This window comes from Muntiacus reevesi, chromosome 2 (genome assembly GCF_963930625.1).
Source record: "Muntiacus reevesi chromosome 2, mMunRee1.1, whole genome shotgun sequence".
NCBI lineage: Eukaryota > Metazoa > Chordata > Mammalia > Artiodactyla > Cervidae > Muntiacus > Muntiacus reevesi.
The window spans coordinates 263,425,753-263,529,494 of NC_089250.1; the positions used below are offsets into that span (position 1 = coordinate 263,425,753).

The 103,742-nt window shown below is 50.3% G+C and overlaps 4 protein-coding genes across 6 annotated transcripts; all 4 read right to left on the minus strand.

The window, feature by feature from the left end:
• Positions 1-13,734: 13,734 nt before the first annotated feature.
• Positions 13,735-20,897, minus strand: LOC136161391 (carcinoembryonic antigen-related cell adhesion molecule 7-like). Of its 3 annotated transcripts, none has more exons than XM_065926220.1 (8): positions 20,729-20,897; positions 19,131-19,490; positions 17,555-17,833; positions 15,668-15,788; positions 15,071-15,123; positions 14,746-14,774; positions 14,300-14,341; positions 13,735-14,042 (listed from the first exon to the last, which is right to left on the minus strand). In XM_065926220.1, exons 1-8 carry the CDS (start codon positions 20,790-20,792, stop codon positions 14,013-14,015), a joined length of 978 nt encoding a protein of 325 aa, XP_065782292.1. In that variant the 5' UTR covers positions 20,793-20,897; the 3' UTR covers positions 13,735-14,012. The 3 variants fall into 3 exon arrangements, with proteins under 3 accessions (XP_065782292.1, XP_065782291.1, XP_065782293.1); XM_065926219.1 differs by having other exon boundaries at positions 13,735-14,064; XM_065926221.1 differs by lacking the exon at positions 14,300-14,341 and having other exon boundaries at positions 13,735-14,064.
• Positions 20,898-30,271: 9,374 nt separating this feature from the next.
• On the minus strand, positions 30,272-41,514 carry LOC136161394 (carcinoembryonic antigen-related cell adhesion molecule 7-like). Its single transcript, XM_065926224.1, has 8 exons — positions 41,388-41,514; positions 39,985-40,344; positions 38,515-38,793; positions 32,939-33,049; positions 31,722-31,769; positions 31,369-31,400; positions 30,726-30,767; positions 30,272-30,466 (listed from the first exon to the last, which is right to left on the minus strand). The coding sequence occupies exons 1-8, from the start codon at positions 41,449-41,451 to the stop codon at positions 30,401-30,403; spliced, it is 1,002 nt and encodes a 333-aa protein (XP_065782296.1). The 5' UTR covers positions 41,452-41,514; the 3' UTR covers positions 30,272-30,400.
• Positions 41,515-50,938: 9,424 nt separating this feature from the next.
• Positions 50,939-62,394, minus strand: LOC136161385 (carcinoembryonic antigen-related cell adhesion molecule 7-like). The gene is given in 10 exon segments (XM_065926212.1): positions 50,939-51,306; positions 51,568-51,609; positions 52,211-52,242; positions 52,566-52,594; positions 53,782-53,893; positions 58,230-58,508; positions 59,372-59,650; positions 60,844-61,185; positions 61,188-61,202; positions 62,265-62,394. Coding segments are annotated over 10 exon segments (1,260 nt in total). The 5' UTR covers positions 62,329-62,394; the 3' UTR covers positions 50,939-51,240.
• A 10,903-nt stretch (positions 62,395-73,297) lies between these two features.
• On the minus strand, positions 73,298-84,630 carry LOC136161386 (carcinoembryonic antigen-related cell adhesion molecule 7-like). Its single transcript, XM_065926214.1, has 9 exons — positions 84,479-84,630; positions 83,155-83,518; positions 81,690-81,964; positions 80,556-80,834; positions 76,136-76,247; positions 74,921-74,949; positions 74,569-74,600; positions 73,926-73,967; positions 73,298-73,663 (listed from the first exon to the last, which is right to left on the minus strand). The coding sequence occupies exons 1-9, from the start codon at positions 84,540-84,542 to the stop codon at positions 73,598-73,600; spliced, it is 1,263 nt and encodes a 420-aa protein (XP_065782286.1). The 5' UTR covers positions 84,543-84,630; the 3' UTR covers positions 73,298-73,597.
• Positions 84,631-103,742: the final 19,112 nt, after the last annotated feature.

Sequence of the window (103,742 nt, forward strand, 5' to 3'; positions counted from 1 at the left end):
CCAATGGCTGAGACACCGTGTTCACAATGCAGAGGCCTGGCTTTGATTCCTGGTTGGGGAACTGGATCCCACGTGCTGCAACTAAGAGTTCACATGTTGCTACTAAAGATCCCACAAGCTGCAACGAAAATTGAGGATCTAGTGTGCTGCAACTAAACCCGGTGCAGCCAGATAAGTATTTAAAATGAAGGCCTTGTAGGGAAGTCATAAGGATTATAGATTCAATTTGAGTAAAGTTTAAAATCACATATTTAATGATAAACAGCCTTTGACTTAAGATGGTCAAGGACTTCCTGGTGGTCCAGTGGCTGAGACCCTATGCTCCCAAAGCAGGGCCTGGGTTCAGTCCTTGGTCAGGGAACTAGATCCCACAGGCCACAACTGAGCTCTGATGTAGCCAAATAAATATTTTTTAAAAAGGAAATGTCATTTTTAAAACAGGGACTTCCCTGGTTCGGTGGTTAAGAATCCACCTTGCAAAAAAAAGAAAAAAAAAAAAAAAAAAAGAATCCACCTTGCAGTGCAGGGGTATGGGTTCAATCCCTGGTGGGGGAACTAAGATCCCACAGGCCAGGAAGCAGCTAAGCCCACATGCCTCAACTACTGCCCGCGAGCTCCGGAGCTCGTGTGCCACAGCAGGCTGGAGGGGTGCGTGCTGCCAAGTTGCTTCAGTCGTGTCCAACTCTGGACACGTGGACTGTAGCCTGTCAGGTTCGCTGTCCATGGGCTTCCCCAGGCAGGAATACTGGAGTGGATTGCCATTTCCTTCTGCAGGGATCGTCCTGATCCAGGGATAGAACGCACATCGCCTGCATTGGCAGCAGGCAGATTCTTTACCACTGAGCCCTCACTGATGCAATGGACATGAACTTGGGCAAACTTTGGGAGATGGTGAGGGGCAGAGAGGTCTGGCATGCAGCAGTCCATGGGGTCGCAAAGAGTCGGACATGACTGGGCAACTGAACAGTACCACCAGGGAAGACCTGAGGCGGCCAAATAAATAAATATTTAAATATTAAAAGAAGATAGCCATAGCATGGATTTGAATTTATTATAAAGAGAATTTTAAGAGTTTCATTTTTCTGATATTAAAAGTGACTTAATAAAGACTCGTTTCCATTAAAGACAATAAAATGAAGTCTTTATGAATTTGAACTGCAGCTTATCAGGGTGATTTTTAAATACAGTCTATTTTGTATGTGTCAGATATTGTGTTAGTGTCTGCTAGGGTTTCTTTTTTCTTTTGGTGCAAAAAATTTATTAAATGGCTTGTATACAAAGGGTGTGTGGGACATGGGTGAGATATGTTTTGAGTCAGCTAAACTCATGCTGCAGGTCACTTCTTTTCCAGTTTTAGTGAGATGTAATTGACAAAATTGCAATATATTTAAAGTGTACAACATGAAGATTTGATATACATATATATTGTAAAAGGACTCCTACCATTGTGTTAACTAACACATTTATTTACCACCTTACATGTGTACCTTTTTTTCTTTTTCTGGTGAGAACACAAGTTCTATTCTCTTGTGTGCATACATAACAAGTTGCTTCAGTCGTGTCCCAGTCTTTGTGATTCTATGGACCGTAGCCCGCCAGGCTCCTCTGTCCGTGGGATTCTCCCGGCAAGAATACTGAAGTGGGTTGCCATGCCCTCCTCCAGGGGATCTTCCCTCCTCCAGGGGATCTTCCCGTGTTTCTTATGTCTCTTGTTTTGGCAGATGGGTTCTTTACCACTAGCGCCACCTGGGAAGCCCCTCTATTCTCTTAGCAAATTGCAGTTATACAATACAGTATTATCAGTGATAGTCAACATATTATACATTAGATCCTCAGACCCTGTTCATCGTATAACTGAAAGTTTGCACTCTTTTACCAACTTTTCCCTATTTTCTCCAACCCTAGCCCCTGGCAACCACTTTTTGAATCTCTGTTTCTATGAGTTCAACTATTTTTGGAATTTCACAAGTGATATCATGTAGTATTTTTTTTCCCTTTTTTCTTTGTAAATTGAAGTAAAGTTGGTTTACAGTCTTGTGTTAGTTACTTACACATAACTGCCCAGGTGGCTCTAGTGGGAACGCACCCACCTGCCAGTGCAAGAGAGGTAAGAGACACGGGTTCAATCCCTGGGTTGGAAAGATGCCCTGAGGAGGAAATGGCAACCCACTCTAGTATTCTTGCCTAGAGAATTCCATGGACAGAGGAGCCTGGCAGGCTACAGACTACAGTCCATGGGGTCGCAAAGAGTTGGACATGACTGAAGTGACTTAGCACACACACACACACACACACACACACACACACACACACACGTGTGTGTATATATATATATATATATATATTCTTTTTAAAATATTCTTTTCCATTTTGGCCTATTATAAGATATTGAATATGGGTCTGTGTTCTATATAGTGGGACCTTGTTGTTTATTCATTCTGTATATTAAAGTTCACATTAGCTAACCCCAACCTCCCACTCCATTCCTCCTCTAACTCCTTTCCCCTCGGCAACCACCAGTCTGTTATCTATATTCTGTTTCATAGATGGGTTCATTTGTGTCATGTGTTAGCTTCCACGTAAAAGTGATACCATATGGTATTAGTCTTTCTTTTTCTGATTTGCTTCACTTAGTCTGCTAATTTCTAGTTGCATCCACGTTGCTGCAGATGGCATTATTTCGTTCTTTTTTGTGGCTGAGGAGTATTCCATTGTATACATGTAACACTGTGCTGTGCTAAGTCGCTTCAGGCATGTCTGATTCTTTTTGATCCCATGAACTGCAGCCCACCAGGCTCCTCTGTCCATGAGATTCTCCAGGCAAGAATACTGGAGTGGGTTGCCATGCCCTACTCCAGGGAACTTCCCCTGCCAGGGATAGAACCTGTGTCTCCTACGGTGCCTCCTGCCTTCACAGGTGGGTTCTTTACCTCTAGCACCACCATTTTTATCCATTTATCTTTGATGGACCTTTAGGTTGTTTCCATTTCCTGGCTATTGTAAATAGTGCTGGTATGAACATACGGGTACATGTATCTTTTTGAATTAAGAGTTTTATCTGAGGCTAAGGTTTTAAATACAGGATCTCATTCAACTCTCACAAGGCCCCAGTGACATCAGTTCTATCCCCATTTTGCAAAGAAGAAACTGGCTGTGGAAGGTTAAATGACCTGTACAGTGTAGAATCCCTCTTGCCTCCTGTGAAGATATCTGTCCCTACTGAGGGGATTTTGTTGAGACATTTGGAGATCTGGGACGACTTCCTCTGCCAACTAATTGCTTTTTCTGGTGCAAGCTGGCAGATAGGAGGAAGGAGTGCTGGGGGTGGCTAGTTTTCACCTAAGGTTCAGGTTGTAGGCTCCTAGAAGAGGACCATGTAACTCCCCTTTCTGGCCATAAGGGGGCGGCAGATAGGGGAGTCTGAGAAAGCTCAGTGGTAGAGGCCATCTGCAATGCTGGAGACACAGGAGATGCAGACTCGATTCCTGGGTCAGATAGATCCCCTGGAGGAGGAAATGACAACCTGCTCCAGTATTCTTGCCTGGAAAATTCCATAGACAGAGGAGCCTGGAGGGGCTGCCGTCCATGGGGTCGCAGACGTGACTGAGCGCAGGTAAGGAATAGTGATGGGAGACTCTGTGCTAGGCTATTTACCTGTGGAATCTCAGTTTAATTCTCTGCACTCTGTTATGAGGTGGGGAGGTAGACACTTAGGGTGCTTTTATTGTTCAGTTCAGTCGCTCAGTCGTATCCGACTCTGCGACATCATAGATGGCAGCACTCCAGGCTCCCTTGTCCATTACCAGTTCCCTGAGCTTGCTCAAACTCATGTCCATCGAGTCAGTGATGCCATCCAACCATCTCATCCTCTGTCATCCCCTTCTCCTCCTGCCTTCAATCTTTGCCAGCATCAGAGTCTTTTCAAATGAGTCAGTTCTTCACATCAGGTGGCCAATGTATTAGAGTTACAGCTTCAGCATCAGTTCTTCCAATGAATATTCAGGACTGATTTCCTTTAGGATGGACTGGTTGGATCTCCTTGCAGTCCAAGGGACTCTCAAGAGTCTTCTCCAACACCACAGTTCAAAAGCATCAATTCTTCTGTGCTCAACTTTCTTTATAGTCCAACTCTCACATTCATACATGACTACTGGAAAAACCACAGCTTTGACTAGATGGACCTTTGTTGGCAAAGTAATGTCTCTGCTTCTTAATATGCTGTCTAGGTTGGACACTTGCTCTTCAAAGGAGCAAGTGTCTTTTAATTTCTTGGCTGCAGTCACTGTCTGCAGTGATTTTGGAGCCCCCCCCCCCCAAAATAAAGTCTGTCACTGTTTCCATTGTTTTCCCATTTAATTGCCATGAAGTGATGGAACCAGATGCCATGATCTTAGTTTTTCGAATGTTGAGTTTTAAGTCAACTTTTTCACTCTCCTCTTTCACTTTCACTGAGAGACTTTTTAGTTTTTCTTTGCTTTCTGCCATAAGGGTGGTGTCATCTGTGTATCTGAGGTTACTGGTATTTCTCCTGGCAATCTTGATTCCAGTTTGTGCTTCATCCAGCCCACCATTTTGCATGATATACTCTGCATATAAGTTAAATAAGCAGGGAGACAATATACAATCTTGACATACTCCTTTCCCGATTTGGAACCAGTCTGTTGTTCCATGTCCGGTTCTAACTATTGCTTCTTGATCTGTATACAGATTTCTCAAGAGGCAGATCAGGTGGTCTGGTATTTCCATCTCTTTAACAATTTTCCAGTTTGTTGTGATCCACACAGTCAAAGACTTTGGCATTAAGCATTTTCTGTGCCTTACCTCATTCATTCTTATTACAATACTATGAAGAAGATATTGTCGCTTCTGTGTTTCCATTTTGCAGTGGAAGGAATAGGTTTAACTACCTGAGGCCTCAAATCTTACCTCTGTTAATGACTTGGACAAGTGAGATCTGAAGTGCCTGCCATAGACCTCAGAAGTTGGACTGTCATGAGGACCTTGATTACTATGGATGAGTTTTGGAAGTGTGGTTGGGGAGCCAAAGGAGGTCATGGGAAGTGGGTCAGGTCTGAATGGAGACCACAGAGAGCCTGTGGCAAGAGGCTGCGAGGTGAAATTTATCACTGGGCTCCTCCTAGTCTGTACTTCTGACCAGTTGAGCTGGTAGATCATTTTAGAGGGCTGAGCCAGGGTGTGGGTGGGCCAAGGCATATGTGTGTACATTCTCTCTCTCTTTTTAAAAACGGTTTTATTTATTTTATTTTTGGCTGTGCTGGGTCTTTGTTGCTGCCCGGGATTTTCTCTAGTTGTGGTGAGAGGGGCTACTCTCCTGTTGCAGAGCATGGGTTCTAGGGTTTGCAGGCTCCCGTCGTTGCAGCAGGCAGGCTCAGTAGTTGCAGCTCCTGGGCCCTAGAGCACAGGCTCAGTAGTTGTGGCGCTTGTGCTTAGCTGCTCTGTGGCATGTGAGATCTTCCTGGACCAGGGATTGAACCTATGTCTCCTGCACTGGCAGGCAGATTCTTACCACTGAGCCACCAGGGAAACCCCTGTAGAGTCTCTTTTCTCATTAGCCAAGGGGCTTGAGAACATCAGTAACCTTCAAAGGGAACTGGAGAGTCAAAAGGATGGTATCTTTAGGTGGATGGGAGGCGCCAATCATGATGTGAGAGATGGGACATATTTACCATGTACAAAAGATCATATGTAACAGGACGATTGGCCATGGAGTGTGATTTAATGAACCCCACAAACATATCATTCAACCTAAGAAATAGGCTATTAAGAGGAACATACATCTTCCCTATACAGTGCTTCCTATTGCATCTCTTTGCCTTCTCTCATGAAGTAACCACCACCCTACATTTTACTTGGCTTGGGTTTTTATATACTTTGATCATATATGCATAATATACATTTATTCAAAAATATTTATTTAATTTTTAGCTGCACGGGGTCTTCGTTGCTGTGTGAGGGCTTTCTCTAGTTGCCACAAGCAGGGGCTCCTCTCTAATTGCGGTGTGCAGGCTTCTCACGGCAGTGGCTTCTCTTGTTGCGGAGCGCGGGCTCTGGGGTGCTCGGGCTCAGCAGTTGCGGCTCATAGGCGCTAGAGCGTGGGCACAGCCTTAGCTGCCCGGTAGTATGTGGAATCTTCTTGGAGCAGGGATCGAACCTATGTTTCCTGCACTGGCAGATGGATTCTTAACCACTGGAGCTCCAGGGAAGTTCAAGAATAATATATTTAAACAATAAATGTTATAATTGTTTCCTTTTGTAAAATGGTTTATTATATGGAGTTTTCTGGAACTTTAAAAAAATGCATATATCTAATATTCATCCATGTTCCAGTGTGTGGTTTTGTTCCTGGATTTTCACTGATGTGTTATCTCCTCTTGTGCTATTTGTATCACAATATAATTCTTGTCAGTTATGCTTGGATTTCCCCTTCTCCCTGTTTTGGGACACTTATTGCTGCTGAGTATCCCCTAGTGCTTGTGTGTAAGAATTTCTCCTGGGTGTACAGCCAGGTATGGAAATGGTGGGCTGTAGGTTTGTTTGGTTTTGGAAAATAATGCCAAATTGTTTTCCAAAGTGTTTGTAGCAATTATACATTACTGGTAGAGAGTAAAGAATTCTTGTTCATCCACATGACCTCCAGCTTTTCCAACTTTAAAACTTTTGCCAATCTGGTGAATGTAAAATGGCGTCTCACTGTGGTCTGAATTTATATCTCCCTGATTACTAAGCTGTTATTGTTCAGATGGACTGCAGCACGCCAGGCTTCCCGGTCCTTCACTGTCTCCCTGAGTTTGCTCAAATTCATGTCCATTGCGCCGGTGATGCCATCCATCTCATCCTCTGTCGTCCCCTTCTCCTCCTGCCCTCAATCGTTCCCAGCATCAGGATCTTTTCCATTGACTTGGCTCTTCACAGCAGGTGACCAAAGTATCAGAGCTTCAGCTTCAGCATCAGTCCTTCCAATGAATATTCAGGGCTAATTTCCTTTAGGATTGACTGGTTTGATCTCCTTGCTGTCTAAGGGACTCTCAAGTAGGTTGAGCAATTTTTCAGATTGTATTGCCTGTGCTTTGTCTGTAAAATGCCTATTTATTTTATTTTTTTGGTTTCTTTTTCTATACAATCTTTTAACTTTTTCTTCTGGATACATAGGATTTCCTTAGCTATGCATATATCTTATGTACTAATTCTTTGTCAGTTAGATGATTTGTCTTTATATCTTATGGTCTCTTTTAAAGAAAAGGGTTTTAATGTTGAACTTATCAACCTTTCAGTTTTATGTTGATTCTTTTTGTGCTTTGCTTAAGAGATCCTTCTTGGTGATTCCCCAGTTGTCCACTGGTTAGGGCTCAGTGCTTTCACTGCCAGGACCTGAGTTCAATCCCTGGTCAGGGAACTAAGATCCAGTAAGACACAGAGTGGGATCACACCCCCCAAAAAAAGTTAAAACAAAAATAAAGCCTGCAAATATGGCAGTAAGGCCCTTGACAGTTTGATTCCATTCATGTTTCAGACTGTTTTCCACAAAAACCCTATTGACACACTGTGTCTTATTAACTATCTCATTATGAAATAACATTTAAAAAAAGAGAGATTCTTATTTATCCCAGAACCCAAAACATGCTCTCCTTTGTTTCCTCCAAAAAAGCAAGTTTGGATTTTTGCATTTATGTTCTTAATTTATTTAGAATTGATTTTTGTGTGTCTTTAAGATATTTTCATTTTTTCATATAGACAATTAATTGCCCGGCCCCTTTTATTGAATGATTCCTTCTTTCCCCATTTATCTGCAATGGCATCTTGGTTGTATTTCAAAGTTTCCTATTTGTGTGAGTCTATTTCTGGAATTCCTATCTTCCCATTGATCAATTTATCTATTTTTGTGCCAACAGTTCACTGTATTTATTTTTATAGCTTTTTAATAAGTCACTTTACCTGATCAGGCAAGTCATTGCCCCCCCCCCCCCACTTATTCTTCATCTTCAGAAGAATCTTGGTTATTCTTGAACTTTTTGCACTTCCGTGTAAATTTGGACCAACTTGTCAAGTTCCAAGGAATTCTTGTTGGGATTTTGGTTAGAATTTCATTGACTAACTGCTAATTTAGGGGAGAGTCTATATATTTACAAAGCTGAACCCTTCTATCCATGAACATGGGACATCTCTTTATTGAGGTCTTCCTTAATATTTTTCAGGGAAGCTTAAAATTTCTTGCATTAGGATCTTGCACATATTTTGTTAATTTATTCCAAAATAATCTATAGTGTTCATTATTATAAATGATGTCATTTTAAAGTTACATTTTCTATTTGTTTTTAACGTGGAAATGCAATAAATTTTGTACAGTGTATTGATCTTAAAGATAGACACTTTGCTAGACTATATTATTATTTCTAATAATTTATTTAAAGGATTTTGGGGACAGGTTTCTGTGTAGATAAAAAGCATCTGTGAATGATGATAGTCAGTCTATGCTGGTTGGGATATCCTAGTACAGCAGTGACAATGCTGGGCATTCTTGGGTTGTTCTTGATTTTCAGTGTAATACTGCCATTTTTCTAGAAAACAATGTTGCTGTGTCTTATTTTACTTGCTTTTTTGAGGGGAATAGATTAAAAAAATTTTTTTCCAGCTTTTTTGATATATAAGGGACATCATGCTCAGTTGCTCAGTCATGGCAAACTCTTTGCAACCCCATGGACTGTAGCCCTCCAGGCTCCTCTGTCCATGGGATTCACCAAGCAAGAATTCTGGAGTGGGTTGCCATTTCCTCCTCCAGGGGATCTTCCCAGACCAGGGATGGAAGCTGCGTCTCTTGCATCTCCTGCATTGGAAGGCAGATTCTTTACCACTGAGCCACCGGGGAAGCCTGATATAATAGACATGCAACACTTATTTAGGTTGTACACTGTGATAATTTGAAACACATGTGTATTGAAAAATGATTTCTACCAAAGCATTAGCTAACGCGTCCATCTCATCACATAATTACCATTTCTTGTTTGTGGTTAGACCATTTAAAGTCTACTCTCCTAGCACTTTCAAGTATACAATAGTTTTACTAACTATAATCAGCATGCTATACATAAGATTCCTAGAACCTGTTTATTTTACCACTGGAAGTTTGTATTCTTTGAGCAACATTTCCTCATTTCCCCTACCCCTCAACTCCTGGTAATTACCATCCTACTTTCTGTTTCTATGCATTGGCTTTTTTTTGTACTCCACATGTAAGTGATATCATGTAGCATAGGTCCCCCAAACTCTGAGATCTAATGCCTGATGCTGAGGTGGAGTTGATGTAATAATAGAAATAACATGCACAAAAAATGTAATGTGCTTGAATCATTCTGAAATGATCCCCCAGCCCCCATCTGTGGAAAAATTGTCTTCCATGAAACCAGTCCCTGGTGCTAAAAAAGGTTGGGGCCACTATCATATAGTATGTATCTTTGCCTGTCTGATTCATTTCAGTTAGCATAATGCCATCAAAGTCCATCCACTTTTTTTTTTTTTTTGCAAATGGCAAGATTTCTTTCTTTTGTATAGCTGAATAATATTTCATCTTTCTATCTCACATCCTCTTTACATCTTTATCCATTCATCCACTGATGGACACTTAGGTTGTTTCCAAGTCTTAGCTATTGTGAATAGTGTTGCAAAAAACATGAGAATGTAGAAATTGTTAAGTATTCTTAATCAGATTAAGGCGGTTCCCTTGTGTTCATAGTGCAATAGTTTACAAATATAAGCTGATGGCAAATATTATTATATTATTTTTCTATATCTATTGAGATAATCAGGAGTTTTCCCTTTGATATGTTAATATGGAACACAATGTAGATTTTTTAAAACTTTAAAAACTGATGCATTACATGCAAAGACATGTACAAGTCATAAGTGTATTGCTTAATAATGTCTAAAAAATTGGACATACCCACATATCTAGCAGTTAGATCAGAAAACAAAACATTGCTTGCACCCTAGATGCTCCTGCGCACTTCCATTTACAGATTTATAATGTTAAATAACCTTTACTTCTCTGGGGCCAACAAAACTTAGTCATGGTGTGTCATCTTTTTTCACATACTGCTGGATTTGGTTTGCTAAAACCTTGTTTAGGATTTTTGCGTTTCTGTTCATAAGTGTGACTGGTCTGACATTCTCTTTTTGGTTCTGGTTTTAATCTCAGGATGAGTTGGGAACTGTATCTCTTTTTCAATTCTGTGGAAGAATTTGATGTGTGAACAGAGTCCCAGAGCTTTTGGGGGCAATAATAAAAAGATTTAACTTTTGTACCACTGAAATACCAGAAGCAGAGGAAAAGAAAACATGGACTGAAAAAAAAATTGAAACAATAATGGCTCAGGAAGCTGAGTGAATTCAAAGTAGGATCAGTCTAAACAAATTCACACTAAGATACATATTAAACTTGCGAAAACTGATGACAAAGGAAAAAATATCTTTACAACCTAGAGGGGTGGGTTGGGGAGGGAGGTGAGAGGGGGGATCAAGAGGGAGGGGACATAGGTATACCTATGGCTGATTCATGGCAGAAATCAATACAATACATAAAGCAATTATCCTTCAATTTAAAAAAATCCAGAGAAACAACCCATTTCCTATTCAGGATCTTTTTTTTTTTTTTGGCCACGAGGCATGGGGGATCTTAGTTCTCTGACTAGGGATTGAACTCCTGCCTCTTGCAGTGGAAACTCAGACTCTTAACCACTGGACCACCAGGGAAATCCCAGAAACTCTAATTTAAATGACAGTAGATTTTGTACCTGAAAATACGGAAGTGGCATATTTTTCAAGTGCTGAAAAGAAAGAATTGTCAACTAAGAATTCTAATCTGGTAGATTTATCCTTTGGGAATGAAAGGGGAATCAGGAAATTCTCTGATGAAGGAAAACTATGAGAATTTGCTGCTAGCTGATCTTTCAAAGACTGGCCAAAGAGAAGAATGTCCAGTTCATCCTCTTTCATTGCTTAGGCTTGGTGTCATATCTAAAATCTAACCAAATTTAAAATAAAATAAAAATAATAAATAAAAATAAAATAAATCCAACAGAGTATGTTCTCTGACAATAACACAGTCACAGTAGAAATCAGCAATAGAAAGACAACAAGAAAATCACTGAAACATTTAGAAAATAAATAACATATTTCTGAATAATCTATGGCCAGAGGTGAAGTCTCAAAGGAAACTAAAAAATATTGAATTAAATACTGAATTAAAAAACCTCCAACCATTTGTAAAATGTAGCTTATGTAATGCTGAGAAGGGTACTTATGCAACAAAATGCTTATATTAGCAAAGAGGAAACACCACCTCAAATTAATAATCTAAGATTCTATCACAAGAAACTAGAAAAATGACAGCAAAAAGAATCCAACTCAAAGCAGAAGAAAGAATTAATAAAAATAAGAGCACCCACGATCCTTACACTAGGTTCCATGAATGGATGGCTTGGGCCTGAGCCACTGGGAAGGGCAGAGATGAGTCTGGAGGGTGAGATTTGGTTTTGTGAGTGTGAGGTGGACGGGAACAAGGAGATGGGATGACTCTGAGGGTCCCAGTCTTTTTATCTGGGGGTTGCAGGCAGATGGAACAGTTCTTTGGTGTTCTGCCCTGGGAAATATGTCTTCATGCTCCACTGTTCCCTCAGGAAAAATGTTTGCTCTGCTTGGAAGGACATCCAGCACAGGGCTCTCAGCCTGGAGGAGCTGGGAAAGTAGCCTGGAACTCTGCTCAGCCTGCTGTCTGGGGAGCTCAGCTGGGGCTCTGAGAACAGAAGGCTGTGCTCAGGTGGTGCTCCAGGCTCAGTGATGGATGGGTGTGTTTCCAAGGTCAGGCACCAAGGTTCAGAAGGTTAATCATGAAATATTCCCTTAATGTTGCAGGCAAGACAGCTGCCTGACTCTCAGGGGTGGGGAGATTCCCTGAGATGCCAAAGTAAGTTCTCAGCCTCCCCAGGGGCTTACTCTGGGTGCAGTGGTCAGCAGCAGTGTGGCAAGTGGTAAAAGATGTGCCAGTAAGTACTGTCCAGACACATGCAAAAGGTTCACGACTTATAAATTAGAGCAAAGCAGGCTATCCCTTAAACGTTCTGCCTCATTGCATCTTTTTCAAAGAAAGAATAGAAATGGGCAGGATTTCCAGTCATTCCTTTTCATTGGGTCCTTTCTGTGCAGCCCCTGGAATGAGCACAGTGAAGACCCTGTCCATGGTGCTGACCAACACTAGCTACCAAAAGGAGCTGCGTCTGCTTTCTTTACATTCTTAACACAGCGTTCTAACAAGGAAGAGGTGGAGAAGGCTTCAGGGAGTGTTGACTGGCTTCTGTCTCCATGGCTAAAGGACAGTGAGGGTGCTGTGCACATCAAATCAGAAACTAACCCCACAGTCAGGAAGACCAATTCCAGATTGCCCATGAGTAGTAGTTTTGTAGCTCAATCGGTAGAGAATCTCCCTGCAATGCAGGAGACCCGGGTTTGATTCCTGGGTTGGGAAGACCCCCTGGAGAAGGAAATGGCAACCCACTCCAGTATTCTTGCCTGGAGAATCCCATGGACAGAGGAGCCTGGTAGTTTCCCAGTCAATGGGGTCGCAAGAATCAGACACAACTTAGCGACTAAACCGCTATGAGTAGTTTGCAGTGAGAGATTATGACCACAACCTTGAGAGATGTGATAGAGAGAACAATGGCCCCTCAAAGTTGACCACATATTTTTAAAAATTTTATTTATTTGGCTGTATTGAGTCTTAGTTGCAACATGCAGGATCTTTTGTTGCAGTGCACAGACTCTCTAGTTGTGGTGTGTGGCTTCAGTAGTTGTGGCATGTGGGCTTAGGTGGCTTAAGTGGGAATCTCTGTAGATGTCCCAAGATAAAGGGAAACTATAAATTAAGGATCATGTGATTAGGAGATTATGGTGAGTTATCTGGCTGGGCCCAATATAATCACAAGGGTGGTCTTTATAAAGAAAAAGGAAAGCAGGAGAGGCAGAGCCAGAGAAAGAGATGTGATGATGGAATCAGAGCCCGACTTTAAGATACTCCACTGCTGACTTTTGAAGATGGAGGAAGGGGCCACAAGCCAAGGAAAACAGGTAGCCTCTCACAGCTTGGAAAGGCAAGGAAATAAACTCCCTCCTAGACCATCCAGAAAGAACAGAGCTGTGTTGACATCTTGGTTTGTGTTGTTTTATACCACAGGTTTGTGATAAGTTGCTACAGCAGCAATAGGAAACAACAAGAGGTGTCACTTTCTCTAACCCAACATTGTGTGAATACGAGATAAGGAGTAACTTAGAGCCAAATCATGATGTGAAACTTAGCAGGTTTTGTAACTGTCTCTTATCTCATAACAAACAACAGTCAGGCAATGGCCGAACATCCTCCTGAAATCTGGGCTCTGTGCCTTAGTGCACAGACCACTTATGTTTGGGTGAATGTGGCTAAACTGACCCATGTGAACTTACATGGGAAGCTCACCTTTCCCAGGTGACCTCCGTTCTTCAGGTGTGTGGAGGGGGCTGCAGATGAGGCCCAGGTGAGAGGAGGCCCGAGGGCCACATTGAGGAGGAGACAGTTTGTCCCACTGCTGTGGAACCTGGGTTAGTTTTAGGTGGGAGGAGCCCATGTGCACAAAAAGAGCAAACGAGAGGAAAGCCCTCTTTATTCAGACCTCTCAGGTGGTCCACAGCGGGTCACAGGCCCAGCCACTTCCCTTGGAAGCCCTCAGTTCCTCAGGGGATGGAAGTCCTTGTCTTCATCCATCCAGGGCTCAGAGCAGCCTGTCAGGGCCTCCAGAAGGCCAGGAGGGACACTAAGGCTGAGTCCAGGTCCCCCAGTATCTTCAGGGGTCACAGCTGTTTCTCTGCTTCAGGTTTCTGACCTCACTCAGACTCTGGGTCTCAGGCAGGCGGTCTCTGCGGTCTCCGCAGCCCTTAGGGGGAAGTTCCTGGAGCAAACTAAGAAACCACATCTACTTCGGGGTGGATCTGGCAGTAGATATCTGTGTTGGGATAGAGTAATTCCTGTAAAGAAAGAAGAGGGCTTTGAGCCCCTATAAACTTCTCAGAACAGGTCCCAGAATCTCCCTGGCCCGGGGTCCACAGAGGTGCTTTGTGGGAGGCCTGGCTGTGCTGAAGGCTTTCTGGCCCCAGATGCATCGCTCCTCTTCATCCATTTTCCCATTTTTGCTGCTGTTTCCTGGACCTCAAGAACGTGCCCTTAGAAGTGCAGGATCAGACATTCATCCCCAACACTCACCTCATAGAGGGGAACAATTGGCCTGGGGCTGAGTAGGGAGGCCTGGGCAGGGGAGAAAGTGGGCATCAGGAGGGCAGGGGGAGAGTCATTTCTCCTCAGAAGTGACCAGCCCTGCCTCCCAAGCAGTCACCTCCAAGCCTGAAGCCCTCACTTCAGTCCCCATCTGGGCTGCATGCCCCACCCTCAATAGCTCGAGACCCTTGTCTGAAGCTCCTAGTGCCCACTCTATTCCTGGCTGGACTCCAGGGTTAATTGTGAAGGGACCAGGCAGGCTCAGCGCAGGGTGTGGGGGTGTCCTGCCCATGAAGTGAGTCCCAGTCCTGACCAGGATGGGGTTCATGTTGGAGTGAAGGGTGTCTGTGCTGTGAAGTGTTGGACAGTCCCACTGCCCTGAGTCTGCACAGCTGGGACCACAGGGAGAAGAGACAAGGAAAGGATGTGCTTACCGGGGAGACAGCTGCCAGAGGACCATGTCCTAGGAGCAGAGACAGCAGTTAGCACCACAGGTGTGAGGAAGTTTAGCCCATCCTCCCAGGAGAGGTTGGGGGTCCTCAGCTTCCAGAGAACCATGGGAGAAGGGGCATCACCCAGGGAGGGACCTTCTGGGCATTTAGGGTCCAGTGAGGTGACCAATGACTCAGAACTCATACATCTAGCAGGCCAATCAGTGCGGATCCCCTGTGATGAAGCCCCAGGGCGGTGGCTGGCTGGAGCAGAGATGAGGATAGGAACAGGGTGTCCCAGCTGCTCGTGGGCTGAGAAGACACTCACCCAGGGTGGCTGCTGGAGGCTGCTGCTCTCTGAGGTCATTCTGTCCACTGGCTCTAGGAAAGGTCAAGATTATTTTTGAGGGCTGCAGGAGGCAGGAGGAGGTCACAGCTTTGGTGTCAAAACAGGGAACAAGGAAGGTTCCCTTTTCTAAACAGGGAGTGTGTACGTATGTGGTCAGATGCACAGTCGCGTCCAACTCTTTGCGATCTCGTGGACTGTGGCCCTCCAGGCTTCTCTGTCTATGGGGTTCTCCAGGCAAGAATACTGGAGTGGGTTGCCATTTCCTTCTCCAGGGTATCTTCCTGACCCAGGGATTAAACCCACATCTTCTGCATTGCAGGCAGATTCTTTACCACTGAGCCACCAGGGAAAGTGGGGAGACAGTGGGGAGTTAAGTGTGTCTAATTTACAGATGTTGGGAAGCCACCCCAGGTCAGCATCTGGTGAAGAAGGGGCTGGTGGATGAGAGGGAATGTCTTTGGGGGTAGTGGGGAGGCTGTGGAAAGCCAGGTCCGGAATCCAAGGATAGGGTGTCTTTCTTCCTGGCTTGGCGTCAGCCTGGGGGACAGGATTAGCATCGGGCATTTCCATTTGTACCTTCTAGTCATCTTGAGGAAAACAAAACACCCCAGAGTGGTCACCAGTGTCAACCTAACCAGGATCCCAGTCATGATGGCGATAATGATCTCGTTATTGAGGGCTGGGCTGTTTTCTTGGCCTGAAAGCAGAAGATAAAGGGGGAGACGAAGGCCTGAGTTCACCTGACCAGAAAAACCGCAAGAAGTCCTATGGGGGAGAGGGCCTGGTTAGGGAGGAAGGAAACGCGTTGAGGTCTGTGTGTGGTCGTGTGTTTTGTCATCACAGTGTCTTCCCAACTCTCCTGCTGCAGGCGAATGCATCTCTCTCTCTCTTTTTTTAATCACATTTGAAACCTCGGACTTCCTCTAACTCGACATTCTCTCACTGTAGCCAGCTCCATGTCCTATTCATGTTCCTGTTAAGGACTCTTTCCTCTTACATTATGCCCCCTCCCCTTGTTTTTCCTTCCCATCCCTACTGCCAGTCTTAGAGGGAAGGTCTGCTCAACACCTGATGAGTAATAATAATATTAGCCGACTGTTTCCAGTTCATTCTGTGTGGCTGGCACTGTGGGAAAATCTTTTAGGTCCATCTGTTCTGATCCTTGTCTCCCCATGACAGAGGGGGTGTCATCCTTGCTGTGTGTACATACGTCTGAGACTCATGGTGCTTAAATAAACCAACGGAGTTCATACAACTGGGCTTCCCTAATGGCTCAGACAGTAAAGAATCTGCCTGCAATTCAGGAGACCCGGGTTTGATCCTTGGGTTGGGAAAGATCCCCTGGAGAAGGGAATGGCAATTCATTTCGGTATTCTTGCCTGGAAAATTCCATGGACAGAGGAGGCTGGTGGGCTACAGTCCATGGGGTCGCAAAGAGTAGGACACAACTGAGCGACCGAGCACATAGCAAATCACATCTGATAGGAGATTAATATCCATTGCAACAACAAAAGGCACTCGACCCTGGGGCCCCTTCTTTGTTTCCTATCTCCCCCTACATGAGGCTGTCAGGGGCTGAGAGAATCCCCTCCCCACATTCCAGGCTGGACCCAAGGTCTGCCAGGAGAAATCAGACAGCAGGAGGAAGAAGGGTCTGCTGAGATGTAGTGGGAGGGTTCAGGGGCTGATTTGGAATTTGCTTGTAACTTCTGGGAAGTTGGGAGGTAACTTCTTTCAGATTCTTTTCTGAAAACCTACAGGCTCTACCACAAAACTTGGTACTGATGGGCCAGGGGCCACTTACCAGAGACTGTGATAGCCTTGGCTGTGGTTTTACTGGGATCAGTGACAAAGTTATGGACAAGGCAGTTACAGGATCGACTCTTATCTGCAGTGATGTTGGGGATAAAGAGTTCCTGAATGGATTGTGGGGGCCTCCCGGTGATAAGCCAGGGACACGTTGTGGCTGGGGTTAGAGGCTGTGTGGTGGGAGAGGCTGAGGTTTGCCTCTGGATGGTAACAGGAGTCTGAGGGGAAGTGGTGGGGTGTCTGGGCCATCTGAAGCAAAGAGCACAAAGCCACACGTGGTGCAATCAGAGGGAAGGGAAATTCCTGGTCTGTATTAGGGCCACAGCGTCCTTCTGTCTGGATCACAGCCTTGTTGTAGAAAGTCTCAACCATTACCTCTCATGTTCACTCATCCTGAGTCTGAGACATTAACCTGTTTCTTCCATCACAGGCTGGTGACCCTGAGCCTCTCAAGACAGAGCAGTCCATCCCCTCCTAGTCTTGATTCAAGGTGGGCCTGCCTGGGCTTGCCTGGGACAGGAAGTCATGGCCAGCCTGGGTGTCCCAGGGTGAGGGTCCTTGCTCTTGGACCTGAGAGGGATGGGTACGGCCTGGCCTCCGGCACTGTAGATTCAGCCAGGAGGCCTGGGCCATGTAGGAACAGAGGTTACTCACAGAGGCCATTCAGGTTGAATGAGTCACCATGGATGATATTCTCTGGATTCCTGGCTTCACACACATAGGGTCCTATGTCATTCCTTGTCACATTGAACACAGTAAGAGTCCTGTTTCTCTTGCACAGTTCCAGCTTGGTGCTGTTGTGGAGGCTCTGATTGTTGATCGAATACATGTAGAAGATGTCCTGAGTCTCAAATCTACACGTTAACACCACAGTGTCCTCGTGCTCCCAGGGGTTGGAGTTGTTGCTGGTGATGACGGGTGTGGGTAGCACCGCTGTGCAGATAACAGAGAGAACATTGCCCCTTTTCTACCTTTGGCTTCTCTAAAAGCATCTTCAATCAGGATTGGCATCTCTCACCTCTCAGCCAGACTGAGCCCTTAAAGAATAAGGCAGGTCTGTGTATCGAAGACAAATGCATGGGGAGCTGAGCTCAGAGAGTGTGAGGCCACCTGCTCTATGTCTGGGAGAAGCACAGGCTTCCTCGGGGGTTGACTGTGCAGTTGCGTTTAGTGGTGGACAGAACAGGGAGGGATTCAGAGACCACCTGGCGTCTCTCCTGGTTTTCATCAACCAGCCTCGGGAGAGAGCTCTCTGGGTGGCACCCCGGGGATGAGGAGCTTCTAGGAGTGTCTTCCTTCCTTCGTTCCTCCCTGGGGATGCTGAGACTTCTCTGGAGTCTCTAAGTGCCCCAGGGCACTGACTGACCACCTGGGGACCTTGTGCCCCTGTGATCTCCATGCTGAGTCTCAGGAGCAGGACCAGGCTGTCCCCCTGCCTGGTTGTGGCTCTCAGGGCTGAGCTCTGGCTGGCGACCAGCTTGGAGCCTGCCTCAGTGTCACTGGAGGCAGGAGCCCTGGGACAGGGTCTGGAGAAGGGCTTCCTGGGGCTGAGTTTCTCTGTGAGGATCCCTGGGGGCCCTCAGGCCAGGGTCTTCCCTGAGTCCTGAAGGGTCTTCCTCAGGGTCATGGTCACGGGGAGGGACCCGGGGCACTGGACTGAGAGTGCTCTCCCACTGCTGAGTCCCTCCATCAGACCATCCTTCCTGCACAGGGTGTCTGCAGAGTCTGGCTTCCTGGAAAACATTTCTGACCCTTTGGAGTTTGTCTCCACAGCGTGGGTCCTGCACTAAATGTTCAAACCCCAACACTGGACATCATGCAGAGGAGGATGCAGGCACCATCCAGGTCTGTCAGTCCTGTGTGTGTGAACAGAACTTACTCCGACCCATAGCTCAGTTGGTAAAGAATCTGCCTGCAATGCAGGAGACCCTGGTTCGATTCCTGGATCAGAAAGATCTGCTGGAGAAGGGATAGGTTACCCACTCCAGTTATCCTGGGCTTCCCTGGTGGCTCAGCTGGTAAAGAATCTGCCTACAATGTGGGAGACCTGGGTTTGATTCCTGAGTTGGGAAGATCCACTGGAGAAGTGAAAGGGTACCCACTCCAGTATTCTGGCCTGGAGAATTTCATGGACTGTATAGTCCATGGGGTCACAGAGTTGGACACGACCGAGCTACTCTCACTTTCACTTTCCCACCCAATACCCCGAGGTCAGAGAGGAAGCACTCACGGTATATGCAGAGGTGCCCAGTTTGTCTTTCTGTCTGTAAATCATCGTTTGTAACGAGAAGCGTGTAGGATCCTGTGTCTTTCTGGGTGACGTTCTGGATCAGCAGGGTTCCATTGGGGTAAAGTGTCTCTCTTCCGCTGTGTGCAGATCCTTTCGTAGTTACATTAGTGTCTACTCTGTATGATGCAATTAACTGGATGTTTTCTACCCTTTCTCCTCTGTACCAGGCATAGCCTAGACTATTCTCTGTCACGTTGTGGGCAAGTAGAAGAACATCTGTCCCTTCTGCAGCAAGGGGGAGCACCATGTCAACACTGAGGCAGGCAGTGGTGGGCAGGGGCCAGAAAGTTAAGAGTGAGACTAGTTAAAAAAAAAAAAAAAAAAGAGTGAGACTAGGAGGGAAGAGAGAAAAATCAGTTAATATTCTGATCTGTGTGTGGCGATGGGAACATGGTGCCCTGGGTCCTGAGCAGGTCTCTTCATTCCTCAGCCTTGGGGTGTGTTTTTATATTGTGTGAGGCTGTGTGTGTGTGTGTATCTGTGTGTGTCTATGTGTGTATGTGTATATGTGTGTGTATGTGTGTGTGTCTCTGTATCGGTGTGTGTGTATCTGTGTGTATGTGTATATGTGTGTGTGTGTCTGTGTGTGTGTCTCTGTGTGTGTCTGTGTGTGTATATGTGTGTATGTGTATATGTGTGTATGCGTGTGTGTCTGTGTGTACATGTGTGTATGTGTCTGTGTGTATGTATATCTGTGTCTGTGTGTCTGTGTGTGTGCATGCGTGCGTGTGTATGTGTGTGTGTGTTTGTGTGTATGTGTATATACGTGTATGTGTGTGTCCTCCTGGTTCAAGGTCAGCAGCATGACCCCCATCACTTCAGCCCCTCTGGGCTCTGTATTTCCTCTGTTTCCCCAGCTGTCCCCCGGCTCACTCCCTCACTGCCCTCACACACCTGCTCACACTCAGGGGCCTCTTGGGAGCTGCCCCCAACAACGACCAGCTGCTGTAAAGACCCTCCGTGTTCACTTGCTGACCCTTCCCTGTCTGGTACCTGCATGACGCCTGTCAGCGCCTGACAGCACATTCTAGATCTCTCTGCTTGTCTGTCTTCCTCCCCACAGAGTGAGGGCTCCGTGAGGGCAGGGGCTTGTCTGATCCTGGTTACACCCCAGGGCCTGGACCAGGCTGCAGGTATTAACACCTGGGGATGAAGGAAGGAGTGTTCCCAGGAATCCCACAGCCTGGTGTTTGTCAGTTTCTAAGGGTGCGGGGAAGGACAGTGGTTACTGTCCTGGATATGTCTTTTTCTGTGGTGACACAATAAAATGTTATTATTGTCGTCAGTTTCCAACAATTACTGCTCAGTGAAGAATAACTCACAAAACCTACACCATTTGAGGTCTTCCCGCCCCTCACCAACTCTAGTTCATGGAGAGTCCCCTGGGGCTGAGCCCCCACCCTCCCTGCTCCCGGCCGTCTGCCCTCAGGCCTGAACAGAAGTCCTCTGCCCCCTCTCAGAGCCCCGTCTCCCCCAGAGACCAGCCAGTCTCTTGTTCTCCAGTCTCTGCCCACTCCCTGAAAACTGTCCCCTCTCACCTGCCAGGAGGAGCCTGTTCCAGGGGACATGCTTCCTGTTTGCAGGGCCTGACGGGGGCCCCATGGGGCCTGCTGTCTGCTGGCCCCTCTCTCTCTGAGGAGAACTTCCGGTGCAGAAACGCTCACAGGCCCTGCAGTCGCTGTGTGAGCGCTGCGGTCCTTCCCGCTCTGTGCTGGGCCTCCTCCCGGGGCAGGAGCACTTGGCTGGGTCACGTGGCCCGGGGGCGGGGCCTCTGCCCAGGCCCCTCCCACTCCCTCCCCGCTCAGCCTTCCCTCCCTAGTGGCCCCGCCCCCTTCCCCTTCTGTCTGTTTCTATTCCCTGAGCTCTGCTGAGTCCTCTGCCTTCTAGAGCAGTGATTCTCCACCCACACACACCACACACACACACACACATCCCTACACACACATCCCTACACATACAGCTACACACAGACACCTACATACACCTACATACACACACATACACACACATGCACACACACACACCCTTGTCTGGAAAATCACAGCCTTGGGGTGTCCGGGTCCGGGGCCCCCATGATCTGGATCAGATGCACACTCAGCCTCCCCGACTGCCCTCCCTCATCTTCTTCTGGCTTTTCCCTTCAGAGCAGGAGCCTGGGGGTAGGGGGTGCGTCAGGAACTCTTGTCACAGGGACGTCATCCCCGCAGTGCCTGGGAATCACCTGTGGACCTTCATGAAGACTGTAAACCCCCAGGTGACACCTTAGAAATGCTGTTTCAGCAGCCGCCCAGGTCACGTGCTTGTCCAGCCTGACTGAGACCCCAGGACCCTGGTGAGGCTGCCCCACCCACCCCAGTGTTGGCCTCTGCTGTGTTTTCATCTGGGATCTCTCAGCACAACGCACAGATCCAAACTTTCCAAATTTTGCTGGTAATTGTTCCCGTTCACAGAAACCCAGCTGGGTGCCCAGGGTCTTCCTGTTGTTTTCAAATATCTGAGAAGATTGCTTTACTCACCGCAGGAAGAACACACTGACTCTGGAGGAGAGAATGGGGTCACATGAGTGATGACTGGAGAGGGACCTGACCTCCACCTTAGCTTGTCACCAGCCTGGAGTTTGTTTTCTAGGACTGCTGTTGCTGCTGCTGCTAAGCCACTTCAGTCATATCTGACTCTCTGCGACCTCATAGATGGCAGCCCACCAGGCTCCTCCATCCCTGGGACTCTCCAGGCAAGAATACTGGAGTGGGTTGCCATTTCCTTCTCCAATGCATGCATGCAGGCTATATCACTTCAGTTGTGTCCGACCCTGTGCGATCCTATGGGCAGCAGCCCCCCAGGCTCCTCCGTCCACAGGATTCTGCAGGCAAGAATACTGGAGTGGGTTGCCACTGCCTTCTCCAGGGAAAGAGACCCAGAAGCAGGTGTCAGGAGGAGCTGCAGTTCCCAGGTGAGAAGGGAAAGTTTTCCTGTGTGTCCTGGGAAGAGAGGAAGCTGGTGCTGGGGGGTGGGCTGACTGTGGGCTCCCTGGTCCTCGGGTCAAGTTCCAGGAGACTCTCCATCTCTGTGCCTGTTGCCCGAGCCTTGGTTCAGAAACTGTTCAGGTCCTCCTTGCCATTATAGGGCCTCCTCTGCCACCCTGGCTGATTTTTCTGTGGTCACTGTAATCTTTCTCATGGGTGGTTCCAGGCAGGGATGGGAGCTGGCATGGGTGCCCATAGGCCCCTAGAAGGTTGGGCAGCATAGTGTGGGCACACAGGAGGGGCCCTGAGGGTCTGTTAGAGGAGGGGTCCGCTGGGGTCTAACGCCTGATGATCTGATGTGGAGTTGATGTAATAATAATAGATACAAGTGCACAGTAGTTGTAATGCGCTTGAATTATCCCCAAATCATTCCCACCACTTTGCAACTGTCGTCCATGAATCTGTTCCCTGGTGCCCTTAAAGGTGGGGACCTCTGTTTAGAGGGAGGGATGGAAATCAGGCTCCTTCTCCACCTCCTTAGCCAAAGCAAAGTTCACCTGTTAATCTTCTGTGTGGCCCCATATAGCCCCCTGGAGGTCATGAGCAGACCTGGGGACAATATTAGGGGCTGCACAGGGGTGCAAAAACCAATGGGTGTGAGCCGGCTCTGTGCCCTGGGCAGAGGGGGGCGCTGACCTCCAGACTAGGAGCTCTCAGCCAGGGTGCAGGTCACTGTGGGTCCGCAGACTTCCCGACTCCATCCGAGCGCAGGGTGAGCCCAGGGAGAGGATGGGCGTTGTTCAGTGGCAGGAGAACCGTCCATCCAGGTGGATGTGTGCTCAGGAGGGGCTCTCAGTCCCTGAAGCTTCAAAGGAAGGGTCGGTGGGGAGTCTCTGGGCTTTGGGGCGAGGGTGGCGGCCTGTGGGCTGGACCCCAGAATGCCCTGTCCTTCCCCACCTCTCAGCACTGGGGCTGCGCCCTAGTTCTCTGTGTCCCCATCGGTGGTCTGCTCTCGGCCTCCCCACAGCGCCGGGACCTGGGGCAGCTCCACCTCCCCCACAGGACCCCAGTCCCCCTGAGATGGAGCAACTGCAGAAGCTGGGTTCCCCTGTGCCACGCTGCTCTGGAAGTTCCCTTTCTTTCCCAGGATGCTTTGGGGACTGAGATGTCTCCAAGGACCACAGGTGTCCCCCCAGATCAGGGACCTTAGGATGAGGAGCTCCTCGCCAATTCCTGTGAGTTCACGCTGGGGCTCCCCCGCCCCGTGGTCACTCCCTTGGATGGAGGATCAGGAGTCTGAGCCACGTCAGGTCTCCGAGAGAAGGAGAAGGAATGAAGCTGCCAGCCCAGGCCCTCCAGGGAGACTAGAAGATTCTCCTGAGTAGAGATGGGAGTGGGTGTGATAATCTGGGAATGAGCAGAGGGTCTGCCTCCTCACAGATAAGAGGCCCCTGTCCTCACTCCTGACTCCGGGAGGAATAGAGTCCCGCCCTGGAGCAACTGTGGGCACTTGCAGGTCTCCCCCCACTCTGATGTCAGGGCCCCTGTGTCCACAAGGGATATTCTCTGACCCCTTGGTGTCACACTGGGGGGGGGGGGTCTGGCTTCTGTTATGTAGATTCCCTTATCTATTTAAAGAGTATTTATTGAGCATGTGTGACATGTCAGTCCTGGGTTGTGTCCTGGACTCCAGACAATAGGATAGACTTCGGTCGTGGGTGAACATACTTGACTTGTGATGGGGAGGCAGACACACAGAGAAAATCCTGGAAATAAGGAGCGAATTACAATCGAAGAATGCGCTGAAGGAGAAGGGTCTGGTGCATCGGGAGTCTGTCATGGAATCTCAGCTGGACTGGGAATAATGGAACGCACCCATGAGAAAGGGACCTTTTGCCTGAGACGTGAAGGGTGAGCAGACCCTCAGCAGAGAAGGACAGGGGGCTGAGAAGGCAGAGCTACCTGAGGGGAGTCTGGCCTTCAGGTGGGCCTGGCTGGGAGGAGGAGCTGACAGAGTCCAGTGTGGGGAACTGGGAGAGTGGGGAGGACCGTGGGCGGAGTAGCTTGCTGAGGGTCAGAGGCTGCTGGGCGGTGGGAGCTGCTAAGTGGGAAGGAGGTGGGCTGCCCTGTGGAGGCGCCCGACTGTGGAGGAGCTCTGCCGCTCTCTGGTGGCCAAGGAGGGGAGTGTAGAAGGGAAAGGCCCTCAAGCAGGTTTTCTCCTAAGACAGCTCAAGAATTTGTCAAGTGGTTACATATCATTTTACAAACCCCTGGGACAGAGGATCCTGGCAGGCTACAGGCAGGAGGTCGCTAAGGATCGGGCACGACCAAGTGACTAACCCTTTCAACACTACATGTCATTGATGCTGAATCATGTCCCACTCTGAATTTCCAACTCTCTCATCCAAGATCTTCTCTTACATACCCCACTCCAAGATTTCATTCAGTTGAGATCTGTGTTGATACCAGGCCAATTTCTCTTTGTAGAAGAGGATCCAGTTGCAACATTCTCAGCCCTGGGGCAGGACTGGAGCATCTGTAAGTAGGAGGAGAGTGAGGAAACCTCCGTGTCCCCCGCCTGTGCCAGAGGGTCCATGTGGACATGCAAAGGCTGCATTTCCTTTTCTCCCCTGACCCCTTAGTGTCTTCCCCATGGGGCAGGACCAGGTGGAATTGGAAGACCAGGGGTGTGGTGACTCTGGACCTCCTCTTTCCGCCTTCTCTATCTCTGCCCCCATCAGGGGACCTGGTCTTCATGGTGGGAAGGAAGGTGGGGCTTCTCCATCAGCCCCTGATCAGAGATTCTTTCAGCAAAAGGGACACAGGGATCAAGCACGCTAGCTATGACCTCAGCGTCCCTGTCACCCTGTATGATTGTAGTAACTGAATTACTAGGATCTAATGGCCTCTTTAGCATTCTAATTTAATTATTAGATTGTTATTACTTCTTTTTACCTTTTGATACTTGAAGTTTCAAAGGAGAATCTCCATCTTCCTTGAGCCTGATTAGGGTTGGTGCCAGGGCAGTTCAGTTGTCTTAAAGCTTATCTTTTATAGTAGCTTTAGTTTCACAGCAGAAGTGAGGGAAGGTACAGAGTTTTCCTAGGGACCTGCTGCCCACAAGTGTAGGGCCTCCTTCATATTCAGCCTTCCACACCCGAGGTGTACATTCTATCAATTGATGAACCCACATGGATACATGAAAAAAAACCAGCTTCCATAACTTCCATTAGGGTTCACAGTTGGTGCTGTAAATTGCATGGGTTTGAACAAGTGATTATCAGCAACATGGGCTTCCCTGGTGGCACCGTGGTAAAGAATCATCCTGCCCGTTCAGGAGACCCAGTTTGATTTCTGGCTCAGGAAGATCTCCTGGAGAAGAAATGGCAAACCACTCGAGTGTTCTTGCCTGGGAAATCTCATGGATAGAGGAGCCTGGCGGGTACAGTCTATGGGGTCGCCAAAGAGGTGCACATGACTTAGCAGCTAGAACAACCACAGTGTCAGTGACAGGCCTGCTGCCAAAGTCACAGCGTCAGGGCGAGTGAGGACAGAGCAGGTGGACGTGTGTCTGCAGGGCTAGTGAACACAGAGCTGATGGTTGTGTGTCTGTATATTCAAAAAGTGTGACATGCATCGCTTGTTTATTTACCCATACTCAAATATGGAAACCTCATGTGTGGGGTGGCCATGATGAACCAGTGTCTACCTACAAGTTAAGCATTGTTTAGAGGACTTTCCTGGTGGCTCAGTGGATAGGATTCCGCGTGCCAAAGCACAGTACATGGGCTTGATCCCTGGTCAGGAGGATTTCACCTGCTACTGAGCAACTAAAGCCATGCATCAGAACTACTGAGTCTGTGCTCTAGAGACCACGAGCTGCAACGACTGAAGTCTACTTGCCCAGAGCCCATGCTCGGGAGTAGAGAAGCCACCACAATGAGAAGCCAGTGTATCACAATGAAGAGTAGCCCCTGGTCACTGCACTAGAGAAAACCGGTGGAAAAGCAATGAAGACCCAGTGCAGCCAGAAATTTAAGACAAAATAAAAATAATAAGAATAGTTTAGAATTAAATGTTATTCCCGAAGTTGTCAGGTGTTCTTTTCATGTCCTTCTTTCTCAAACATCTAGGACCCCACTGAAACAATGATTTTCCACAGGCTGAGGACCTGCTCTGCCTTTTGGGTGACTGCACTGCAAATTTGTTTTCAGTCTAGACAGCCACTAGCGAGCATCCTGTCTTTCACACTGACCATCAACTCTGCAGTGAACACCTCACCACAAATCTCCGCCCCTGTGGAGTATGATCCAGGAGCTCATTCATTCGGCACACAGGCATGAAACTCCCTGCACCAGGCCTGGAGCTAGCCAGTGGACTCAGCAGAAGCAGGACAGGTGAATCCTTCCATGTCTGAGCCCCCAGCTCAGGGTTCCTCTTAAAACTGGAGTCCCGGTCAACAGGTGTGCACGCTGAATGTCACTGTATCCACTAAACTGCATTTGCAGGGGGAGTATAGGAAAATGTCCATTTCCAGCATCCTCACCCTTTATGGCAAGATTCTGTGAGGAGATAGCACGTGTGTCCATATGCCCATCTCCCTGCCCACATCCCTCCTTTATCCCCTACGCAGCCTTCCATTCATCTTATCACGAAGTCCTTTGGCTGTGCCTCTGTGGTTGACCAGATGCCAGGACCCCTGAGATACCCTCAGCAGCTCCTTCTGCTGCTCTGTTTAAACACCGTGGATCCACAGGTGATGCACCTGAGCCCGGGTGATTCCTGCAGAGTCTGTCCCCATGGAAGATAGGAGAGGCCCCTGGGACCCAGGTGACCATTATCGTGGATATCTCGAGCACTTTGCATGACTGTTTGGCAGGCTGGGTGGGTTAGACCTGAGCCCTTGGGAAGTGTAGTACTGGGTTTGGGTGTCAGAGTTACCCCTGTCAGTGGTACATTTATGGAGAAGAGGAATTTGGGGTGACTGTGGGAGCCCTAGTTCCTTCTCCTCCCTGGGGTTCACAGGCAGATGGAGGAGCCCTCAGGTGATGGATTGTACCCTGGAGAGTGGTCTCAGGCCCCACCTGTCCTTCAGCAGGACCCGTGCTGTGTTGGAAGCATGGAGAGATGGCAAAGGCTCTGCCACTGGCCCAGGGCTCGGCCTGGAGGAGCTGGGAGGGTAGCCCAGGCCTGCTGCTCAGCCTTGCTCCCTGGGCTGCGGGCGATCATTTGGGGAATGAGGGAACAGGAGGCTCTGCTCAGGGGGCCTCCAGGCTAGCTGATGGCTGTCTCCAAGGTCAAGTACCAAGGGTCAGGACTTAGTCATGAAACGCTCCCTCCAAGTTGTAGACAAGATGGTTATCTGACACTCGGCGACGGGGAGAGACTCTGACAGGACAGTTTCTTCTCAGCCTCCTTGGGGACACCCTTCAGGTGCAGGATCAATCACTCGGGAGTTATCATTCATGCAGATAGAACTAATACACAGACAGGAGAAAGTGCTCCCGATTGATAAACTAGAGCAAACTGGGTTATCCTGAACACCTCCTCCTATGCTCATCTTTCTTATAGAATAGAAATTGGCAGGATATCCAGCCGTCCCTTCCCATTGAACCTTGCTGCAGCCCCTGGGATGAGCAACGCAGAGACACTGTCCATGGTGCTGACGAACACAGGCTACCTAGCGGTTGGGAGCTGTGGTCTTTGAGTCGTATCTGCTTTCTTTTCATTCTGAAAAAGTGGTCATTGCTAGTGAAGAAGATGCTCCCCTGTGGCTCAGATAGTAAAGAATCTTCTTGCAATGCGGGAGACCTGGGTTTGATGAGCCTACGGAGATGGGAATGGATACCCACTCCAGTATTCTTGCCTGGAGAATCCCATGGCAGATGTGTCTGGAGGGTTACAGTCCATGGGGTTGCAAAGAGTTGGATAGACTGAGCAAGCTTCACTTCACAGAAAAGAAGAGGTGGGGACCTCTGCAGGGAGTGTGGACAGGCCTCGATCTCCAGGCCTAGGGCCAATGAGATTTCTGTGGATATCATGGCAGGACGTGACCCCACATCAGCATGACAAAGTCCCAAGCTGCCCAAGCCACATTGCAGGGAGGGAAGATGATGACCACGCCTTGAGAGGAGTGGTAGACAGAGCACAGAACCCTAAGAGATGTTCACAAGCTCAAGTCCACAATCTGAGAATGTGCCCCACGATTAAGGAAACCTACAGAAGACATTCAGATCACGTGACTGGGAGATTATGTTGGCAATATATTTGGCTGAGCCCATTACTTCATTAATATTCTTTATAAATGAAAGATGAAGGCAGGAGAGGCAGAGCCAGAGGAGATGGGATGATGGAAGGAGAGCTTGGGGGAGCGTCAGGATGTTCCATTGCTGGCACAGAAGATGCAGGAAGGGGCCACAAACCCAGGAAAGCAGGCAGCCTCTCACAGCTTGGAAAAGCAAGGAAATGAACTGTCTGTAGAATCCAGAAAGAACAGGGTCATATTGGCACCTTGATTTGGGTAGATTTGTGCCACTAAATTTGTGGTCATTTGTTATAGCATGATAAGGAAGGTCAAGAGGTGTGACCTTGTCTAATCCAAGACTGTGTGCCTGGGGGATAAGGAGTTATTCAGACCTAAGTCATGATCGGAAGCTTTGCAGGTGGTTTCTCTTACCTCTCATCTCATCTCAGCACAAATGACACTTGCCACTGGCAGAGCATGCTTGTCAAATGTGGGCTCTGTGCCTTAGTGCACACACCAGCTATATTTGTGTGAGTGTGGGGGAGACCTGAGCAGACCTATATGAGAACAGGACCTATCCCAGGGACCTCAGGGAGAGACAGAAGTGTTAGCCCAGGTGTGTGGTGGGGGCTTCAGGTGAGATGCGGGTGGGAAAGGCCCTTGGGACACTTTGAGGAGAAGACAGGTGGGTCTTTTGCCGTGGTAGCCAGGTTGATTTTTAGGTAGAGCCCTGCAACTCCACCCTTAGGCTTGTGTGTGTGTGTGTGTGTGTATGTGTGTGTGTGTCTGTGTGTGAGAGAGAGAGAGAGAGAGAGAGAGAGAGAGGGAGAGAGAGAGAGAGAGGGATGGCCTCATGACCCACGTTGGAGAACAAAGTGGAAACCAACAGGAAGTGGATAGAGGTCACGGGAAGTTCCTGGGAGGGCCTTTCTCAGAGCATGGCTTCTGGGTCCTTCCTTTCGGTGACTCTGATTGCTCCCCTGTCACCCCAGAGCGAACAATGACCTCAGGGTTCAGGTCATTAGGGAATCAACAGAAACCCACGGATAGAGAAGGCACTCTGGTCCTGGGTCTGTGGACAGACAAAAGTTCCCACCCCATCTCCAACTCAGTGGAGATTAGTTGAAGCAAACTCCAGGGGACAGTGAAGGATGGGGAAGCCTGGGGTGCTGCAGTCCATGGGGTCCCCAAGACTCAGAAAAACTTGGCAACTGAACAACAAAAACTCATTGGAGGCAGCCACCAGTTGGGGCCAGCAGGGCCTGGTGAGGAGGACCAGAGCGCTCAGGATGCCAAGAGGTTGCACAGGGGCCTCACCCAGAATATGTGTCTCACACACGACTCGTCCTTCCTTCCTGACTCGTGTTCTAGTGGGTCTCAGGTGGTCCCACAATCTGTGCCCCAGAGACTCCATTCCAAGTGAGCAAGCACTGGGAGGTGCCTGGGACCCCAGGGCAGTGTGAGGACTGCCGAGTGCCCGTGTGGCTGTGAAGGGTCTGGTGACCCTCCTTTCCTGTTAGCATGCCCCCCACCCCATTCTCACAGCCTTCCCCTTGCTTTCCCGCAGGGAATAGATGGGGAGGTCAGGTAACCAAGGCTAATACTTTCCCTGTGGGACCATGGAGAAACAGGAGCAGACATTCAGCTGAACTTCTTGTTGGACAGGACTCAAGGGCAGTATATTTTGCAAGCAGGGGAAGGAAAGTGCCCTTTTTGCAGATCTCTCAGCTGGTCACACTGGGTCACAGGCCAGTCTCTTGCCCTGTTGAAACCTCCCCCCACTGTGGGGATCGCAGCCTGAGTTCTGGTCCATTCAGGGTTCAAGGCAGCCTGTCAGTGTCTCCAGGAATTCAGGAGGACCCTGAGCCTGGCCCCAGGTTCCCAAATAGCCTCAGGTCTCAGAGCTGGTTCTCTGCCTCAGGCTCCACCTCTTGACCTCACTTAGGTCTTGGGTCTCTGGTAAGCTCTTTCCCACAATCTGTAAGGAGATGTGTCTAGAGGAACTAATGACCCACATCTGCTTTGTGGTTGATTTGACAGTAAACATCTGTGTCGGGGCGTAGTAATTCCTGCAAAAGAAAACACATGCCTCGGAACTCATGTAACCTTCTCAGATGACTTACCAGGGATTCCCGGCCCCAGGTCCCCCAGGGCTGCTCTGTGGGGGGGTCTGGTTTTATCAGAGGTTTTGGCCCAGAACCCCCTCTTCTTCCTCACTTTTCCCATCTTTCCTGCTATTTCTTGGACCTCCAATCAGAGCCAGGTGTGCACGGGGCATTTCCTGAGCCCCTTGGGATATGGGACCAGAGCATGGATCCCCAAACTCACCTGGTAGATGGGAACTGGTGATCTGGCATCAGGTAGGGAGGCCTGGGCACGGGAGAGAACGGGCATAGGGAAAGAGGGAAGGAGAGTCTTTTCTCCCGTGCAGCCATCTCCAAGCCTGCAGCCCCCACCACAAATCCTATCTGGGCTCTGATTGCCACCCTTGTTAGCCTGGCTCCCCTGACTGATGATCCCGTGCCCACCCTCTTCCTGGCTCGACTCCAAGGTTCTCCTGAGGTCAAGTCAGGGGACCAGGGCAGCCTCAGGATGAGGTGGTGGGCGGTCATGCCCCTGAAGCGCATCCAGCTCCCAGCTTGGTGGGACTTGCCATGTCCTAACTACTTTCATGAGCTTCCCTGGTGGCTCAGAAGTCAAAGAATCTGCCTGCGAGCGGGAGCCCGAGGCTCGATCCCCTGGAGAAGGCAATGGTAACCCACTCCAGTATTCTTGCCTGGAGAAATCCATGGACAGAGGAGCCTGGCGGTCTACAGTCCATGGGGTCACATGAGTCAGACACGACTGAGCGATTTTCAACTGCCCTCGAGTGAAGGGTGTCTTACAGTGCTTCAGGGTTGGACAGTCCCCCTGCCCTGAGCCTGTGAAGCGGGCATGCTGGGGAGAAGAGACAAGGAAAGGATGTACTTACCTGCGAAACAGAGCTGCCAGAGGGACCACATCCTGGGAGAAGAAATAGGACTTAGCACCGGGCGTGTGAGGAAGCTTAGCCCATTCTCCGAGGAGAGGCTGGATGTCCACCTTCTGGTGAACTATGGGAGAAAGATCCCCATGAAGGGAGAGACACTCTGGCAATTTCAAGCCCCAGTGAGGGCGAGGGGGCCTGCCAGGACTATAAGCCATAGGACAAGCAGCCTAGGCACTGGGGTCCCCTGTTCTGAAGTCCCAGAGAAAATAGCTGAGACCCTGGGGGTGGCAGGCAGGAAGAGATATGGCAGGGCCTGACCGGGGCTCCCCACTGTCCTGGGCTGAACAGACACTCACCTGAGGTGGACGCTGGAGGCCAGTTCCCTCTGTTGTGGTGCAGGCAACCGGGGTTAGGAAAAAAAAAGGAACAGGCTTATTTGTGAGGAGCGTAGAGTGAGGTCAAGGCTTTGTTGTCAGAACATGGGACAGGAGGATCCCATGTCCAAGCAGAGGCTGGACAGCTCCTTTCTCCACCAAGGCTGCTTAGAGGGGAGGGCCCAGCAAGGACGCTGAGGAAAGTCCTTAAGAAGCCATATCTGCCCTGATTCCAGAGGGGCAGGTGCATAGGCTAATAGGGTTCGGGAGAAAGTGGCCAGCAAAGGGACCAAGGCTCTGCGAAAGGCATCCATCCATCTAAAGCTTTGTCTGAGTGGATGCATCACGCCTGTGGAGAGAGCAGGGCCAGTGCGTGGGGAGGAAAGGGGAAGCCAGTGACTCTGGGATCTCACTGAGTGCAGTGTCGCTGCTGTGGCCACCTGCCCTCATCCAGGAGGTGCTGAAATGGGACAGTGGCCTTGTCCTCTGTCTCCATTACCTGGACCTTGAGTGCAAAGACATCCCACCTCCTGGCTGACCTGGCACAATATTCTGTTTCATGCATCAGGGGCTGTTGTTAATGCATCAGCCACGTGGGGGCATTTGATCCCACTTGGCCTGTCCAGACTTCCATTCTCTGGCCAAGTGTGGACTTGGCGAGGACAACCCTCAGATCCTGGAACTGTGACAGCCCCTCATCAGAGGAGTGGATTTAAATATATGGGAAGACATACCTTTTTCTGAGTACTTACTACCTGCCAGGGAACTAGGACAAGGAGGGGTCTTAATTGTGTTAACGAATAGATGAGGCTTCTCTGGTGGTTCAGAGGTAAAGAATCCACCTGCCAATGTAGGAGGTGTGGGTTCGATTCCTGGGTCAGGAAGAGCCCCTGGGGAAGGAAGTGGCAACCCACTCTAGTATTCTTGCCTGGGAAATTCCATGGACAGTGGAGTCCATGGTGTGGCAAAGGAGTTGGACACAACTTCGTGACTAAATAACAAAATAAATGAGGGTCATGTTAAGGAAGCCACCACAGGTCAATACCTGGTGAGGGAGGAACTGAAGGATGAGAGAGAATATCCACAGGGCAGTGGGGAGGTCCTGGAGATCCAGGCCGAGAATGGGAGGATGGAGTGTCCTTCCTCTAGGACTAGGGTCACCTGGGGGCAGGAGCAGAATCTGGGAATGCCACTGTACCTGTGAAGGAAAATGAAACATCCCAGGGCAGCCACCAGTGTCAGCACAAGCAGGAGCCCAATCACGATGCCAACAATGGTCCCCACATTGAGTGCTTGGGTGTTTTCTTGCCCTGAAAGCAGGAGAGAAAGAGAGAGGGGAAGTGGGGTCCGAGTCACTGGAGGGAATATCCCGAGGAGTCTTACAGGGAGAGGTCCTGGTTAGGAGGAAAACGCTCTGAGGGCTGTGTGTTTTGTCATCACAGTGTCCTCCTGACTCTCCCACTGCACGTGCTTGCATCGTTTTACTCTTTATCAAATCTGAAACCATGGACTTGCTCTAGCTCTCCATTCTCTCACTGTAGCCATTTCCATGTCCTGTTCATTTTCCTTTGAAGGACTCTTTTCTTCTCACATTATACCCCTCCCTCTGTCCTTTTGTTTTCGTAACAATTGTTGGTCTTTGAGGATAGCTCCTCTCCAGTCCACTCAACAATGATTAGTAGTAATAATATTAATGAACTGTTTCCAGGTCCTCCTGTGCGACCGGCACAGTGGGAAATCCTTCACACCCATTTGTTCTGATCTTTCCATCCCCACGAGGGAGGGGTTGTCATCCCCGCTGTGCATATATAGATTTGAGACACACATGCTTCAATAAAGGAATGCAAGTCATAGAACTAGGACCAGATGAAACCAAAATGTAACCAAGCTGTTTAACACTAGAGCCAAAACCCAAAATGTTGAAAACCAAAATATCACCTGTGAAAACATTTCTTGCATGCTCACTCTATGTAGGTACCCAGGGAAGAATTTTAATCTCACTCACTTCCTAGTGAACATCTTCACAGCAGCCCTAAGATCCAGCTCTTCTTCTCCAGTTTTACAGACAGGGAAACTGAGGCACAAGATCCAGTGCTTTGCCTACAGTCAAACAATTCTCACAAATAATAACCAAACTATGACAAAATTAGCTAAGTTTTGCATAATTAAATAAACACATTGTTCTACAGGCTCTGAAAGGAGACTACATCCTCATTTTTTGCATTCATTACACACCCACTTCCAGTGAAATTACAAGAGAAGATGTAGAGGTGTTGAGGGTCACTTATAGTGCTCATCTGGGGAGCTGGGGTCATATCTGCAGACTCTGACTGGGAAGAGACCCTACACAGGTGGGACCCTGCATCCTCTGTCCTGACACCGTTGATTGTCTGGGACAGCATCATCTTCTCAGTGATCCGTAAACTCTGCTCATCAATTCACTGACCATTGGATGCATGTCCCCATATCACTTGGTCTGTCTGCACCCAGATTGGAAAGCTGATGGGATTTCTAAGAGGGAGTGACTGACTACCAAAGAGCATGACGTTTGTCTGTGGTTCCTGATCATTTGGACTGGTGCCTCTGTCCATGGAATTCTTCAGGCAAGAATACTGGAGTGGGTTGCCATTTCCTCCTCCAGGGGATCTTCCTGACCCAGGGATCAAACCTGCATCCCTTAGTCTCCTGCATCAGCATTGTCTGGCAGGTTCTTTACCACTAGCCCCACCTGAGAAGCCCCTAGAGAGGGTAGAGGATACGTCACACGTGAGAACAAGTCCACTTCTTCGATTCGTGCCATCTGAGAGCCCCTTCGGATGAGCCTTCCTTCTCAGGGTCCAAAACTAACCTCTTCTCTGGTGTGGTTTTCTACTCCTAAGGTGCTTGTCTGAGATTGACCTGGGTAGCTATATAATCAAGGTCCATGTCTAAAGCACTGGAGTCCTTAGTGTGGGAGGCTGGCTGTCTCCATGTTGGGTAGGTCTGAGGAGAACCTGCTTCTCAAGTAAGATGTGTTCTTCCTCACTGTTAAATTATTTAAACAGGGTCAAAGAGAATCTGGAGCTGAAGTAAAAGAACTGAAAACAATAACTTAGAAGGGAGACTTCACATCACATTTGAGCAGGTAGAGGAAAGAATCAGTAAACATGAAGACAGAAAAAAAAGAAGTTATTCAGACTGGGGAGTAGAAAGGAAAAATAAAGATGAATCGTGACTCCAGGCAAAGTATTATGCAGAACTCCATCAAGTGCACAAACATATGCAGTGTGGCAGGTCTTGAAGTAGAAGAGAGAGAAAAATGCAATGAAAAAAGATATAAATGTAATGGCTTAAAACTTCCCAAACTAGATGAGATCACATACTAGAGATGGTTAAGGAACTCCAAAAAAGGATAACTCAAGATATAGACACTGTGACACAATATAGTCAAATTGTTGAAAGTCCGAGGGAAAGAGGAAGTGAAAAACGCAGCCAGAGAGAAGTGACTCATCATGTCCGGTGGATCTTCAATAAGGTGAAAAGCAAATTTCACATCAGAGGCCAGGGCCAGAAGGTATTGAGATGCCTGATTTAAGTCGTACAAAGGAAGACTGTCAACCAGGAAAGCAATGTACAGAGAAACTCTCCTTCAATGAAGCTCAAATTAGGACTTTCCCAGATAAACAACAGTCGAGGGAGTTTATTCCTTGGAGACATGGCATATATGAAATGTAAAAGGAATCCTTTATGATAACTGAACAAACATCACACAGTAACGCAGAGCCATAGGGATACATGAAGAAGAGTGGTCAAAGGGACACAATAGATAGCTATCTTACTTAAGCCAGTATTATTGTCTTTTATGTAATCGCTTGTTCTTGTTTTTTATTTCAAAGGTATTGCATGAAACGATATTTATAAATCTATATAATCGGCATACATTGTATACAGATGGCTGAAATATATGACAATAAGTGTATAGAATGGGGGGAATAGAGATGTATAGGAGAACATTGTATTATACATCAAAGAATCTAGTTGGTATGTCAACTCGATAGTATATGTTTAAGATGTAACTGTCATCTTCAAGTTAGGCACTAAGAAAAGAACTGCAATACATTGGAAAGTGGAAGAATAGAATCAAAATGACACGTATGAAAGGAAATCACCTAAATACCAAACAGGAAGTAATAGAGGAATTAATGAATAAAGATTGGAGGACATATGGCAAGTAGCTAGACGGCAGAAGCTCTTTCTTATCAGGAAGTACTTGAATGATAGGTAGCCTCAACCTTCAAATTAAAGGCAGAGATTGACCGAATGGATAAAAATTATAACCCTCTCTTTACTCTCTTCAAGAGACTCACTTTAGATACAAAGACATAGAAGGCTGAAGTGAGGAAAAAGATATTCTATGCAAATAGTCAAAAAAAGAGAATTGTGGTGGCTGTATGAGTGTCTGATATAATCATCTCTAAGCCAAAAAAAGCCTGCAGGAGACAGTAGGACCTTACATATCAAGAAGAGTTTCCATCCATCAAGGAAATTGAACAATCATAGGCATTATGCACCTAACACCACCAGAGTTGTGAATCAAAAATGGACAGGATTGAGGGGAGAAAGAGCTCTGCCATAACAGTGACACTACAACACCCCACTTTCAATAATGGACACAGCATCCGGGAGAATTTCAGTGAGAAACTAGAGAACGTGACAGCACTGTAAGCAGAGACCTAACCGACCAACAGGCAACACAGACTCATGGGAGTTTATGTTTCGCAAATCACAGTCCTCAAGGCCCCCATCTCTCACCACACATGGCCACCGCCCATCCTGTGAGGAAATGGTGTCGCTTCCATTGTAGAGACGGTGGTGCAACTAAGACAGACAAGTGGAAAGGGACCTGGAGTTGAATGTGACAGCAAGCCTGTAATCACAACAGGGCCAACCAACATACTGAACACTTACTGCCTGAAGACACGTCTGCTGTGATTCCCACCTTCATGGGAGCGCATACTCACAAAGTGAATTCACTCTACAAAGTGCCTCATAAACACCACTGTACACACAAGAAAAAGGAGATTTAGGTTCATGACTCACTGGGGCTCCCCAGGTGGCACTAGTAAAGAACCCGCCTGACCAACAAGAGCCACGGATGCAGTCCCTGGGTGGGGAAGATCCCCTGGAGGAGGTCCCGGCAACCCCTGCAGTGGAAGGTGGAGTCTTAACCACTGACTGCCCAGGAATCCCAGGTACTGGTTTTAGTGCTTCTTCCAGCGGTCTGGGGAACGAGGCTTCACAGCAGAGGGCCAGGAGAAATCAGGGGATGAGGAGGGGAGAGACAGCACACATTCCAATTGCTTGAAGTGAAGGAAATGAGATGATAGGCTAATTCCTGGCGGAATTAATAAAGGAAGATTATCCAGGTTAAAATGGTCTTCACTGGTGGCTTATATGGAGAACAGTGCCTGCACTGCAGTAGACATGGGTTCGATCCTTGGGTCAGGATGATCCCTTGGAGTAGTGAATGGCAACCTACTCCAGGATTCATTCCCGGGAAATCCCATGGACAAAGTGAGCTCAAGTCCATGGTGTCACAAAGAGTTGGACAGCACTGAACAACTAACACCAGAAGCAATGATGGTTACTCACAGGTCACACTCAGCCTGTGCGGGTCACTTTTTCTGGAGTTGGCCCTGTTGGAGACCTCACACTGATAATTCCCGGCATCCTTTCTACTGACCGGGTCTATGGTGAGGGTGCTATTGTCCAGGGACAGTGTCATCCCCCTTGTGAGGAGGAGACTCTGGCCTTTGAAGAACCAGCGTATGGAGACCCCAGTCTCATCTGTGAGGCAGGTCAGGACCACGGGACCCTCATGTTCTGTGACTGTGGTGCTGCTGGCTTGGAGGGAGGGCCGTGCCACTGGGTCTGTGGAGAGACGGAGGGGTGACTGCTGAGAGGGGGTCAGGGGCCTGGGCCATGCTGCCTCCTCAGTCTCGGGGCCCAGTGACCTCTGTACAGGCGCCTGTAAGGAAGGCCCTGGGTCTCTTCAGGTGACAATGGGAGAGATGATCGCACATCTCCTCTGACCCCCAGATCACACCAGGGGGACCCTTGCCTGGTTGCTGGGACAACACTCTAATATTGGACAGCTCTGCGGTATCAGCCTTGGGAACCTTGATTTTCTGACTGTGGGGCTATCCAGGCCAGTCAGGGAGTGTAGGATCTGAGAGTACTTGTTATGACTGGGAATAAAGAGAACCTGGGCCTCACATTGACAAGCCGGGAGCACTGTGTGGCTGGGTTAGAGGCTGTGTGGCAGGAAAGACTGAGGTTTCCCTCTGGATGGTAAGAGGAATCTGAGGGGGAAGTGGTGGGGTGTCCACATCATTTGGAGCAAAAGAGCATAAAGCCACACATGGTGCAATCAGAGGGAAGGGAAGTTCCTGGTCTGTATTAGGGCCCCTGAGTCCTTCTGAGCTGTTCACATACTCTGAACAATTTGCAATCATTACTCTTCATGCTCACTCATTGTGAGCCTGAAATATTAATGTGTTTCTCCCATCATATTCTGGTGATCCTCAGGCACCAAGAGAGAGCAGCCCATCCCCTCCGTGTCTTGATTCAAGGTGGACCTGCCTGGACTTGTCTGGGACAGGAAGTCATGGCCAGTCTTGGTGTCCAGGAGTGACGGCCCATGTACTCAGACCTGAGAGGGATGGGTATGGGATTGGCTCTGGCAGCGTTCATTTGTGTGGGCAGCCCAGATCACATAGGAACAGAGGTTACTCACAGAGGACCTTCAGGGTGAATGGGTCACTGCGGCGGACACTCACTGGGTTCCGGGCTTCACACACATAGGGTCCTGTGTCATTCCTTGTCACATTGAACACAGTGAGAGTCCTCTTGTCCTCAGACAGCTCCAGCCTCGTGCTGTTGGGGAGGCTCTGACTGTTGATCCACCACATGTAGGAGGTGTTCTGGGTCTCAGGTCCACATGTTAACACCACAGTGTCCTCGTGCTCCCAGGGGCTGGAGTTGTTGCTGGTGATGACGGGTGTGGGTAGCACCGCTGTGCAGATAACAGACAGAACATTGCCCCCGAGTTTCCCTGGTGGCTCAGAGAGTAAAGAATCTGCCTGCCAGTGCAGGAGACCTGGGTTCAATCCCTGGGTTGGGAAGATCCCCTGGAGATGGGAATTGCTACTCAGTCAGTATTCTTGCCTGGAGAATTCCAAGGACAGAGGAGCCTACTGGGCTATAGATCCTGGGGTAGCAAAGAGTGGGACATGACTGAGTGACCAACACCTTCCCTTTCTTTATACCTTTGTATCCTCTAGAAACATCTTTAAACAAAACTGGCATCCTTCGCCTGCCAATCAGACAGTCTTTAAAGAATAAGGCAGGTTTGTGTATGGCAAGACAAATGCATGTGGAGCTGAGCTCAGAGAGTGTGAGGCCACCTGCTCTATGTCTGGGAGAAGCACAGACTTCCTCGGGGGTTGATTGTGCAGCAGCGTTTAGTGGTGGACAGACCTGGGTGGGATTCAGAGACCATCTGGCGTCTGTCCTGGTTTCATCAACCAGCCTCATGAGAGCGTTCCCTGGGATGCACCCAGGGGATGAGGAGCTGCCCGGAGCTGCTTCTCTCTGTTCCTCCCTGGGGATGCTGAGATTTCTCTGGAGTCTCCCAGTCCCCCAGGGAGGTTGACTAACAGCCTGGGGACCCTGTACTTATGTGAAAGTCTCATGAAGCAGGATCAGGTTGCATCCCTGCGGGGATGTGGCTCTCAGGGCTGAGCCTTTGCTGGTGACCAGCTTAGGAGCCTAGGGATTTGGCACAGGCTTCCCAGTGTCACTGGAGGCAGGAGCCCTGGGACAGGGTCTGGGAGGGCCTTCCTGGGGCTGAGCTTCTCTGTGAGGATCCCTGGGGTCCCTCAGGCTAGGTCTTCACCAAGTCCTGCAGGGTCTTCCTCAGGGTCATGGTAGCAGGGAGGGGTCTAGGGGGCCTCTCCCTTGGCTGAGTCCCTCCCATCAGACAGAACCTCTGTCTACACTGTGTCTGCAGGGTCTGGGTTCCTGGAAAGCATTTCTGACCCTTTGGAGTTTGTCTCCACAGCGTGGGTCCTGCACTAAATGTTCAAACCCCAACACAGGACATCATGCAGAGGGGGATGGAAGCACCATCCCGGTCTGTCAGTCCTGTGTGTGTGAACAGAATTCACCTCGCCCAACACCCCAAGGTCAGAGAAGAGGGACTCACGGTGTACGTGGAGGTGTCCAGTCTGTCTTTCTGTCTGTAAATCATCCCTTGTGATGAGCAGGGTGTAGGATCCTGTGTCTTTCTGGGTGATGTGCTGGATCAGCAGGGTTCCATTGGGGTAAAGTGTCTCCCGACCGCTGTGTGCAGGCCCTTTGGTAGTTACATTAGTGGCTATTCTATATAATGCAATTAACTGGCTGTTTTCTACTCTTTCTCCTGTGTACCAGGCATAGCCTAGAAGATTCTCTGTCACGTTGTGGGCAAGTAGAAGAACATCCGATCCTTCTGCAGCGAGGGGGGGCACCGTTTCAATAGTGAGCTGTGCAGTGTTGGGGGGGGGCCGGAAGGTTACGAGTGAGACTAGGAGGGAAGAAAGAGAAATCAGTTAATATTCTGACCTGTGTGGGGGATGGGAAAATGGTACCCTGGGTCCTGAGTAGGTCTCTTCATCCCTAAGCCTTGGTGTGTTTTTATACTGTGTGAGGCTGTGTGTGTATATGTGTGTGTGCGTGTGTATGTGTGTGTATGTGTGTGTGTGTATGTGTATGTATCTGGGTGTGTGTGTGTATGTGTGTATATATGTGTGTGCATATATGTGTGTATGTGTCTTTGTGTGTATGTGTGTGGGCGTGTGTATGTGTGTGTCCTCCTGGTTCAAGGTCAGCAGCATGACCCCCATCACTTCAGCCCCTCTGGGCTCTGTATTTCCTCTGTTTCCCCAGCTGTCCCCCGGCTCACTCCCTCACTGCCCTCACATACCTGCTCACACTCAGGGGCCTCTGGGGAGCGGCCCCCCACAACGACCAGCTGCTGTAAAGACCCTCCGTGTTCACTTGCTGACCCTTCCCTGTCTGGGTCCTGCATGACGCCTGTCAGCGCCTGACAGCACATTCTAGATCTCTCTGCTTGTCTGTCTTCCTCCCCACAGAGTGAGGGCTCCGTGAGGGCAGGGGCTTGTCTGATCCTGGTTACACCCCAGTGTCTGGACCAGGCTGCAGGTATTAACACCTGGGGATGAAGGAAGGAGTGTTCCCAGGAATCCCACAGCCTGGTGTTTGTCAGTTTCTAAGGGTGCGGAATAAGGACAGTGGTTACCGTCCTGGATATGTCTTTTTCTGTGGTGACACAATAAAATGTTATTATTGTCATCAGTTTCCAACAATTACTGTTCAGTGAAGAATAACTCACAAAACCAACACCATTTGAGGTCTTCCCGCCCCTCACCAACTCTAGTTCATGGAGAGTCCCCTGGGGCTGAGCCCCCACCCTCCCTGCTCCCCGCCCTCTGCCCTCAGGCCTGAACAGAAGTCCTCTGTCCCCTCTCAGAGCCCCGTCTCCCCCAGAGACCAGCCAGTCTCTTGCTCTCCAGTCTCTGCCCACTCCTGAAAACTGTCCCCTCTCACCTGCCAGGAGGAGCCTGTTCCAGGGGACACGCCTCCTGTTTGCAGGGCCTGACGGGGGCTCCATGGGGCCTGCTGTCCGCTGGCCCCTCTCTCTGAGGAGAACTTCCGGTCCAGAAACGCTCACAGGCCCTGCAGTCGCTGTGTGAGCGCTGCGGTCCTTCCCGCTCTGTGCTGGGCCTCCTCCCGGGGCAGGAGCACTTGGCTGGGTCACGTGGCCCGGGGGCGGGGCCTCTGCCCAGGCCCCTCCCACTCCCTCCCCGCTCATCCTTCCCTCCCTAGTGGCCCCGCCCCCTTCCCCTTCTGTCTGTGTGTCTATTCCCTGAGCTCTGCTGAGTCCTCTGCTTCTAGAGCAGTGATTCTTCACCTACGCGCACACACACACACACACACACACACACACACACACACACACACACACATCCCTACACATACATCCCTACACATACAGCTACACACAGACACCTACACACACCTACATACACACACCTACACACACCTATACACACACATGCACACACATGCACACACACACACACCCTTGCCTGGAAAATCACAGCCTTGGGGTGTCCGGGTCCGGGGCCCCCATGATGTGGATCACATGGACGCTCAGCCTCCCCGACTGCCCTCCCTCATCCCCTTCTGGCTTTTCCCTTCAGAGCAGGAGCCTGGGGGTGGGGGGTGCGTCAGGAACTCTTGTCACAGGGACGTCATCCCCGCAGTGCCTGGGAATCACCTGTGGACCTTCATGAAGACTGTGATCCCCCAGGTGACACCTTAGAAATGCTGTTTCAGCAGCCGCCCAGGTCACGTGCTTGCCCAGCCTGACTGAGACCACAGAACCCCGGTGAGGCTGCCCCACCCACCCCAAAGTTGGCCTCTGCTGTGTTTTCATCTGGGGTCTCTCAGCACAACGCACAGATCCAAACTTTCCAAATTTTGGTGGTAATTGTTCCCGTTCACAGAAACCCAGCTGGGCGCCCAGGGTCTTCCTGTTGTTTTCAAATATCTGAGAAGATTGCTTTACTCCCCGCAGGAAGAACACACTGATTCTGGAGGAGAGAATGGGGTCACATGAGTGAGGACTGGAGAGGGGCCTGACCTCCACCTTAGCTTGTCACCAGCCTGGCGTCTGTTTTCTAGGATCGCTGCTGCTGCTGTTGCTAAGTCACTTCAGTCGTGACTGACTCTGTGCGATCTCATAGACCGCAGCCCACCAGGCTCCTCCATCCCTGGGACTCTCCAGGAAAGAATACTGGAGTGGGTTGCCATTTCCTTCTCCAATGCATGCATGCAGGCTATATCGCTTCAGTTGTGTCCGACCCTGTGCGATCCTATGGGCAGCAGCCCCCCAGGCTCCTCCGTCCACAGGATTCTCCAGGCAAGAATACTGGAGTGGGTTGCCACTGCCTTCTCCAGGGACAGAGACCCAGAAGCGGGTGTCAGGAGGAGCTGCAGGTTGCAGGTGAGAAGGGAAAGGTTTCCTGTGTGTCCTGGGAAGAGAGGAAGCTGGTGCTGGGGGGTGGGCTGACTGTGGGCTCCCTGGTCCTCGGGTCAAGTTCCAGGAGACTCTCCCTCTCCGTGCCTGTTGCCTGAGCCTTGGTTCAGAGACTGTTCACGTCCTCCTTGCCAGTATAGGGCCTCCTCTGCCACCCTGGCTGATTTTTCTGAGGTCACTGTGATCTTTCCCATGGGTGGTTCCAGGCAGGGATGGGAGCTGGCATGGGTGCCCATAGGACCCTAGAAGGTTGGGCACCATAGTGTGGGCACACGGGAGGGGCCCTGAGGGTCTGTTAGAGGAGGGGTCCCCTGGGGTCTAACGCCTGATGATCCCATGTGGCGTTGATGTAACAATAATAGATACAAGTGCACAGTAGTTGTAATGCGCTTGAATTATCCCCAAATCATCCCCACCACTCCGCAACTGTCTTCCATGAATCCGTTCCCTGGTGCCCTTAAGGGTGGGGACCTCTGTTTAGAGGGAGGGATGGAAATCAGGCTCCTTCTCCACCTCCTTAGCCAAACAAAGTTCACCTGTTATCTTCTGTGTGGCCCCATATCGCCCCCTGGAGGTCATGAGCAGACCTGGGGACAATATTAGGGGCGGCACAGGGGTGCAAAAGCCAATGAGTGTGAGCCGGCTCTGCGCCCTGGGCAGAGGGGGGGGCTGACCTCCAGACTAGGGGCTCTCAGCCAGGGTGCAGGTCAATGTGGGTCATTAGACTTCCTGACTCCATCCCAGCGCAGGGTGAGCCCAGGGAGAGGATGGGCGTTATTCAGTGGCAGGAGAACCGTCCATCCAGGTGGACGTGTGCTCAGGAGGAGCTCTCAGTCCCTGAAGCTTCAAAGGAAGGGTCGGTGGGGAGTCTCTGGGCTTTGGGGCGAGGGTGGCGGCCTGTGGGCTGGACCCCAGAATGCCCTGTCCTTCCCCACCTCTCAGCACTGGGGCTGCGCCCTAGTTCTCTGTGTCCCCATCGGTGGTCTGCTCTCGGCCTCCCCACAGCGCCGGGACCTGGGGCAGCTCCACCTCCCCCACGGGACCCCAGTCCCCCTGAGATGGAGCAACTGCAGAAGCTGGGTTCCCCTGTGCCACGCTGCTCTGGAAGTTCCCTTCCTTTCCCAGGATGCTTTGGGGACTGAGATGTCTCCAAGGACCACAGGTGTCCCCCCAGATCAGGGACCTTAGGATGAGGAGCTGCTCCCCAATTCCTGTGAGTTCACGCTGGGGCTCCCCCGCCCCGTGGTCACTCCCTCGGGTGGAGGATCAGGAGTCTGAGCCACGTCAGGTCTCCGAGAGAAGGAGAAGGAATCAAGCTGCTAGCCCAGGCCCTCCAGGGAGACTAGAAGATTCTCCTGAGTAGAGATGGGAGTGGGTGTGATAATCTGGGAATGAGCAGAGGGTCTGCCTCCTCACAGATAAGAGGCCCCTGTCCTCACTCCTGACTCCGGGAGGAATAGAGTCCGGCCCTGGAGCAGCTCTGGGCACTTGCAGGTCTCTTCCCACTCAGATGTGAGGGCCCCTGTGTCCAAAAGGAATATTCTCTGACCCCTTGGTGTCACACTGGGGAGGGTGGGGGTCTGGCTTCTGTTATGTGGATTCCCTTAACTATTTAAAGAGTATATTTAGCATGTGTGACATGTCAGCCGTGGGTTGTGTCCTGGAGTCCAGAGAATAGGATAGACCTGGGTCGTGGGTGAACACACTTGACTTGTGATGGGGAGGCAGACACCCAGAGAAAATCCTGGAAATGAGCTAATTATATTGGAGGGATGGACTGAAGGGGAAGGGTCTGGTTCATCCGGAGTCTGTCATGGAATGTCAGCTGGACTGGGAATCATATTATGTGTGTGTCTGCGTGTGTGTATATGTGTGTGTGCATGCGTGCGTGTGTATGTGTGTGTGTGTATGTGTATGTGTGTGTCCTCCTGGTTCAAGGTCAGCAGCATGACCCCCATCACTTCGGCCCCTCTGGGCTCTGTATTTCCTCTGTTTCCCCAGCTGTCCCCCGGCTCACTCCCTCACTGCCCTCACACACCTGCTCACACTCAGGGGCCTCTTGGGAGCGGCCCCCCACAACGACCAGCTGCTGTAAATACCCTCCGTGTACACTTGCTGAACCTTCCCTGTCTGGTTCCTGCATGAAGCCTGTCAGCACCTGACAGCACATTCTAGATCTTTCCGCTTGTCTGTCTTCCTCCCCAAAGAGCATGGGCTCTGTGAGGGCAGGGGCTTGTCTGATCCTGGTTACACCCCAGGGCCTGGAACCAGGCTCCAGGTATTAATACCTGGGGATGAAGGAAGGAGTGTTCCCAGGAATCCCACAGTCTGGGGTTTGTCAGTTTCCAAAGGTGCTGGGTAGGACAGTGGCTACTGACCTGGTTATGTCTTTTTCTGTGGTGACACAATAAAATGTTATTATTGTCATCAGTTTCCAACAATTACTGCTCAGTGAAGAATAACTCACGAAACATACACCAGTTGAGGTCTTCCCATGCCAGCTCCCATCCCTGCCTGGAACCACCCACGGGAAAGATCACAGTGACCACAGAAAAATCAGCCAGGGTGGCAGAGGAGGCCCTATACTGGCAAGGAGGACCTGAACAGTTTCTGAACCAAGGCTCAGGCAATAGGCACAGAGAGGGAGAGTCTTCTGGAACTTGACCCGAGGACCAGGGAGCCCACAGTCAGCCCACCCCCCAGCACCAGCTTCCTCTCTTCCCAGGACACACAGGAAACCTTTCCCTTCTCACCTGCAACCTGCAGCTCCTCCTGACACCCGCTTCTGGGTCTCTGTCCCTGGAGAAGGCAGTGGCAACCCACTCCAGTATTCTTGCCTGCAGATTCCTGTGGACGGAGGAGCCTGGGGGGCTGCTGCCCATAGGATCGCACAGGGTCGGACACAACTGAAGCGATATAGCCTGCATGCATGCATTGGAGAAGGAAATGGCAACCCACTCCAGTATTCTTTCCTGGAGAGTCCCAGGGATGGAGGAGCCTGGTGGGCTGCCTTCTATGAGGTCGCACAGAGTCAGATATGACTGTAGTGACTTAGCAGCAGCGGCCCCAGAAAACAGACGCCAGGCTGGTGACAAGCTAAGGTGGAGGTCGGGCCCCTCTCCAGTCATCACTCATGGGACCCCTTTCTCTCCTCCAGAGTCAGTGTGTTCTTCCTGTGGGGAGTAAAGCAATCCTCTCAGATATTTGAAAACAACAGGAAGACCCTGGGCGCCCAGCTGGGTTTCTGTGAACGGGAACAATTACCAGCAAAATTTGGAAATTTTGGATCTGTGCATTGTGCTGAGAGACCCCAGATGAAAACACAGCAGAGGCCAACACTGGGGTGGGTGGGGCAGCCTCACCGGGGTCCTGGGGTCTCAGTCAGGCTGGGCAAGCACGTGACCTGGGCGGCTGCTGAAACAGCATTTCTAGAGTGTCACCTGCGGGTTCGCAGGTGACCTGAGAAAGGGACCTTTTGCCTGAGACGTGAAGGGTGAGCAGACCCTCAGCAGAGAGGGACAGGGGGCTGAGAGGGCAGAGCTACCTGAGGGGAGTCTGGCCTTCATGTGGGCCTGGCTGGGAGGAGGAGCTGACAGAGTCCAGTGTGGGGATCTGGGAGAGTGGGGAGGACCGTGGGCGGAGTAGGTTGCTGAGGGTCAGAGCCTGCTGGGCGGTGGGAGCTGCTAAGTGGGAAGGAGGTGGGCTGCCCTGTGGAGGTGCCCGACTGTGGGGGAGCTCTGCCGCCCTCTGGTGGCCAGGGAGGGGAGTGTAGAAGGGAAAGGCCCTCAAGCAGGTTTTCTCCTAAGACAGCTCAAGCATTTGTCAAATGTTCACATATCATTTTACAAACCCCAGGGACAGAGGATCCTGGCAGGCTACAGGCAGGAGGTCGCAAAGGATCGGGCACGACCAAGCGACTAACCCTTTCAACACTACATGTCATTGATGCTGAATCATGTCCCACTCTGAATTTCCAACTCTCTCATCCAAGATCTTCTCTTACATACCCCACTCCAAGATTTCATTCAGTTGAGATCTGTCTTGATCCCAGGCCAATTTCTCTTTGTAGAAGAGGATCCAGTTGCAACATTCTCAGCCCTGGGGCAGGACTGGAGCATCTGTAAGTAGAAGGAGGGTAAGGAAACCTCCGTGTCACCCGCCTGTGCCAGAGGGTCCATGTGGACATGCAAAGGCTGCATTTCCTTTCTCCCCTGACCCCTTAGTGTCTTCCCCATGGGGCAGGGCCAGGTGGAATTGGAAGACCAGGGGTGGTGTTGTGATTTTGAACCTCCTCTTCCCGCCTTCTCTATCTCTGCCTCCATCAGGGGACCTGGTCTTCATGATGGGAAGGAAGGTGGGGCTTCTCCATAGGCCCCTGATCAGAGATTCTTTCAGCAAAAGGGACACAGGGATCAAGCACGCTAGCTCTGGCCTCAGCATCCCTGTCACCCTGTATGATTGTAGTAACTGAATTATTAGGATCTAATGGCCTCTTTAGCATTCTAATTTAATTATTAGATTGTTTTACATCTTTTTACCTTTTGATATTAATTTTGAGGTGAATCTCCATCTTCCTTGAGCCTGATTAGGGTTGGTGCCAGGGCAGTTCAGTTGTCTTAAAGCTTATCTTTTATAGTAGCTTTAGTTTCACAGCAAAAGTGAGGGAAGGTACAGAGTTTTCCTAGGGACCTGCTGCCCACAAGTGTAGGGCCTCCTCCATATTCAGCCTTCCACACCCGAGGTGTACATTCTATCAATTGATGAACCCACATGGATACATGAAAAAAACCCAGCTTCCATAGCTTCTATTAGGGTTCACAGTTGGTGCTGTAAATTGCATGGGTTTGAACAAGTGATTATCAGCAACATGGGCTTCCCTGGTGGCACCGTGGTAAAGAATCATCCTGCCGTTCAGGAGACCCAGTTTGATTTCTGGCTCAGGAAGATCTCCTGGAGAAGAAATGGCAAACCACTCGAGTGTTCTTGCCTGGGAAATCTCATGGATAGAGGAGCCCGGCGGGCTACAGTCTGTGGGGTCGCCAAAGAGGTGCACATGACTTAGCAGCTAGAACAACCACAGTGTCAGTGACAGGCCTGCTGCCAAAGTCACAGCGTCAGGGCGAGTGAGGACAGAGCAGGTGGACGTGTGTCTGCAGGGCTGGTGACAACAGAGCTGATGGTTGTGTGTCTGTATATTCAAAAAGTGTGACATACATCGCTTGTTTATTTACCCATACTCAAATATGGAAACCTCATGTGTGGGGTGGCCATGATGAACCAGTGTCTACCTACAAGTTAAGCATTGTTTAGAGGACTTTCTTGGTGGCTCGGTGGATAGGATTCCGCGTGCCAAAGCACAGTACATGGGCTTGATCCCTGGTCAGGAGGATTTCACCTGCTACTGAGCAACTAAAGCCATGCATCAGAACTACTGAGTCTGTGCTCTAGAGACCACGAGCTGCAACGACTGAAGTCTACTTGCCCAGAGCCCATGCTCGGGAATAGAGAAGCCACCACAATGAGGAGCCAGTGTATCACAACGAAGAGTAGCCCCTGGTCACTGCACTAGAGAAAACCGGTGGAAAAGCAATGAAGAAAGACCCAGTGCAGCCAGAAATTTAAAACAAAATAAAAATAATAAGAATAGTTTAGAATTAAATGTTATTTAATTTCTTATAGAATAGAAATTGGCAGGATATCCAGCCGTCCCTTCCCATTGAGCCTTGCTGCAGCCCCTGGGATGAGCAACGCAGAGACACTGTCCATGGTGCTGACGAACACAGGCTACCTAGCGGTTGGGAGCTGTGGTCTTTGAGTCCTATCTGCTTTCTTTTCATTCTGAAAAAGTGGGCATTGCTAGTGAAGAAGATGCTCCCCTGTGGCTCAGATAGTAAAGAATCTTCTTGCAATGCGGGAGACCTGGGTTTGATGAGCCTACGGAGATGGGAATGGATACCCACTCCAGTATTCTTGCCTGGAGAATCCCATGGCAGATGTGTCTGGAGGGTTACAGTCCATGGGGTTGCAAAGAGTTGGATAGACTGAGCAAGTTTCACTTCACAGAAAAGAAGAGGTGGGGACTGCTACAGGGAGTGTGGACAGGCCTCGATCTCCAGGCCTAGGGCCGATGAGATTTCTGTGGATGTCATGGCAGGACGTGACCCCACATCAGCATGACAAAGTCCCAAGCTGCCCAAGCCACATTGCAGGGAGGGAAGATGATGACCACGCCTTGAGAGGTGTGGTAGACAGAGCACAGAACCCTAAGAGATGTCCACAAGCTCAAGTCCACAATCTGAGAATGTGCCCCACGATTAAGGAAACCTACAGAAGAGATTCAGATCACGTGACTGGGAGATTATGTTGGCAATATATTTGGCTGAGCCCATTACTTCATTAATATTCTTTATGAATGAAAGATGAAGGCAGGAGAGGCAGAGCCAGAGGAGATGGGATGATGGAAGGAGAGCTTGGGGGAGCGTCAGGAAGTTCCATTGTGGCACAGAAGATGCAGGAAGGGGCCACAAACCCAGGAAAGCAGGCAGCCTCTCACAGCTTGGAAAAGCAAGGAAATGAACTGTCTGTAGAATCCAGAAAGAACAGGGTCATATTGGCACCTTGATTTGGGTAGATTTGTGCCACTAAATTTGTGGTCATTTGTTATAGCATGATAAGGAAGGTCAAGAGGTGTGACCTTGTCTAATCCAAGACTATGTGCCTGGGGGATAAGGAGTTATTCAGACCTAAATCATGATCGGAAGCTTTGCAGGTGGTTTCTCTTACCTCTCATCTCATCTCAGCACAAATGACACTTGCCACTGGCCGAGCATGCTTGTCAAATGTGGGTTCTGTGCCTTAGTGCACACACCAGCTATATTTGTGTGAGTGTGGGGGAGACCTGAGCAGACCTATATGAGAACAGGACCTATCCCAGGGACCTCAGGGACAGACAGAACTGTTAGCCCAGGTGTGTGGTGGGGGCTTCAGGTGAGATGCGGGTGGGAAAGGCCCTTGGGACACTTTGAGGAGGAGACAGGTGGGTCTTTTGCCGTGGTAGCCAGGTTGATTTTTAGGTAGAGCCCTGCAACTCCACCCTTAGGCTCGTGTGTGTGTGTGTGTGTGTGTGTGTGTGTGTGTGTGTGAGAGAGAGAGAGAGAGAGAGAGAGAGAGAGAGAGAGAGGGAGAGAGAGAGAGAGAGGGATGGCCTCATGACCCACGTTGGAGAACAAAGTGGAAACCAACAGGAAGTGGATAGAGGTCACGGGAAGTTCCTGGGAGGGCCTTTCTCAGAGCATGGCTTCTGGGTCCTTCCTTTCGGTGACTCTGATTGCTCCCCTGTCACCCCAGAGCGAACAATGACCTCAGGGTTCAGGTCATTAGGGAATCAACAGAAACCCACGGATAGAGAAGGCATTCTGGTCCTGGGTCTGTGGACAGACAAAAGTTCCCACCCCATCTCCAACTCAGTGGAGATTAGTTGAAGCAAACTCCAGGGGACAGTGAAGGATGGGGAAGCCTGGGGTGCTGCAGTCCATGGGGTCCCCAAGACTCAGAAAAACTTGGCAACTGAACAACAAAAACTCATTGGAGGCAGCCACCAGTTGGGGCCAGCAGGGCCTGGTGAGGAGGACCAGAGCGCTCAGGATGCCAAGAGGTTGCACAGGGGCCTCACCCAGAATATGTGTCTCACACACGACTCGTCCTTCCTTCCTGACTCGTGTTCTAGTGGGTCTCAGGTGGTCCCACAATCTGTGCCCCAGAGACTCCATTCCAAGTGAGCAAGCACTGGGAGGTGCCTGGGACCCCAGGGCAGTGTGAGGACTGCCGAGTGCCCGTGTGGCTGCGAAGGGTCTGGTGACCCTCCTTTCCTGTTAGCATGCCCCCCACCCCATTCTCACAGCCTTCCCCTTGCTTTCCCGCAGGGAATAGATGGGGAGGTCAGGTAACCAAGGCTAATACTTTCCCTGTGGGACCATGGAGAAACAGGAGCAGACATTCAGCTGAACTTCTTGTTGGACAGGACTCAAGGGCAGTATATTTTGCAAGCAGGGGAAGGAAAGTGCCCTTTTTGCAGATCTCTCAGCTGGTCACACTGGGTCACAGGCCAGTCTCTTGCCCTGTTGAAACCTCCCCCCACTGTGGGGATCGCAGCCTGAGTTCTGGTCCATTCAGGGTTCAAGGCAGCCTGTCAGTGTCTCCAGGAATTCAGGAGGACCCTGAGCCTGGCCCCAGGTTCCCAAATAGCCTCAGGTCTCAGAGCTGGTTCTCTGCCTCAGGCTCCACCTCTTGACCTCACTTAGGTCTTGGGTCTCTGGTAAGCTCTTTCCCACAATCTGTAAGGAGATGTGTCTAGAGGAACTAATGACCCACATCTGCTTTGTGGTTGATTTGACAGTAAACATCTGTGTCGGGGCGTAGTAATTCCTGCAAAAGAAAACACATGCCTCGGAACTCATGTAACCTTCTCAGATGACTTACCAGGGATTCCCGGCCCCAGGTCCCCCAGGGCTGCTCTGTGGGGGGGGTCTGGTTTTATCAGAGGTTTTTGGCCCAGACCCCCCTCTTCCTCCTCACTTTTCCCATCTTTCCTGCTATTTCTTGGACCTCCAATCACAGCCAGGTGTGCATGGGGCATTTCCTGAGCCCCTTGGGATATGGGACCAGAGCATGGATCCCCAAACTCACCTGGTAGATGGGAACTGGTGATCTGGCATCAGGTAGGGAGGCCTGGGCACGGGAGAGAACGGGCATAGGGAAAGAGGGAAGGAGAGTCATTTCTCCCGTGCAGCCATCTCCAAGCCTGCAGCCCCCACCACAAATCCTATCTGGGCTCTGTTTGCCACCCTTGTTAGCCTGGCTCCCCTGACTGATGATCCCGTGCCCACCTTCTTCCTGGCTCGACTCCAAGGTTCTCCTGAGGTCAAGTCAGGGGACCAGGGCAGCCTCAGGATGAGGTGGTGGGCGGTCATGCCCCTGAAGCGCATCCAGCTCCCAGCTTGGTGGGACTTGCCATGTCCTAACTACTTTCATGAGCTTCCCTGGTGGCTCAGAAGTCAAAGAATCTGCCTGCGAGCGGGAGCCCGAGGCTCGATCCCCTGGAGAAGGCAATGGTAACCCACTCCAGTATTCTTGCCTGGAGAAATCCATGGACAGAGGAGCCTGGCCGTCTACAGTCCATGGGGTCACATGAGTCAGACACGACTGAACGATTTTCAACTGCCCTCGAGTGAAGGGTGTCTTACAGTGCTTCAGGGTTGGACAGTCCCCCTGCCCTGAGCCTGTGAAGCGGGCATGCTGGGGAGAAAAGACAAGGAAAGGATGTACTTACGTGCGAAACAGAGCTGCCAGAGGGACCACGTCCTGGGAGAAGAAATAGGACTTAGCACCGGGCGTGTGAGGAAGCTTAGCCCATTCTCCGAGGGAGAGACTGGATGTCCACCTTCTGGTGAACTATGGGAGAAAGATCCCCACGAAGGGAGAGACACTCTGGCAATTTCAAGCCCCAGTGAGGGCGAGGGGGCCTGCCAGGACTATAAGCCATAGGAGAAGCAGCCTAGGCATTAGGGGTCCCCTGTTCTGAAGTCCCAGAGAAAGGAGCAGAGACCCTGGGGGTGGCATGCAGGAAGAGATGTGGCAGGGCCTGATCGGGGCTCCCCGCTGTCCTGGGCTGAACAGACACTCACCTGAGGTGGACGCTGGAGGCCAGTTCCCTCTGTTGTGGTGCAGGCAACCGGGGTTAGGAAAAAAAAAGCAACAGGCTTATTTGTGAGAAGCGTAGAGGGAGGTCAAGGCTTTGCTGTCAGAACATGGGACAGGAGGATCCCATGTCCAAGCAGAGGCTGGACAGCTCCTTTCTCCACCAAGGCTGCTTAGAGGGGAGGGCCCAGCAAGGACGCTGAGGAAAGTCCTTAAGAAGCCATATCTGCCCCGAGTCCAGAGGGGCAGGTGCATAGGCTAATAGGGTTCGGGAGAAAGTGGCCAGCAAAGGGACCAAGGCTCTGCGAAAGGCATCCATCCATCTAAAGCTTTGTCTGAGTGGATACATCACGCCTGTGGAGAGAGCAGGGCCAGTGCGTGGGGAGGAAAGGGGAAGCCAGTGACTCTGGGATCTCACTGAGTGCAGTGTCGCTGCTGTGGCCACCTGCCCTCATCCAGGAGGTGCTGAAATGGGACAGTGGCCTTGTCCTCTGTCTCCATTACCTGGACCTTGAGTGTAAAGACATCCCACCTCCTGCTGACCTGGCACAATGTTCTGTTTCATGCATCAGGGGCTGTTGTTAATGCATCGGCCACGTGGGGGCATTTGACCCCACTTGGCCTGTCCAGACTTCCATTCTCTGGCCAAGTGTGGACTTGGCGAGGACAACCCTCAGATCCTGGAACTGTGACAGCCCCTCATCAGAGTAGCTGGATTTAAATATATGGGAAGACATACCTTTTCCTGAGTACTTACTACCTGCCAGGGAACTAGGACAAGGAGGGGTCTTAATTGTGTTAACTGATAGATGAGGCTTCTCTGGGGGTTCAGAGGTAAAGAATCCACCTGCCAATGCAGGAGGTGTGGGTTCGATTCCTGGGTCAGGAAGAGCCCCTGGAGAAGGAAATGGCAACCCACTCTAGTATTCTTGCCTGGGACATTCCATGGACAGTGGAGTCCATGGTGTGGCAAAGAAGTTGGACACAACTTCGCGACTAAATAACAAAATAAATGAGGATGGTGTTAAGGAAGCCACCACAGGTCAATACCTGGTGAGGGAGGAACTGAAGGATGAGAGAGAATATCCACAGGGCAGTGGGGAGGTCCTGGAGATCCAGGCCGAGAATGGGAGGATGGAGTGTCCTTTCTCTAGGACTAGGGTCACCTGGGGGCAGGAGCAGAATCTGGGAATGCCACTGTACCTGTGAAGGAAAATGAAACATCCCAGGGCAGCCACCAGTGTCAGCACAAGCAGGAGCCCAATCACGATGCCAACAATGGTCCCCACATTGAGCGCTTGGGTGTTTTCTTGCCCTGAAAGCAGGAGAGAAAGAGAGAGGGGAAGTGGGGTCCGAGTCACTGGAGGGAATATCCCGAGGAGTCTTACAGGGAGAGGTCCTGGTTAGGAGGAAAACGCTCTGAGGGCTGTGTGTTTTGTCATCACAGTGTCCTCCTGACTCTCCCACTGCACGTGCTTGCATCGTTTTACTCTTTATCAAATCTGAAACCATGGACTTGCTCTAGCTCTCCATTCTCTCACTGTAGCCATTTCCATGTCCTGTTCATTTTCCTTTGAAGGACTCTTTTCTTCTCACATTATACCCCTCCCTCTGTCCTTTTGTTTCCGTAACAATTGTTGGTCTTTGAGGATAGCTCCTCTCCAGTCCACTCAACATTGATTAGTAGTAATAATATTAATGAACTATTTCCAGGTCCTCCTGTGCGACCAGCACAGTGGGAAATCCTTCACACCCATTTGTTCTGATCTTTCCATCCCCACGAGGGAGGGGTTGTCATCCCCGCTGTGCATATATAGATTTGAGACACACATGCTTCAATAAAGGAATGCAAGTCATAGAACTAGGACCAGATGAAACCAAAATGTAACCAAGCTGTTTAACACTAGAGCCAAAACCCAAAATGTTGAAAACCAAAATATCACCTGTGAAAACATTTCTTGCATGCTCACTCTATGTAGGTACCCAGGGAAGAATTTTAATCTCATTCACTTCCTAGTGAACATCTTCACAGCAGCCCTAAGATCCAGCTCTTCTTCTCCAGTTTTACAGACAGGGAAACTGAGCCACAAGATCCAGTGCTTTGCCTACAGTCAAACAATTCTCACAAATAATAACCAAACTATGACAAAATTAGCTAAGTTTTGCATAATTAAATAAACACATTGTTCTACAGGCTCTGAAAGGAGACTACATCCTCATTTTTTGCATTCATTACACACCCACTTCCAGTGAAATTACAAGAGAAGATGTAGAGGTGTTGAGGGTCACTTAGAGTGCTCAGCTGGGGAGCTGGGGTCACATCTGCAGACTCTGACTGGGAAGAGACCCTACACAGGTGGGACCCTGCATCCTCTGTCCTGACACTGTTGATTGTCTGGGACAGCATCATCTTCTCAGTGATCCGTAAACTCTGCTCATCGATTCACTGACCATTGGATGCATGTCCCCATATCACTTGGTCTGTCTGCACCCAGATTGGAAAGCTGATGGGATTTCTAAGAGGGAGTGACTGACTACCAAACAGCATGACCTTTGTCTGTGGTTCCTGATCATTTGGATTGGTGCCTCTGTCCATGGAATTCTTCAGGCAAGAATACTGGAGTGGGTTGCCATTTCCTCCTCCAGGGGATCTTCCTGACCCAGGGATCAAACCTGCATCCCTTAGTCTCCTGCATCAGCATTGGCTGGCAGGTTCTTTACCACTAGCCCCACCTGAGAAGCCCCTAGAGAGGGTAGAGGATACGTCACACGTGAGAACAAGTCCACTTCTTCGATTCGTGCCATCTGAGAGCCCCTTCGGATGAGCCTTCCTTCTCAGGGTCCAAAACTAACCTCTTCTCTGGTGTGGTTTTGTACTCCGAAGGTGCTTGTCTGAGATTGACCTGGGTAGCTATATAATCAAGGTCCATGTCTAAAGCACTGGAGTCCTTAGTGTGGGAGGCTGGCTGTCTCCATGTTGGGTAGGTCTGAGGAGAACCTGCTTCTCAAGTAAGATGTGTTCTTCCTCACTGTTAAATTATTTAAACAGGGTCAAAGAAAACCTGGAGCTGAAGTAAAAGAACTGAAAACAATAACTTAGAAGGGAGACTTCTCATCACATTTGAGCAGGTAGAGGAAAGAATCAGTACACATGAAGACAGAAAAAAAAGAAGTTATTCAGACTGGGGAGTAGAAAGGAAAAATAAAGATGAATCGTGACTCCATGCAAAGTATTATGCAGAACTCCATCAAGTGCACAAACATATGCAGTGTGGCAGTTCTTGAAGTAGAAGAGAGACAAAAATGCAATGAAAAAAGATATAAAAAAGTAATGGTTTAAAACTTCCCAAACTAGATGAGATCACATAGTAGAGATGGTTAAGGAACTCCAAAAAAGGATAACTCAAGATATAGACACTGTGACACAATATAGTCAAATTGTTGAAAGACCGAGGGAAAGAGGAAGTGAAAAACGCAGCCAGAGAGAAGTGACTCATCATGTCCGGTGGATCTTCAATAAGGTGAAAAGCAAATTTCACATCAGAGGCCAGGGCCAGAAGGTATTGAGATGCCTGATTTAAGTCGTACAAAGGAAGACTGTCAACCAGGAAAGCAATGTACAGAGAAACTCTCCTTCAATGAAGCTCAAATTAGGACTTTCCCAGATAAACAACAGTCGAGGGAGTTTATTCCTTGGAGTTTATTCCTTGGAGACATGGCATGTATGAAATGTAAAAGGAATCCTTTAAGATGACTGAACAAACATCACACAGTAACGCAGAGCCATAGGGATACATGAAGAAGAGTGGTCAAAGGGACACAATAGATAGCTATCTTAAGCCAGTATTATTGTCTTTTATGTAATCGCTTGTTCTTGTTTTTTATTTCAAAGGTATTGCATGAAACGATATTTATAAATCTATATAGTCGGCATACATTGTATACAGATGGCTGAAATATATGACAATAAGTGTATAGAATGGGGGGAATGGAGATGTATAGGAGCACACTGTTTGTATTATACATCATAGAATCTAGTTGGTATGTCAACTCGATAGATATATGTTTAAGATGTAACTGTCATCTTCAAGTTAGGCACTAAGAAAAGAACTGGAATACATTGGAAAGTGGAAGAATAGAATCAAAATGACACGTATGAAAGGAAATCACCTAAATACCAAACAGGAAGTAATAGAGCAACTAATGAATAAAGCATGGAGGACATATGGCAAGTAGCTAGATGGGTGAAGTTCTTATTATCAGGAAGTATGTGAATGATAGGTAGCCTCAACCTTCAAATTAAAGGCAGAGGTTGACCGAATGGATAAAAATTATAACCCTCTCTTTACTGTCTTCAAGAGACTCTCTTTAGATACAGAGACATAGAAGGTTGAAGTAAGGAAAATATATTCTATGCAAATAGTTAAACAAAGAGAATTGTGGTGGCTGTATGAGTGTCTGATATAATCATCTCTAAGCCAAAAAAAAAGCCTGCAGGAGACATTAGGACCTTACATTTCAAGAATAGTTTCCATCCATCAAGGAAATCAAACAATCATAAGCATCATGCACCTAACACCACCAGAGTTGTGAATCAAAAATGGACAGGATTGAGGGGAGAAAGAGCTCTGCCATAACAGTGACACTACAACACCCCACTTTCAGTAAGGGACACAGCATCCGAGAGAATTTCAGTGAGAAACTAGAGAACGTGACAGCACTGTAAGCAGAGACCTAACCGACCAACAGGCAACACAGACTCATGGGAGTTTATGTTTCGCAAATCACAGTCCTCAAGGCCCCCATCTCTCACCACTCACGGCCACCGCCCATCCTGTGAGGAAATGGTGTCGCTTCCACTGTAGAGACGGCGGTGCAACTAAGACAGACAAGTGGAGGGACCTGGAGCTGAATGTGACAGCAAGCCTGTAATCACAACAGTGCCAACCAACATACTGAACACTTACTGCCTGAAGACACGTCTGCTGTGATTCCCACCTTCATGGGAGCGCGTACTCACAAAGTGAATTCACTCTACAAAGTGCCTCATAAATACCACTGTACACACAAGAAAAAGGAGATTTAGGTTCATGACTCACTGGGGCTCCCCAGGTGGCACTAGTAAAGAACCCGCCTGACCAACAAGAGCCACGGATGCAGTCCCTGGGTGGGGAAGATCCCCTGGAGGAGGTCACGGGAATCCCTGCAGTGGAAGGTGGAGTCTTAACCACTGACTGCCCAGGAATCCCAGGTACTGGTTTTAGTGCTGCTTCCAGCGGTCTGGGGAATGAGGCTTCACAGCAGAGGGCCAGGAGAAATCAGGGGATGAGGAGGGGAGAGACAGCACACATTCCAATTGCTTGAAGTGAAGGAAATGAGATGATAGGCTAATTCCTGGTGGAATTAATAAAGGAAGGTTATCCAGGTTAAAATGGGCTTCACTGGTGGCTTATATGGAAAACAGTGCCTGCAGTGCAGTAGACATGGGTTCGATCCTTGGGTCAGGATGATACCTTGGAGTAGTGAACGGCAACCCACCTGAGGATTCATTCCCAGGAAATCCCATGGACAAAGTGAGCTCAAGTCCATGGTGTCACAAAGAGTTGGACAGCACTGAACGACTAACACCAGAAGCAATGATGGTTACTCACAGGTCACACTCAGCCTGTGCGGGTCACTTTTTCTGGAGTTGGCCCTGTTGGAGACCTCACACTGATAATCCCCGGCATCCTTTCTGCTGACCGCGTCTATGGTGAGGGTGCTATTGTCCAGGGACAGTGTCATCCCCCTTGTGAGGAGGAGACTCTGGCCTTTGAAGAACCAGCGTATGGAGACCCCAGTTTCATCTGTGAGGCAGGTCAGGACCACGGGACCCTCATGTTCTGTGACTGTGGTGCTGTTGGCTTGGAGGGAGGGCCGTGCCACTGGGTCTGTGGAGAGACAGAGGGGTGACTGCTGAGAGGGGGTCAGGGGCCTGAGCCATGCTGCCTCCTCAGTCTCGGGGCCCAGTGACCTCTGTACAGGCGCCTGTAAGGAAGGCCCTGGGTCTCTTCAGGTGACAATGGGAGAGATGATCGCACATCTCCTCTGACCCCCAGATCACACCAGGCGGACCCTTGCCTGGTTGCTGGGACAACACTCTAATATTGGACAGCTCTGCGGTATCAGCCTTGGGAACCTTGATTTTCTGACTGTGGGGCTATCCAGGCCAGTCAGGGAGTGTAGGATCTGAGAGTACTTGTTATGACTGGGAATAAAGAGAACCTGGGCCTCACATTGACAAGCCGGGAGCACTGTGTGGCTGGGTTAGAGGCTGTGTGGCAGGAAAGACTGAGGTTTCCCCCTGGGTGGTAAGAGGAATCTGAGGGGGAAGTGGTAGGGTGTCCACATCATTTGGAGCAAAAGAGCATAAAGCCACACATGGTGCAATCAGAGGGAAGGGAAGTTCCTGGTCTGTATTAGGGCCCCTGAGTCCTTCTGAGCTGTTCACATACTCTGAACAATTTGCAATCATTACTCTTCATGCTCACTCATTGTGAGTCTGATGTTAATGTGTTTCTCCCATCATATTCTGGTGATCCTCAGGCACCAAGAGAGAGCAGCCCATCCCCTCCATGTCTTGATTCAAGGTGGACCTGCCTGGACTTGTCTGGGACAGGAAGTCATGGCCAGTCTTGGTGTCCAGGAGTGACGGCCCATGTACTCAGACCTGAGAGGGATGGGTATGGGATTGGCTCTGGCAGCGTTCATTTGTGTGGGCAGCCCAGATCACATAGGAACAGAGGTTACTCACAGAGGACCTTCAGGGTGAATGGGTCACTGCGGCGGACACTCCCTGGGTTCTGGGCTTCACACACATAGGGTCCTGTGTCATTCCTTGTCACACTGAACACAGTGAGAGTCCTCTTGTCCTCAGACAGCTCCAGCCTGGTGCTGCTGTGGAGGCTCTGATAGTTGATCCACCACATGTAGGAGGTGTTCTGGGTCTCAGGTCCACATGTTAACACCACAGTGTCCTCGTGCTCCCAGGGGCTGGAGTTGTTGCTGGTGATGACGGGTGTGGGTAGCACCGCTGTGCAGATAACAGACAGAACATTGCCCCCGAGTTTCCCTGGTGGCTCAGAGAGTAAAGAATCTGCCTGCCAGTGCAGGAGACCTGGGTTCAATCCCTGGGTTGGGAAGATCCCCTGGAGATGGGAATTGCTACTCAGTCAGTATTCTTGCCTGGAGAATTCCAAGGACAGAGGAGCCTGCTGGGCTATAGTTCCTGGGGTAGCAAAGAGTGGGACATGACTGAGCGACCAACACCTTCCCTTTCTTTATACCTTTGCATCCTCTAGAAACATCTTTAAACAAAACTGGCATCCTTCGCTTGCCAATCAGACAGAGTCTTTAAAGAATAAGGCAGGTTTGTGTATGGCAAGACAAATGCATGTGGAGCTGAGCTCAGAGAGTGTGAGGCCACCTGCTCTATGTCTGGGAGAAGCACAGACTTCCTCGGGGGTTGATTGTGCAGCAGCGTTTAGTGGTGGACAGACCTGGGTGGGATTCAGAGACCATCTGGCGTCTGTCCTGGTTTCATCAACCAGCCTCATGAGAGCGTTCCCTGGGATGCACCCAGGGGATGAGGAGCTGCCCGGAGCTGCTTCTCTCTGTTCCTCCCTGGGGATGCTGAGATTTCTCTGGAGTCTCCCAGTCCCCCAGGGAAGTTGACTAACAGCCCGGGGACCCTGTACCTATGTGAAAGTCTCATGAAGCAGGATCAGGTTGCATCCCTGCGGGGATGCGGTTCTCAGGGCTGAGCCTTTGCTGGTGACCAGCTTAGGAGCCTAGGGATTTGGCACAGGCTTCCCAGTGTCACTGGAGGCAGGAGCCCTGGGACAGGGTCTGGGAGGGCCTTCCTGGGGCTGAGCTTCTCTGTGAGGATCCCTGGGGTCCCTCAGGCTAGGTCTTCACCAAGTCCTGCAGGGTCTTCCTCAGGGTCATGGTAGCAGGGAGGGGCCTAGGGGGCCTCTCCCTCGGCTGAGTCCCTCCCATCAGACAGAACCTCTGTCTACACTGTGTCTGCAGGGTCTGGGTTCCTGGAAAGCATTTCTGACCCTTTGGAGTTTGTCTCCACAGCGTGGGTCCTGCACTAAATGTTCAAACCCCAACACAGGACATCATGCAGAGGGGGATGGAAGCACCATCCCGGTCTGTCAGTCCTGTGTGTGTGAACAGAATTCACCTCGCCCAACACCCCAAGGTCAGAGAAGAGGGACTCACGGTGTACGTGGAGGTGTCCAGTCTGTCTTTCTGTCTGTAAATCATCCCTTGTGATGAGCAGTGTGTAGGATCCTGTGTCTTTCTGGGTGACGTGCTGGATCAGCAGGGTTCCATTGGGGTAAAGTGTCTCCCGACCGCTGTGTGCAGGCCCTTTGGTAGTTACATTAGTGGCTACTCTGTATGATTCAATTAACTGGCTGTTTCCTACTCTTTCTCCTGTGTACCAGGCATAGCCTAGAGGATTCTCTGGCAGATTGTGGGCAAGTAGAAGGACATCCGTCCCTTCTGCAGCAAGGGGGGGCACCGTTTCAATAGTGAGCTGTGCAGTGTTGGGGGGGGCCGGAAGGTTAAGAGTGAGACTAGGAGGGAAGAAAGAGAAATCAGTTAATATTCTGACCTGTGTGGGGGATGGGAAAATGGTGCCCTGGGTCCTGAGCAGGTTTCTTCATCCCTCAGCCTTGGTGTGTTTTTATACTGTGTGAGGCTGTGTGTGTATATGTGTGTGTGCGTGTATATGTATGTGTGTCTGTGTGTGTGTATGTGTATGTATCTGGGTGTCTGTCTGTATGTGTGTATATATGTGTGTGCATATATGTGTGTATGTGTCTTTGTGTATATGTGTGTGTGTGTGTATGTGTGTGGGCGTGTGTATGTGCATGTGTCCTCCTGGTTCAAGGTCAGCAGCATGACTCCCATCACTTCAGCCCCTCTGGGCTCTGTATTTCCTCTGTTTCCCCAGCTGTCCCCCGGCTCACTCCCTCGCTGCCCTCACACACCTGCTCACACTCAGGGGCCTCTGGGGAGCGGCCCCCCACAACGACCAGCTGCTGTAAAGACCCTCCGTGTTCACTTGCTGACCCTTCCCTGTCTGGGTCCTGCATGACGCCTGTCAGCGCCTGACAGCACAGTCTAGATCTCTTTGCTTGTCTGTCTTCCTCCCCACAGAGTGAGGGCTCTGTGAGGGCAGGGGCTTGTCTGATCCTGGTTACACCCCAGGGCCTGGACCAGGCTCCAGGTATTAACACCTGGGGATGAAGGAAGGAGTGTTCCCAGGAATCCCACAGCCTGGTGTTTGTCAGTTTCTAAGGGTGCGGGATAAGGACAGTGGTTACTGTCCTGGATATGTCATTTTCTGTGGTGACACAATAAAATGTTATTATTGTCGTCAGTTTCCAACAATTACTGCTCAGCGAAGAATAACTCACAAAACCTACACCATTTGAGGTCTTCCCGCCCCTCACCAACTCTAGTTCATGGAGAGTCCCCTGGGGCTGAGCCCCCACCCTCCCTGCTCCCCGCCCTCTGCCCTCAGGCCTGAACAGAAGTCCTCTGTCCCCTCTCAGAGCCCCGTCTCCCCCAGAGACCAGCCAGTCTCTTGCTCTCCAGTCTCTGCCCACTCCCTGAAAACTGTCCCCTCTCACCTGCCAGGAGGAGCCTGTTCCAGGGGACACGCCTCCTGCTTCCAGGGCCTGACGGGGGCCCCATGGGGCCTGCTGTCCGGGGCCCCTCTCTCTGAGGAGAACTTCCGGTGCAGAAACGCTCACAGGCCCTGCAGTCGCTGTGTGAGCGCTGCGGTCCTTCCCGCTCTGTGCTGGGCCTCCTCCCTGGGCAGGAGCACTTGGCTGGGTCACGTGGCCCGGGGGCGGGGCCTCTGCCCAGGCCCCTCCCACTCCCTCCCCGCTCATCCTTCCCTCCCTAGTGGCCCCGCCCCCTTCCCCTTCTGTTTGTTTCTATTTCCTGAGCTCTGCTGAGTCCTCTGCCTTCTAGAGCAGTGATTCTTCACCTACGCACACACACACACACACACAGACACCTACACACATAAACAACTACACACACCCACAGCTACACACGCACACACACATCCCTACACACACATACCTACACATACAGCTACACACAAACATCTACACACACCTATACACACACATGCACACACATGCACACACACACACACCCTTGTCTGGAAAATCACAGCCTTGGGGTGTCCGGGTCCGGGGCCCCCATGATCTGGATCAGATGGACACTCAGCCTCCCCGACTGCCCTCCCTCATCCCCTTCTGGCCTTTCTCTTCAGAGCAGGAGCCTGGGGGTGGGGGGTGCGTCAGGAACTCTTGTCACAGGGACGTCATCCCCGCAGTGCCTGGGAATCACCTGTGGACCTTCATGAAGACTGTGATCCCCCAGGTGACACCTTAGAAATGTTGGTCAGCAGCCGCCCAGGTCACGTGCTTGCCCAGCCTGCCCCACCCACCCCAGTGTTGGCCTCTGCTGTGTTTTCGTCTGGGGTCTCTCAGCACAACGCACAGATCCAAATTTTCCAAATTTTGGTGGTAATTGTTCCCGATCACAGAAACCCAGCTGGGCGCCCAGGGTCTTCCTGTTGTTTTCAAATATCTGAGAAGATTGCTTTACTCCCCGCAGGAAGGACACACTGACTCTGGAGGAGAGAAAGGGGCCACATGAGTGATGACTGGAGAGGGGCCTGACCTCCACCTTAGCTTGTCACCAGCCTGGCGTCTGTTTTCTGGGACCGCTGCTGCTACTGCTGCTAAGTCACTTCAGTCGTGACTGACTCTGTGCGATCTCATAGAAGGCAGCCCACCAGGCTCCTCCATCCCTGGGACTCTCCAGGCAAGAATACTGGAGTGGGTTGCCATTTCCTTCTCCAATGCATGCATGCAGGCTATATCGCTTCAGTTGTGTCCGACCCTGTGCGATGCTATGGGCAGCAGCCCCCCAGGCTCCTCCGTCCACAGGATTCTGCAGGCAAGAATACTGGAGTGGGTTGCCACTGCCTTCTCCAGGGACAGAGACCCAGAAGCGGGTGTCAGGAGGAGCTGCAGGTTGCAGGTGAGAAGGGAAAGGTTTCCTGTGTGTCCTGGGAAGAGAGGAAGCTGGTGCTGGGGGGTGGGCTGACTGTGGGCTCCCTGGTCCTCGGGTCAAGTTCCAGGAGACTCTCCATCTCTGTGCCTGTTGCCCGAGCCTTGGTTCAGAAACTGTTCAGGTCCTCCTTGCCAGTATAGGGCCTCCTCTGCCACCCTGGCTGATTTTTCTGTGGTCACTGTGATCTTTCCCATGGGTGGTTCCAGGCAGGGATGGAAGCTGGCATGGGTGCCCATAGGCCCCTAGAAGGTTGGGCAGCATAGTGTGGGCACACAGGAGGGGCCCTGAGGGTCTGTTAGAGGAGGGGTCCCCTGGGGTCTAACGCCTGATGATCTAATGTGGAGTTGATGTAATAATAATAGATATAAGTGCACAGTGGTTGTAATGCGCTTGAATTGTCCCCAAATCACCCCCACCACTCTGCAACTGTCTTCCATGAATCCGTTCCCTGGTGCCCTTAAGGGTCGGGACCAATGTTTAGAGGGAGGGATGGAAATCAGGAGACTGATTTCCATCAGGGATGGCTCCTTCTCCACCTCCTTAGCCAAACAAAGTTCACCTGTTATCTTCTGTGTGGCCCCATATCGCCCCCTGGAGGTCATGAGCAGACCTGGGGACAATATTAGGGGCGGCACAGGGGTGCAAAAGCCAATGGGTGTGAGCCGGCTCTGTGCCCTGGGCAGAGGGGGGCGCTGACCTCCAGACTAGGGGCTCTCAGCCAGGGTGCAGGTCAATGTGGGTCATTAGACTTCCTGACTCCATCCCAGCGCAGGGTGAGCCCAGGGAGAGGATGGGCGTTATTCAGTGGCAGGAGAACCGTCCATCCAGGTGGACGTGTGCTCAGGAGGAGCTCTTAGTCCCTGAAGCTTCAAAGGAAGGGTCGGTGGGGAGTCTCTGGGCTTTGGGGCGAGGGTGGCGGCCTGTGGGCTGGACCCCAGAATGCCCTGTCCTTCCCCACCTCTCAGCACTGGGGCTGCGCCCTAGTTCTCTGTGTCCCCATCGGTGGTCTGCTCTCGGCCTCCCCACAGCGCCGGGACCTGGGGCAGCTCCACCTCCCCCACGGGACCCCAGTCCCCCTGAGATGGAGCAACTGCAGAAGCTGGGTTCCCCTGTGCCACGCTGCTCTGGAAGTTCCCTTCCTTTCCCAGGATGCTTTGGGGACTGAGATGTCTCCAAGGACCACAGGTGTCCCCCCAGATCAGGGACCTTGGGGATGAGGAGCTGCTCCCAATTCCTGTGAGTTCACGCTGGGGCTCCCCTGCCCCGTGGTCACTCCCTCGGGTGGAGGATCAGGAGTCTGAGCCACGTCAGGTCTCCGAGAGAAGGAGAAGGAATCAAGCTGCTAGCCCAGGCCCTCCAGGGAGACTAGAAGATTCTCCTGAGTAGAGATGGGAGTGGGTGTGATAATCTGGGAATGAGCAGAGGGTCTGCCTCCTCACAGATAAGAGGCCCCTGTCCTCACTCCTGACTCAGGGAGGAATAGAGTCCGGCCCTGGAGCAGCTGTGGGCACTTGCAGGTCTCTTCCCACTCAGATGTGAGTGCCCCTGTGTCCAAAAGGAATATTCTCTGACCCCTTGGTGTCACACTGGGGAGGGTGGGAGTCTGGCTTCTGTTATGTGGATTCCCTTAACTATTTAAAGAGTATATTTAGCATGTGTGACATGTCAGCCGTGGGTTGTGTCCTGGAGTCCAGAGAATAGGATAGACCTGGGTCGTGGGTGAACACACTTGACTTGTGATGGGGAGGCAGACACCCAGAGAAAATCCTGGAAATGAGCTAATTATATTGGAGGGATGGACTGAAGGGGAAGGGTCTGGTGCATCCGGAGTCTGTCATGGAATGTCAGCTGGACTGGGAATCATATTGTCTGTGTGTGTCTGTGTGTGTGTATATGTGTGTGTGCATGCGTGCGTGTGTATGTGTGTGTGTGTGTATGTGTATGTGTGTGTCCTCCTGGTTCAAGGTCAGCAGCATGACCCCCATCACTTCGGCCCCTCTGGGCTCTGTATTTCCTCTGTTTCCCCAGCTGTCCCCCGGCTCACTCCCTCACTGCCCTCACACACCTGCTCACACTCAGGGGCCTCTTGGGAGCTGCCCCCCACAACGACCAGCTGCTGTAAAGACCCTCCGTGTACACTTGCTGAACCTTCGCTGTCTGGTTCCTGCCTGAAGCCTGTCAGCGCCTGACAGCACATTCTAGATCTTTCCGCTTGTCTGTCTTCCTCCCCACAGAGCATGGGCTCCGTGAGGGCAGGGGCTTGTCTGATCCTGGTTACACCCCAGGGCCTGGAGCAGGCTCCAGGTATTAATACCTGGGGATGAAGGAAGGAGTGTTCCCAGGAATCCCACAGTCTGGGGTTTGTCAGTTTCCAAAGGTGCTGGGTAGGACAGTGGCTACTGACCTGGTTATGTCTTTTTCTGTGGTGACACAATAAAATGTTATTATTGTCATCAGTTTCCAACAATTACTGTTCAGTGAAGAATAACTTACAAAACATACACCAGTTGAGGTCTTCCCGTGCCAGCTCCCATCCCTGCCTGGAACCACCCATGGGAAAGATCACAGTGACCTCAGAAAAATCAGCCAGGGTGGCAGAGGAGGCCCTATAATGGCAAGGAGGACCTGAACAGTTTCTGAACCAAGGCTCAGGCAATAGGCACAGAGAGGGAGAGTCTTCTGGAACTTGACCCGAGGACCAGGGAGCCCACAGTCAACCCACCCCCCAGCACCAGCTTCCTCTCTTCCCAGGACACACAGGAAACCTTTCCCTTCTCACCTGCAACCTGCAGCTCCTCCTGACACCCGCTTCTGGGTCTCTGTCCCTGGAGAAGGCAGTGGCAACCCACTCCAGTATTCTTGCCTGCAGAATCCTGTGGACGGAGGAGCCTGGGGGGCTGCTGCCCATAGGATCGCACAGGATCGGACAAAACTGAAGCGATATAGCCTGCATGCATGCATTGGAGAAGGAAATGGCAACCCACTCCAGTATTCTTGCCTGGAGAGTCCCAGGGATGGAGGAGCCTGGTGGGCTGCCTTCTATGAGGTTGCACAGAGTCAGATATGACTGTAGTGACTTAGCAGCAGCGGCCCCAGAAAACAGACGCCAGGCTGGTGACAAGCTAAGGTGGAGGTCAGGCCCCTCTCCAGTCATCACTCATGTGACCCCTTTCTCTCCTCCAGAGTCAGTGTGTCCTTCCTGCGGGGAGTAAAGCAATCTTCTCAGATATTTGAAAACAACAGGAAGACCCTGGGCGCCCAGCTGGGTTTCTGTGAACGGGAACAATTACCACCAAAATTTGGAAAGTTTGGATCTGTGCGTTGTGCTGTGATACCCCAGACCAAAACACAGCAGAGGCCAACACTGGGGTGGGTGGGGCAGCCTCACCGGGGTCCTGGGGTCTCAGTCAGGCTGGGCAAGCACGTGACCTGGGCGGCTGCTGAAACAGCATTTCTAAGGTGTCACCTGCGGGTTCGCAGGTGGCCTGAGAAAGGGACCTTTTGCCTGAGACGTGAAGGGTGAGCAGACCCTCAGCAGAGAAGGACAGGGGGCTGAGAGGGCAGAGCTACCTGAGGGGAGTCTGGCCTTCAGGTGGGCCTGGCTGGGAGGAGGAGCTGACAGAGTCCAGTGTGGGGATCTGGGAGAGTGGGGAGGACCGTGGGAGGAGTAGGTTGCTGAGGGTCAGAGCCTGCTGGGCGGTGGGAGCTGCTAAGTGAGAAGGAGGTGGGCTGCCCTGTGGAGTCGCCCGACTGTGGGGGAGCTCTGCCGCCCTTTGGTGGCCAGGGAGGGGAGTGTAGAAGGGAAAGGCCCTCAAGCAGGATTTCTCCTAAGACAGCTCAAGCATTTGTCAAATGTTCACATATCATTTTACAAACCCCAGGGACAGAGGATCCTGGCAGGCTACAGGCAGGAGGTCGCAAAGGATCGGACACGACCAAGCGACTAACCCTTTCAACACTACATGTCATTGATGCTGAATCATGTCCCACTCTGAATTTCCAACTCTCTCATCCAAGATCTTCTCTTACATACCCCACTCCAAGATTTCATTCAGTTGAGATCTGTCTTGATACCAGTCCAATATCTCTTTGTAGAAGAGGATCCAGTTGCAACATTCTCAGCCCTGGGGCAGGACTGGAGCATCTGTAAGTAGGAGGAGGGTGAGGAAACCTCCTTTTCCCCCGTCTGTGCCAGAGGGTCCATGTGGACATGCAAAGGCTGCATTCCTTTTCTCCCCTGACCCCTTAGTGTCTTCCCCATGGGGCAGGACCAGGTGGAATTGGAAGACCAGGGGTGGTGCTGTGATTTTGAACCTCCTCTTCCCGCCTTCTCTATCTCTGCCCCCATCAGGGGACCTGGTCTTCATGGTGGGAAGGAAGGTGGGGCTTCTCCATCAGCCCCTGATCAGAGATTCTTTCAGCAAAAGGGACACAGGGATCAAGCACGCTAGCTCTGGCCTCAGCGTCCCTGTCACCCTGTATGATTGTAGTAACTGAATTATTAGGATCTAATGGCCTCTTTAGCATTCTAATTTAATTATTAGATTGTTTTACATCTTTTTACCTTTTGATATTTGAGGTTTCAAAGGTGAATCTCCATCTTCCTTGAGCCTGATTAGGGTTGGTGCCAGGGCAGTTCAGTTGTCTTAAAGCTTATCTTTTATAGTAGCTTCAGTTTCACAGCAAAAGTGAGGGAAGGTACAGAGTTTTCCTAGGGACCTGCTGCCCACAATGTGTAGGGCCTCCTCCATATTCAGCCTTCCACACCCAAGGTGCACATTCTATCAATTGATGAACCCACATGGATACATGAAAATTACCCAGCTTCATAGCTTCCATTAGGGTTCACAGTTGGTGCTGTAAATTGCATGGGTTTGAACAAGTGATTATCAGCAACATGGGCTTCCCTGGTGGCACCGTGGTAAAGAATCATCCTGCCGTTCAGGAGACCCAGTTTGATTTCTGGCTCAGGAAGATCTCCTGGAGAAGAAATGGCAAACCACTCGAGTGTTCTTGCCTGGGAAATCTCATGGATAGAGGAGCCCGGCGGGCTAGAGTCTATGGGGTCGCCAAGGAGGTGCACATGACTTAGCAGCTAGAACAACCACAATGTCAGTGACAGGCCTGCTGCCAAAGTCACAGCGTCAGGGCGAGTGAGGACAGAGCAGGTGGACGTGTGTCTGCAGGGCTGGTGACAACAGAGCTGATGGTTGTGTGTCTGTATATTCAAAAAGTGTGACATGCATCGATTGTTTATTTACCCATACTCAAATATGGAAACCTAATGTGGGGGGTGGCCATGATGAACCAGTGTCTACCTACAAGTTAAGCATTGTTTAGAGGACTTTCTTGGTGGCTCAGTGGATAGGATTCTGCGTGCCAAAGCACAGTACATGGGCTTGATCCCTGGTCAGGAGGATTTCACCTGCTACTGAGCAACTAAAGCCATGCATCAGAACTACTGAGTCTGTGCTCCAGAGACCACGAGCTGCAACGACTGAAGTCTACTTGCCCAGAGCCCATGCTCGGGAATAGAGAAGCCACCACAATGAGGAGCCAGTGTATCACAACGAAGAGTAGCCCCTGGTCACTGCACTAGAGAAAACTGGTGGAAAAGCAATGAAGACCCAGTGCAGCCAGAAATTTAAAACAAAATAAAAATAATAAGAATAGTTTAGAATTAAATGTTATTCCCGAAGTTGTCAGGTGTTCTTTTCATGTCCTTCTTTCCCAAACATCTAGGACCCCACTGAAACATTGATTTTCCACAGGCTGAGGACCTGCTCTGCCTTTTGGGTGACTGCACTGCAAATTTGTTTTCAGTCTAGACAGCCACTAGCGAGCACCCTGCCTTTCACACTGACCATCAGCTCTGCAGTGAACACCTCACCACAAATCTCCGCCCCTGTGGAGTATGATCCAGGAGCTCATTCATTCGGCACACAGGTATGTATGAAACTCCCTGCACCAGGCCTGGAGCTGGCAAGTGGACTCAGCAGAAGCAGGACAGGTGAATCCTTACATGTCTGAGCTCCCAGCTCAGGGTTCCTCTTAGAACTGGAGTCCCGGTCAACAGGTGTGCACGCTGAATGTCACTGTATCCACTAAACTGCATTTGCAGGGGGAGTATAGGAAAATGTCCATTTCCAGCATCCTCACCCTTTATGGCAAGATTCTGTGAGGAGATAGTACGTGTGTCCATATGCCCATCTCCCTGTCCACATCCCTCCTTTATCCCCTACGCAGCCTTCCATTCATCTTATCACGAAGTCCTTTGGCTGTGCCTCTGTGGTTGACCAGATGCCAGGACCCCTGAGATACCCTCAGCAGCTCCTTCTGCTGCTCTGTTTAAACACCGTGGATCCACAGGTGATGCACCTGAGCCCGGGTGATTCTGCAGAGTCTGTCCCCATGGAAGACAGGAGAGGACCCTGGGACCCAGGTGACCATTATCGTGGGTATCTCGAGCCTTTTGCGTGACTGTTTAGCAGGCTGGGTGGGTTAGACCTGAGCCCTTGGGAAGTGTAGTACTGGGTTTGGGTGTCAGAGTTACCCCTGTCAGTGGTACATTTATGGAGAAGAGGAATTTGGGGTGACTGTGGGAGCCCTAGTTCCTTCTCCTCCCTGGGGTTCACAGGCAGATAGAGGAGCCCTCAGGTGATGGATTGTACCCTGGAGAGTGGTCTCAGGCCCCACCTGTCCTTCAGCAGGACCCGTGCTCTGTTGGAAGCATGGAGAGATGGCAAAGGCTCTGCCACTGGCCCAGGGCTCGGCCTGGAGGAGCTGGGAGGGTAGCCCAGGCCTGCTGCTCAGCCTTGCTCCCTGGGCTGCGGGCGATCATTTGGGGAATGAGGGAACAGGAGGCTCTGCTCAGGGGGCCTCCAGGCTAGCTGATGGCTGTCTCCAAGGTCAGGTACCAAGGGTCAGGACTTAGTCATGAAACGCTCCCTCCAAGTTGTAGACAAGATGGTTATCTGACACTCGGCGACGGGGAGATACTCTGACAGGACAGTTTCTTCTCAGCCTCCTTGGGGACACCCTTCAGGTGCAGGATCAATCACTCGGGAGTTATCATTCATGCAGATAGAACTAATACACAGACAGGAGAAAGTGCTCCCGATTGATAAACTAGAGCAAACTGGGTTATCCTGAGCACCTCCTCCTATGCTCATCTTTCTTATAGAATAGAAATTGGCAGGATATCCAGCCGTCCCTTCCCATTGAGCCTTGCTGCAGCCCCTGGGATGAGCACCGCAGAGACACTGTCCATGGTGCTGACGAACACAGGCTACCTAGCGGTTGGGAGCTGTGGTCTTTGAGTCCTATCTGCTTTCTTTTCATTCTGAAAAAGTGGGCATTGCTAGTGAAGAAGATGCTCCCCTGTGGCTCAGATAGTAAAGAATCTTCTTGCAATGCGGGAGACCTGGGTTTGATGAGCCTACGGAGATGGGAATGGATACCCACTCCAGTATTCTTGCCTGGAGAATCCCATGGCAGATGTGTCTGGAGGGTTACAGTCCATGGGGTTGCAAAGAGTTGGATAGACTGAGCAAGCTTCACTTCACAGAAAAGAAGAGGTGGGGACCTCTGCAGGGAGTGTGGACAGGCCTCGATCTCCAGGCCTAGGGCCGATGAGATTTCTGTGGATGTCATGGCAGGACGTGACCCCACATCAGCATGACAAAGTCCCAAGCTGCCCAAGCCACATTGCAGGGAGGGAAGATGATGACCACGCCTTGAGAGGAGTGGTAGACAGAGCACAGAACCCTAAGAGATGTTCACAAGCTCAAGTCCACAATCTGAGAATGTGCCCCACGATTAAGGAAACCTACAGAAGACATTCAGATCACGTGACTGGGAGATTATGGTGGCAATATATTTGGCTGAGCCCATTACTTCATTAATATTCTTTATAAATGAAAGATGAAGGCAGGAGAGGCAGAGCCAGAGGAGATGGGATGATGGAAGGAGAGCTTGGGGGAGCGTCAGGATGTTCCATTGCTGGCAGAGAAGATGCAGGAAGGGGCCACAAACCCAGGAAAGCAGGCAGCCTCTCACAGCTTGGAAAAGCAAGGAAATGAACTGTCTGTAGAATCCAGAAAGAACAGGGTCATATTGGCACCTTGATTTGGGTAGATTTGTGCCACTAAATTTGTGGTCATTTGTTATAGCATGATAAGGAAGGTCAAGAGGTGTGACCTTGTCTAATCCAAGACTGTGTGCCTGGGGGATAAGGAGTTATTCAGACTTAAATCATGATCGGAAGCTTTGCAGGTGGTTTCTCTTACCTCTCATCTCATCTCAGCACAAATGACACTTGCCACTGGCAGAGCATGCTTGTCAAATGTGGGCTCTGTGCCTTAGTGCACACACCAGCTATATTTGTGTGAGTGTGGGGGAGACCTGAGCAGACCTATATGAGAACAGGACCTATCCCAGGGACCTCAGGGAGAGACAGAAGTGTTAGCCCAGGTGTGTGGTGGGGGCTTCAGGTGAGATGCGGGTGGGAAAGGCCCTTGGGACACTTTGAGGAGAAGACAGGTGGGTCTTTTGCCGTGGTAGCCAGGTTGATTTTTAGGTAGAGCCCTGCAACTCCACCCTTAGGCTCGTGTGTGTGTGTGTGTGTGTGTGTGTGTGTGAGAGAGAGAGAGAGAGAGAGAGAGAGAGAGAGAGAGAGAGAGAGAGAGAGGGAGAGAGAGAGAGAGAGGGATGGCCTCATGACCCACGTTGGAGAACAAAGTGGAAACCAACAGGAAGTGGATAGAGGTCACGGGAAGTTCCTTGGGAGGGCCTTTCTCAGAGCATGGCTTCTGGGTCCTTCCTTTCGGTGACTCTGATTGCTCCCCTGTCCCCCCAGAGCGAACAATGACCTCAGGGTTCAGGCCATTAGGGAATCAACAGAAACCCACGGATAGAGAAGGCATTCTGGTCCTGGGTCTGTGGACAGACAAAAGTTCCCACCCCATCTCCAACTCAGTGGAGATTAGTTGAAGCAAACTCCAGGGGACAGTGAAGGATGGGGAAGCCTGGGGTGCTGCAGTCCATGGGGTCCCCAAGACTCAGAAAAACTTGGCAACTGAACAACAAAAACTCATTGGAGGCAGCCACCAGTTGGGGCCAGCAGGGCCTGGTGAGGAGGACCAGAGCGCTCAGGATGCCAAGAGGTTGCACAGGGGCCTCACCCAGAATATGTGTCTCACACACGACTCGTCCTTCCTTCCTGACTCGTGTTCTAGTGGGTCTCAGGTGGTCCCACAATCTGTGCCCCAGAGACTCCATTCCAAGTGAGCAAGCACTGGGAGGTGCCTGGGACCCCAGGGCAGTGTGAGGACTGCCGAGTGCCCGTGTGGCTGTGAAGGGTCTGGTGACCCTCCTTTCCTGTTAGCATGCCCCCCACCCCATTCTCACAGCCTTCCCCTTGCTTTCCCGCAGGGAATAGATGGGGAGGTCAGGTAACCAAGGCTAATACTTTCCCTGTGGGACCATGGAGAAACAGGAGCAGACATTCAGCTGAACTTCTTGTTGGACAGGACTCAAGGGCAGTATATTTTGCAAGCAGGGGAAGGAAAGTGCCCTTTTTGCAGATCTCTCAGCTGGTCACAGTGGGTCACAGGCCAGTCTCTTGCCCTGTTGAAACCTTCCCCCACTGTGGGGATCGCAGCCTGAGTTCTGGTCCATTCAGGGTTCAAGGCAGCCTGTCAGTGTCTCCAGGAATTCAGGAGGACCCTGAGCCTGGCCCCAGGTTCCCAAATAGCCTCAGGTCTCAGAGCTGGTTCTCTGCCTCAGGCTCCACCTCTTGACCTCACTTAGGTCTTGGGTCTCTGGTAAGCTCTTTCCCACAATCTGTAAGGAGATGTGTCTAGAGGAACTAATGACCCACATCTGCTTTGTGGTTGATTTGACAGTAAACATCTGTGTCGGGGCGTAGTAATTCCTGCAAAAGAAAACACATGCCTCGGAACTCATGTAACCTTCTCAGATGACTTACCAGGGATTCCCGGCCCCAGGTCCCCCAGGGCTGCTCTGTGGGGGGGGGTCTGGTTTTATCAGAGGTTTTTGGCCCAGACCCCCCTCTTCCTCCTCACTTTTCCCATCTTTCCTGCTATTTCTTGGACCTCCAATCACAGCCAGGTGTGCATGGGGCATTTCCTGAGCCCCTTGGGATATGGGACCAGAGCATGGATCCCCAAACTCACCTGGTAGATGGGAACTGGTGATCTGGCATCAGGTAGGGAGGCCTGGGCACGGGAGAGAACGGGCATAGGGAAAGAGGGAAGGAGAGTCATTTCTCCCGTGCAGCCATCTCCAAGCCTGCAGCCCCCACCACAAATCCTATCTGGGCTCTGTTTGCCACCCTTGTTAGCCTGGCTCCCCTGACTGATGATCCCGTGCCCACCCTCTTCCTGGCTCGACTCCAAGGTTCTCCTGAGGTCAAGTCAGGGGACCAGGGCAGCCTCAGGATGAGGTGGTGGGCGGTCATGCCCCTGAAGCGCATCCAGCTCCCAGCTTGGTGGGACTTGCCATGTCCTAACTACTTTCATGAGCTTCCCTGGTGGCTCAGAAGTCAAAGAATCTGCCTGCGAGCGGGAGCCCGAGGCTCGATCCCCTGGAGAAGGCAATGGTAACCCACTCCAGTATTCTTGCCTGGAGAAATCCATGGACAGAGGAGCCTGGCCGTCTACAGTCCATGGGGTCACATGAGTCAGACACGACTGAACGATTTTCAACTGCCCTCGAGTGAAGGGTGTCTTACAGTGCTTCAGGGTTGGACAGTCCCCCTGCCCTGAGCCTGTGAAGCGGGCATGCTGGGGAGAAGAGACAAGGAAAGGATGTACTTACGTGCGAAACAGAGCTGCCAGAAGAACCACGTCCTGGGAGAAGAAATAGGACTTAGCACCGGGCGTGTGAGGAAGCTTAGCCCATTCTCCGAGGGAGAGGCTGGATGTCCACCTTCTGGTGAACTATGGGAGAAAGATCCCCACGAAGGGAGAGACAGTCTGGCAATTTCAAGCCCCAGTGAGGGCGAGGGGGCCTGCCAGGACTATAAGCCATAGGACAAGCAGCCTAGGCACTGGGGTCCCCTGTTCTGAAGCCCCAGAGAAAGGAGCAGAGACGCTGGGGTGGCAGGCAGGAACAGACGTAGCAGGGCCTGACCGGGCTCCCCGCTGTCCTGGGCTGAACAGACACTCACCTGAGGTGGACGCTGGAGGCCAGTTCCCTCTGTTGTGGTGCAGGCAACCGGGGTTAGGAAAAAAAAGCAACAGGCTTATTTGTGAGGAGCGTAGAGGGAGGTCAAGGCTTTGCTGTCAGAACATGGGACAGGAGGATCCCATGTCCAAGCAGAGGCTGGACAGCTCCTTTCTCCACCAAGGCTGCTTAGAGGGGAGGGCCCAGCAAGGACGCTGAGGAAAGTCCTTAAGAAGCCATATCTGCCCCGAGTCCAGAGGGGCAGGTGCATAGGCTAATAGGGTTCGGGAGAAAGTGGCCAGCAAAGGGACCAAGGCTCTGCAAAAGGCATCCATCCATCTAAAGCTTTGTCTGAGTGGATGCATCACGCCTGTGGAGAGAGCAGGGCCAGTGCGTGGGGAGGAAAGGGGAAGCCAGTGACTCTGGGATCTCACTGAGTGCAGTGTCGCTGCTGTGGCCACCTGCCCTCATCCAGGAGGTGCTGAAATGGGACAGTGGCCTTGTCCTCTGTCTCCATTACCTGGACCTTGAGTGTAAAGACATCCCACCTCCTGCTGACCTGGCACAATATTCTGTTTCATGCATCAGGGGCTGTTGTTAATGCATCGGCCACGTGGGGGCATTTGACCCCACTTGGCCTGTCCAGACTTCCATTCTCTGGCCAAGTGTGGACTTGGCGAGGACAACCCTCAGATCCTGGAACTGTGACAGCCCCTCATCAGAGTAGCTGGATTTAAATATATGGGAAGACATACCTTTTTCTGAGTACTTACTACCTGCCAGGGAACTAGGACAAGGAGGGGTCTTAATTGTGTTAACTGATAGATGAGGCTTCTCTGGGGGTTCAGAGGTAAAGAATCCACCTGCCAATGCAGGAGGTGTGGGTTCGATTCCTGGGTCAGGAAGAGCCCCTGGGGAAGGAAGTGGCAACCCACTCTAGTATTCTTGCCTGGGAAATTCCATGGACAGTGGAGTCCATGGTGTGGCAAAGGAGTTGGACACAACTTCGTGACTAAATAACAAAATAAATGAGGGTCATGTTAAGGAAGCCACCACAGGTCAATACCTGGTGAGGGAGGAACTGAAGGATGAGAGAGAATACCCACGGGGCAGTGGGGAGGTCCTGGAGATCCAGGCCGAGAATGGGAGGATGGAGTGTCCTCTCTCTAGGACTAGGGTCACTTGGGGGCAGGAGCAGAATCTGGGAATGCCACGGTACCTGTGAAGGAAAATGAAACATCCCAGGGCAGCCACCAGTGTCAGCACAAGCAGGAGCCCAATCACGATGCCAACAATGGTCCCCACATTGAGCGCTTGGGTGTTTTCTTGCCCTGAAAGCAGGAGAGAAAGACAGAGGGGAAGTGGGGTCCGAGTCACTGGAGGGAATATCCCGAGGAGTCTTACAGGGAGAGGTCCTGGTTAGGAGGAAACGCTCTGAGGGCTGTGTGTTTTGTCATCACAGTGTCCTCCTGACTCTCCCACTGCACGTGCTTGCATCGTTTTACTCTTTATCAAATCTGAAACCTTGTACTTGCTCTAGCTCTCCATTCTCTCACTGTAGCCATTTCCATGTCCTGTTCATTTTCCTTTGAAGGACTCTTTTCTTCTCACATTATACCCCTCCCTCTGTCCTTTTGTTTCCGTAACAATTGTTGGTCTTTGAGGATAGCTCCTCTCCAGTCCACTCAACATTGATTAGTAGTAATAATATTACTGAACTGTTTCCAGGTCCTTCTGTGCGACCGGCACAGTGGGAAATCCTTCACACCCATTTGTTCTGATCTTTCCATCCCCACGAGGGAGGGGTTGTCATCCCCGCTGTGCATATATAGATTTGAGACACACATGCTTCAATAAAGGAATGCAAGTCATAGAACTAGGACCAGATGAAACCAAAATGTAACCAAGCTGTTTAACACTAGAGCCAAAACCCAAAATGTTGAAAACCAAAATATCACCTGTGAAAACATTTCTTGCATGCTCACTCTATGTAGGTACCCAGGGAAGAATTTTAATCTCATTCACTTCCTAGTGAACATCTTCACAGGAGCCCTAAGATCCAGCTCTTCTTCTCCAGTTTTACAGACAGGGAAACTGAGCCACAAGATCCAGTGCTTTGCCTACAGTCAAACAATTCTCACAAATAATAACCAAACTATGACAAAATTAGCTAAGTTTTGCATAATTAAATAAACACATTGTTCTACAGGCTCTGAAAGGAGACTACATCCTCATTTTTTGCATTCATTACACACCCACTTCCAGTGAAATTACAAGAGAAGATGTAGAGGTGTTGAGGGTCACTTAGAGTGCTCAGCTGGGGAGCTGGGGTCACATCTGCAGACTCTGACTGGGAAGAGACCCTACACAGGTGGGACCCTGCATCCTCTGTCCTGACACTGTTGATTGTCTGGGACAGCATCATCTTCTCAGTGATCCGTAAACTCTGCTCATCGATTCACTGACCATTGGATGCATGTCCCCATATCACTTGGTCTGTCTGCACCCAGATTGGAAAGCTGATGGGATTTCTAAGAGGGAGTGACTGACTACCAAAGAGCATGACCTTTGTCTGTGGTTCCTGATCATTTGGACTGGTGCCTCTGTCCATGGAATTCTTCAGGCAAGAATCCTGGAGTGGGTTGCCATTTCCTCCTCCAGGGGATCTTCCTGACCCAGGGATCAAACCTGCATCCCTTGGTCTCCTGCATCAGCATTGGCTGGCAGGTTCTTTACCACTAGCCCCACCTGAGAAGCCCCTAGAGAGGGCAGAGGATACGTCACACGTGAGAACAAGTCCACTTCTTCGATTCGTGCCATCTGAGAGCCCCTTCGGATGAGCCTTCCTTCTCAGGGTCCAAAACTAACCTCTTCTCTGGTGTCGTTTTCTACTCCTAAGGTGCTTGTCTGAGATTGACCTGGGTAGCTATATAATCAAGGTCCATGTCTAAAGCACTGGAGTCCTTAGTGTGGGAGGCTGGCTGTCTCCATGTTGGGTAGGTCTGAGGAGAACCTGCTTCTCAAGTAAGATGTGTTCTTCCTCACTGTTAAATTATTTAAACAGGGTCAAAGAAAATCTGGAGCTGAAGTAAAAGAACTGAAAACAATAACTTAGAAGGGAGACTTCTCATCACATTTGAGCAGGTAGAGGAAAGAATCAGTAAACATGAAGACAGAAAAAAAAGAAGTTATTCAGACTGGGGAGTAGAAAGGAAAAATAAAGATGAATCGTGACTCCAGGCAAAGTATTATGCAGAACTCCATCAAGTGCACAAACATGCAGTTTGGCAGGTCTTGAAGTAGAAGAGAGAGAAAAATGCAATGAAAAAAGATATAAATGTAATGGCTTAAAACTTCCCAAACTAGATGAGATCACATACTAGAGATGGTTAAGGAACTCCAAAAAAGGATAACTCAAGATATAGACACTGTGACACAATATAGTCAAATTGTTGAAAGACTGAGGGAAAGAGGAAGTGAAAAACGCAGCCAGAGAGAAGTGACTCATCATGTCCGGTGGATCTTCAATAAGGTGAAAAGCAAATTTCACATCAGAGGCCAGGGCCAGAAGGTATTGAGATGCCTGATTTAAGTCGTACAAAGGAAGACCGTCAACCAGGAAAGCAATGTACAGAGAAACTCTCCTTCAATGAAGCTCAAATTAGGACTTTCCCAGATAAACAACAGTCGAGGGAGTTTCTTCCTTGGAGACATGGCATATATGAAATGTAAAAGGAATCCTTTACGATAACTGAACAAACATCACACAGTAACGCAGAGCCATAGGGATACATGAAGAAGAGTGGTCAAAGGGACACAATAGATAGCTATCTTACTTAAGCCAGTATTATTGTCTTTTATGTAATCGCTGGTTCTTGTTTTTTATTTCAAAGGTATTGCATGAAACAATATTTATAAATCTATATAATCGGCATACATTGTATACAGATGGCTGAAATATATGACAATAAGTGTATAGAATGGGGGGAATAGAGATGTATAGGAGAACATTGTATTATACATCAAAGAATCTAGTTGGTATGTCAACTCGATAGATATATGTTTAGGATATAACTGTCATCTTCAAGTTAGGCACTAAGAAAAGAACTGCAATACATTGGAAAGTGGAAGAACAGAATCAAAATGACACGTATGAAAGGAAATCACCTAAATACCAAACAGGAAGTAATAGAGGAATTAATGAATAAAGCATGGAGGACATATGGCAAGTAGCAAAATGGCAGAAGCTCTTTCTTATCAGGAAGTATTTGAATGATAGGTAGCCTCAACCTTCAAATTAAAGGCAGAGATTGACAGAATGGATAAAAATTATAACCCTCTCTTTACTCTCTTCAAGAGACTCACTTTAGATACAAAGACATAGAAGGCTGAAGTGAGGGAAAAGATATTCTGTGCAAATAGGCAAAAAAAGAGAATTGTGGTGGCTGTATGAGTGTCTGATATAATCATCTCTAAGCCAAAAAAAGCCTGCAGGAGACAGTAGGACCTTACATATCAAGAAGAGTTTCCATCCATCAAGGAAATTGAACAATCATAGGCATTATGCACCTACCACCACCAGAGTTGTGAATCAAAAATGGACAGGATTGAGGGGAGAAATAGCTCTGTCATAACAGTGACAGTACAACACCCCACTTTCAATAATGGACACAGCATCCGGGAGAATTTCAGTGAGAAACTAGAGAACGTGACAGCACTGGAAGCAGAGACCTAACCAACCAACAGACTCATGGGAGTTTATGTTTCGCAAATCACAATCCTCAAGGCCCCCATCTCTCACCACACATGACCACCGCCCATCCTGTGAGGAAATGGTGTTGCTTCCACTGTAGAGACGGCGGTGCAGCTAAGACAGACAAGTGGAGGGACCTGGAGCTGAATGTGACAGCAAGCCTGTAATCCAAACAGGGCCAACCAACATACTGAACACTTACTGCCTGAAGACACGTCTGCTGTGATTCCCACCTTCATGGGAGCGCGTACTCACAAAGTGAATTCACTCTACAAAGTGCCCCATAAACACCACTGTACACACAAGAAAAAGGAGATTTAGGTTCATGACTCACTGGGGCTCCCCAGGTGGCACTAGTAAAGAACCCGCCTGACCAACAAGAGCCACGGATGCAGTCCCTGGGTGGGGAAGATCCCCTGGAGGAGGTCACGGCAACCCCTGCAGTGGAAGGTGGAGTCTTAACCACTGACTGCCCAGGAATCCCAGGTACTGGTTTTAGTGCTGCTTCCAGCGGTCTGGGGAACGAGGCTTCACAGCAGAGGGCCAGGAGAAATCAGGGGATGAGGAGGGGAGAGACAGCACACATTCCAATTGCTTGAAGTGAAGGAAATAAGATGATAGGCTAATTCCTGGCGGAATTAATAAAGGAAGATTATCCAGGTTAAAATGGGCTTCACTGGTGGCTTATATGGAAAACAGTGTCTGCAGTGCAGTAGACATGGGTTCGATCCTTGGGTCAGGATGATCCCTTGGAGTAGTGAATGGCAACCCACTCCAGGATTCATTCCCGGGAAATCCCATGGACAAAGTGAGCTCAAGTCCGTGGTGTCACAAAGAGTTGGACACCACTGAACGACTAACACCAGAAGCAATGATGGTTACTCACAGGTCACATGCAGCCTGAGGGGGTCACTTTTTCTGGAGTTGGCCCTGTTGGAGACCTCACACTGATAATCCCCGGCATCCTTTCTGCTGACCGGGTCTATGGTGAGGGTGCTATTGTCCAGGGACAGTGTCATCCCCCTTGTGAGGAGGAGACTCTGGCCTTTGAAGAACCAGCGTATGGAGACCCCAGTCTCATTTGTGAGGCAGGTCAGGACCACGGGACCCTCATGTTCTGTGACTGTGGTGCTGCTGGCTTGGAGGGAGGGCCGTGCCACTGGGTCTGTGGAGAGACAGAGGGGTGACTGCTGAGAGGGGGTCAGGGGCCTGGGCCATGCTGCCTCCTCAGTCTCGGGGCCCAGTGACCTCTGTACAGGCGCCTGTAAGGAAGGCCCTGGGTCTCTTCAGGTGACAATGGGAGAGATGATCGCACATCTCCTCTGACCCCCAGATCACACCATGGGGACCCTTGCCTGGTTGCTGGGACAACACTCTAATATTGGACAGCTCTGCGGTATCAGCCTTGGGAACCTTGATTTTCTGACTGTGGGGCTATCCAGGCCAGTCAGGGAGTGTAGGATCTGAGAGTACTTGTTATGACTGGGAATAAAGAGAACCTGGGCCTCACATTGACAAGCCGGGAGCACTGTGTGGCTGGGTTAGAGGCTGTGTGGCAGGAAAGACTGAGGTTTCCCCCTGGGTGGTAAGAGGAATCTGAGGGGGAAGTGGTGGGGTGTCCACATCATTTGGAGCAAAAGAGCATAAAGCCACACATGGTGCAATCAGAGGGAAGGGAAGTTCCTGGTCTGTATTAGGGCCCCTGAGTCCTTATGAGCTGTTCACACACTTGTCTGAAAATTTTGCAATCATTACGCTTCATGCTCACTCATTGTGAGCCTGAAATATTAATGTGTTTCTCCCATCATATTCTGGTGATCCTCAGGCACCAAGAGAGAGCAGCCCATCTCCTCCATGTCTTGATTCAAGGTGGACCTGCTTGGACTTGCCTGGGACAGGAAGTCATGTCCATTCTGGGTGTCCAGGGGTGACGGCCCATGTACTCGGACCTGACAGGGACGGGTACGGCCTGGCTTCTGGCACTGTAGATTCAGTCAGTCGGCCTGGACCACACATGCACAGAGGACCTTCATGGTGAATGGGTCACTGCGGCAGACACTCACTGGGTTCCGGGCTTCACACACATAGGGTCCTGTGTCATTCCTTGTCATAGTGACCACAGTGACAGTCCTGCTGTCCTCAGACAGTTCCAGCCTGGTGCTGCTTGAGAGGCTCTGACTGTTGATCTGCCACATGTAGGAAGTGTTCTGAATGTCAGGTCCACATGTTAACACCACAGTGTTCTTGTGCTCCCAGGGGTTGGAGTTATTGCTGGTGATGACGGGTGTGGGTAGCACCACAATGGAAATAACAGAGTACAAACCCCTGAGTTTCTCTGGTGGCTCAGACAGTAAAGAATCTGCCTGCCAGTGCAGGAGACCTGGGTTCAATCCCTGGGTCAGAAAGATCCCCTGGAGGTGGAGATTGCCACCCAGTCCATATTCTTGCCTGGAGAATTCCATGGATAGAGGAGCCTGGTGGGCTACAGTCCACTGGGTAGGAAAGAGTCGGACATGATTGAACGACTAACACTCTCACTTTCTTTACACCTTTTGCTCCTCTAAAAGCATCTTTAAACAAAACTGGCATCCTTTGCCTCTCAGTCACACAGAGCCTTTAAAGAATAAGGCAGGTTTGTGTATGGCAAGACAAATGCATGGCGATCTGAGCTCAGAGAGTGTGAGGCCACCTGCTGCTCTATGTCTGGGAGAAGCACAGACTTCCTCGGGAGTTGATTGTGCAGCAGCATTTAGTGGTGGACAGAACTGGGTGGGATCAGAGACCACCTGGCATCTCTCCTGGTTTTCACAATCCAGTCTAAGGAGAGAGCTCCCTCGGCTGCACCCTGGGGGACGAGGAGCTGCCAGGAGTGTCTTCCTTCCTCTGTTCTTCTCTGGGGTTGCGGAGATTTCTCTGGAGTCTCCAAGTCCCCAGGGCATCTGGCTGATTCCTGGGGACCTTGTGCCTGTGTGATCTCCGTGCTGAGTCTCAGGAGCAGGACCAGGCTGTGCCCCTGTGCACAAGTGGCTCTTGGGGCTGAGCCCTGGCTAGTGCCAAGCTCAGGAGCCTAGGGATTTGGCGCAGGCTTTCCAGTGTCACTGGAGGCAGGAGCCCTGGGACAGAGTCTGGGAGGGGCTTCCTGGGACTGAGCTTGTCTGTGAGGATCCCTGGGGGCCTAACGGCCAGGGTCTTTCCTGAGTCCTGCAGGGTTTTCCTCAGGGTCATGGTCGCAGGGAGGGACCCAGAGGCTGGACTGAGAGTGCTCTCCCTCTACTGAATTCCTCCATCAGACCATCCTTCTTTCTACACAGTGTCTGCAGGAAAGCATTTCTGACCTTTTGGAGTTTGTCTTCACTGTATGTGTCCTGCACTGAATGTTCAAACCCCAACATGAGAAATAATGCAGAGGGGGATGAAAGCACCATCCGGGTCTGTCAGAACAGAATTCACCCCTCCACAAGACCCCGAGGTCATAGAGGAAGTACTCACGGTGTATGTGGAGGTGTCTAGTCTGTCTTTCATTCTGTAAATCAAACTTTAAAATGAGCAGGGTGTAGGATCCTGTGTCTTTCTGGGTGACGTTCTGGATCAGCAGGGTTCCATTGGGGTAAAGTGTCTCACAACCGCTGTGTGCAGGCCCTTTCATAGTTACATTAGTGTCTGCTCTATATGATGCAATTAGCCGGCTGTTGTCTACCCTTTCTCCTCTGTACCAGGTATAGCCTAGAGGATTCTCTGTCACGTTGCGGGCAAGTAGAAGAACGTCTGTCCCTTCTGCAGCAAGGGGGGGCACCACTTCAATAGTGAGCTGGGCAGTGGTGGGCGGGGTCCCGAAGGTTAAGAGTGAGACTAGGAGGGAAGAGAGAGAAATCAGTTAATGTTCTTACCTGTGTGTTGCAATGGGAATGGTGCCCTGGGTCCTGAGCAGGTCTCTTCGTCCCTCAGTCTTGGTGTGTGTGTGTATGTGTGTGCATGTGTTTGCATGTGTGTGAGCATGTGTGTACGTGTACCTGGGTATATGTATGTGTGTGTGTTTGTGTGTGTCCTCCTGGTTCAAGGTCAGCAGCATGACCCCCATCACTTCAGCCCTTCTGGGCTCTGTATTTCCTCTGTTTCCCCAGCTGTCCCCCGGCTCACTCCCTCGCTGCCCTCACACACCTGCTCACACTCAGGGGCCTCTTGGGAACTGCCCCTTCCACCTGACCACCTGCTGTAAAGACCCTCCGTGTTCACTTGCTGACCCTTCCCTGTCTGGTTCCTGCAGGATGCGTGTCAGCGCCTGACAGCACATTATAGATCTCTCTGCTTGTCTGTCTTCCTCCCCACAGAGCGTGGGCTTCGTGAGGGCAGTGGCTTGTCTGATCCTGGTTGTAACCCAGGGCCTGGACCAGGTTCTACATATTAATTCCTGGAGGTGAAGGAAAGAGTGTTCCCAGGAATTCCACAGCCTGGTGTTTGTCAGTTTCTAAGGGTGCCAGGTAAGAACCATGTTTGCTGTCTTGGTTACGTATTTATCTGTAGTGACACCCAGATATAAATCATTGTTACTGGCATCAGTTTTCAACAATTACTGCTCAGTGAAGAATAACTCACAAAACCTACACCATTTGAGGTCTTCCCGCCCCTCACCAACTCTAGTTCATGGAGAGTCCCCTGGGGCTGAGCCCCCACCCTCCCTGCTCCCCGCCCTCTGCCCTCAGGCCTGAACAGAAGTCCTCTGTCCCCTCTCAGAGCCCCGTCTCCCCCAGAGACCAGCCAGTCTCTTGTTCTCCAGTCTCTGCCCACTCCCTGAAAACTGTCCCCTCTCACCTGCCAGGAGGAGCCTGTTCCAGGGGACATGCTTCCTGTTTGCAGGGCCTGACGGGGGCTCCATGGGGCCTGCTGTCCGCTGGCCCCTCTCTCTGTGAGGAGAACTTCCGGTCTAGAAATGCTCACAGGCCCTGCAGTCGCTGTGTGAGCGCTGCGGTCCTTCCCGCTCTGTGCTGGGCCTCCTCCCGGGGCAGGAGCACTTGGCTGGGTCACGTGGCCTGGGGGCGGGGCCTCTGCCCAGGCCCCTCCCACTCCCTCCCCGCTCATCCTTCCCTCCCTAGTGGCCCCGCCCCCTTCCCCTTCTGTCTGTGTGTCTATTCCCCGAGCTCTGCTGAGTCCTCTGCCTTCTAGAGCAGTGATTCTCCACCCACCCACACACACATCTACAGACACCCCTACACACCCCTACATACCTACACACACACCTACACACACACGCCCATACACACACATACCTACACATACACCTACATATACACACCTATACATACACACAACCTTGTCTGGAAAAGCACAACCTTGGGGTGTCCGAGTCCAGGGTCCCCACTGCTCTGGATCAGATGCACACTCAGCCTCCCCGACTGCCTTCTGTCATCCCCTTCTGACTTTTCCCTTCAGAGCAGGAGCCTGGGGGTGGGCGGGGGCAGGTGCATTAGGAACTCTTGTCACCTCCACCGTGAGTGGAAAACTCCTGTGGAGCTTCATGAAGACTGCGAACCCCCAGGTGACACCTTAGAAATGCTGTTTTAGCAGATGTGCAGATCACACGCTTGCCCAGCCTGCCTGAGACCCCAGAACCCCGGTTTGGCTGCCCCACCCACCCCATTGTTGGCCTTTGCTGTGTTTTGCTCTGGGGTCTCAGCACCACACACAGACCCAGGGGTTTCCAAATTTTGCTGGTAATTGTTCCTGTGAGACAGAAACCCAGCTGGATGCTCAGGGTCTTCCTGTTGTTTTCAAATATCTGAGAAGATTGCATCCACTCCCTGTAGGAAGGACACACCGTCTCTGGAGGAGAGAAAGGGGTCAGCTGAGTGATGATGGTAGGGGGCCTGACCTCCACCTTAGAGTGTCACCAGCCTGGAGTCTGTTTTCAGGGACAGAGACCCAGACCCGGCTGTCAGGAGGAGCTGCAGGTTGCAGGTGAGAAGGGAAAGGTTTCCTGTGTGTCCTGGGAAGAGAGGAAGCTGGTGCTGGGGGGTGGGCTGACTGTGGGCTCCCTGGTCCTCGGGTCAAGTTCCAGGAGACTCTCCCTCTCCGTGTCTGTTGCCTGAGCCTTGGTTCAGAACTAGGCAGGTTCTCCTTGCCATTATAGGGCCGCCTCTATCACCCTGGCTGATTTTTCTGTGGTCACTGTGATCTTTCCCAGAGGTGGTTCCAGGCAGGGATGGGAGCTGGCATGGGTGCCCATAGGCCCCTAGAAGGCTGGGTAGCATAGTGTGGGCATATAGGAGCGGCACTGAGGGTCTGCAAGAGGAGGGCCCCCTGGGGCCTAACGCCTGATGGTCTGAGGTGGAGCTGATGGAATAATAACAGATATGAGTACACAATAATTGTAATGTGCTTGAATTATCCCCAAACCATCCCCACCACTCCGCATTTGTCTTCCATGAAACTGGTCCCTGGTGCCAAAAAGGTTGGAGACCGCTGTTTAGCGGGCGGGATGGAAATGAGGCTCCTTCTCCACCTCCTTAGACAAAGCAAAGTTCACCTGTCAATTTTCTGTGCCATATCGTCCCCTGGAGGTCATGAGCAGACCTGGGGACAATATTAGGGGCTGCACAGGGGTACAAACGCCAAAGGGTGTGAACTAGCTCTGCGCCCTGGGCAGAGGGGAGCACTGACCTCTGTCAGTGCTGTCAGCCAGGGCCCAGGTCACTGTGGGTCCCCAGGCTTCCCGACTCCATCCCAGAGCAGGGTGAGCCCAGGGAGACGATGGGCGTTATCCAGTGTGAGGAGAACCGTCCATCCAGGTGGACGTGTGCTCAGGAGGAGCTCTCAGTCCCTGAGACTCCAAAGGAAGGGCCGGTGGAGGGTGGTGGTCTCTGGGGCTTTGGGGAGAGGGTGGCGGCCTGTGGGCTGGACCCCAGAAGGCCCTGTTCTTGTCCCTCTCACAGCACTGGGGCTGCCCTCAAGTCGTCTGTGTCCCCATCAGTGGTCTGCTCTTGGCCTCCCCATGGTGCCAGGACCTGGGGCAGCTCCACCTGGAGACTCCATCACACAGGCTCCCCTGTCAGGGGATGGGAGACCCCCCTGGGACCCCAGCCCCTCAGATGGAGCAACTGCAGAAGCTGGGCTCGCCTCTTCCATGCTGCTCCAGAAGTTCCCCAACTTTCCCCAGATGCCTGGGGAGGCTGAGATGTCTTCAGGGTCCAGACCCAGGTGTCCCCACAGATCAGGGATTTTGGGATAAGGAACTGCTTCCAGATTCTCGTGAGTTCATGTTGGGCTCCCCTCTCCCCTGTGGTGACTCCTGACGAGATGGAAGATTGGGAGTTTGACCCAGGTCAGGTCTCCGTGAGAAGGGTAAGTACTCAGACTGCTGGCTCTGACCCTCCAGGGAGACTACAAGATTCTCCTGAGTTAGAGATGGGAGTGGGTGTGATTATCTGGGAATGAGAAGAGGTCTGACTCCTCACAGTTAAGAGGACCCTGACTCCAGGAGAAATAAAGTCCCATCCTGGAGCAGTTGTGGGCACTTGCAGGTCTCCTCCCACTCTGATGCCAGGGCCTCTGTGTCCATAAGGGATATTCTCTGACCCCTCGTTGTCACACTGGGTGGGGAGTGGGGGGTCTGGCATCTGTTATGTCAATTCCCTTATCTATTTAAAGAGTATTTATTGAGCATGTGTGACAGGTTAGCCCGGCGCTGTGTCCTGGACCTCAGAGAATAGGATAGACTTGGGTCCTGGGCAAACAGATTTGACTTGTGATTGGGAGATGGACACTCAGAGAAAATCCTGGAATTAATAAGCTAATTTTAATGGAGGGAAGGGCCATGAAGGGAAAGGTCTTGTGCATCCAAAGTCTGTAATGGGGTCTCAGTTGGACTGGGGTCATGGAAGGCATCCCTGGGGAGCACATGGTTAATAGATTTGGACAGTCATATGGACTTTCAGGTAGGTTTGGGCAGATAGGGAAGGGGAAGGAAAGTGCCCCTGGCAACACAATGGTTGGCACTTGCCTACTCGAGCAAGAACAGCCAGGAGGTTATCCTGGCTGAAGCTTTGAACTTGCGACTGAACTTGGATGCTCGATGGATGAGCAGAGTGTTATATGTGTGTCTGTCCTGGCGCAGGTATGAGAAGGCCTGAGGTTTGGGTTGGTACATGGGTGTTGCAGCCTGCTTAGTGTCTGCTTTAACTGGTACCGCTCTACCTAGAGGACCAGAATGGATCTGGGCAAAGTGGTTAGTGTTGTGAGGTGGTCAGTTATGCCCACTGACCCCAGGGAGAGAGGGGAGGGATGAGGGTGCCCTTTCACACCTATGGCTCGGCTGTGTGGAGCTACAGGTGTCTCTCCTGGTAACTCTTGAGAAACATGCCTCGGTGACGGGTGTCACAGCCATAGTGGGTGTCGTCCTTCTGAGGTTCAATGAAGGGGGTCCTGGTGTCCAGGGACCCAGAGCCAAGGCCCTGGTGTATGGAGGTGTTGGATGGGGCTGAGTGGGTTCACGTGGTCAGAGAGTGAAAGATGTACAGAGGCACAGATCCTCGTCTCCTCTTGACTGGAGCCCTGTCTGTGTCTGGGAGAGAAAATGGGGCTGAGCCAGGGCAGAGAGAGGGTGAGCAGAGAGGACCTAGGTGACTGCTTAGCTGTGGAATGTGAGAGGAAATCTGTCCCCATGAAAGGCAGGGGAGGCCCCTGGTACCCAGGTGACTATCATACTGGGTACTTGAGTGTTTTGAATGACTATTAGGGATGCTGGATGGATTAGACCTGAGCCCCTGTGACGTATACAGCTGGGTTTGAGTTTTCAGAGTTACCCCTGTCAGTGGGACCTTTAGGGAAGAGGAAGTTGGGAGTGACTGTGGGAGCCCTAGTTCCTTCTCTTCCCCGGCGTTCACAGGAAGATGGAGGCTCCCTCAGGTTATGGATTGTACCCTGGAGACTGGTCTTCAGGCCCCACTTGTCCTTCAGCAGGACCCTTGCTCTGTTGGAAGCATGGAGAGATGGCAAAGGCTCTGACACCAGGCTTGGGGCTCAGACAGGAGGAGCTGGGAGGGTAGCCCAGGCATTCAGCTCATTCTTGCGCCCTGGGGGAGGGGCCTCATCTGGGGTTTGGGGGAACAATAGGCTGTTCTCAGGAGGCCTCCAGGCTAGGTAATAGCCGTGTCTCCTAGGTCAGGCATTGGGGATCAGGACTTAATCATGAAACGTTCCCTCCAAGTTGAATACAAGACAGTTATCTGACTCTCAGAGGCGGGGAGATACTCTGAGAGGATAGTTAGTTCCCAACCTCCTTGAGGACACCCTCCATGTGCAGGAATCATTCACCTGGGAGTTGTCATGGGTGTAGCTATAACTAACACACAGACAGGAGAAAGTGCTCCCGATTGATAAGCTAGAGCAAACTGGGTTACCCCTGAACACATTTTACTGTGTTCACTGTTGTCATAGAATAGAAATGGGCAGGATATCCAGCTGCCCCTTCTCACTGAGCCCTTCTTGCTGAAGCCGGGGGTCTGAGCACGACAGAGTCACTATCCATGGTGCTGACGATCACAGGCTACCTACTGACTTGGGAGTGGTGGTCTTTGAGTCACATCTGCTTTCTTTTCATTCTGAAAAATCGAGCGTTGCTAGAAAAGAAGAGGCTTCCCTGGTGACTCAGACAGTAAAGAATCAGCTTGCAATGCAGAAGACGTGGGTTTGATGAACCTCTGGAGAAGGGAATGGTTACCCACTGCAGTATTCTTGCCTGGAGAATCCCATGGACAGAGGTGCCTGGTGTGTTACAGCACATGGGGTTGCAAAGAGTTGGACATGACTGAACAACTTTCACTTCACAGAAAAGAACAGGTGGAGAGAGCTTCAGGGAGTGTGGACTGACCTCTATCTCCATGGCTCAGGGCCAGTGATGGTACTGTGGACATCATGGCAGGACTTGACCCCACATCAGGATGAAAAAGTCCAAGATGCCCAGAGAAGATTGCAGTGTGGGAAGATGATGACCGAGGCTCTGAGAGGACTGGTAGACAGAACAAAGACTCCTGAGGGATGTTCACAGCCTCATGCTAAAAACCTGAGAATGTGCTCCATGATTAAGGAAACCTATAGATGAAATTCCAATCATGAGACTGGGAGATTATTTTGGAGTATATGGGAGATATGGTGGGGGTGACTGGGAGATTATGGTGGGGAATGTATTTGGCTGAGCCCAATACGTTCACAATGTTCCTTATAAATGAAAGAGGAAGGCAGGAGAGGCAGAGCCAGAGAAATTGGGATGATGGAAGTAGAGCATGGGGAGCTTCAAGAGGCTCCACTGTGGCTTTGAAGATGAAGGAAGGGGCCACGAACCCAGGAAAGTAGGCCACCACTCACAGCTTGGAAAGGTGAGGAAATGAACTGTCTGTAGAATCCAGAAGGAACAGGGTCATATTGACACCTTGATTTGAGTAGATTTGTGCCACTAAATTTATGTTGATTTGTTGCAGCACAATAAGGAGCTACAAGAGGTGTCACCTTGTCTAATCCAAGACTGTGTGCCTGGGGGATAAGGAGTAATTTAGATCTAAATCATGATTGGAAGCTTTGCAGGTGGTTTTTCTGACCTCTCCTCTTGGCACAAATGATACTTGGCCACTGGCAGAGCATGCTTGTCTTCTATGGGCTCTGTGCCTTAGTGCACACACCTGCTTCATTTATGTGAATGTGGGCACCTGATCCGAGCGGACTTATATGAGAACAGCACCTATCACAGGGACCTCAGGGAGAGACTGAGGTCAGGTGTGTGGTGGGGGCTGCAGGTGAGATCCAGGTGGGAAAGGCCCTTGGGACACTTTGAGGAGGAGACAGGTGGGCCCTTCAATGTGGCAGCCAGGTTGAGTTTTAGGTAGAGCCCTGCAACTCTGCCCTCCAATGTGTGTGTGTGTGTGTGTGTGTGTGTGTGTGTGTGTGGTGGGGGGAGGCTCACAATTCGCGTTGGAGAGCAAAGTGGAAACAAGCGGGAAGTGGATGGAGGTCATGGGAAGTTCCTGGGAGGGCCTTGCTCAGAGCATGGCTTCTGGGTCCCTCCTACTTTGGTGACTCTGATTGATCCTCGGTGTCCCCCAAAGGGAATGATTTTCTCAGGACTTAGGCCCTTAGGGACACAACAGAAACCCATGGAGAGAGCAGGCATTCTGGATCCTGGGTCTGGGGACAGACAAACATTTCTATCCCATCACTGACTCAGTGGACATGATTTGGAGCAAACTCCAGGAGATACTGAGGGACAGGGAAGCCTGGCGTGCTGCAGTCCATGTGGTCCCAAGGAGTCAGACATGATTTAGCTGCTGAACAACAAAAATTCATTTGAGGTAGCCACCAGTTGGGGCCAGCAGGGCCTGGTGAGGAGGACCAGAGGGTTCAGGACACCAAGAGGTTGCAAAGGGGCCTCACCCATAATATTTGTCTCACCCATGACTTGTTCTTCTTTCCTGACTCGTGTTCTACAGGCTCTCAAAGGATCCCATATTCTGTGCTCCAGAGACTCAGTTACAAGCAATCAAACACTGAGAGGTGTCCATGACTCCAGGGCAGTGTGAGGACAGCTGACTGCCCACGTGGCTGGGCAGGGGCCTTGTGACCCTCCTTTCCTGTTTGTGTGGTCCCCACCCCCACCATCCTCACATTCTTCCCTGTGCTTTCAGGTAAATTAGAGTTAGTACTTTCCCTGTGGGACCCGGGAGAGACCAGAGCAGAGATTCAGGTGAATTACTGGCTGGACAGGACCCAAGTGCAGGATATTTTGCAAAGCAAGGGGAAAGTGAAAGTGAAAGTCGTTCAGTCCTGTCCAACTTTGTGGACTGTATAGTCCATGGAATTCTCCAGGCCAGGATACTGGAGTGGGTAGCCTTTCTGTTCTCCAAGGGATCTTCCCAACCATGGGATCGAACCCAGGTCTCCTGCAATGCAGGTGGATTCTTTACCAGCTGAGCCACAAGAGGGAAGTGCTGTTTATTTACCAGCTGAGCCACAAGGGGGAAGTGCTCTTTATTCAGATCTTGGGAGGTCCACAATGGGTCACAGGCCCAGTCACTTGCCCTGTTGGACTTCCTCCCTCCAACTGTGGGAATGGTAGCCTGAGTTCTGGTCCATCTAGGATTCAGAGCAGCCTGTCAGGGTCTCCAGGAATCCAGGAGGGACCCGGACGCTGGACCCAGATTCCTGAATAGCCTCAGGGCTCAGAGCTGGTCCTCTGCCTCAGGCTCCACCTCTTGACCTCACTCGGGTCTTGGGTCTCCGGTAAGCTCCTTCCCACAGTCTGTAAGGAGACGTGTCTGGAGTAACTAAAAACCCACATCTGCTTTGCGGTTAATTCCACAGTAAACATCTGTGTTGGGGCGTAGTAATTCCTGCAAAAGAAAACCGATGCTTCAGAGCTCATGTAACCTTCTCAGATGTTGTACCAGGGACTTCCTGGCCCTGGGTCCCCCAGGGTTGCTCTGTTGGGGGCCTGGTTGTGTCCTCTGACACAACCTGGAGAATTCCAGCTCTCTCCACCTGTTCTTTTTTGGTCCAGAGCGATCTCCTCTTCATCCCATTTGCCATCTTTCCTCCTATTTCTTGAACCTCCAAACACAGCCAGGCATAAAGGGGGCATTTCCTCAGCCCCTTGGGCTTATGAGACCAGAACTTGGATCCCCACACTCACCTGGTAGATGGGAACTGGTGGCCTGGCATCAGGTAGGGAGGCTTGGGGCATGGGAGAAAGTGGGCATCAACGGAGAGGGAAGGAGAATCATTTCTCCCAAGCATCCATCTCCAAGCCCAAAGCCCTCACCCCAAGTCCCATCTGAGCTGTGTATCCCACCCTTGTTAGCCTGGCTCCCCTGACTGATGATCAGTTCCTTCTGGACCCCAAGGTTTTCTTGAGGCCAAGTGAGGGGACCAGGGCAGCCTCAGGGTAAGGTGGTGGGTGGTCATGTCCCTGAAACACATCCAGGTTCTGGAGTGGTGGGAATTCCCATGTCTTAACAACTCTTATTGAGCTTCCCGGTTGGCTCAGAGGTAAAGAATCTGCCTGCAGTGTGGGAGAACCAGGTTCATTCCCTGGGTCAGGAAGATCCCCTGGAGAAGGCAACGACAACCCACTCCAGTATTCTTGCCTGGAAAGTCCCAGGGACAGAAGAGCCTGGAGGGCTACAGTCCATTGGGTTGCACAGAGTTGGAGACGACGGAACGACTTTCACTTTCAACTACCCTCGAGTGACGGGTGTCTGCACAGTGCTTCAGGGGTGGACAGTCCCCTTGCCCTGAGCCTGTGAAGCCGGGACCCTGGGGAGAGGAGACAAGGAAGGGATGTACTTACCGGGGAGACAGAGAGGCCGAGGGACCACGTCCTGGGAGCAGAGACAGGGGTTGGCCCTGGGCGTGTGAGGAAGCTTAGCCCATTCTCCGAGGAGAGGCTGAGTCTACCTTCCAGAGAAGCGTGGGAGAAAGATCCCCACAAAGGAAGAGATACTCTGGCAACTTCCAGTGAGGGCGAGGGAGCCTCCCAGGACTATAAGCCATAGGACAAGCAGACTAGCCAATCAGGGTCCCCTGTGCTGAAGCCCCAGAAAAAGAGCCAGAGACGCTGGGGGTGGCAGGCAGGTAGAGATGTGGCAGGGCCTGACCGGGGCTCCCCGCTGTCCTGGGTTGAACAGACACTCACCTGAGGTGGACGCTGGAGGCCAGTTCCCTCTGTTGTGGTGCAGGCAACCGGGGTTAGAAAAAAAAGCAACAGGCTTATTTGTGAGGAGTGTAGAGGGAGGTCAAGGCTTTGCTGTCAGAACATGGGACAGGAGGATCCCATGTCCAAGCAGAGGCTGGACAGCTCCTTTCTCCACCAAGGCTGCTTAGAGGGGAGGGCCCAGCAAGGACGCTGAGGAAAGTCCTTAAGAAGTCATATCTGCTCCGAGTCCAGAGGGGCAGGTCCATAGGCTAATAGGGCTCAGGAGAAAGTGGCCAGCAGAAGGACCAAGGCTCTGCGAAAGGCATCCATCCATCTAAAGCTTTGTCTGAGCGGATGCATCACACCTGTGGAGAGAGCAGGGCCAGTGCGTGGGGAGGAAAGGGGAAGCCAGTGATTCTGGGATCTCACTGAGTGCAGTGTCGCTGCTGTGGCCACCTGCCCTCATCCAGGAGGTGCTGAAATGGGACAGTGGCCTTGTCCTCTGTCTCCATCTACCTGGACCTTGAGTGTAAAGACATCCCACCTCCTGCTGACCTGGCACGATGTTCTGTCTCATGCATCAGGGGCTGTTGTTAATGCATCGGCCACGTGGGGGCATTTGACCCCATGTGGCTGTTACAGACTTCCACTCTCTGGCCAAGCATGACCTTGGTCAGGATGCCCCTCAGATCCTGGCCCTATGACTGCCCCTCATCAGAGTAGTTGGATTTAAATATACAGGAAGAGATACCTTTTTCTGATATCTTTTCCTCTATACCTACATATAGGGAAATAGGACAACACTTAGGTGGTGTAGGGGTCTTAATTGTGTCAACTGAATGATGAGGCTTCCCTGGTGGTTCAGAGGTAAAGAATCCAACTGCCAATGCAGGAGATGCAGGTTTGATCCCTGGGTCAGGAGATTCCCTGGGGAAGGAAATGGCAAACCACTCCAGTATTCTTGCCTGGGAAATTCCATGGACAGAGAAGTACATGGAGTGGAAAAAGAATTGTACACAAGTTAGCGACTAAATAATAAAATAAATGAGGAAGGTGTTAAGGAAGCCGACACAGGTCAATACCTGGTGAGGTAGGAACTGAAGGATGAAAGAGAATATCCATGGTGAAGTGGCAAGGTCCTGGAGATCCAGGACAAAAATTGGAGGAAGGGGTGTCTTTCCTCTAGGACTAGGTCAACCTGGGGGCAGGAGCAGCATCCAGAAATGCCATTATTCCTGTGAATTCTTGCGAGAAAAATGAAACATCCCAGGAAAGCCAGCGGTGTCACCACAAGCAGGACCCCAATCATGATGCCAACAATGGTCCCCACGTTGAGTGCTTGGGTGTTTTCTTGCCCTGAAAGCAGAAGAAAAAGAGAGAGGGGATATGGGGTCCGAGTTCACTGGAGGGAATATCCAGTGAGTCTTAAAGGGAGACGTCCTGGTTAGGAGGAAGGAAACGCTCTGAGATCGGTATGTAGTTATATGTTTTGTCATCACAGTGTCCTCCTGACTCTCCCACTGCACGTGCTTGCATCGTTTCACTCTTTATCAAATTTGAAACCTTGGACTTGCTCTAACTCTCCATTCTCTCACTGTAGCTAGTTCCATGTCCTGTTCATTTTCCTTTGAAGGACTCTTTTCGTCGCACATTATGCCCCCTCTCTCTGATTTTTTCTTTCCATCACTATTGTTGGTCTTAGAGGGCAGGTCCTCTCCAGTCCACTCAACACTGATTAGTAGTGATAATATTAGCCAAGTGTTTCCAGGTCCTCCTGTGGGAAATCCTTTATACCCATCTGTTTGGATCTTTCCATCCCCATGAGGGAGGGGTTGTCATCCCCGCTGAACATACATAGGTCTGAGACACACAGTAGTTCAAAAACTCATTGGAAGTCATAGAACTAGAACTGGGTGAAACAAAATGTAATCAAGTTGTTTGCCTTTACAGCCCAAAACCACAACTTTGAAAAAAAAATATCACCTGTGAAAATGTTTCTTGCATGCTGACTCTGTGTAGGTACCCAGGGAAGGATTTTAATCTCATCAACTTCCTAGTGAACATCCTCGCAACATCCCTAAGATCCAGCTGTTCTTCTCCAGTTTTACAGGTGAGGAAACTGAAGCACAAGATTCAGTGTGTTGCTCACAGTCTAACAACTCACACAAATAATAACCAAACCATGATAAGATTAGCTGAGTCTTGCATAATTAACTGGACACATTCTTCTACAGGCTCTGAAAGGAGACTACCCACACCCTCATTATTTGCATTCGTTACACACCCACTTCCAGTGAAATTACAAGGGAAGATGTAAGGTGTTGAGGGTCATTCACAGTGCTCATCTGGGGAGCTGGGGTCACAACTACAGATTCTGACTGGGGGAAGACTTCACACTGATGGGACCCTGCATCCTCCGTCCTGACATGGTTGCCTGTCTCAGACCAGCATCATCTTCTCCATGAGCCATAAATTCTGCTCATCGATTCACTGACCATTGGATGCATGTCCCCATGTCACTTGGCCTGTTTGCACCCAGCTTGGAATGTGCATGGGAATTCTAGGGGGGAGGAATCGACTACTGAAGAGCATGACTCTGTCTGTGGTTCCTGATCATTTAGAGAGGTAAGAAGGTACATCAAACTTGAGGACAAGTCCAGTTCCTTGATCGATGACATCTGAGTGCTCCTTGGGATGAGCCTTCCTTCTCAGGGTCCAAAACTAGCCTCCTCTCTGTTGTGTTTTTCTACTCCTAATGTGCTTGTCTCAGATTGACCCAGGTAGCTTTATAATCAGTGTTCATGTCTAAAGCACTGGAGTCCTTAGTGTGGGAGGATGGCTGTGTCCATATTGGAGAAGTCTGAGAAGAACCTGCTTCTCAGGAAGAACATGTTCTTTCTTACTGTTAAATTGTTTATCCATGGTTGAAGAAAATCTGGAGCTGAAGTACAAGAACTGAAAGCAATAACTTACAAGAGTGATTCATCAGGACATTTGAGCAGGTAGAAGAAAGAATTAGTGAACATGAAGACAGAAAAAAAATTATTCAGACTCGGGAGTAGAAAGGAAAAAAAATGAGGAATAGTGAAACCAGACAAAGTATTATGCAGAACTCCATCAAGTGGATAAACGTATGTAGTAAGGCAGTTCCTGAAGTAGAAGAGAGAAAAAAGCAATGAAAAAAAAATATAAAAAATTAATGGCTTAAAACTTCCTAAACTAGATGAGAGATTACATATCAAGGGTGGTTAAGGAACTCCAGAAAAGGATCTTTCAAGATACAGATGTTCTGACACAAATCAGTCAAATCACTGAAAGACTGAGGGAAGGAGGGGATGATTAAAGCAGCAAGAGAGAAGTGACTTATCCTGCACAATGGATCTTCAATAATGTGAAAAACAAAGTTCACATCAGAGAAAAGGGGCCAGAAGGTAGTGGGACCGCTGATTTAAGTCCTAAAAGGGAGACTGTCAACCAGGAAAGCAATGTGCAGAAAAAGTCTCCTTCAATGAAGCTCATTAGGACTTTCCCAGATAAACGATAGTCAAGGGAGTGAATTCCTTGGATGCAAGCCACATATGAAATGTAAAAGGAATCCTTTAAGATGACTGAAGAAACACTGGACAGTAACTCAAAGTCATTGGAATATATAAAGAACAGTGGTCAAAGTGACATAATATCTTATTTAAGCCAGTATTACTGTCTTTTTTTGTAATCACTTGGTTTTCTTTCTCATTTCAAAGGTATTTCATGAAACAATATTTATAAATTTATATAATGGACATACATTGTATAATGATGGCTGAAATATATGACAATAACTGTATAGAATGGGGGGAATGGAGATGTATACTACACATTGTTTGTATTATACATTATAGAATCTAATTGGTATTTCAACTCGATAGATACATGTTTAAGATATTAATTGTCATCTTCAAGTTAGCCACTAAAGAAAAAACTGAAATACATTGGAAAGGGAAAGAATAGAACCAAAATGACAGTTGAGAAAGGAAATCACTTAAATACCAAAGAGGAAGTAACAGAGGCATTGATGAATAAAGCATGTAGGACATATGGCGAGTAGCGAGATGGCAGAAGCTCTTTCTTACCAGGAAGTATTTGAATCATAGATAGATTCAACCTTCTAATTAAAGGCAGAGATTGACAGAATGGATTAAAATTATGACCCTCTCTTCAAAGGACTCACTTTAGATACAAAGACATAGAAGGTTGAAATAAGATTGGAAAAAGATATTCTATGCAAATAGTCAAAAAAAGAGAATTGTGGTGGCTGTATAAGTGTCTGATATAATCATCTCTAAGCCAAAAAAAGCCTGCAGGAGACAGTAGGACCTTACATATCAAGAAGAGTTTCCATCCATCAAGGAAATCAAACAATCATAAGCATCATGCACCTAACACCACCAGAGTTGTGAATCAAAAATGGACAGGATTGAGGGGAGAAAGAGCTCTGCCATAACAGTGACACTACAATACTCCACTTTCAATAATGGACACAGCATCCGGGAGAATTTCAGTGAGAAACTAGAGAACGTGACAGCACTGTAAGCAGAGACCTAACCGACCAACAGGCAACACAGACTCATGGGAGTTTATGTTTCGCAAATCACAGTCCTCAAGGCCCCCATCTCTCACCACACATGACCACCGCCCATCCTATAAAGAAATGGTGTCACTTCCACTGTAGAGATGATGGTGCAACTAAGAAAGACAAGTGGAGGGACCTGGAGTAGTTGAATGTGACAGCAAGCCAATAATAACCACAGTGCCAACTAACATACTGAACACTTGAAAGTGAAAAAGTGAAAGTGAAAGTCACTCAGCCCTGTTGGACTCTTTGAGACCACATGGACTATACAGTCCATGGAATTCTCCAGGCCTGAATGCTGGAGTGGGTAGCCTTTCCCTTCTCCAGGGGATCCTCCCAACTGAGGGATTGATCCCAGGTCTCCCGTTCCGCAGATGAATTCTTTATCAGCTCAACCACCAGAGAAGCCCTACTTCCTGAATCTGCTCTGTGATTTCCACCTTCATTGGAAAGCCTATCACAAAACTTTAGAAAAGTGCATATAAACACCACTGTACACATAAGAAAAAAGGAGATTTAGATTTTAATACCTCACTGGGGCTTCCCAGGTAGAACTAGTGGTAAAGAACCTGCCTGCCACTGCAGGAGATGTAAGAGATACAGATTCAATCCCTGGGTGGGGAAGATCCCCTGAAGGAGGACATGGCAACCCCTGCAGTGGAAGGTGGAGTCTTAACCACTGGACTGCCCAGGAAGTCCCAGGTACTGATTTTAGTGCTGTTTCCAGTGGTCTTGGCAACAAGGCTTCACAGCAGAGGGCCAGGAGAAATCAGGGGATGAGGAGGGGAGAGACAGCACATGTTCCAATTGCTTGAAGTGAAGGAAATGAGATGATAGGCTAATTCCTGGTGGAATTAATAAAAGAAGTTTATCCAGGTTAAAATGGGCTTCACCTGAGGCTTAGACAATAAAGAATGCAGGAGACATGGGTTCAATCCCTGAGCTAGAAAGATCTCCTGGAGAAGGGAATGGCAACCCATTCCAGGATTCTTGCCTGGGAAATCCAATGGACAGAGGAGCCTAGCGGGCTGTGGTGTCTGTGGTATTGCCCAGAGTCGGACAGGACTGAACGACTAACACAGGAGGTAATGATGGTTACTCACTCAGCCTACGGGGGTCACTTATTCTGGAGATGCCCGCCCTGGAGACCTCACACTGATAATTTCTGGCACTCTCTGTGTTGACCCGGTCTATGGTGAGGGTGCTGTTGTCTGGGGTCAGGGTCATCCCCTCTGTCATCTTCTCTGGCCTTTGAAGAACCAGCGCATGGAGACCCCAGTCTCATCTCTGAGGCAGGTCAGGACCACGGGACCCTGTTCTGTGACTGTGGCGCTGCTGACTTGAGGAGGGCCGTGCCACTGGGTCTGTGGAGAGACAGAGGGGTGACTGCTGAGAGGGGGTCAGGGGCCTGGGCCATGCTGCCTCCTCAGTCTTGGGGCCCAGTGACCTCTAAGGAAGGCCCTAGGTCTTTGTTCAGGTAACAACAGGAAAGAGATGATTGCACATCTCCTCTGACCCCCAGATCACACCAGGGGGACCCTTGCCTGGTTGCTGGGACAACATTGTAGTATTGGACAGCTTGTGGTATCAGCCCTGGGAACCTCTTCTCAGCCCATGTATCCAGCAACCTCATCATCAGGTGGAAATCTTCTAGTTTGCTTCTATGTGACCCTATCCAAAGGTCTTCTGTGACAGAATAAATGTTAGCCCCTTTCATTCAGTACACTGTTGTTCAGTTGCTCAGTTATATCTGACTGTTTGTGACCCAGGGGCTGCAGCACACCAGGCTTCCCTGTCCTTCACTATCTCTCAGAGTTTGCTCAAATTCTTGTCCATTGAGTCAGTGATGCCATCCAACCATCTAGTCTTCTGTTCTCCTCTTCTCCTGCCCTCAGTCTTTCCCAGCATCAGGGTCTTTTCCATGAGTCGGCTCTTTGCATCAGGTGGCCAAAGTACTGGAGCTTCAGCTTCAGTGTCAGTCCTTCCAATGAATATTCAGGGTTGATTTCCTATAGGATTGATTCGTTTGACTTCTTGGCTGTCCAAGGGACTCTTAAAAGTCTTCTCCAGCACCACAGTTTGAAAGCATCATTTCTTTGGCACCCAGCCTTCTTTATGGTCAATTCTCACATTCTTCTTTATGTCAGGTCTCACACAAATCTGACTACTGGATAAACCATAACTTTTACTATATGGACCTTCACACATCTGTTTCTTTTGGGGAGGCAGGCTTGCCAGCTCTCTCCATGTTTTTGGCAGAACAGTTTTATATTATTAAGGAATGTGTTCCCATTTGTGAAATAATTTGGTTGGGAATGAAGATGATCCGGTTAGCTTTCATGATCTTAGGACCACGGGAGATTATAGTTGAATGATTTCTTAATCTGAAGAAGTCTTTTAATCCTGGCCTGTGGAGTGACTATCATGGTGAAGGAAATCTCTAGAGAGAAGTGGTTATGGTTTTAACAAAAGGCTGTAAAAACCAGTCCTTCTATAAACTAGGGGAACTGTCTATGGGACACTGCTTGGTTAATAATTACTCCCAGGATGTTTTAGAAGACCAGAGAAGCCTCGCTCTGTGTCTCTCTCCCTGTTTCTCTCTCCCCCTTCTCTATTTCTCTCTCCCTTCTCTGTCTCTGGGCTTCCCTCATAGCTCAGTTGGTAAAAAATCTGCCTGCAATGCAGGAGACCTGGGTTCGATCCCTGGGTTGGGAAGATCCCCTGGAGAAGGGAAAGGCTACCCACTTCAGTATTCTTGCCTAGAGAATTCCATGGACTATACAGTCCACGGGGTCGCAAAGAGTCGGACAGGACTGAGGGACTTTCACTTTCCCTTCACTTCTCTCTCTCTGCCTCTCTATTTCTCCCTCCCACCCCTCCAACCTTCTCTTGAAAGAGAGAAAGAAGATAGAAAGAAAGAAGAAAGAAAACCAGAGAGATCTCCACCTGAGGCTCAGTCAGAATGCTCCAGGGACCACTTATTAGAGACCCCAATTTTCTGACTGTGGTGCTATCCAGGCCTGTCAGGTAATGTTGGATCTGAGTACACGGTATGGTTGGGGATAAAGAGAACCTGGGTGTATTTCTGGGGGCTCGCATTGACAAGCCAAGAATCCTGTGTGGCTGGGTTAGAAGCTGTGTGGCAGGAGAGGTGAGGTTTTCCTCTGGATGGTAACAGGAGTCTGAGGAGGAAGTGGTGGGGGCGTCCGGGCCATCTGAAACACCTGGTGGGTGCTGAAGGTTGGTGTCAGTGGCAATTTCTTGGAATAAGACCACAATGAAGTCTGCTTGACTCTTTCTTCACTTACAGACTTAGAAGCCAGCATATTATTTCTTTCTAAGAATTTATTTATTTTTGGCTACACAGGGTCTTCGTAGCTGCACTCACGCTTTCTCTAGTTGCAGTGAGTGGGGGGCGACTATCTAGTTGTGGTGCTTGGCTTGTCATTGGGGTGTTTTTTCTTATTGCAGAGCATGGGTTCAGTAACTGTGGCCCATGGGCTTAGTTGCTCCATGGCATGTGGAATCTTTCTGGACGAGGGATTGAACTGGTGCCCCCTGCGGTGGAAGGCAGATTCTTCACCACTGAACCACCAGGGAAGTCCCCTGGGTACTGATTTTATTGCTGCTTCCAGTGGTCTTGGGACAGACGCACCACAGCAGGGGGCCAGGAGAAGTCAGGGGATGAGGAGGGGAAAGACAGCACATGTTCCAATTGCTTGGAAGTGAAGGAAATGAGATGACAGGGTAATTCTTGGTGGAATTAATAAAGGAAGGTTATCCTTGTTGGAAGAGCTCTGACTCTCTGAGGGGCAGAAAAAGGGACAGGGAACAAGGAGGCAGGACATGTAGGAGAGATTTCTACACACCTGAGCCCATGGAGCCTGTGGGAGTGAACACTGGATCAGGCATGGGATGCACTGGAGCCATCTGCGTGGGCAGTGTGGTGTGTCCCTAGTGAAGAGCCCAGCAGACCTTTTACTCATGAAATCATCTTCTCTCCTTCTCTCCCAGAGGAAGACAGGCAGGTCCTTCCAGGCAGGTTGGAGCAGTGACTTATGGCTCTAGGTGGACATGCTTTGTCAGCAGGTGTGCACATGAATTGACTGAGCTCTCAGATCCCAGGATCAAATACCTCTGGACTTAGAAACAGGCTCACTCTGACTCTCTGCTGAGCAATTTCTATTTCTTCTGCCTGTAAGGAAGGCAATGTAGAAAGCAGTACCAACTGCGAGGCAACATGTTGGTGTCTGGTATATAATTTTTATTATAAAATAAAGCAAATTTTACAAATCATTCAGAAGTGGCCTTAGCCAGACAAAATTAAATTATGCAGAAGTCCTTGCACGAGTGGAGGTGTACACAGTCTGTATCAGGGTGAGAAAACCCTGAAAGAGGTACCTGAGTACAGAGCGCTTCCAGCCACCCCTCTCGGGGGCCAGTCCACACGGCAGGAGGTCCGTCAAGAAGGTGGAATAAAGCCTTTCTCTCAGCAGCCCAAGGAGGCCCCGTCTGTGCAGAAGGCTGGTGGGAAGCAGGGGCGCCTCTCCTCCTCCCGTCCCCCCTTTCTGTGCCGACAATTGGGTCCCATGCAACCCATGGGAGAAGAATTCCAGAGGCTCTTCAAGAAACCCTGGGCTGAGTCATAATCCTTGTGTCCCAAGGAGCGTGCGCACCAGTGCGGCCTCCTGGGCTGTAAACAATGCTAACAGCGCGAGGGGCCGTGTTCCCTTCAGAGCGCTCCTGCTTCTCAAGGACCAAACACCCCTCAGCAGAGACCAAGGCATCCTGAGAAGGTGAGCGGGGCAGACGGACGGAAGAGCAGGGGGTTGGTGACTGGCCTGGGGCTTCCCAGGTGGTGCTAGTGGTAAAGAACCGGCCTGCCAAGGCAGGAGGCTCAGGTTCGATCCCTGGGTGGGGAAGATCCCCTGGTGAAGTGAATGGCAAAACACTCTGGTATTCTTGCCCGGAGAATCCCATGGACAGAGGAGCCTGGCGGGCTACAGTCAATGGGGTCGAAGAGTCGGACATAATTGAACAACTGAGCAGATGACTGGCCTGAGGTGCCGAGAACGGGAGTGGGATCCATTTCCGGGCATGAATGTAGAAAACTGCTGCTTCTCATTTTCTGTGTGGGGCCCCTCACACCAAAGCCTTGGGGAGCTCCTGGCCAGAGGGACGTGCAGGACTTTGGTGGCTTCTTTCCTCTAAAGCAGTCAGACTGGCTTATGCAGCAAGTTAAACAGAACCCCTTTCACATAAACAAGCAGTTACAGAAATTAAAATGGCAGAATATCTCAGAAGGAAGGGGGAAAAAAACAATAACCCAAATTGTACATTCTTTGACCATTATTTAAATAATCTCTAGAGGGTACATTTCTGAGTCCTTTCCCTAGTCCCAGCAGATTGTATCTGATAAGAGCTGATAGATGAAACCAGATTGTATCTGGCTGTTGTTGACATCAGCAACCTCAGATATACAGATACCACTCTAATGGCAGAAAGCGAAGAGCAACTAAAGAATCTCTTGATGAGGGTGAAGGAGAGTGAAAGAGCTGGCTTAAAACTAAAGATTAAAAAAACTAAGATCATAGCATCTGGCCCCATTACTTCATGGCAGATAGAAGGGGAAAAGGTGGAAGTAGTGACAGATTTCCTCTTCTTGGGCTCTAAAATCACTGCAGATGGTAACTGCAGCCATGAAATCAGAATGAAGGAGGAAACAGAACAGGCTCAGTCTTGAAAGCAGGGCTCAATCTTGGTCCGGACTGTGGACTTTGAGCTATATG

Bases quoted from the DNA above. Each gene is read 5' to 3' on its own strand.
- LOC136161391 (XM_065926219.1), bottom strand. From the start codon at position 20,792: ATGGGGCCCCCGTCAGGCCCTGCAAACAGGAAGCATGTCCCCTGGAAC. The intron at 14,342-14,745 runs GTAAGCACATCC...TCCCCTGCCCAG, and splicing joins CTCTGGCAGCTGTCTCCCCG to GCCTCCCTACTCAGCCCCAG. The intron at 14,065-14,299 runs GTGAGTGTTGGG...CTTTCTTTACAG, and splicing joins CAATTGTTCCCCTCTATGAG to GAATTACTCTATCCCAACAC.
- LOC136161394 (XM_065926224.1), bottom strand. From the start codon at position 41,451: ATGGAGCCCCCGTCAGGCCCTGCAAACAGGAGGCGTGTCCCCTGGAAC. The intron at 33,050-38,514 runs GTGAGTAACCTC...TCCTGCTTTCAG, and splicing joins ATTCACCCTGAAGGTCCTCT to GGCAAGAAAACACCCAAGCA. The intron at 31,401-31,721 runs GTGAGTGTCTGT...TTCTTCTCCCAG, and splicing joins GCCTCCAGCGTCCACCTCAG to GATGTGGTCCCTCTGGCAGC.
- LOC136161386 (XM_065926214.1), bottom strand. From the start codon at position 84,542: ATGGAGCCCCCGTCAGGCCCTGCAAACAGGAAGCATGTCCCCTGGAAC. The intron at 83,519-84,478 runs GTGAGAGGGGAC...CTTCCCTCCTAG, and splicing joins GAACAGGCTCCTCCTGGCAG to TCTCACTCTTAACCTTCGGG. The intron at 74,950-76,135 runs GTACCGTGGCAT...GCACCACAACAG, and splicing joins TGTTTCATTTTCCTTCACAG to AGGGAACTGGCCTCCAGCGT.